This window comes from Schistocerca gregaria, chromosome 7 (assembly GCF_023897955.1).
Source record: "Schistocerca gregaria isolate iqSchGreg1 chromosome 7, iqSchGreg1.2, whole genome shotgun sequence".
Lineage (NCBI taxonomy): Eukaryota > Metazoa > Arthropoda > Insecta > Orthoptera > Acrididae > Schistocerca > Schistocerca gregaria.
The window spans coordinates 450,757,178-450,901,356 of record NC_064926.1 but is presented as its reverse complement, the minus strand read 5'-3'; the positions used below and the strand labels follow the sequence as shown (position 1 = coordinate 450,901,356).

General features: G+C 40.0%; 1 protein-coding gene across 3 annotated transcripts; it reads right to left on the bottom strand.

The window, feature by feature from the left end:
• Positions 1 to 37,491: 37,491 nt before the first annotated feature.
• LOC126281643 (TBC domain-containing protein kinase-like protein) lies at positions 37,492 to 103,209 on the bottom strand. 3 transcript variants are annotated; one of them, XM_049980775.1, is made up of 15 exons: positions 102,681 to 103,209; positions 102,383 to 102,583; positions 89,064 to 89,310; positions 83,244 to 83,469; positions 72,307 to 72,584; positions 70,280 to 70,429; positions 65,651 to 65,768; positions 65,399 to 65,560; positions 64,999 to 65,176; positions 64,503 to 64,709; positions 64,262 to 64,423; positions 63,949 to 64,070; positions 60,635 to 60,780; positions 40,349 to 40,508; positions 37,492 to 38,334 (listed from the first exon to the last, which is right to left on the bottom strand). In XM_049980775.1, the coding sequence occupies exons 1-15, from the start codon at positions 102,685 to 102,687 to the stop codon at positions 38,227 to 38,229; spliced, it is 2,472 nt and encodes an 823-aa protein (XP_049836732.1). In that variant the 5' UTR covers positions 102,688 to 103,209; the 3' UTR covers positions 37,492 to 38,226. The 3 variants fall into 3 exon arrangements, with proteins under 3 accessions (XP_049836732.1, XP_049836731.1, XP_049836733.1); XM_049980774.1 differs by having other exon boundaries at positions 102,383 to 102,586; positions 102,681 to 102,970; XM_049980776.1 differs by lacking the exon at positions 102,383 to 102,583 and having other exon boundaries at positions 102,681 to 102,922.
• Positions 103,210 to 144,179: the final 40,970 nt, after the last annotated feature.

Sequence of the window (144,179 nt, the reverse complement as noted above, 5' to 3'; positions counted from 1 at the left end):
GCTCGTGCACGGTTAATGTGTTTGTCATTAAGAACATTATCGAAAGACACAAAGAATTTAATCTAGGAACCTATATGGCATTTATCGACCTTGTGGAGGATTTCGATCGTGCAATCCGTGACAGCCTTTGGAATATTATGTCTGGGTGTGTATACCTTTAGCACCTAATAGACGTAGTGAGATGAGTACACTAAGCAGATTCAGAAGGATGTAGGTTGCAGTAGGTACTGGGAGATGAAGCAGCTTGCACAGGATAGAGTAGCATGGAGAGCTGCATCAAACCAGTCTCAGGACTGAAGACAACAACAACAACAGACGTAGTGAAAAAAAATTTGGAAATTTGTGGTAAGATCTTATGGCACCAAACTGCTCAGGTCATCGGTCCCTAAGCTTACACACTACTTAATGTAACCTAAACTAACTGACGCTAAGGACAACACACACACACACCCATGCCCGAGGAAGGACTCGAACTTCGGACGCGGGGAGACGCGCTAACCTTGGCAAGACGCCGAAGACCGCGCAGCTACCCCACGCGGCGTAGTGAAAAGTATAAAAATACAAGCATTGTAATAAACAAAGGCAGGAATCAGAAGTTATAATTATTAACGAACATGTAAAACAAGGCTGTGGACTGTCCCTTACTGTTTTTAGTATTTACATTAACGTCATTCTTCGTAAATAGAAATGTAAACAAAGGAATTAAAATGACCTTTAAAAGTCAATATACCAGCTGGACGAAACATGCAGCGAAAATTTCTAGTAATAAAACAAAAATAATGGTGTTCCGAGGAAAATATCCAGTCGGATCAAAAACTAGTTTATATATTTCACTCTTAGAAAAATAATAGTGAAATGTCGTGTTATTTTTTGACAGTTGTAAAATGGCGAATTATGTTAGTCATTTTTTATGTTTACAGATTAATAGTATTTAGGTAGTCAGAGAAGTTTTATGTCCGAGATATTGTGCGTTATGTAGATATGGAATTTTAATGTTGTCAATTGTTTTGTTTTGTTTTGTTTTATTTTGTTTTATTTTGTTTCTTATCCCTTCTCTATTGTGTCAATAAAGTTTTATAAATAATTTTTATGTTTGAGGTCTGTCTGTTCGTTTAGGATGTCATTCCGATATCTGTTTGTGTGTGCATTAATTTCCAGTTTTTCAGAAGTGTTCGTGGTTTGACGTTTTGGTATCCTATGCAAAATTTTCATATGTTTTCGTTTATGTTCACTCTATGATTTTTATTTTAAAGTGTAGGTAAAAACTTGAGTTGTTGCCTTCACAACCTATCGTGTATTGTTTAAAACTGATACTAGAACTTCGCAGTATTTGTCCGCTGTAAAAACTGTTACAGTCGTCGCGGGAAATTTTGCTTACACCCGGATTGGAAAATATAGGAACGTCACTTTTTCCTGTTCATAAATTTGTTTGTGAGTTATTGGTAGTGCGAAACGCTAGTTGCTTTTTCGTATTACTTAATAAGTTTATACCAGCTTCATGTAATTAAGTTGTAAACATAAAGCATCATTGGAACGATCGGTCATTTTACAACTGTCAACGAATAACACGAAATTTCATTATTATTCTTGTGTATAAAGTAAATGCATGACCTATGTTAAGAACTAGTACATGAAAGAACTTACGTTCCTAGATGGTTTATGAAAGTCACTCTGTCTAGAAGTAAAGATAATGTAGGATGAAATCTCAAAGTACTATTACACTGGCTCTGGATCTACCTATCATTCTACAACTATAGTAAATACATAACCTATGTTAACATACTACATAAAAGAACTTATCTTCCAAGATGATTTATGGGCGTCACTCCATCTAGACATATGTTTAAATTCTCAAAAATGGTTCAAATGGCTCTGAGCACTATGGGACTTAACATCTGAGGTCATCAGTCCCCTAGAACTTAGAACTGGTTAAACCTAACTAAACTAAGGGCATCACACACATCCCTTCCCGAGGCAGGATTCGAAGCTGCGACCGTACCGGTCGCGCTGTTCCAGACTGTAGCTCCTAGAACCGCCCGGCCACCCCGGCTGGCTTTAATTTCTCATATTACTGTTACATAGACGTAGATTAAAATGATGTATAAAGGTAATGTCAACAAGAATGCTTGATATCAGGACACATGCCGAAAGAAGCTTGTCGTGAACTTCACGTGATCAACAAGAAATAAACAATTTGCACCTCTCTCTCTCTTTCCAAGCATTTATCCTGACTTGCAGGGTCTGCTGGCATGTTAATTTTAACAGGTGGCTGGATGCCCTTTCTGTCACCAAGCTATACCCCCCCCCCCCCCCCCAGGACGGAATGTGTGTACCCCAACTGTCTGTATCTACGAGTAGTGTAAACCATGGAATAGAGCGAACGTGTTTCTGATGTCTGCGAGTTATGTAAATGAGACAGAACGAGGGTTCTAATGGTTCAAATGGCTCTGAGCGCTATGGGACTTACCAACTGAGGTCATCAGTCCCCTAGAACTTACAACTGCTTGAACCTAACTAACCTAAGGACATCACACACATCCCTTCCCGAGGCAGGATTCGAAGCTGCGACCGTAGCGGTCGCGCGGTTCCAGACTGTAGCGCATAGAACCGCTCTGCCACACCAGCCGGCTGAACGAGGGGACCAGCCCGGTATTCACCTAGTGGTATGTGGACAACCGCCTAAAAACCACATCCAGGCTGGCCTGCACACCGGCCCTCGCCGCTAGTCCGCTGTGCAAATTCGATCCGGGGCCGGCGCCCCCTACCCGAGTCCAGGAAGCAGCGCGTTAGCGCTCTCGGCTACCCTGGCGCGTAAACAGTTTGCACACAATTTGCCGTACAGAAGATACCGCCGCCGTTCTAAACAGACAGTCTACAAGACTATCGAGAACATCGAATTTGCTACAACAGCTGGAGACAAGAAGAATCGTATTCCAGTTAAGTCAGTCGGTGCTCAAGCCCTGCTGGATGGTCCTGCTGTTTTCGTCAGTTGCAGACTTAATTTTAGTTTAGATATAAATGATTCATTTGGTCATGGTAACGGATGGTTTACCGTAGCCATTGTTCGTGGTGGTTCTGGAGTCCCAAATGTTCCTGGACTTGAAAGTTTTGTGGACAGAGACATTATTGCTTTCCGCACCTACCATATTTCTGAACTAGCTTATATATCAGTAGAAAATATGACTGAAAGAAAAGCATCAAATGTATCGTGAAGACTGGAGACAACACCCCATGGGAATTCCACATTATAGAATTCACCAGAAGATGGTGAACTACAAGCCGAATGGGAAAGGGGTTATTAGAACTCGGAAAAGGAGGGAATGATATCGTTTGTGGGTTCGGAACAGGTACTATCCTAATCCTCGAAGGGAAGACGGTGACGACCTTTAGTCTAGGGAGCCCCAAGTTCCGCGGCCGTGCGTCACAGTCGCGCAGCGCCTGCCGAGCCGCCGCCACTGGGCGACTAATAATTCTGGAAGTAGAGTTGCGACACGGTTCGGGCTGCGGCCCGCCTGCTGCCAACAGCACGCCGTGACAAAGCGGGCTACGGCCGTCAGTCGGCACAGCACAGCACGCACGCCTCCGTTGCATTGCTGCCGCCGAGCCGAGCCGAGCCGAGCCGCGCCGCGCCGCTATTTTAGAAAACATAATTAGGACAAGCGGCCCTGTTGCTTCAGGCCGCATTGGAAAATATAGCCCGCTATTGGCTGCTAAATAAAGGAGCAATAGCTCACGCCGTTTGTCATGTCGCTAGCAGACGTGCGCATCTGCGTCACACGCTCACAGCTGTCCGGGCGAAAAAAAAGAAGAGTGGGTACATTAATTTCTTTTTTGGCACTCTACTTTAGTGTAGTGGCGGACGTCGCTTGTTTTACGCTCCGTTCTGGAACACTGAATTAATACCTGACAAAATTCCAGGACACAGTTCGGTACGAAAATCACATTTTACCTCCGGTAACACTGCTGCCTTTTTTGTGATTCTATTCTCACCTGTTATTTTTTTCAGTAACTGTGTCTAAACATTCATGGTGGTGTCTGTTTGTTCTATATCGCGTCAGCCCCACTGCACTCCCTGTAAAAGAATCTTAATACTAACTAAATTTAGTGGAAGGGGTTCAAGGCTTTTCTATTTTTAGTTAGCTGGTAAAATAACGTCGAAAAAGCAGTTAAGTTTACCATTGGAAATTTTATTCTACTCACAAAACATTGTTTATAAATTGCACTATTGATAAAACGAAATGTTTTAATACAGGATGGTAAAAACCAACTGCGTTCAACAAAAAGGAGAACGAATATTCCCTGAATGGGTTTCCAAGTTCTACAATGGATCGAAGGATGACCTATGCCATACCGCCTCTATAATCTAGGTTTAAATTAAGTTTCACAACAGAGAAAACTATCAAAATGGTCTACAGTGACCCTCAGTTATCTTTAATTACTTATCTAACTTGTCGTAAATTACAGTGGCTGATGTGGGTTCTCAATAACTATATAACAGAAAAATCATCGCGTTTCAAATTTTTACTTCAAGTGGCAAATGTGAACACCATGAGCTTTAATTCACGATGGACACTAGTATTATGCAAAAAGGGGGTGTAGCAGATGAGACTTCTGCAGTTCTGAGTGAAGCCTTATGCGCTCAAAAATGCGGCATCGCGTGCGTTTATTACCTTGTCGGTGTTTAGGCAGTGTCAGGGCTGCAGCCGGCAGCACATCTCCGCTCACCTCGCCATCTCGGAAGCAACTCCTCTCCTAACTTCTCCTTACTACCAATTACCAAAGTTGGTTTTAAAAAAAAACTATCTGGCTGTGTTTTCATCTGACCAATCAGGGTCTCAATGTTAACCTTAAGCTCCGCCTACAAAAATTCTTTCTATCCAATGAGAAACGTTATATTTTTCGTGGTGGAGCAATTTTTTTAAAGTTTGCAACGTAACAGAGACGTGAAAAAGTCTCACGCTAAAACTCGCAGCTGGTGTGTTCCTTTTAGCGTTATCGTAAGATCTATACTGTTTTCTGGAGCGCTCTAGCTTCTAACATGGGCTGGGGGGTGGTCCTTGACATAACAGAGACGCGAAAACGTCTCACACTAAAACGTGCAGGTGGTGTGGTCTTAGCGGTAGGCTGGCGACGTGGGTGTCCAGTCTGTCCCTTATCGTAGGGCCTTCTAGCTTAACATGGTTCTGCTCTCGGCTTCTGTTCTCGTTTCTCGCCTCGAAACTGTGTCTGTCTCACGGTGGGAAGGTATGACATGCATTTAGGCATTCTTGTGTTAGTCTGTGGTATTCCATTTCCTCACTCGTTACTCGTATTACTTTGGTTAATTTAATGTCACGATTTATTCGGAGCTATGTGACATACCACTGGATTTGCTTATCATGTCAGGGTTTTCATGGAAGGTGTTGGATTTGCCTGACACCTTACATGTGGTATATACTTTTTCAAAATAAAATTCAGTCATCACCTGCACACTTGGAATAATTCATTGACTTAACCACTTGCGATAGATTAATCTGTTGTTTTCCAAAGTCTACAAAATTTAGAAGACAAATTAATATGCCAAAAGTGGTTAAGTTAATAAAATCTACGTCTATATCTACATCATAATCCGCAGGCCACCTAACGGTGTGCCGCGGAGGGTACTTTTTAGTACCACTAACTGAGCCCCCCATCGAATGGGGCGTGGGAAGGAAAAAATGCTTCAAATGGCTCTGAGCACTATGGGACTTAGCTTCTGAGGTCATCAGTCCCCTAGAACTTATAACTACTTAAACCTAACTGACCTAAGGACATCACACACATCCATGCCCGAGGCAGGAATCGAACCTCCGACCGTAGCGGTCGCGCGATTCCAGACTGTAGCGCCTAGAACCGCTCGGCCACTCCGGCCGGCTTGCGTGGGAAGAATGATTGTCGGTAAGCCTCTGTATTAGCACAGACTTCTCGAATATTTTCATCGTAGTCATTTCGCGAAATATATGCGATTAGATTATTTTTTCGTTCCATAGATCCGTGCTGAGGAGATCCTCGTGGATGTGGAACATATCATTTTTTTAAGCTGAAATAACAATACTAATAGTACGAATATATACAATACATCATTTGTTTCTATTAAAAAATTCGTCATGGAGTAGAAGGAGTTGGCCACTAGTAAGCCTTTCAGGCTCCTTTTAAACTGATCTTTATTTGTAACTAAATTTTTTATGTTTGCTGGCAAATTATTGAAGATGAGTGTTCCTGAGTAGTTGACCCCGTTTTGAACTAAAGTAAGTGCTTTTAAGTCCTTGTGCAGATGATTTTAATCCTAGGAATTTAAGACTGTCATCCTCTTCTATCTGCTCTTCTTCATACTTTATGCATATGCTGGGTGGAAACCTCTTACAGGTTCTGAATTGCGTATAGTGAGTCTTTTCGAAGTGACAGGAAGTAGTATGCTGTCTGACTTTTGCCGGAAAGTGCTCTCTCGAAATTTCAATAGTAAAGCTCCGTGTTGGACAACGCCTCAGTGTAGCGTTTTCCACTGGTGTTTGTTCAGCAGCTCTATAACGCTCTCGCGCCGACTGAACGATCCCGTGACGAAACGCACCACTCTTCGTTGGATCTTCTCTATCTTTTCTATCAGTCCTATCTGGTAAGGATCCCAGATAGATGAACAATACTCAACAATCGATCGAACCTTGTATGCCACTTCCATTGTGGATGAGTTACGAGGGTCACGCCAAAAGAAATGCACACTATTTTTTATAAAATCCATATTTTATTCTACATGTTTGAAAGTTTTACAGTGTTTAGATACATCCTTTAAGAATAATGTTTTCATTTCTCCACATAATTTCCATCCCTCTCAACTGCCTTACCCCATCTTGGAACCAGCGCCTGTATACCCGCACGGTAAAATTCTGGACCAACCTGTTGGAGGCACTGTATGGCAGCGTGCACAAGGGAGTCATCATCTTCAAACCTGGTTGCACGAAGAGACTCTTTCAGTTTCCCAAAGAGATGATAGTCACATGGAGCCAGGTCAGGACTGTAAGGAGAGTGTTTCAGTGATGTCGATCTGAGGTTTGTGATCGCTTCCATGGTTTTTTGACTGACATGTGGCCGTGCATTGTCCTGCAACAGCAAAACATCCTGCTTTTGCCGATGTGGTCGAACACGACTCAGTCGAGCTTGAAGATTTCTTCAGTGTCGTTACAAAAACATCAGAATTTATGGTGGTTCCACTTGGCATGATGTCCACAAGCAAGAGTCCTTCGGAATCGAAAAACACCATAGCCATAACTTTTCCTGCCGAAGGTGTGGTTTTGAATTTTTTTTTTTTTTCCTTGGGTGAATTTGCATGATGCCCACTCCATTGATTGCCTCTTCGTCTCTGGTGAAAAATGATGGAGCCGTGTTTCATCACCTGTCACAATTCTTCCAAGAAACTCATCTCCACCATTCTCGTACTGTTCCAAAAATTCGCTGCATACCGTTTTTCTTGTTTCTTTGTGAGCCACTGTCAGCGTCCTGGGAACCCACCTGGCACAAACCTTTTTTAACGCCAACACTTACAGTATTCTACAAACACTTCCGTCCCCTGTCCCAACGTATCGTGACAATTCGTTCATTGTGATGCATCTGTCAGCAGTCACCAATTCGTTAACTCTCTGCACATTGTCAGGAGTGTGTGCATTACGAGGCCTGCCGCTGCGAGGACAATCCTCAATATTGCCGTGCCCACTTTCATCACGTAACCTGCTTGCCCACCGACTAACTGTACTGCGATCGACAGCAGCATCTCCATACACCTTTTTCAACCTCGTTTGGATGTTTCCCACTGTCTCGTTTTCACAGCACAGGAATTCTACCACAGCACCTTGCTTCTGACGAACGTCAAGTGTAGCAGCCATCTTGAAGACATGCTGTGACGGCGCCACTCACGGGAACAGCTTGAACTAAATTTGAAAACAAGCGGGAAGGATGTATCTACACACTGTAAAACTTTCACACATGCAAACTGAAAACTGTATTTTTCTTTTAGAGTGACCCTCATACATTTCCCTAAGCTTCTTCCTGTGAATCTCAGCTGTGCCTCTGCTTCTGTGCTATTTGTTTTATGTAATCATTCCACTAAACGTCGTTCTGGATGTTTACTCCTAGGTATTCTACGGTAGATACTATTTCCAGCAATTTGTCATCAACAGTGTAAGTTGTACAGTTGTGGGTTTCTTTTCATGTATGTGCCAAATATGTCACATTTGTTTGTGTTCAGGCTCAGCTGCCGGACCCGCACAGTTCACAATCCTCTGCAGATCGTTCTGCAAATTGATACTGTCTTCTATCTTTGCTGCTTTCGTATAAACAACAGTAACATCTGTGAAATGTCTTAAGAAGTTTCCGATGCAATATTTCAATTGCGCAACTGACGACTGAACTTTCCTTTGTGTCAAAAATCTGCTGTCTTTACTATCGGAACAACGACATATAGAAATACATGTTTTACAATTTGATGTAGATGGCGTCGATGTTCTGCCGTGGTGCGTCTCATTGGCGTGATGTATGGTCTCTTCTTACTTGACTCGTAGCCGCGTAGGCTTGCACTTCGTAAGCTGGTATTGTAGCTGTCAGCAAATTCAACGTATGCCACAGTTCTTCATTGTGGTATTTTCAGTAAATAGCTGGGGTATGGAGCATGTCCTAACAGGTAATGTGTATCTCCGTTGGTTGGATGGCAGTATGATAGTCTGAATCACTCTTTTACGTTAGGGAGTAAATGGTGAGTTCTCCTTCTTGCCATTTTCCATCAGTACATGGCCTTATTTCTTTATTCAATGTGGCTCTTTGCGCCCAGTATCTCCTTTACCTTACCATATTCACTCGTTCTGAGTCAATATTGTGCACCTCTCTTTCTTACGGTTAGCCCCAGAAATAGCAAACCTATTATCATCAGCAGCTCCTCAGTAAGTGTTGTTCTACACGTGCCTACAGGTGCAGCAGTACATTTTTCTGTGCTCGCCAGCAGCAGTCATTGGGTGGGAAGAAGAACACTTTCAGTAAGTATTTGATTTAATATGATGCTAACAGAAAAACTCACCAGTGAGTGTTATACTGGTGCCTTGCGTGATTACTCATGTAATTCTCTTTTACAGGTAAACTAATCAGTCATGGATTGTACGGCTGATCACGGCGGAGGTTCGAGGCCTCCCTCGGGCATGGGTCTGTGTGTTTGACCTTAGGATAATTTAGGTTAAGCAGTGTGTAAGCTTAGGGACTGATGAGCTTAGCAGTTCCATAAGATTTCATAAACATTTGAACATTTTTGAAAAACTAATAACGTCATGACAGCAAACTAATAATGCCATGAAATCCTCTGTTTATTCTTAGGTCTTGTTGCTGTTACAACCTGCAATCTGGTGGTGGCCAGAGTGCTGGACTAGGACACCCAGATTTTCCCGCCTGAACCATAGCAGCAACCACTCTCCACAGCCTGTCTTCCTGAACTAGTGTCGTTAAGCCCTGTAGCAGCACAGCCCCAGCAGTAGCAACGAGCTCTTCACCCAATACTGGATGAGGCCGGGATGGCCGAGCGGTTCTAGGCGCTACAGTCTGGAACCGCGCGACCGCTACGGTCGGAGGTTCGAATCCTACCTCGAACATGGGTGTGTGTGATGTCCTTAGGTTAGTTACGTTTAAGCAGTTCTAAGTTCTAGGGGACTGATGACCTCAGAAGTTAAGTCCCATAGTGCTCAGAGCCATTTGAACCAAGCCAATCACCCTCCACAGTATTTAGCAACGTTCTGGAGTTTGTCAACTGAGGTAATAAGTATACACGAAAATTGACCAGAATATTAGCAAGTCTTCCAGACACTGAAGACCAAGAAAAACATATGAACTATGTTCTGTCTGCATAACTTTTAATTATAAAAAATGGCTCTGAGACTATGGGACTTAACTGCTGCGGTCATTAGTCCCCTAGAACTTAGAACTACTTAAACCTAACTAACCTAAGGACATCATACACATCCATGCCCGAGGCAGGATTCGAACCTGCGACCGCAGCGGTCCCGCAGTTCCAGACTGTAGCGCCTAGAACCGCTCGACCACTCCGGCCGGCTTTTAATTACACTCCTGGAAATGGAAAAAAGAACACATTGATACCGGTGTGTCAGACTCACCATACTTGCTCCGGACACTGCGAGAGGGCTGTACAAGCAATGATCACACGCACGGCACAGCGGACACACCAGGAACCGCGGTGTTGGCCGTCGAATGGCGCTAGCTGTGCAGCATTTGTGCACCGCCGCCGTCAGTGTCAGCCAGTTTGCCGTGGCATCCGGAGCTCCATCGCAGTCTTTAACACTGGTAGCATGCCGCGACAGCGTCGACGTGAACCGTATGTGCAGTTGACGGACTTTGAGCGAGGGCGTATAATGGGCATGCGGGAGGCCGGGTGGACGTACCGCCAAATTGCTCAACACGTGGGGCATGAGGTCTCCACAGTACATCGATGTTTTCGCCAGTGGTCGGTGGAAGGTGCACATGCCCGTCGACCTGGGACCGGACCGCAGCGACGCACGGATGCACGCCAAGACCGTAGGATCCTACGCAGTGCCGTAGGGGACCGCACCGCCACTTCCCAGCAAATTAGGGACACTGTTGCTCCTGGGGTATCGGCGAGGACTATTCGCAACCGTTTCCATGAAGCTGGGCTACGGTCCCGCACACCGTTAGGCCGTCTTCCGCTCACGCCCCAACATCGTGCAACCCGCCTCCAGTGGTGTCGCGACAGGCTTGAATGGAGGGACGAATGGAGACGTGTCGTCTTCAGCGATGAGAGTAGCTTCTGCCTTGGTGCCAATGATGGTGGTATGCGTGTTTGGCGCCGTGCAGGTGAGCGCCACAATCAGGACTGCATACGACCGAGGCACACAGGGCCAACACCCGGCATCATGGTGTGGGGAGCGATCTCCTACACTGGCCGTACACCTCTGGTGATCGTCGAGGGGACACTGAATAGTGCACGATACATCCAAACCGTCATCGAACCCATCGTTCTACCATTCCTAGACCGGCAAGGGAACTTGCTGTTCCAACAGGACAATGCACGTCTGCATGTATCCCGTGCCACCCAACGTGCTCTAGAAGGTGTAAGTCAACTATCCTGGCCAGCAAGATCTCCAGATCTGTCCCCCATTGAGCATGTTTGGGACTGGATGAAGTGTCGTCTCACGCGGTCTGCACGTCCAGCACGAACGCTGGTCCAACTGAGGCGCCAGGTGGAAATGGCATGGCAAGCCGTTCCACAGGACTACATCCAGCGTCTCTACGATCGTCTCCATGGGAGAATAGCAGCCTGCATTGCTGCGAAAGGTGGATATACACTGTACTAGTGCCGACATTGTGCATGCTCTGTTGCCTGTGCCTATGTGCCTGTGGTTCTGTCAGTGTGATCATGTGTTGTATCTGACCCCAGGAATGTGTCAATAAAGTTTCCCCTTCCTGGGACAATGAATTCACGGTGTTCTTATTTCAATTTCCAGGAGTGTATATACCTGTAAACTACTTACCTGGGCGTTGCATCAGAGTGGGAGATCCACCACTTTGCAGCTACATTACTGACAAACCCAAAATGATACCGCATTCAATCCATTAAGAAGAACTCTCAGAAATAAATGAGAGAGATCCTGTAAGTGTGGTTGGCCCAGTGATCCGATCACAACTTATCCCAGCTGAAAAGTCCACGCCTAACCTGCGTTTGTTACTGTAACTACCTGCGCCTGTGGATTTTCGTCCGTCCAAATATGAATGTTGTGTGAGTTTAAAATGCCATCTCGAATGAACGTGTCGTCCTCAGTGAATAGTCTTACATTCGGGAATTGTGGAACGAGTAAACAACGCTGCACCAGAAACATTTGGCAAGCCTTACTCGAAGTGCGCAATCCTCTGCTATAATTACTGGGATTTTCTGCATACTTTATGTATGAAGCTGTTGTTTGCAGACAACATTCCACGCGTTTACTGTGACATGTCTCCACCGCTTGCGTCACTTGACAAGTGCGGGGGGTGGAGAGTTCATCTTCGAAGCATTTTTAAACGACGTCGCCAAATGCAGCTGTTAAAACTGAAAGGGTCTGTACACTGTTTTATATCACTGACTGGTAGCAAAGCTATGATTTCACGAAGTACGAGGTCTGTTCACAAAAGTGCGGATCTTTGTCCACAATTTTTGTTTTTTCGCTTACCTGCTTCTTATTGTGCATAGTCTCCTTCGAAATACTCGCGTCCACAATCGATACACCGCTCCTGACGGCGTTTCCACTTCCGGAAGCAGTCTTGGTACATCTCCTGCTGGATCGCGAGAAGCGCCGTCTGCGAATTTTCTTTTATCACGTCCACCGTTGCAAATCTTCGTCATTTCAACGGGTTTTCAACTCTGGAAATAAAATAAAAAGTCTGCAGGGGCCAAGTCTAGATAGCACGCAGGATGTCGCAGCACAGTGGTTTCGATTTTTGTGCAACAGTCACGCACCAACATAGATGAATGTGCGGGTGCGTTATCGTTATGCAAGAGCCATGAATTGTCTCGCCACATTTCAGGCTGTTTCCTTCTCACATTTTCTCGTGGCCCGGTAGTACCATGGCTCAACTGTCTGCCCCTGTGGCACGAACTCATGATGAACTAATCCTTCAAAGTCAAAGAAAACTATCAGCATAGCTTTGACATTTGTCCTGCCCTGACGAACTTGTTTTGGTCTTGGACAACCTTCCCCGACTCATTGAGAAGATTGAACCTTCGCCTCTAAATCATAACCGTTGATTCACGTCTCATCACCGTTTATGATTCTTTTAAGGAACATTTCACTCTCGTTCGAGCGATCCAAAAGCTCTTCACAGTCTGCAGGCGAAGGTCTTCCTGGTCTTGAGCCGGCTGCTGTGACCGAGCGGCTGTAAGCGTTTCAGTCCGGAACAGCGCTGCTGCTACGGTCGCAGGTTCGAATCCTGCCTCGGGCATGGATGTGTGTGATATCCTTAGCTTAGTTAGGTTTCAGTAGTTCTAAGTTATAGGGGACTGATGGCCTCAGATATTAAGTCCCATAGTGCTCAGAACCATTTGAACCATTTTTTAATGAGAGCCCATTTGCAGAGAACCACTTAATGATTTTCTGAAAAACATCCTTTACAATTTCACCAGTTAATTCTTGTCTGTTGGATGTGATAGCTATACTTGTATCATTGGCAAAAATTACCAGCTGTGCATCTTCGTGAATGTAGAATGGCAAGTCATTAATATATGTTAAGAACAGCAGAGGACCCAAGACCGAACCTTGCGGCACCCCATTCTTGATTGTTCCCCAGTTTGAGAAATTGGCAGTTTTTTGCATATTATGTGAACTGTTTATTTCAACTTTCAGCACTCTTCCAGTTAGGTATGATTTAAACAATTTGGACACTGCCCCATTCATGCCACAGTACTTGAGCTTATCTAGAAGTATTCCATGATTTATACAATCAAAAGCCTTTGATAGATCACAAAAAATCCCAACGGGTAACTTCCGGTTACTCAGAGCATTTAATATTTCTTTAGTGAAAGTATATATAGCATTTTCTGTTGAAAATCCCTTCTGGAAACCAAAGTGACATTTTATTATAACTTTATTTTTACAAAGGTGTGGAGCTAGTCTACAACACATTACTTTTTCAAAATTTTTGGATAAGGTAGTAAGAAGAGAGATTGGGCGGTAGTTGTTGACATCAGACGTATCCCTTTTTTATGCAGTGGTTTAACAATGTCATAGTTCAGTCTATCTGGGAAAATACCCTGCTTCAGAGAGCTATTACATGATGATGATGATGATGATGAGTCCCATACTCCGTTTACCGAGCGTAGGGGAGCGACGCGGGAGACCCGCGCCGCCATACTAGGCAAGGTCCTAGTGGAGGTGGTTTGCCATTGCCTTCCTCCGACCGTAATGGGGATGATTGATGATGATGATGAAGACGACACAAACACCCAGTCATCACGAGGCAGGTGAAAAATCCCTGACCCCGCCGGGAATCGAACCCGGGACCCCGTGCTCGGGAAGCGAGAACGCTACCGCGAGACCACGAGCTGCGGACAGCTATTACATATGTGGCTAAGAATCCCACTTATTTCTTGGGAACAAGCTTTTACACTACTGGCCATTAAAATTGCTACACCAAGAAGAAATGCACATGATAAATGGGTATTCATTGGACAAATATATTATACTAGAACTGACATGTGATAACATTTTCGCGAAATTTGGGTGCATAGATCCTGAGAAATCAGTACCCAAAACAACCACCTCTGGCCATAATAACGGCCTTGGTATGCCTCGACATTGAGTCAAACAGAGCTTGAATGGCGTGTACAGGTACAGCTGCCCATGCAGCTACAACTTGATACCACAGTTCATCAAGAGTAGTGACTGGCGTATTGTGATGAACCAGTTGCTCGGCCATCACTGACCAGACGTTTTCAATTGGCGAGAGATCTGGAGAATGTGTTGGCCAGGGCAGCAGTCGAACATTTTCTGTATCCAGAAAGGCCCGTACAGGACCTGCAACATGCAGTCGTGCATTGTCCTGCTGAAATGTAGGGTTTCGCAGGGGTTAAATGAAGGGTATAGCCACGAGTCGTAACACATGTGAAATGTAACGTCCACTGTTCAAAGTTCCATCAATGCAAACAAGAGGTGCCCGAAACATGTAACTAATGGCACCCCATACCATACCGCCGGGTGATGCCAGTATGGTGATGACGAATACACGCTTCCAATGTGTGTTCACAGTGATGTGCCAAACACGGATGTGACCATCATGATGCTGTAAACAGAACCTGGATTCATCCGAAAAAATGACGTTTTGCCATTCGTGCACCCAGGTTCGTCATCGAGTACACCATCAGGCGCTCCTGTCTGTGATGCAGCGTCAAGGGTAACTGCAACCATGGTATCCGAGCTGATAGTCCATGCTGCTGCAAGTGTTGTCGAACTGTTCATATAGATGGTTGTTGTCTTGCAAACGTCCCCATCTGTTGACTCAGGGATTGAGACGTGGCTGCGCAATCCGATACAGCCGTGCAGACAAGATGCCTGTCATTTCAACTGCTAGTGATACGAGCCCGTTGGGGTTTAGCACGGCGTTCCGTATTACCCTCCTGACCCCACCGATTCCATATTCTGCTAACAGAAATTGGATCTCGACCAACACAGGCAGCAATGTTGCAATACGATAAACCACAATCCCCATAAGCTACAATCCAACCTTTATCAAAGTCGGATACGTGATGGTACACATTTCTCCTCCATACACGAGGCATCACAACAACGTTTCACCAGGCAACGCCGGTCAACTGCTGTTTGTGTATGAGAAATCGTTTGGAAACTTTCCTCATGTCAGCACGTTGGTGTTGCCACTGGCACCAACCTTGTGTGAATGCTCTGAAAAGCTAATCATTTGCAAATCACAGCATCTTCTTCCTGTCGGTTAAATTTCGCATCTGTAACACGTCATCTGCGTGGTGTAGCAATTTTAATGGCCAGTAGTGTATTATCGTGCTGGAAATGCCATCAATTCCATGTGAGCTTTTATCTTGAGAGAGTTTATTATCTTCCTAATTTCAGAAGGAGAGGTGGGTGGAATTTCAATTGCACCAAATGGTGTGGGTAAGGCCTTTTTCATAAACTGCCTTGCTTCTTCTAATGAACATTAAGATCCTATTTTCTCTACAACATTTAAAAATGATTATTCAAAATGTTTTCAACTTCCGGCTTGTTGTTTATCAAGTTTCCATTTGCTTTGGTGGTGATGCCGTCATCCTTTACTCTTGGCTTCCCTGTTTTCCCTGTAATAATATTCCAAATTGTTTTGATTTTTTTTATCAGATGTATTAATCTCAGACATGGTGCACATGCTTCTGGACTTTTTAATAACATTTCTTAGTGTAGCACAGTAGTTTTTTATAATAGTTGGGTGTTTCGGGGTCATTACTCTTTCTTGTTGTTACATACAGTTCCCTTATAAAGCCAAGGTTTTTTGCATGGTTTCTTATAATTAGATTTAACTACTTTCTTGGAGAAACAGTTTACAAATTCTCTTACAAGTGAATCATGTAATAAGTTATATTTTAAATTAGCATCAGGTTCTTTGTACACTTCATCCCAGGCTAACTGCTGAAGATTTTCTCTGAAATTTCTAATTGTTGAGTCATTAATTGAATGCACAACTTCGGAGGGTACTTTTGAATTACTGAATGGAGCTATGTCATATACTGTAACTAGCTGTGCATCATGATCAGAAAGGCCGTTCTCAACAGGACAAGAATTTATATTTTTAAACCTATCTTGGTCTATAAAAGTGTTATCTATCAATGTACTGCTGTCCTTTACTACCCAAATAGGAAAATTAATGACAGATGTCAAATTGAAAGAACCGAGCAAGACTTCCAGGTCATTCTTCCTATTACACTCTTTCAGTGAATCAACACTGAAGTCCCCACAATTCATAATTTGCTTTCCCCTATCTGACAGATAGCACAACAAGGCATCCAAGTTTTCCAGGAATAAATGAAAGTTTCCTGAAGGGAACCTATATACTGTTACAGTTATAAAAGAGCCCTCTTTCAGTTTAAGTTGACAAGCACATGCTTCTATATGGTGCTCTAGACAAAACTTTTTTATATCTAAGTGTTCTACACAGAGATAACTTTTGACATATATGGCAACTCCTCCTCTCACCTTATTCTCTCTGCTCATATGCGCAGTTAGTTTATAATCACTTATATTTACCTTTCCCATATCAGACACAATGTGATGCTCGGACAGGCATAGTATATATCTATTACATTATAATATTCAATGTCATCTAAACAAACCAGGAGCTCATCCACTTTATTCTTCAATGCCGGGATATTTTGTTGAAAAATTGTAACATTATATTTTATTTTACTTTTGCGAGAATCTACTTTTTTCTTTAATCCACCAATATTTTGGTTAAAACCTTGGCTAACTAAAGGAATAAGAATATCTTGCAACCGCAAAAGAGAACTGTATCTAACAGCAAGATGGAGTACTGACCCCGAAATTGTTCAATATTATAAAAACTATTGTGCGGTACTAAGAAAAGTTATTAAAAAGTCCAGAAGCATGTGTATCATGTCTGAGATCAGTAACTCTGATAATAAAATTAAAGCAATTTGGAATATTATTGAAAGGGAAACAGGGCAACCAAGAGCACAGGAAGACTTTAGTGCAATAAAATTGAATGACAAGTGCACTAACAAACAATCAGAAATTGAAAATATTTTGAATAATCATTTTTTAAATGTTGTGGAGAAAATAGGATCTAGATCTTCACTAGAAGAGGCAAGGCTATTAATAGAAGAGGCCATACCTGCACAGTTTGAAACAGCTGTAATTCCACCAACCTCTCCCTCTGAAATCAGTAAAATAATAAACTCACTGAAAAGTAAAAGCTCTTACGGAATTGATGGCATTTCCAGCAAAGTACTTAAAGCTTGTTCCCCACAGATAAGTAGAATTCTCAGCCACGTATGTAATAGCTCTTTGGAGCAGGGTGTTTTCCCTGATAGACTGAAATATGCCATTGTAAAACCATTGCATAAAAAGGGGGATACGTCTGATGTCAACAACTACCGCCCAATCTCTCTTCTGACAGCTCTATCAAAAATTTTTGAGAAAGTAATGTATTCAAGAGTAGCCTCCCATATTTGTAAAAATAAAGTACTAACAAAATGTCAGTTTGGTTTTCAGAAAGGCTTTTCAACAGAAAATGCTATATATGCTTTCACTGATCAAATATGAAATGCTCTGAATAACCGGACATCACCCATTGGTATTTTTTGTGATCTCTCAAAGGCCTTTGATTGTGTAAATCATGGAATTCTTTTAGATAAGCTAAATCATTATGGTTTGAGTGGGGCAGTGCACAAATGGTTTAATTCATACTTAACTGGAAGAATGCAGAAAGTTGAAATAAGTGGTTCGTGTAATGTTAAAACAGCTGATTCCTCAAACTGGGGTGCTATCAAGCACGGGGTCCCACAGGGTTCGGTCTTAGGTCCTTTACTGTTCTTGATATACATTAATGACTTACCATTCCACATTGATGAAGATGCAAAGTTAGTTCTTTTTGCTGATGATACAAGTATAGTAATAACATCCAAAAACCAAGAACTAAGTGATGTAATTGTAAATGATGTTTTTCACAAAATTATTAAGTGGTTCTCAGCAAACGGACTCTCTTTAAATTTTGATAAAACACAGTATATACAGTTCCGTACAGTAAATGGCAAAACTCCAGTAATAAATATAGAATTTGAACAGAAGTCTGTAGCTAAGGTAGAATTTTCAAAATTTTTAGGTGTGTCCATTGATGAGAGGTTAAACTGGAAGCAACACATTGATGGTCTGCTGAAACGTCTGAGTTCAGCTACGTATGCTATTAGGGTTATTGCAAATTTTGGTGATAAGAATCTCAGTAAATTAGCTTACTATGCCTACTTTCATTCACTGCTTTCGTATGGCATCATATTCTGGGGTAATTCATCGTTGAGTAGAAAAGTATTCATTGCACAAAAACGTGTAATCAGAATAATTGCTGGAGCCCACCCACGGTCATCCTGCAGACATCTATTTAAGGATCTAGGGATCCTCACAGTAACCTCACAGTATATATATTCCCTTATGAAATTTGTTGATAATAATCCAACCCAATTCAAAAGTAATAGCAGTGTGCATACCTATAACACCAGGAGAAAGGATGATCTTCACTATGCAGGGTTAAATCTGACTTTGGCACAGAAAGGGGTAAATTATGCTGCCACAAAAGTCTTTGGGCACCTACCAAACAGCATCAAAAGCCTGACAGATAGCCAACTAACATTTAAAAATAAATTAAAAGAATTTCTAGATGACAACTCCTTCTACTCATTGGCTGAATTTTTAGATATAAAGTAAGTAAAAAAAAAAAAAAAAAAAACTTAATCATTAGTGTCATGCAATATTTTGTGTAATGTAATTTCTTGTACAGACATCTTTTATTAACCTGACACGTTCCACATCATTACGAAGTGTCGTATTCATGATCTATGGAACAAGTATTAATCTAATCTAATCTAATCTAATCTAACATTATTATTTACTTTCCTGTTGTGAGAATTTTGTGAGTTTTGGACCTCTTTAGCACCTACCTGCCTGAACTTCTCATTGAACACTGATATTAGTCTAAAAAAGAGGTACATCCTTGAGTACTAGTGGCCCCTTTTATGGATTTTGCTAACAACCCTGCCTGTTTACCCTTTCCTTTCCTACTGAGGTGTAGGCCATGTCTTGTGAAATCCCTCCTATCAACAGCATCAACAGGAACCAAACCAATGTCTGACAGAGTGGCTGTCCTAGCGCAACTGATCCAACTCCATATTTACCCTCCTGACAGAGCGGCTCAACTGGGGCTGATCATGCCACACGAAAGCAGGCACCAGCCCAACATTGGTATGGGTCGTTGCCAACATTGGTATGGGTCGTTGCTGACGCTATTTTCACCAGGTCACACTCAATACTGTAGCCCTATCAATAATGTTTCCAATTCCACCCACTATCATCACATGATCCTGTTTTGTGAAACCCTTGCACAAGTAACCTATATCCTCTAACATCTGGCTAAGACATGCACTTGGCTTGAAAAAGTTTGTGAACTGGTACCTGTCACCTAATTTTTCCTGCAAAATCTGGCCCACACCTCTTCCATGGCTGCTACCTAATAACAGAACTTTCCTCTTACTTTCTACTTTTTTTGAAACACTTGGTTTCCTAGTGAGATTCTGTTGCATCTTAACTACATCTACTTTTACTAGAGCCTCTTCCTTACTTAACTGCAGTAGCAAGGCAAATCTATTGGTTGTGCCAATTGGGAAACTGTCAGACACTGTCCTCTTTCTGTGGCCCCTGTTCCCAGCTACCACTTCCCACCACTGTTTACCCTCCTCCCCCCTTAACGTCTTCAGTTCCTCCCTCGCTCTGTCCACATCAGCCTGAAGGGCTCTAATTTTCTCCTCCTGTTCAGCTATAATCCTATCTCTTGAGCAAACCCTGGAAAAGGGTGGAAGAGTCTCGTTTGCTTCCCCAATTCCCACACTGTCACAACAGCTGCACAAGACCCCTGAACTAACTTTCCTACTGCAGATCACTACTAGGCTAGGTAGGTTTAAGTAGTTCTAAGTCTATGGGACTGATGATCTCAAATGTTAAGTCCCATAGTGCTTAGAGCCATTTGAACCATTTTTCCTGATCTCGACTCATGACCCATGGTACGAACTTGGCGGCAACACGATGCATTCCAAGATGCTGTGTCAGGATTTTATAACATGACTCCACTCGGACAGTCAGTCTTCGATTGGCACGCACTGTTTCCTTGACATTCCTGACATGAGTATCGTCGGTTGACGTCAGAGGGTGTCCTGAACGAGGGTCATCTTTAACTTCCGTCCGGCAATTTTTAAACTCAGTGAACCATTTGTAACACCGAGTACAGCTTAAGCACTCATCACCGTAGGCTTCTTGCATCATTTGGTGTGTCTCTGTAATGGTTTTCTTGAGTTTCATGCAAAATTTAATGCAGACACCCCCTTCTAGCTCTGCCGTCTCGAAATTTGAAAACTGTGCGACACAATGTTCTATTCAATATGAGGTGCGACAACAATGTAATGAGACTGCTTTTCTTTGCAAGATGTGGCAACCCTGCAGGCTTGTGTAGGCACAATATCTTTGACCTCAGTCTATAAGCTGCTTCTGGTCCAAGTGGTACATCGATGCAACTGCTCAGTCATTGAGTTGTGCTGTAATAAGTTAACACGTGTTTGTGTCTCTCATCAGGGAAATGGAACCACATAATATTGCGCAATGGTATGCCATTTCTTTTTGTGTTAAATTGGGTGAAAACATGATGATAACTTATAGTAAGCTTCAGACGGCTTTTGGAGAGAAAGTTATGTCAAGAGCTCAAGTTTTTCACTGGCATAAAATGTTTAGTGAAGGCAGAACGAATGTTGAAAATGAAGACCACAGTGGACGACCATCAACCTCATGGATGGATGTCAACTTGGCCAGGGTGCATGAACTCGTATGATCTGATCGAAGATTATCCATGAAAATGATTGCAGAAGAACTGAATAACAATTGAGAAACGGTTCGTCTACTAATAACTGAAGATCTGGTATGAGAATGATTTGTGCAAAAATGGTCCCCAAAAATCTCACACCACAACAGTGAGGAACACGGAAAAATCTTCACAGATCTACATCTACATGGTTACTCTGCAATTCACATTTAAGTGCCTGGCAGAGGCTCCATCGAACCATTTTCATACTAGTTCTCTACCAGTCCACTCTCAAATAGTGTGTGGGAAAAAGGGAAACCTAAATCTTTCCATTCAAGCTCTGATTTCTCTTATTTTATTATGATGATCATTTCTCCCTTCACAGGAGAGTACAGGGCAGACAAAAATATGGAAACAACAAAAACACGAACACATTACCAAGTGCAAAATTAGGAAGTAAAAAATGATAACATTTATAACAGCTAACGGTTTCTACTAGAAAAGGATAAATACAGTTTATGCATGATTTTCAAGCAAATCTTATTACATTCTTTCTGCAAAATAATAACAAGTCTATGTAACGATGATGGACATGGATATGGATTACACACTGTTCTCTCCAGAGTGACGCCAGAGGTCCAATAATACCGAGATCTGGTGACAATGGTGGCCAGGGAAGATGTGATATTCCACCCTTGTGCTCTCAAAACCAGTCCTGAACGATTAAAGCTATGTGCACAGGGGCCCTGTTGTCTTGGAAACATGGTCATGTAATTCTTGGCAGCAATGCGACTTTGCAGAGTAACCATTGAGCTCACAGAATACCATGGTATGGCTGCCCAAATCATACCAAACTCCCCAACACGTTTCACTCTTGGTACGTTACCTCAGCCAGAAGCTGGAAACATTGCAAAACAACACTCATCTGACCGAATCACATTATTCCATAGCTCCATAGTCCACGTTTTGTGGCTTCAGCAACATGTTTTCCTGTTACGGGTGTTTACATCAGTGACGAGTGGTTTTGGAATTACAGTTCGCCCCACAATTTACTGCTTAAGAAGCACCATTCTGTTGATTTGGCACTGTGTTCGCAAGTACGATATTCAGTTGTGCAGTGACTTTTGCTGCTGTCATCTTATTATGTTGGTCACAAACCTCTACAGTCACTATCTGCCATGAACGCACAACACTTTTTCGTCTGTGCTGTGACGTAGCAGATGATCGTTTACTGCTTTCCTTGTATGCAGTGTAGATCTTCTATACGGTATCTCTTCCAACCCCACACACTTCGGCTACCTCAGTGACAGAGCACCCGAGCACAATTCGAGCATCAAGAATTTGGCAATGTATGAATTCACTTAGCTCTGACGTAATGCTGTCACAAATATGCAGCACAGTGTTCTGACCACAAGTGACACTTGCAACATATCGAGGGCATTGTATGGGTGCCATCCATGTGACAAATACAACAATGCAAACCTACAGGCTTGACTAGCATCTGCATTTATATTCAAGCATGCATTTCTCATGGTATTTTCATATTTTTGTCCATCCGCTGAGTACGGAATATGACTAGATGGGTGAATATCTAACCAACAGAGCCCAGTATGTTATACTGGACAGCAGGTGTTACACAGAAAAATGTGATCTGAGTGGAAGTGTAATAGAACTCTGATGTTGTCAATAGAGGCATTGTATTTTGAAATGTTCCCAAACCTACACTTGTACAATACCTGTGGCAGCACAAACTAAAGAACAACACAAGTGCATAAACTAGTTATGTGGATTCTGACCAGTAATAAGACAACTGACTATCACAGGTTCAAAATCCCACTGGCAACAGCCAAGCATGCTGTCAGTCTGGTATGGAATGACTGCTGCACACATGCTAGCATTTCAGTGGAGATATCCAAGCAGGTTGCAGTAATGTGTTATTGAATATGATCAGGTGTAGTTGACATGTCCTCATAGACAGCCTGTGTTCCATACAGGAAAAAGTCTACAGGTGTCAGATCCAGGGAATGGGTCAGCCAAGGTACAGGTCCTCTGCGTACAGTCCAACGATTCAGAAACAATTCGTAAAGACATGCTGTAGTCTTCGTGCACTATGAGCTGCACAGCCATCACGCTGGTATCACATGTTCCACCTAGCCTGCACGGGAACATCTAGCATCTGTGGAAGATTTGTGTACATTCAGATTTCTGCCTATGAAAAATGGGCCTATGAACTGACAGTTCACAACCCCATACTTTGTGTTTACACTCCACGGACGCTGGTGTTCCACATGCTGACACCAGTGAGGATTGTCACATACCACAAGTGCATGTGTCGGTAGTTGACCTGACTATGATTGGTAAATGTAGCTTCATAACTGAATAAGATATATGATACATCTGGAGTATCCTGTCTGAATTCCCATGTACGGAAGGTAACGCAAGTCTCATAATCATTTCCATGTGGCTCTTGGTGGGAGAGATGTGTTAAAGATGGAACCTGTGTTGGTGGAGAATGCATAGGACACTCGTCTGACTCATGCCAGTTCCTTGTGCAATGGTGTGGAAATTATTGTGCAGGTCAACTGCAAGAGTAGCAAAACCATTAATTTCTTTCTCTTCTGTTGCCACTTGTTTCCTTCTATCACATTTTCTAGGTATTACACCCCCACTTCCATGTAACTGGTTGAAGAGGATGATAGATAATTTCTGAGACAGTTATGTCTATTGGGCTATCTTGCTCCATACATTGTACAAGCACAAACTGCATTCTTCCTACACTCTCCATATTCCATGAGCATGTTAGCTTTTTCTGCACTGATATAGCCCATTGTCTTATCATAATCTACTCCTTGGACTGTCACACACTAACTGACTAGCAAGTTGCAGTGCACTCAAGGAACACACAAGCACACTGTAAGCAGGCATAATAACAACATACATAGCAACTATGCAGGATGAATGGCAGAAGCAAGTGTTGGTGTGTAAGTTTTTCCAAATGATATCTCGTAAACGGCTCACACCAGAATCCTGCAACAAACACAACTGACATTCTAATTTACTATACTTTTAACAATGTAGGAAAAGACAGATTGCTACTTACCGTAAAGAATACACGTCAAGCTGCAGACAGGCACATTCACTTCATTAGTATATGTTCAGTTAAATGTATCAGTACTAATTTGTTGCACTATAGTGCTGCCACAGTTGTTCAGTGTAATTTTATACATCAAGTTTAATAATCAAAGGTCCAACCACAATATAAAATCATGAATCTTCTAAATGTTAAGAAACAGAAAGTATATAGTTGATCATGCTCGGCATTCACTTACATTATTACTTTACTTTGTGCAGTTTTTTTTTCTCTAGATGGGATACTGTGTTTTGTCTTCTACAAAGCTTTATGATCTCACTAACAGGAGGGGGGAGGGGTCGTGGGGGTGACACTGGCAGGGACACAGGAGAGGGGGGAAGGAAACATCAGGAATCAGATGAAAACATGTGTCTACTAGCACAAATTTACAACTTGACCAATTACTCCAACTGAATAACAAGTCTCAAGTGTAACTTAAGTGTTAGTTGTCCGCCACTGTAGCTGAATAGACAGCACACTGGCTTGTCATTCCGGGGGCACGGGTTTAGTTTCCGGCTGGGTTGGAGATTTTCTTCACTCTGGGACTGGGTGTTTGTGTTGTCTTCATCATTATCATTCCATCCTCATTGATGCACAAGTCGCCTAAGTGGTGACACCTCAAAAGGCTTGCATCAGGCAATTGGGTATACCCACTTGGAGGCCCTTGCCACAGGACACTTCATTTCAGTGTTAGTTCACTTGCAGTCACTGTTTACAGCTTACATTGAGGATCACAACCAAGAGCTGTATATCTGTGCCATTTTTTCTATATAGAACCTACTCTCTAGTCTTCCTTCAGTAATCATCAACTATCGAAATCAATCAACAGACTGCTAAAATAGCTTGCACAGACTGGTGTAAAGTTTTTTATCTCCTTTTGTCAAATTAAATTGTAAATTTTTTATGTCTTACTGGAACTGAAAGGGGGAAAACTAAACAAGGAAAGATGGTACAGTTCTTGTACTAGATATGTGCAGTATATGTTATGTATAGTTACATGCCATTAATAGTAGCTCTGGAGCAGTTTAGAAGTCATTGAATGTCCAAGTTCCTTATATCCTTCAATTCTCTTACAATGGCATTGAGCCTACTTGCCATCATTGATTTCATCCAAATTTATGGTATATGCAGGATTTACCCAGAAGTGAAAGTGGCAGAAGTAGGAGCTTCAGAGAGTCAAGCCTTCTGGAAAAATAGCATTTTGGCAGGGGTCAATCTTTGGCAGGGGTCAACCAAGATACGAGCCATTTATGTTAGTACAGTTTCCAGGCATCAATTGGAGCACTTAAAAGGCTGCAAAACTGTAATCCAGAGGTTGTCAGGTTGACTTCCTATGTGTAAACATTTTTATTTTCAATTTATATGTTACTTACATGCACTGCAAAAAACTGAAATTAATGCTCAGTATGTTGAATTTATTAATATTTTCATAAAAGGCATGAAAAATAAAGGCAAAGGAAAGTTTGGGATTGTAAATGAATTTCTAAGGAGGAGTCATAAGGCAAACACAAGAACTTTGTATGTAAAATTTGATACTTTTATTATTGTACAGTTGATGATTTACACCAGTTGGGCTGACATTCATTGTAAGAACAGGGAAAGTAGTAATGTTCTTTGGATCATAGATTCATTATTAATGTCACATTTTTACAACTGTAAGATTACTTTAAAGTTTCTATAGAAAAACAAACTTGGTTTCCATTCACAAAAGGTTCTCTCTCATTGCATGGTTTGGCAGCACACCCCAAGTAACACATCATTTCACCAAATACTGGTGGGGATAGCTGGTGATGTATAATGGAATGTGTTTTGATTCAGCCTTCTCACTATGGGATTCTTTTTATCTCTCAATGAGGTGTGAGCAGTTATGACTCCTTTTGATAAAATTCTTTACCCGCTGGTGGGGGTTCTAGAAGCTCACATAGCAAATAACTGAATTAAAAGTTTTGTAAATTTTAACAACAATCCTTTCTGGAACATTATTTGCACAGACCTCGCAAATGCTGGAAGTATAGTACTTCCTTGGAAATTCATTTGCAATCCCAAATTTTCCTTTTCCACTGCTTTTCACTCTTTTATGAAATAATTCATAAGTACAATGTACTGAACATTACTTCAGTGTATATGCTGTGTAAGTAACATGATAAAAGAAGTTCCTGCATAGGGACTCAACAATATGACCTCAGATTACCATTCTGCCTCTTTCTGGTATGCCTGGGACCTATCTAACCTAAAAATGCAAAAATGCTTAGCCAACCTACTTCAGTCACTTTCATTTCTACACTAAAACCTACAAACACACTTCATAAGGCATCGGTTGGTGCATGGCAGAGGGTAACCTGTACCATTTCTAGTCATTTCCTTTCCTGTTCCACTTGCAAATAGAGCAAGGGGTAAATGACCATCTATACACATCTGTAGAAACCCTAATCTCCCTAGTCTTATCTTTGTAGTCTTTGTGCAAAATGTACATGAGTAACAGCAGAATCATTCTGCAATCAGCCTCAAATGCTGGTTCTCTAATTTTTTCTGAGTAGTTCTTGTAGAAGAGAACATTGCCTTCTCTCCAATGATTCCCATTTGAGTTATCAAAGTTTCTCCGTAATACTTCCATGAACCCACCAGTAACAAATCTAGTAATCTGCCTCTGAATTGTTTTGATGTCTTCCTTTAACCGAAACTGATATGGATACCAAATACTTAAACAGTACTCAACAATGTCCTATATGTGGTCTCCTTCACATATGAACCATACTTTATTAAAATTTTACCAATAAACCAAAAGTCAACCATTTGCCTTCCACACTACAATCCTTACATGCCCATTCTATTTAATATTGCTTTGCAATGTTACACCTAGGTATTTAACTGACATTACTGTGTCAAGCAGCACATTATTAATGCTGTATTCTGACATTATGAATTTGTTTTTCCTACTCATCTGCATTGACTAACATTTTTCTACATTTAGTGCTACTGCCATTCATCTCATCAATTACAAATTCTGTCGAGATATCTTGTATTCTCCTATAGTCACTCAATGACAACACCTTCCTGTACACCATGGCATCATCAGCAAACAGCCAAAGATTGCCACTTACCCTGTCCACCAAATCATTTATGTATATAGAAAATAACAGCTGTCCTGTTACACTTCCCTGGGGCACTCCTGACAACAGCCTTCTTCTGATGAACACTTGCCATCAAGGACAAGATACTTTTTTCTATTACTTACTAATGTTTTGAGTCACTTACATATCCTATATGCTTGTACCTTTGTTAACAGTCAGCAGTGTGGCACCATGTCATTTCTTCCCTAGTCCTGCATACACCATAAATTTGGATGAAATCATTGATGAATACTAGATGTGGTCCATTTGTTAATGACCTACAACCAACACAGGGAATATAACTATCAGAATGGACATTACAGAATATCCGAGATGCCTCCTAAAACTTCCATATTCAAGAAAAGAGGGTGTTAATTAGCTGAACGCTACGTCATGTTGGCATAGTGGGACATTATGAAGCAGTTATGGCAGCGAATGAGACACATGTTAACCTTGGAGCAAATTGGCATTACACCAGATACTATTTCCTCACTGTGGGGCAGGAAGTTCATGTGTGTGTGGCATAATAAGGTAATGAAAATGGAGAATCATCAGTTCCAGTTGATACAGTCACTGTGGAGAACCTTTTTTCAGTCACTCAGATGAAAGTATAAGTGATGTTAATCAGACTTCACAACTACATATACATACATTAAACATTATGTGAGCTACTGACCTATGCACAATGCAGAGTACATTGCACTAATAAAAGCAATTCTTTATCCAACTCCATTTGTGTACTGAGCTAAGCCACATGTTAGATACACAATCTTGGCAGCAAGATAGCTGCATAATCTTCCTTCACTAGAATGTTCTACAAGAACAACATTGTTTTTCTTCTTCTGAAGATGCAGTAAGTTCCCCGAACATTTGTGTTACACTTCTCTACACTGTCGTGTTACAATGCTAGCAACACATCAGAACTGTTCAGTATCTTTTCTCGTGTCTTTTTGGTAAGGTCTCCAAATGCTGGAACAACCCTCTAGAATTGGTCACACTTGTATCTTGTATGTGAGTTCCTCATCATATACTCTGTGTTTTCTCAGTGGCCTTCCACCTAGTCTGACAGTCCCATTTGTCTTCCCTAACACTAATTTCACATAACCACCCTACACCTTATCATTTCATAGTATTAATCCTAAGTACTTATACAAGAAGACATGCTCATGGTGGACACATTAATCTTAATTGGGTATTGTTGCTTCTTTTTCTTTGTTTTAAGCAGTAGCTTGTATGTATCCATGTCTAAAGAGAGCTACCATTAATTAAAAAATGTGGTAACTTTGTAAAAGTCTTTTGGATTTCCTTATGTTTGCCTAACAATGATAAAAGCACCAAGAACAAATAATATCACTGTGCTATCAATCCTACCTGACAAATCATTTACATGTACTGCAAACATTTGTCGACCAATATAACATACTGGACTCTATTAGTCAAATATCTATCAAGGTAATAAGGTACCTGAAGATATTTTATATGATCATTTCTTTAGTAGTTGATGATGTGCTACATATTTTGTAATCTACCTTTTTCTATGCATCTGCTATTTGCAAAATGTGTTTGAATGAAGCAAGCTGTTTCACAGCCCAATGATACTTGCCCATCTTCTCCAGTGTGATAACACAGTCAAGTATGTTAGATGTAATGTGCTGTTATAGGTGTAATACATTTTTTAAGGTAGTGGTTGAATGTTCTGACAGGAGAATAATTCTACAACTTCCTAGTAATTTATCTTGCCTCATGCTTAAGTGATTTATAAAGAGAGACTGTGGTCAGTTGATCAGTGTGTTGATTACATTTTAAATTTAACTTGTGTATACAGGGTGCCCCATTTATCTTGACGACCCTAAATAACTGTTTGTCCAGATGCAGATTACAAAATGTTTCAAGCAAATGTTCTTTAACTAACAGGTGGACATCAATCAGCATGACTGCCATCATTGTAGCTTTTTTTTCCTTTTTACATAGATATAAACAGTGGTATGACTTTTTTAAATGGTACCCTGAATTTTTTTTTTCAGTAATTAATTTCCTCTCCTAAAGATCTATTCAGAAATGAACAACAGTGTACCATTCACTGAAACACAATGTTATTAATTACATAACACAACATTGACATTGACGTTCCCAGCGCTTAGTGCAGGTACTCGGGGTAACAGAACACATCCACATGCTGACGCTGACAGAGGACAAATGTAAACATATGTAGAATGCACACCCATCATTCCCTCAACCATTGTCAGTTGAAGAGTTGTGTGAGTAGAGTGTACATCAATGAAGAGAAGGTAGAAATGCTACTTACCTGTGGGGAATGTAGTCAGCAGAACAGTAATTGCAATACTGTTTTCTTATGTATGGCTACATTTAGTACAGTTGTTTAGTCCTTTTAAATACTGTTGTGTAGAGTAGGCATACAGTGAAGGAAGGCTGTTCGTCCTACAAATTGCATCAACATAACGTTTCTTTTATTTTTGTTGTTGAAGGTAGGTGAAATGCTAAGCAGGCAGCGGAACTGTACAGAGAGTGATATCCTGACAAGAACCCACCTTCCTGATGGATGTTTTCTCATCTTGTTGCAATGCTTCAGGAAACGGGAAGCTTCAACCCATGACAATGCAATCATCATAGCACTCGCACATACAAAGCTGCCGAGGTTACTGACCTCGCTTCCATTGCTATGAATCCACATGTGAGCATACAACAGCTTGAACACGAGATTAGCATTCCTAAAACCAGTGTACATCTTATTCCTACACTTCACTGGTTCCATCCTTACCATGTTACCATGTACACCTACATCAAGAATTGCATTGGAATGATTTCCAGAATCATGAACAGTTCTGTCAGTGGGCACAGCAGCAAATCCTCACCAACCCAAATTTCTTCTCCAATGTTCTATTTACCCATGAATGTTCCTTCTCAAAGGACAGGTAAATACAAGGAATGTGCATTATTGGTCCAGCGACAACCCACAATGGCTTAGACAGGTGGAACATCAGCCTCAGTGGAGAGTTAACGTCAGGTGTGGGATGCTTGGTACTACAATTATTGGCCCTTATTTCATCAATTGTAGTATAAACGGCACAGCATATGCCAACTTCCTCAGACGAATTCTTCCTCCTCTTCTGGATGAAGTGCCGCTAACAACCAGGATGCTTATTTGGTACCAACATGATGGATGTCCAGCGCATAATGCCTTGCCAGCACGTTGAGTTCTGAAACGAAGGTATCCTACCAGATGGACTGGTCAAGGAGGAACAGTTACTTCGCCTGCTAGGTCTCCTGATTTAAATCATCTGGACTTTTTTCTTTGGGGATGCATTAAAGACATTGTGCCTTGCAATATTCCAATAACTCCAGAGGACATGCATGAACATATCATACTTGGTTGTAATTCTCTTCAGAGGGCAACACTGGAAGCAGTAAAAAATTCTTTCATTTAACAAGTGCACCAGTGTACTGATTGTACAGGAGAGTCAAAGCCAATTTATTTATTTATTTTACTTGATTTTCATTTTTTTCTGACAACTCCAGCAAGTGGATGAGTTTGTGATCCCAGTCTCAAAGTCAAGTGTTGTGTTATGTAATTAAGAACATTGTTTTTCAGTGAATGGTACACTGTGATACATTTTTGAAAAGGTCTTTATGAGATGAAGTGAATTACCAAATAAAAAATACAGAGTGCCATTTAAAAAGTCATACCGCTGTTCATTTCTTTGTAAAAAACAAAGCTTCAAGGAAAGCAATTTTGTTGACTGACGTCCTCCTGATGGCTAAAGAACATTTGCTTGAAACATTTTGTAATTTGCATCTGGACAAACAGTTATTTAGGGTGGTCAAGATAAATGGGACACCCTGTATACTAAGAAACTACAAGCAAGGTTTCATTTTTTGCTATTAATGTTTGAAACTGACATCAGTTACAAATGACTTGACTGTTATTTGATTCACATGGAATTGTAATAGTTCTCCATTGGCTGTGGTTGGTGAGAGGTAAAAAGTATATCTTTTAAATGTTACTGGCACAGCTTCTGTCATAAAGACTTACTTGAACTTCAGTGATTAAAGTAAGAAATGTATCAAAAAAATGAGTTCCAGAAGTTTACATTTCCATAATTAACACATTTATTGCAGGTTGAGGCCTCACAGTAGCCAATTACAAAATCACAAAAATGTCAAGAAAATAAAGAAAAAGTAATTTTTAAGAAATCAGACCACATACTCATCCTGACCACAGATGCTGCTGGATGTGAATGTTATCATGTGACAGTGAAACAGAAAAAATAAAATTTGAGCAAAATTTCAGCTGGTCACTAAAACTGATAGCCACAATTGTAAAAACTACGGTAAAGATCTAAAGCATTGCTCCTTTGTAGTTGTCATGACCATGTGAGATTATTTGTCTCAGTTTAGCCTGAGCCAATACATGATGCACAGTGATATATGAGGGGTCTAGTCTTGCATCTTACAATGGGGTGATGTAGTGGAAGGAGCGACATTTAGGTATTTGCTCTGATTTTTGTTTTATTCTTGTTAGGTTACATGGTTAAGTTGGAAGTGTCTAGAGAATTCGTGAATTTTAAGGTCTTGTGCTTCAACTCAACACCGTGACAACAAGTGTATTAATTCTGAAGAATAATATGAACAATGGATCAATTAAAGAAAAGTAACGTAAGCTCAGATGAGAAAGTTGTATTTGTAACCATTTATTTTCTGTATGGTCAAGTGACATCAGTAATTAAGATCAATAAGATGTGATTCAATTAAAAAGTTGTATATACTTGGAAGTGAAATAATAAACATTGTTCCTACTTGCACAACACTTACGCTGTAGCATCACCTAGGCAAAGATAATGCTCTGGAGCTACTGGCACATTAAAACTAATTATTTTCCAGAGTCAGATCAGGCATCATTCAAATTAAAACTATAATCTATATGCTGTTACTAAGAGAATGAAGTTGTTGTAATAAAGTCTTGATGATAGTGATTAATATGACAATACATAGCACTTGGCATAAATCAATAAAATAATTTTAAGAATCTGAATGATGTATCCTAGTGGCAATGATTATCACTTGACAGTTACAATATCAATAATCATGGAAGTTACAAACAAAACCAAACCACAATTTTAACCCACTGTGATCATGTTGGTTCCTCAGGGTTTATCAAGTACCACCTTTTAAAATTCCCCCGAGTCTCTTGTTAAGACAAATTGAACATGCCTTATCTAGACATAAGTGTAACTTTTGAAGGAGATATCCCAGGGTCTTTTTGAACTTTTCTTCCTGTCTACATACCAATCATAGCTCATACCACCTTGTATTAGGTAGGGATACAACCAGGAAAACAAGGTACTCTCTTTCACTGGAGTGGTTGAGTTTGGTTGCTTAAGAAGTATGTTTGAGCCATTAGTGTTCATTACACATTTGAACAGCCCTTGTGGTTATGTATGAAGGTCAAAAGCAAAAAGTACTAGTCTTGAAATTTCTTTTATTTGGTGTTACCACAATCTGACTTGACTCGTATAACTATTTAGGAGTCTTTTAATGTGTCACATCTGCTGCTTTTTCTGGAGACTGAGCTCTGGGGGTTGTGAGGGCACTCTATATAATCTGTTAGAACTATTAAACACAGACTATTGCTTGATGATTATCATCATTATAAAACTGAAACCATTACAATGCTGTCTAACCAACCAACAGTCAATGTGAACATTCTGCACATTCAGGCACACAGGTAATTCAACGTTCAGTCAAATGTTATGGTATATTCAGAAATCATATTGGTGTTAGGGGCTTCTTGCAAAATGTATAAGGCTTCACAGTAAACATCAAGGCTCAATAATGCTCTAAAATAATGAATGAAATCTTGGCATCGGAACACGGAGGTCTACTTCACAAATGAAGTTAAAAATATGCAAACTAGAATCTGTGTCCCCATGAAGAGTTCACTTAGCTAGCTGGCAACAGCTTCACCATATCAGTATTGGTACCTGTGGATCCTCAGCTGCTGTATGTCTGCTTTTTCAACAGCACAGGTTTTACTGAACACTAAGTACAAAGCAAGCACAGAATATAATAGATCCCAATTCTACCTGAGGCAAAGAAAAACAAAGACCTATAGAGATGGATACCTCTTGGCAAGAAAATTACTGGGATATTTCCGAATAACTCAAATGTTAGTGCTGAAGAACACTGCAACTTCTTCTGGCTGGGTAGCACTCTAATATGAAACTCTCTCAATGTGCACGCACAAACGCATGCGTGCACACACACACACTTCAGTGCACTCACAGTACATGCTACATGCAATCGAATGGAAAATGGAGACCATACATCATTATAACAATAGCCACGTCCATGTGCTAGATAGATATCAACAGCCATGAATAGCTAAATCCAAACCAATGTGCAGAAATCGTCAAGTATTGCAAGGCCATTTTACTGAAGTCTACCAGAGAGCATGTGATACACATCATCAAGCTGAGACCAGTGAAGAAAAGATGCTTTGTGGTAGTTCTTGAATCTGCCACTGTAACTTGTCTATGTGAGCTGGCACAGGCAGATGTAAAACTCTTCTACATACCTAGCAACTTTACTAGAAGTTCGCCTAATTATATCAAATGATCAATCAGTACATTTGGTACATTACAAGATCACCCAATATAAATGTTCGAAATGACAACAATTTGCCGCAGCAGAGTGATTTTATAAATTCCTTTATTTTTATACTGTGAGATTTCAGAATAGCAGCCAGATGACATCATCTTGCAATGATATTTCGACTGACAAGCAGGCCGCCATCTTCAGGTGAATTATTTTACATCACAATATTTATATCTAAAGTTGGTGTATATAACATTGTCATTACATGAATCCTTTTCTCGACACACTTTTTAACAACAACTAATACTTTGAATGGATTGATGATGATGCCGGGGTAGTCCCTTCTCCCCTACGGTGGCAAAATTTCTGTGGAGGGCTTTGAGGAGAGGGAACTTAAACCACTGTAACTTCAACCAATAGTCTTGGGGCAATATGTAAAGGATACTTTTGTAGTGCGTCCCCAAAATAAAGAAGAGCTGTCGTGATTTTTACATCCTCCAAATTCTATCCACAAGAATATCCAATTTATGAAGGAAATGGGTAAAGGTGGCTGTCTCTTGTTCCTAGATATCTTATTCAGTCACAAGATTGTCAGACAGTCGTGACCTATGCACATGTGGCATTGTGCCAATTTTGACGAGGGGGAATGATGTACAGAAACTCCCAAAAGTAAAAATTCATTTTCATTAAAGCATTAATGTAATAAATTCTTTTTTCACAGATTTTTGAGGTACTCTCACTAGAAGGAATTTGGTGGTAAAATATTCAAGAAGGTCTGTGTGCTGTAAATCAAACGTATCAGAAAAGAGCCACTAATAAGGATCAATATCAGCCTTCTTGTCAACAAATACAGACACAGAAGAAATGCACTTAACAAAGAAAGTTCTGGACACCAATCATTATCTGACAACGCAGTCCAGAGCATTGAGGAGGCCACTGAAAAGAGTCCACACAATTCTATTTCTTAGATGACCTATGAGTTGAAGAGTTCACAACCCACTGTCTGGCATACTGCATCCAGGTAATGCACCATCCTGAGGAGAAAGATTCTGACACCAATATAGAAATGTGTGCTGACCTTTTGGAGGCCATGGAAAATAAAAACCTGTCACATAATCTCCACTCAGACAGGCCACATTTTACACAAATGGTTTGTGAATTGTCACAACTGCCAGATTGGGGCTGGAAAAACCTTCATGAGGTGCTAGAACTGGAGACAAACAACTCTAAACTGAGCACATGGCTAGGGATTACCAAGACTAAGATTTATCATCCAGTCTTTACTAGAGAATACAATAACATGTACCAGTTACCTTGCTATGCTTCAGCTTTCCCTAGAACGGCAAATGGGGTGGTGTATTCTGAACTCCATTGCGAACTCATTTTGCATTCACTGCTTCAAATTTCCTCAAGCTTGTGTTTCCTGGATGATGGATCAGTAGAATCATCATGTACATGGGCTCCAATGTCACCTGAATACAACCCTTAGACTTCTTTGCATGTGCTTACATTAAGTCCCTTGCATAAAGGCACAGCCTGTTTGAGAACATTTCTCCACCCAAGCAACTTATCATTTTCTCCCCCATCTCCCTCCTCCGTCACATAATTTCACCTGTGACAGTTTTTGCTACAATTGTGATGCACCCTGCACACAAAACTTGCACTTGGGCAGCTATGGCACTCATCTCAGCTTGAAGACCCAAGTGGTGGCTTGTGTCGTTTGGGCCTTAAACTGGCCCCATGTACAGCGTTAAAATCAGTGCCCTCCATTAGCTGTGTTCCCGGACTGCGGAGGCAGTTTACAGCATCACTACTGATCAAGTACAGAATGTGTTCCACTGTGGAAAGGTGGTATGTGTGTTGACATGGACAGTGGCCACATTGATCTCTAATGATTTCTAATGCCTCACATATGCCCCAACTGTATAGATATGTGTTCTCTATATCATGTGTTTCACGAAACTGAATTTTTAGTTTTGGGACACTATATGTGTATTACCATTGGCTATCATGATGATGGTCAGCTGTATAACAATTTTCATATGATTCACCTAGCAGATCAATAAACTCACATACAAGTGGAAATAACACTTTATCAACACATGATAATAGTTCCACAAAAATGACATTTTATGTAATTTGTTGATTACTTAGCATGATCTCATCAAAACCTTGCTGACTGACACAAAACATTACATGATAAATGTTGGATGCTATGGTCTTTTATACAATGGTATCTGTACCTGATGGCTGCTAGATGTTGAGTGACTGTGGCTTTGTGCACAATTCTTATTTATAGGAGTGCAAAGTTAAAATTCAAAGATGATATATTTTAGAGTAGCTCTTCCTGGCTGTGTGTTGCTCTGGCTTAGTGTGGTTAAATGGAAAAAGAGAGGGAAGGTACGTTCCTAATATGTATGAGGACTGTATACATGTTCTAATCTCCTTCTGCCCCCTTTTTCTGTCCTGTTCCTCCTCCCTCTTTCTCTCTGTCCATCTCCTCCTCACCCTCTCTGACTATGAACCTTGTTTTGTTTATTGTTTATTATTGCACATTCAGATTTTGTAATAGTATTCTAATCACAAGCCATGAATTCTCCTGTCCTGTTAGCTAATAACAAAGTAAATGTGGGAGTGGGAGTGGGTGAGCGAGCGAGCAGAAATGAAACATGCAAATGGGTTGAGGCCATACATAGGCTTGGGGGTCTGGACTCTGCCAGACCGGTGAACTTTAATATGTAGGTATAGGGGAGGATGAATTTTGAATTGAAATTTTAGGCTTATGGAAATAAGGGAAACATCAACTGGACTCCTCAGAATATTTGAGCTGCCAAGGTATAGTGGAGACAGTAGCAGCAGGAAAGAAAGGCAAAAGAAGACAGTGTAAGCAAGAGAGGAGATAAGAGCAGTGAGATATACTGGAAATCAATGGCGGAAAAAGGGGAAAGAGACATAAAAAAACGGCAGTGAGAGGGTCCTGATTTTAACTTATCCCTAAAACTATAATGATAACAAGAATTTCCTTTTTTTAATGTTTTCTCTCATTCCTTAGTTGCTTCTATATTCTTGGGATCACCACGAACAAGATCACACATCATAAGTAAAAATGAGAACTAGTTTAACTTCATGAAATTTTTTCTACAGTCAGTTGTTTCTAATGTAAAAGACAGAAAATTAAAAAAAATCTGTAATGTAATAACAAATTTGAAGTTATACACAGAAACAAATCATCATGTATTGCACGCAACTCAAGACACTTTACAAATAAAAAGAGCATAATGCATTTGGCACCATATGAACAGCCTTTCATTTAGTTACATAAAATGAACCAAATCCCAAGAATTTTTTATTGTTTACCATACTTTGAGCCTTCATCAAAACCACTATCACATTCTTCTTGAATCATAATACCTCATACATTTCTATACATATCATTTAAACATGGGGAAAACTGGTATGTTAGTACTGTAAGGAAAATGACATACAACAGAAAGAACTACTGTAATACACAAAGACAAATCTGTTTTCAAACATATTTAATGATATGTGTGTGTTAATAACAAGTAAATAATTTCAAGAGGAAATTAACAACTACTCTAATTTTTTCTTCAATATATCTGCCATAGTAAGCACAGCCATCAGCATATTTAAACCACTGACCTAGTTTTTAATCACTGAAGAATAATTAAACTATGTACAAATAGATTTATGAGTATATCCCTGACTTGCATTTTTTCAAACAGGGAATAAATAATTCATCAGCAGAAACATTTGCTGAAGCTTATATGCAAATTTCCGCAGTTTATATAACATTTACACTTTGAATTTCCAAAAAAATATGGCAGTTTTCTTCGCTTTCAAAACTCTTTACATACAAATCTTATTTCAACAACAACTGAAACTATTAATAAATATACAATTATAAACATATATTAGTTTTCTGTTCAGTCATTAAGAATACACTGCTTCTCTTCTAAGACTCTTTTATAGCTTACAAATGGAATGGAAAAATAAGGAATAACTGTGACCACCTCAAAAGACAAAGTATTTTGTTGTTCACAATATTCATGTATTACATTGGCAATTTCAGTGAGAACCATGATTCACAATTGTTACACCATTGTGACCTTGAACATTACGTTGTGTAGTTTTCTTCTGCACATATCAAGTATACCACTGGCCAGATTACTTTCTCCAATAATGTATCACATGAATTCAGCAACTATCGCACTTTGCAAGTGCCATGTTGTGCCGTCACATGGCTCCTGGAACCAACAAAATGTTGGAAGAACGCAACACCTGTACTCCTCCGTGCAGGACGCAGACCCGTGGAAACCCACACTGAACCAACATGTGTCCAAACTGCAGAGAAAACCTTTATCAGTTACATTTGATATAAATGGTACACAATGTAATGAAACAATGAGTAAACTACAATTTAACTGCCTGATTTACAGTAGAAATATCTTTCAGTACTTCAAAGTAACAGCTACTGCCATGTAATTTTCAGCAGTGTTACTAGAAATGTCAATTAAAAAGGAATACAATGATCAAGAACATAATTTTAAAATCACAAAAGGAAATGAAGTTCATAGTTACACCATGAAAACTGAGTTACATCACCTTTATTATTCATTAATTAAACACAACATTTAACACAGCAAATATCATATGCCATATTTTTTATCACTAATCAAATACATCCCAAGTGCCTAGTACTGCATGATATGTAAGCTGAAATGTGTGCAGATCACAACAACGAATCTTTTGGAAGTGAACACGCAGTGTATAAAACCACTGGTACTTCATTTACTTGTTTATGCCAGAGTTGCTGAAATCCATTTTAAATGTTTCATATTTTGTAAACTTTCCAATCGATTTTCACTGATTTTACTGTCACCTGAAACAGCATTGTCAATGATACGCACTGTGTTCATGTTTGATCAGTTTGAAGTCACACAGTAGCTTAGCTTGTCCTTAACCAACCACTTTTTCCAATTTATGATCCCACCAACCAGTTTTCACCATTGGCAGATGGTATTTCTGATGTAAGTTATAGTATATAATTTGCATCACATCATGCCTTTGGTTTTAATTCATGTGTGCGATGTATTGCACAGCTAGTTTCACAAGCTTCCTTACAAAGTTTGCACTTGGGTCTACTACTGATTTCTCAATTCTGGCTTTTGTACCACTCATTTTGATGGCTTGCTACTGACAGCCATATTTGTTTTTGTTTTGTATTTCAAGGGTACATTGGTTAGGCTTGACCAAGTCATTTTGTTGTCTGCTTTGTTTTGCTTGGATCTATAAAAATGGTATTGTCTACCAGCGGTCAATGCGAGTTTGCAGTACCAATTCTTCATTTATTACACTTGCAGAAACTCCAAGGTGTTGACTGCCATCAGATCAATTTCCTCACTTTCTGTGACATAGGCTAGTAGTGCACGATTTTCTTTTCCCACTGTCTGCCTAAAATGCAGGAGTCCTTTGCCACTCAACTTTTAGGGTAAATACAATCTGTACAGAGGATTTAACAAATAGGGCGAGAGGGGGGGAGGGAGCCAGAGTTGGGGGGAGTGGGGGAGAAGGGGAGGGGGGAGGGGCGTGTGCGGGGGAGAGGGGCGTGTGCGGGGGAGAGGGGGGTGTGCGGGGGAGAGGGGGGGTGTGCGGGGGAGAGTCACATTGCAACATTTTTCACTTAGTGTCGATAAATTTACACATCTCGTTTCCAACAGAAAGTTCTGCCTTTCAGTACTGCACCTCATTTTCTGTGAAATTCATTATTTGTCTGATTATAATGGGTTCCAGACATTTCATGATTGAAGTCAGGGCCCTTTTCTGTAGTTGATCCACATCAAACACTGATTAGCTTTCCATCTCTTCATGTTCTCCATACTCAAACTTCAATCTGAAGCTGGTCTTACACAGAACAGTTACTTCATTAATTGTCATTGTTGCCGTACTGATATGATATCATTTTCCTTTGAGTAATCATGAATTTTATAATTATCTCTGGAGCTTTAACATATTGTGTTATTGGCCTGTAAATCACTGTTACTTTTTCCTTTTGCTCCATCCTCCTTTTCAGTATGCTTTCCTGTTGTTAGCCATTCACCAATTTTTCATGTCTACGGTATATTGTAGCGAAGTTCAGCCATTCAGGCAGGCTGGTTACTGCTAAGGGATGCACAGTTCTTAACTATCTTTATTCTTTTTCTGATAATTTCAAGTGTAACTTTCAACCTGTTACATTTTATTTTTGAAAAATTTCATTTCAAAAATCTAATTTACTTTTATTATTGTTATGGTAGTAGTAGTAGTAGTAGTAGTAGTAGTAGTTGCTCAGCAATTTATGTTCTAAAGAAACTTATACCTGAGAAGCATTTGGTCCACGTGATCCAACCACTGTAATAACCTTGCCTTTGTGACTATGAAGAATACTGTTCTCAGGCCCTGGAGGTAACTGATTTTCTGATAAATTTACAGTTGAAAATGGAATATTGATACTTGATGGAATTGCACCTCGGTTGTATCTAAATGCAAATTAAGGAGAGACAACAAAAATAACTGACTGTAAGCCTAGAATTAAATTGTTACTGTGATGTAAAGCAAAGAAATTTTGTTTGCATTCTTGTTTCGGTTACTAAAAGTAAAACTGAATTACCTTCCAAGGTCTGGATTAAACAGTCCATGGGTGTACTGCCGATCAATAGTGTCCAACGGGCACTATACTACTGTGATCAGATGTGTCGCCATCATGAGGTGCCCTCATGAACTGAACTCCTGAGGGTGTTTGGCTGACTTACATCCTCTTCCACTGCAAGCCGTTCCCTCCATGGTCCACGCCCAAGTGTGTGCATCAGCAGTTGTGTAGATATTTGTGTCTCTGGTAGTGCTGAAGTAGGTGCTCTGTCTGCCCTCATCATCAGGTTGTGTTTGCTGAGTGTCTTTTTAATTAGACCCGCTGCTGGCTCCCAAGACTTGCTGAGATTATAGTTGCACTCCTGATCGATAAGATTATCCCTGGTACAAATTTTGACAACTTCTTTAATGATACTGTCCCAATATTTGGAAGTCTGTTATAAAACCCTGGTAAATTCTTAATCAATAACATCATTCTCTGACACAGTGCTCCATGACCTCCAACTTGTTGGGGTGCTGCTGGTGTTCTTGGCATTGATCTTCAATGGTATGCATTGTTTGTCCAATATATGACTGTCATTGTTAGGGATGGCCACACTCTCAATCTCCAATACTACCGCAACTTTTTGCTGTACACTTTGTTGAAAACATAAGGCACTGCCTGATAATGCAATATACTCTACATTAATGCTACAGTCCACTGCAGGCAGCATCAGCAATTTTGTATAGCAGTGGGGTGGGAAATCCTCCCCTACCCACGCAATTCAGCAGACCTCAATTCATGTGGCTTTGACCTCATTACTCAACTGAAGAATCCAATGTATGGGAGATGCTTTGCAAACAGGGTGGATATCATCATTGCATTTCAGTGACAAGTGGCACATATTGATAGCAGTGCCAATGGCATTTATCACCATCCTCTTCGTTGACAATGCTGGTGGATGCACTGGAAGACTATTTTGAAGGACAGTAGTGGATTCTGACTCATTTTGTTCCATTTGTACTCATGCACAACAAATATAGAGTGTTCCAATGTGTTTCACTTCAAACTTTGTCATTACCTCCTGTAATGGAACCCTATTTTATGATGGCATTCAGATACACACAGCCTTTCCGGTTCAATGCACATCCTGAAATTCCTGTGTTGTTGCATTATTGCAAGATATACCATAATTGTCATGACTCAAGGAATGACCCTCATATATGACCCACTGGCACAGAATCTGATATACCCTGGCCTTCCATGAACCAAGGTCAACTTTGACATTCCCAAATGATGCCAGTGTTTTATTTTTGGGAGGAGGGCGGCGGGGGGGGGGGGGGGGGGGGGGAGGCAAAAGATAGTTCTTATGTGGTGCTTCTTCAGTATGCACCTGACTTTTCGCAGTAGTAAGCCAGTGTAAGGTATAAAAACTATGGTTACCTCCTCTTCTGTCATTTCTTCTGACTCCACAGGTTGTACTGTAGTGGTGGGGCAAAGATTGTGTTTAATCCGGCATTCTGATGTTCAATAAATTTTTCTGGGTTTGTGGCTTCATTGTCAATACATATAAAACTACAGATATTTCGGTCCCTGTTGCAAGCGACCTTTTTCAGGATGTTTTTGTTTACTGCTGAATGAGAAAACTTTGCTTCTTATATACCTGCAGACATGGCTGTTACCTAATTCTGGTAGGCTGTTTAGGATGAAGGGGAGGGATGTTAGAAGTCTTTTTTGGTGTTTTTATTAATTTTTTTCATTGGTGGAAACCCGAGGTTTTGATTGGTGTTTGCATTACTGCTTGTAATTGGTGAAAACCGGCGAATGGAAAACCAGGCGGCAGCTGTGACGCGGCATTGTTTTCCTCGACATGGAAGTTTACAGAAAGCCTGATGGGCCATAGTGTGTATGGGAATCCAACCAGTACTGACAGGAACCTGCATGCCTCCTCACATCATCTCCCTATGCAGAAGAAATCCACCCTGCATACTTTAACCAAGAGTGCTCACATGATCAGCGATGAGGAACACCTAAAGGGTGAACTAGAAAACCTCAAGTCCACTTTTTGTGCCAATGGTTATGGAATGAAAGGAATAGGTAAAGCTATGGTGACAATGAATAAGGGCAATAGAGGAGAGCAAAAGAAATGCAAAACATCACCATTACCTTATGTTCACAGTGTCACTGAACGGGTGGACAAAATTCTCTGCCGATCGGGCATCAACCGATTTTCTGAAGCAGCAACAGAATAAAAGATGTTCTTCACATAACAAAAGATACAATTGACAAAATACATGCTGCTGGGTTTTACAAAATCAGATGTGAATGTGCATTAGCATATGTAGGCGAGACAGGGTGACCAATCAGCACATGGATATCTGAAAACAAAAGATATATCCTACTAAGACAGCACACCAAGTCAGCAGTGGCAGAACATCAGCATGAGTGCGGCAAACAGATTGATTTTGGTGAAGCTCACATACTGGCGAAACAGCCTCTTACTTTCAGGAGAAAAATTTAGAGAGGCAATAGTAATAGCCAAGCTACCGGCCCACATGAACAGAGAAGATGGCTACCGACTTCCGACTTCTTGGCTGCTAGCAATAACAGCACTAAGGAACGACAGTTAATTTGAAGCAACACATACAGCCACACAGGATACTGCAGTGGTCACAGGTCCGTAGAGCACTGGCGCACCTCAGCTAGTGCTAGAAAGCAGGAAAACAATGTCATGCCACAGCTGCCGCTTGGTTTTCCATTCGCCACTTTTTACCAATTACAAGCAGTAATGCAAACATCAATCGAAATGTTGGGTTTCCACCAATGAAATTAAATAATAAAAACACCAACGAAGACTTCTAACATCCCTCTTCTTCATCCTAAACAGCCTATCAGAATTAGATAACAGCCTTGTCTGCAGGTATAGCAGAAGCAAAGTTTTCTCATTCAGCAGTAAACAAAAACACTCTGAAGGAGGTCACTTGCAACATGGACCGAAACATTGGTAGTTTTATATATATTGGCAATGTGGTCACAAACCAGGAAATTTTTTTATTGAATGTGACAATGGCCGTGGAAGCCTACATTGACAGTTCTGATGTGTCACAGTTCCTGGGTCTCTTCCTCAAAGTGCTCTACACACAGATTTGCAACCACTGGCAAGAGTTAACTGCCCACTGCAGCTCCCTCCATTTGCTCCATTATACAGAAAATACATGGATGTCAGGACATGCCTGAAAAGGTTGCAGGTCTTCTCATCAAATTTCTGATCGATAAATTCTAGTGATCCATGTTGAGACAACCTAGTAAATAACAAACCAACATCAAAACTTGCTCTGACATCGGAGTTCTTCAGCCTGAAGTTATTGAAGCATTTTACAAAACCCACAGAATTGTGGATATGATGTGGGCATTTACTCACATAGGGACTTAGTATCTCTATCTGCCAGCAAATATGTAGGAGCTCTGACATTGGCGACAATAGGATATAGTGACCTCCAATCTTTGTGAACTTTGGGGAGTCTGTGAAAGCCTAGGCAATACTGGTCCTTGTGGTGTTAGTTTTTAATGACACCCTCTAGTAACTCTGATTTCTTGAGAAGCACCCGGGTCTTCTTCTCACCCTTCTTGGTGGGGTCGGGTTGATCTTCCTGTAGGCATCATCATTTACAAGGCCCTATATCTTCTTGGTGTGGTCCTTATGGAAGAGAACAGCCTGTATGCTATTTACCGACATGCTATCAGGCAAAATCAGGTGTACATTGAAAAAGCACTGCATAACAATGGCTTTTTGCCTCCCCAATAAAACATGTGCATTATTGGGATATCAAAGATGACCTAGTTTGTCAAAGGCTACGGTATATCAGATTCTGTGCATGTAGCAAAACATATACTGGGCAAACTGTGCACATCATTGAAAATCAATGCCAAGAACACCAGCAGCATGCTCGATCAATGTATTCCAACATGCCGGCATTCACAAGGCATTGTTTGTCTGAGAATCATGCTATGGATTATGATTGTACCACAATTTTAACGTGGACTTCAAAATACTGAAACAGTATCAATACAGAAGCCACTGACATTCTCACAATGGACAATCTTATAAATCAGGACTGTGGCTATAATCTCAGCCAGGCTTGGGAACCCACACCGAGTCTAATTAAGAAGATGCGCAGCAAACACAATGATGGGGCGACCAGGATAGACAGACCAACTATATCAACACCACCACACATGCCAACGTAAGCATCTTCACAACTGCCGACATGCATTCTCGAGCAATGACCACTGAGGAAAAATCTTGTAATGGGAGAGGATATAAGTCAGCTGCATGCCCTCAAGAGTTCAGATAGCCAGCACACCTGATGATGCTGGCATGTCTGATTGCCAAAATACTGTGCCCATTGGACACTATGGACCAGCAGTAAACCTGTACACTGTGCAATCAAACAATATGCCAGTTGAAATTCATGAATCAATTCTTAAGACTTGCTCATAAATTAAATATTTGTTACAAACAGCATAATATGCAGTTTCATGATGCAATTCACATTTCTCATCAGAAATGCGAGATATGAGGTCTTAAATGCTTATCTACATTAGTCCCTCAATTTATGTAGTATTTAGCATTTTAGTGTGATAATATTCAAGTTTGTACTCTGAGTTTTGCATAACATACATAAAGAAAGAAAGGTAGATATAGATAAAAATGAATGAATGTGTGTGTGTGTGTGTGTGTGTGTGTGTGTGTGTGTGTGTGTGTGTGTGTGTGTGTGTGAGAGAGAGAGAGAGAGAGAGAGAGAGAGAGAGAGAGAGAGAGAGAGAGAGAGAGAGAATTACAATTCTGTCTGCAGAAGCATAGAATTTCATCTTTGCCCTGTTGTCCACCTTGTCCTCCATGTGTGTTTTATCCATAATCTGGAACCAAAATAATCTGATGATGCTACCCTGAATCTCACCCTTGCCTTGACATCAGCCAGTATACAAATTATAAGCTTTCTTGCAATGTCGTCTCAACCTCTGTTCTACCGTATCCTCACAAATCACAGCCTATCAATTGATTCATGCACCGTCTTTAAGTCTACAAAGCTTATTATGGTCTTCTTGCTTTTTGAGGATGGGTGTTGTTCCAGTTTTCCTATCATTATGATCCATTCTATTTTCACCCTACCTTCCAGATGATGTTCACCTCTTCAGCAGGAATTTTGACAACTTTGTAGCCCAAATCTAGAAGTGATATCCCTCTGCAGCTTTTTGCACCTCTCATCTATGTTTTTCCTGCATATTGGTATTAAGACAGCATTCTTCCATTTTTGAGCAATTTCTTTATCCTTTATATCTGTTTAATAAGCTTTATTATTTTGTCTATCACCTTCCCATTTTATCATCTCAGCTGCTGTCCCACCACCTTCGATCTCCTTGTTACTATAGCTTGTGGCAACTCATGGCTGCTTGCTAGGAATGATTCAATTTTATTAGTTTTTTTTATTTTCACACACTGTTATATTGATATTTTCTGATAAACAGTTTTGATCATGTTGAATTATCATAGTCAGATCAATGCATTGCACAGTAAGACCATGAACTGTCTCAAAGTTTTTAAAAGACTTCAGTCTTGTGTATTACTCTGCAGCATAGGAAACACTTGAGCAATTAAACATGGCACAAAATTTGTGTGCGATTTTTGACAGCACCAACTCTCCATGAAACTTCTGTCACAACTGGAGAAAGTATGTTCCTTGCAATATGTAGGATTTAAATAAGAAGAGAGAGAGAGAGAGAGAGAGAGAGAGAGAGAGAGAGAGAGAGAGAGAGAGAGAGAGAGAGAGAGATTTAAATTGCTGTCATGTGATGAATCTCTCAAAGTGAACTAGATAAATGTAATATTTTTCAATAAATCCCATTAACAATGGTTAGTTACTTGTTTTCATTTTCTATAATTAATAAACTTTTATTGTTACACAGTCATCATCTCACAATGCTTATTTTCAACAAAATATCAGTTATCGAGGTGCTCATACTTTAATATAGTATCCAAACTATGATGAAACATTACACTTTTCACATACACAAATCACTCCCAGAGGTGAAAGAAGCAGAAAATGATAGAAAAATCCTAGCAGTGACTGAAGGTTGAATGTAGAAACCTTAGAGTTGTAGTCTGGCACCTAACCACTTAGCCACACTTGTCGCCACACCTGTCACAATAAAAGCCAAGAATTCAAAATTACATATGATGGAAACTAAACTCACTCCCCCCCCCCCCCCCTTTCCCAAGACACTGCACATTTTTGTTCGTCACTGAAGAGGGCTTTGGCCAAAACCTGTAATGTGTAACGGTCTTTTCATTGTGCATGTCTGCAACTCAACAGGCCTTCTTCACAGTGAGTAGCTATCTATCTTTTCGTAACACTGTTAAAATGTACATACAAATATAAATACAGAAAACAGCAACAAATACAGAAAACTGCAACCAGTTACTTTCTGGAATATATTTTTATTTACATGAACTAATTTTGAGCCTTTACAGTTTCCATCTTATTTCTGGGCACTGGATCAGTGACAAGCAGACAGATAAAAAAAACTAGTGTTTCACAGTAAGAGGGTGAGTTGTGTTGCAAAACAAATTCTTTTATTTACTGCAACACTAAGGGTAGCATTGTAGTTTGTATGGTCCTGGCAACTTCCATTTTGATTGCCTACGCACCACACACTAAATAATGGTACCATACTGACATCATAAGCAGAAGAATTCATTTTTTGACACAACTCATGGTGATGCATTCAAGTTTTCTTATGTATCATCTTCTCAGAGATCCAGACCTCAACATCACGCTACAGAAACAATTATGTAATTTCCATGTGCCCCATCTGAAGATGAACCTGAAAAGACTGGAAAACTAGTTTATGGGAATTAACAAATATTCAACACACAACCATCGGTTCTAGAACATCCATAATGGGTAAGCTTCAGCCACGTTATATATAGGCTATATTAGAAATGAAATACATTGCATCAGAGGTGAAACAAATCAATTACTATGAAATACAATGACTGCTCAAAATTAAATTAAACAAACAACATATCTAGTAAAATAAACCCTCGCCCCAGGTGAATGATGGGTATTGTTTACAGAAATTAAGCATAGAAAACCACACTAAATTTTGTATCTACAGTCACTCAAATTGAAACTACTGTGAAAATAACCACTGTTGTAAAAGTGTCTTAAAACCATGGTAGAATAATGGTAAATAGGCTAATGATCACATTTAAAAAATCTACACCTATACCCTGCAAGCCTGTGTCCAGCAGAGGGTACTTTGAATATCACAGTCACGTCCTCCTTTTCTTGTTCCAGTCACATTTGGTTAGCGGGAAGAATGATACTGATAAGGTTCCGCGTGGGTTCAGATCTCTCTAATTCTATCTTCTTGGTTTCTTCGCAAGGTATGTAGGAGAAAGCAATATACTGGTTGATCCTTCTATGAATGTACATTCTTGGTGTTTTAACAGTAGAGCATACTGTGATATAGAATGCCTTTCTTGCATCATCTGCCACTGGAGCTGACCGAGTGCCTCTGTGATACTTTCACTCTCTCTAAATGATCCTTTATCTAAACAAGCTACTCTTCTTTAGATATTCTCTATCAGTCCTATCTAACTCAGACTGAGGGACAACTCAGGCATTGGCTGAAGGAGTGTTTTGCAGGCTACTTCCTTTGATCATGGACATTTCGTGAGAATTCTACGTACAAAACTTTGTCTAGCATTTGCTTTAGCTGCAATTAATTTTATGTTGTTGTTACACTTTAAACTGCTCCTTGCACCTGCTCCTCCATATTTTATGGAAGTAACTACTTCCAGTGATTGTTCTGCAGTCATGTAATCATACAATGAAGGGGCTATATATGTATTCACAGTATGTTATATTTTCCTATATTGAGGGTCAACTGCCACACACTGCACCAAGCGTCAATGCTCTGCAGTTCTTCCTGCTTTTCACTATTATTTTCTACAATTGTGACTTCTCTGTATGCAACAGCACAATCCATGAAAAGCCTTATGGAATCTTCTCACGTGGTCAACTAGGTCATTTACATAGAGTGTTTTTCTAAAAGAATGACCCAATTTTGGACAGTAATAATTACAAAAGTTAGGGCATGTTGGTGAGGAAAAGTGTTGTTTGAATAGGTGTGGCCTGGAGTTTCAGAAAATCGCCATTGGATGTCAATCAATGTGTCTTCTCAGTTTACAGTCAGTCAGAAGAATGATGGCATCTGCTGCATTTTATAAAGTGTTAGTCAATGATTGTGATCCAGTGTGTTTGCCATCAATATTCTGGCATTGATCTGCCTGCACACAAAACCATTCATCATTGATATCGCCAATTTGAAGAGAGAGGATGTTTGCACAAAGGTAAAAGTCAAGGACAACCTCACGCTTCAGATGATATGCTGGAACGAATTCGGCAAACATTTCAGCGAAGTCCACAGAAGTCTACTCATCACACAAGTAGAGTACTGGCAATGCCTCATACAACTGTCAGGCGAGTGTTAAGGCATTGTTTGATCAATAAACCATACAGGCTAAAATTAGTGTAAGCTCTTCGGGTTAGTGTTAATAAAAGGAAACAGGTTGACTTCAGCAATGCTCTGCTAGAGAACATTTAAGATGATACCATAGTTAATTTCCAGTGATGAAGCAACATTTCATGTTAGTAGTAAATTAAACTGACGTAATGTGGACTCCAGAACCCTCCTAACGTAACTAAGAACAAAAGACACTCATCTAAAGATGGAAAAGTGTGCAATCCTTTTTTGAGGAAAACACAGGAACTAGAATGCAGGGGGAATTTAAAGCAGACTGAGGTGGCAGTGAGAATTTGGATCAAGGAGGGAGGCATGCCAGGGTAATCCATGCAGTTGAGTGAACTGCTATGTCAAGGTGGCTTAGGGATAATGCACCTGCCTAGTAAGCAGGAGACCGGGGGTTCAATCCCAGGACTTTGTCAAATTTTCACTTTCCACTTCAGACTACATATATAAAACTGTATCGTCAAATGCTGCAGAACTGGCTTTTATCCACAACTGCAGGATAACTCCGATGATTTCATTTTTCAACAGGATGGAGCTCAACCACACTGGCGCAACAATATACATCAGTTTTTCAATGAGACACTGCCTCAAAACTGGATAGGGCAGATGGGATCCTAAGAGACTGCCCTGCATTCTTGGCCTCCAAGATCACCAGATATGATCTCATGCAATTATTTATTTATTTATTTATTTATGTGCATATGTCAACGAAGGAGTGTTTATCTCTCCTTTAGCCTCGTGACACAGAATAGGCGAAGAACAGAGTAACAGCTGCCATAACTTCTGTAAAAGCAGATACATTGCATAAAGTTTATGACAAATTTAGCTATAGTCTAGATGTTGCTGCTGCTGGTGGACACACAAAGCATTTGTAATACCAAAGCTAAAACTTAAAGATTTTTTGAGTATTTAGCAATTTACCTCATGTTTGTCGTATGTTTTTATCAATAAATATTGAGTTTTGAAATCAAGTTACACTTTTAAAAACACCCTATCTATTGTGAAAAGTAGAAGTCCTACAATTGTTCCCTAGGGCACACCATAAGTCATTTTTATGACTAAAGACTTCAATATGTTCAGAATAATAGGAAGTATTCTGTTTTCCAGAAACTTTTCAACCCAATCCGCAGTTCATCTGATACTTCATATGCTCATATTTTGTTCATTAAGTGGGAGTGCGGAATTGTATCAAACACAGAGAGCTGGGTTTCGCACGATTGTTGTTTCCAGAACCCACGGTTATTCCTAGAGAGGAGATTTCTGGTCTCGAAAAATGTCATAATGTGTGAACATAAAACATGTTCCAAAATCCTAAAAAAGACCTATATCAGAGATGTAGACCAACAGTATTGTGCATATGTTCAATGATCCTTCTTGAAAAGAGCGATGACCTCTGCTTTTTTAAATCATCAGGAACGTTTCATAACTTCAAAGACCTGTGGTACACTGCTGTTAGCAGAAAGGCAGATTCTTTCCCATACTCTGTGAAGGATCAAAATGGTACCCCATCAGGTTCGGGGCATTCCTTCTGTTGAGCAATTCCAGCTGCTTTTCTATCCATTGGGCACTTATTTTCAGACCTGTCATTTTGTTCTTTATGTGACAATTTAAAGGAGGAACTACAGTACAATTTTTCTCTGTGAAACATTTTTGGAAAAAGACGTTTAGCATTTTGGCCTTTCTGTATCATCCTCCGTTTCAATGCCATTACCGTCACAGAGTGTTTGGACAAACTTCAATCTGTCACCAGTTTAATGTAAGACAACAACTTTTTTGTATTTTCTGCCAAGTCAGTAGATAGAATTTTACTTTTGAATTCATTGAAAACTTGATGTCTAGCCCAAATTACATTAACTTTGGGTTCATTTAGTTTTTGTTTGTCTGTGGGGCTTTGGCTACACTTAAATTTGCAATGGCACTCTCTTTGCTTTTGCAGCAGCTTTCTAACATGGTTGACACACCACAGTGGGTCTTTTCCATCACTTGCAATTTTGCCAGACACATACCTGGATGAAGCATATTCTACGATATTCTTGAACTTTTGTCCATTGATGCTTAGCATTGCCAGCACAAAAGACAAAATTTTTGTGTTGACCTGTCAGGTAATCTGAAATTTGTCAACTGTTGATCTTCCTACCTTTCTTTGTACTCCTATTTACAGTTACATTCAGTGATGCTATAATGGCCTTATGATCACTAGAACAATATCACTCAACTCTTTTTTCCTACTACCTTTCCCCATCACTTGAGTCTCCCAGTCTATAGCTGGCAATTTAAAATCTCCACCTAAATCTGCAACAAGACAGGGAAATGTACATGAAATATTCTCAAAATTTCCACTCAGATGTTCCACCACTACTGTTGGTAAGGCAAGGGGGCCCTTGGAGAAATTTCTCTATCCTACAGAACCCCTACCATGGTAGCTGCTTCCTGAGTGTAGTGCATGCCTCACATATTAAGGGTAGTCCTACATTTCTTCACCCCATAGTGAAGGTCAGAAACCCGCATTGTACATCAACACAGAACTGTCCACACCTCTAATTTAGGCCTTCCACTCGGGTCCATACCAGAGGACTGCGATTGGTTCTGGGAATAATCTACAAAACAATAGCTCTGTTTCCACCCCGTAAGTGAGGATAGCTGTCTTCACTAGGTGTCATTCCTGCCAACATGAGCCGTGATTTGCAGCCAGGTGCACCAAGTAAGCTCAACAGCTGCCAGCAAAGCCTCCTCCATATCTCTGACAAGATGTCCTGCGAAGGAGCCACAGTGGATACTGCTGTTCTTTTCCAACATCCACAGTATTTCTCTTAGGGTCTCCATCACATGCCTAACACTGGACCTCCTAATGACAGGCAATCCCACCCTTTGCACTTTCCTGCATTTCTCAGGAAGATTGACCATGGTCCCAACAGGCAAGGTATCCCAAGCTGGCCTGTACATACTTTCAGCAGAGGGCAATACATCATCCATGCAGCTGATATCAATTTTTGCCTTCTGCACCGAGATTCGCAATTCCATCACCATCTGCAAATCATCAACAGATAAGTATGACTATAGGCTCCAGAGGTGTCAATATCATTCATTTCAGATGCCCCAATACCACTGCCGCTCAGGGCAGTAGCATAAAGCTTGTCAACCACGGCCAACACAGCTTCCAGCTGTTTAAGGACTGTTGCCAATTCCCCCTTGCATTCACACACATCATTTGCAGTCCCTAACCATCTACGAGGGTGTGCTGAAAAGTAATGTCTCTGAATATTTTATGTGAAAATTATTAACATACTTTAAATAAAAACATCTTTATTCTTCACATCCACATATTTGCAGCCACCTGCCACTAAGGGCTCTGAATTGCAGTGTATGACATGGCACTATGTAACATAACTATGTTTGTGAGTGAGAAGCCATTTCAAATTCGAAGAGTTTATCCATATATGGAATACTATCTCCTTCATCATGACAATGCCAGATTGCACATGAGTGCTGTGACATATGCAGTAATCCAGTGCCTTGGGTTCACTGTTGTCGAGCTTCCTCCATACAGTGCCAACTTTGCTCCATCTGATTTTCAACTGTTTCTAAAACATAAAGAATACCTTTGAGGACTTCAATTTGATGGTGGTGAAGTGGTGCAAGCAGAAGTGAGGTTGTGGCTCCATCAAAAAAGTCAAACATTCTTCAATGGTAATGTCTACAAACTTGTCTCTTACTGGAAGAAATGTTTTCATCACCTTGGTGACTATGTTGGAGAAATAAATATGTAGACATGAAGAATAAAGATGCAGAAGCTTTAGAAGTTTTCACATACAAAATTCGGAAGCTTTGCTTTGCAGCACATCCTCTTATACCAAGTGTTTGTCCGTATCACAAGTAATATAACACTAACCCAAAAGTTGATGGTTGCATTCTATGTTCTGCTGCTGGCCTATCTAGTCAGTCAATGCTACCCAATAAGAAGCCTCATACTGAGATATGCATTGAAAATTAGGAGCAAAAAATTAAAAATAAATAAATAAAAAAACTTAAAGTGGTAAACACTGGTCTACCAATCCACACAGTAAAATACACATGTGGAATTTACTTCTTCACAGAAGCATGTGAAAAACAAGAGACTAAATTAGATTACTATGTATTATACAAACTGCTACATCTACAGGCACATCCTCTCAGATCCACAACTGCTGTTACACTGACTGTTCAGGCACTGTATCCAATGGTCATATGATCCCAACTGACTTAGCCACTGTGGATATCTGCTACCTATAGTTTTAAAAAGGAAACAAGATTATTGTTTAAAATCCTACTGATGATGAGGGCAAAAGGAACTGAGTAACTCTTGAATTGGAGAATGATGGGGAAGTTAATCAACCACATACTTCCAAAGAAACCATTACAGCAATTGCCTTACATAATTTAGGGAAAAAAATAGAAAACATAAATCTCGATGGCCAGACAGTGATTTGAACCAATGACCTCTAGTAAAGTACGAGTCCAGTGTTTTGTAGTGTGCCTTGCTCAATCTCTAGTACTTTAGAAAACAGGTCAGTATTTCACAGAATCTTCTTATTTCTACCAAAGTTGTTTCACTGATCTACATGTACAGACTGAAGTGATAAGTTAAAATTTGCACCAAGGACAAGATTCACATTCAGGTCTCCCGCTCCCTATGCAGATGTGCTAACCACTATGCCACCCTTGCACGTGGATTTGCACATCTGGGTAGATGATCCTAGCATGCCTCCCTCCTCAATCCAAATTCCCCTTCACAGCTGAGCCCACTTGGTAATCCCGCTAAACTCAAACAGTATTGCAGAAACTCCTCAATTGCATTGGAATAGCACCTCAGTATCAAATGAAACATGATTCAGTATAGTTGGAAAGCATCTGCAATGTTATTTGAAGTTAGGAGGAATACTAAGTGGGCTGAGGCCTGAATGGGAACCGAGGAAGGAGGCATGCTGTAGTGCAAAGCCACTGTGCCAATGTGGTGTAGCGGTTATCACATCTGCTTAGTGAGCAGGAGACCCAGGTTTGAATCCTGGCCTTGGTACAAATTTTTATTCGTTGCTTCAGTCTGCATATATGCATCACAAATGTTTAGGACTTGAAAAGGTCTATCAAACCATGCACTTTCATTTGATTTGTCTCACTGTCTGCTGAAATAGAGCAAGCTCAAGAACTCTAGCACTCTGGAGCTACATACAGAGATACTGAGAAAGTCATCAGAGAAGAACTGCCCTAAGTGTTATTGTAGAGTCTCTAAAGACATGGAGGCCCAAATCATGTTATCACCTCCAGGTCAAGGTGATATCTGCACAATAAAGGTGTTTGTCATAGGGACTTCACAAACTGATAACTCAACAGGACACAGGGCTTGCAGATACTAGGAAAACTAAATGTCATTCAAGATCATGCAGGATTGATTTTAGAGAAGAATTTTAATTGATGGGTATGCTCCACCCTTTTGCATAATAAAAGGGGTCATGTGAAGCATGCAGCAACTGCTACATTTGTTACCAGTGTGTTAAGGAGATGCTCCATAACCTCAAATAGGAATCTACGGAGAAAGATGGCCACCTTTTCATGAAGCACTATTGAGAAAATTTAGAGAACTGGCATTAGAAGCTGACTGCCAATGATTATACTGCCATCAATGTACATTTTGCATAAGTACCACCAAGATAAGAGAAATTGTGTAGGCACATAGCCAGTCACTTTTGCCTCGCTTTATTTGTCAGTGGAACAGGAAAGGAGAGGAGTAGTAGTGATACAAGATACCCATTGCCATGCACCATATTGTGGCTTCTGGAGTATGTACATAGATGATGGAGAAGAATACATGCCAATGATTTTCATGTCTTGCACCGAATAGGTGGAGACAATGATTTTGTTGTAGATGTTGCAAAGGATGTTCAAGAGGCTATTGAGGATGTTGAATGAGTTGTAAATTTTGGGGATAATGAAGATGTACAGATGCATTTATTTCTGAAGGGCAGATATTTGTCACTACGTGTGACAGTGTTGTTCCCTCAGAATGCCAAATGTATGACATCAGTACAATGTTCAGTTCTTGTGCAATAAATAATTGAAAGTGTTCCCGGACTTTATGTTCACCCTGTATTTGATCAGTGAAATATACATAGCATTTTCTGTTGAAAGTCCTTTCTGAAAGCCACACGCATATTATTAGTATTTCAAAAGTGCTGGCAGGTCGATAGACACACAAACAAACACAAACATACACACAAAAATGTCTGCTTGTGTCTGTGTATGTGTGGATGGATATGTGTGTGTGTGTGTGTGTGTGTGTGTGTGTGTGTGTGTGTGTGTGTGTGTGTGTGTGTGTGTGTGTGCACGCGCGCGCGCGCTAGTGTATACCTACCCATTTTTCCCCCTAAGGGAAGTCTTTCCGCTCCCGGGATTGGAGTGACTCCTTACCCTCTCCCTTAAAACCCACATCTTTCCCTCTCCTTCCTTCTTTCCTGACGAAGCAACCGCCGGTTGCAAAAGTCGAATTTTGTGTGTATGTTTGTGTTTGTTTGTGTGTCTATCGACCTGCCAGCGCTTTTGTTTGGTAAGTCACATCATCTTTGTTTTTAGATATATTTTTCCCACGTGGAATGTTTCCCTCTATTACATTCATATTATTAGTATTTCATTTTTATAAATATGTGAAGCCACTCTTGAACACACAACTTTTTCAAGAATTTTGGGTAAAACTGTCAGAAGTGATACTGGGCAGTAGTTGTTAGCATCAGACCTACCTCCTGTTTATGCAATGGTATAAGAATAGCATATTTCAGTCCAGCTGGGAAAATACTCTAAGTGAGAATCCAGCTTATCTCTTGGGAACAAGCTTTTAGTACCCTGCAGGAAATGCCACCAATTCCATGTGAGCTTATACTTTTGAGTGAATTTATTATTTTCCTAATTTCAGTTGGAGAGATGGGTTCAATTTCAATTTTATCAAATTGTTTAGGCATTGCCTCTTCCATATACAGCTGTGTATTTTCTAATGAAAAGCTGGAACCTATTTTATCTGTTACACTTAAAAAGCGATTATTTAAAAATATTTTCTACCTCTGACTTTCAGATAAACTTTACATTGAGTTTGACAGAAATACAGTCTTCCTGTGCCATTGTTTGCCTGTATCACTTTGGACAATATTCAAAATTGTTTTATCATCAGAATTGCTAATCTCTGACATTATGCACCTACTTCTGGGCTTTTTAATAAGTTTTATTAATATAGTGCAGTAGTTTTTATAATGATTGACTGTTTCTGGGTCATTACTCCTCCAAGCAACAAGATACATTTCCCTCTAGTAAGCTTGACTTTTTAGATGGCTTATTAAAATTTTGTTTACTGTTTTCTTAGGGAAACTATTTTCAAATACACTCACAAGATATCATGCAATAGGTTAAATTTTACAGTAACATCAGGTTCCCTGTACACCTCATCCCAGTCTAACTGTTGTGGGCTTTCCCTAAAATTTGCGGTTGTTAAGTCGTTACCTGAATGCACTATTTCGGAGGTCTATTTTGCATTACTGTATGTAGCTGTGCATCAAGATCAGAAACACTATTCTTAACAGGAAAAGTTTTTATTTGGTTAAATTTATATTGGACTGTAACAACATTATCTATCAGCACATTGCTTCCCCATACTTCCCAAGTACGATAAACAGTAAAGGACATCAAACTGAAAGAACCAAGTAATACTTCAAGCTCATTCCTTCTGTCAGACTCTTTCAAAAAATCTACATTGAAATCACCACAAACAATCTGCTTCCTGCTTTCTGACAGAGAGCACTACAAAGAATCCAATTTTTTCAAATAGTTGAAAATTTGCCAATGACGACCTATAGACAGTTTCATTTATAGAAGTACCATTATTTAGCTGAAGCTCAAAGGAACATGCTTCTATATGTTGCTCTACACAAAACGTTTTAGTTTTTAAATTTTTCAAACTATGATAAATTCCAACATGTACGGAAACTCCTCCTCTCTCTAAAGAGTGTCTACTTACATGTGGTGAAAACTTTTATCCTCCCATGTTTATGTTTTCTATATCCGTGACTATATGATGTTCAAACAGGCATAGTACATCTTTCCACCCTCAGTTTCTAAAGTTTCTAAATGAACAAGTAGTTCATCTACTCTGTTTTTTAATCCTTTGATAGTCTTATGCAATATAACAACATTATTTTTCACTATATTTTTACAACAATCTGTTGATATTTTAGTATCTCTAGAACCTGCCTGCCTGAGGTTTTCATTAAGCTTAATTTCATTTTGTTCACCTACCTATCAGAAGTTACAGTATAGCAGAAAAAGGTCATCCAATAATTCATGATGTTGTAATTGCAAACTATACTTCCGTTTATCACACTGTAAAGCTGCTTGATGCAACTGATGAAGATTTTTATAACACCAACATCAATTGTCCTTCAAGTTCATGTACCACAATGAAGGTGGAATTTCTCATTAAAAAGAAGGAATATTTTGCTGTTGAGCACAGACTGCAACATCTATTTGTGACACTAATGTTATAATACCTGAATTGAGCTGCTGATGCACAACTATTACTTTGAATTTATGTACAACTCTATAAACAAGGTCCTGCTGACACAGCAGTCTTAGAAGCTAAATGGCACAATGATTTTCTGACATCTTTCCAAAGCTATTCCAAAATAATCTAGTTTGTTCTAAGACAAAACAGAAATGCCACCAGCCAGTGCCCAAAAAAGGGGATGGAGCATATGAAACAAATGGAATGTACCTCACCAGTATGAGTTCCTATGCATTACTTGGCACACGGCACCTGAAACACCTACTCATTCTCTAGTTATTACTTGCAAATTCCCCACACTTAAGCAAGTATTTCGTAACTGTTAAATGTAATCAATATCAATAAGCACTACATAAACGGTTATACGTTTGTGGCCTCAGAAGAATTGACCACAAAATTAAGGGGATATGGATTAATTTGTTATTATCTGATAATGTTAGGCAGATATGTAATTAAATGTCCAATCCTCAATGTATTATTGTGTGGCTACATATTGTTGCTTTGAAAATTAATTCATTTTTATTATTTTCATTAACTAAACTCTGTTTGAAATCCATTTATTCCTTGGAGACAGTAACTCAATTAACAGGAAAACAAGTTGGCATGGTGAGCAGTTAACATAAACATGCTACAGACAGAATTCATCAGTGTATATCTACCTAGCTATGCACATAATCTATAACATTGTTTCAGTTATGATTTTTCTGTGTTACTTGTTTTATTTCACCACAGCATACCAATATTGTGTTGATGCTGTCATCTTATTTGAGAGACAAATATGAAATAATTTTTGTTCTTAATTTGGCAAGAAAGAGTTGCAGTGGTGAAGGTAGAAAGTACTTCATGATGCAGAAATCAACATGGCCCCATACAAGATAACAGTCGAAATGAATTCAGCAATGGAAAGTCAGGATGCATTAAGCTGGACAGGAAGTTCATGGGAGTAAACAAACAAACACAGCAACATGTCACAGATGCATAAGTCAACCCAGAATTCCAACAGAAAACTACACAATGATACAGCTGTCTGTAACATCAGGAGAACATGCAGATCTATAGAACACTAGGGTAGAAGCTAACAGGCAATTAGGGCCACATGAATTTGCAGTTTTCAGAGAAGTGAAAAAGATTTTGCAAAGATTTGAAAAATATCCATGAAGAAACAAATGTTTGTGCAATAGAATCACCCAATGTAAGAAGCAATAAACAATGCATGTCAGAGTATCACATATTAGGTAACCAAAGTGTGGAAAGCAAGCAAAAGGAAAGTGACCATATCTCAACAGATTGAAGATAAGCCCGAGCGAGATTCAGAGAAATATCACCACAACTGTAGGTCACGTTGACAAGGCTTCTGCACAGATTACTGGTGTGCAAGATCAGGTGATAAGGCACATACAACAGGAGACCGCTATGATAAACAAGATAACAGGAAAGAAGTAAAAGTAACACTGTAAACACACATATCCTTCTAGCGTCACTAACAATGGACAGTCTATTGCAGATATAGGGGTGCACATCTAATGTACAAACTATGAAATGTTCGGCCAGTTTACTGACTGCACAACCTAGCACCATCACCTAATGTAGCATCCTGTCTCTGGTAAATGACATTATCATCATTATAACGTACCCCATTGATGTTCCTCTAGTTGGTGGATTTAATCATTTCATGTTCTGTTAACTGCACATGCTGCACTCAAGTATGTTTATTTTTGTAATTAATAAATGTAAAAAACATCAATTAAGCTCACAATGAGGAGCAAAATAAAATCAAACACTACAAATCTGTATTGCTCTCAGGTGTCCATCTGGGGCCAGCCATTGCTGTTACATCATATTTCAACAGTGTATCTTGGCTTTGTGTTCAGGTGGTAACTGCAGAATGAACATCTTTATTACATTGGGTTGGGTTGGGTTGTTTGGGGGAAGAGACCAAACAGCGAAGTCATCGGTCTCATCGGATAAGGTAAGGACAAGGAAGGAAGTCGGCCATGCCCTTTCAAAGGAACCATCCCAGCATTTGCCTGGAGCGATTTAGGGAAATCACAGAAAACCTAAATCAGGATGGCCGGACGCGGGTTTGAACCATCGTCCTCCCGAATGCGAGTCCAGTGTGCTAACCACTGCGCTACCTCGCTCGGTTTTTATTACATTGTGCCTCTTTTATATTCTTATTGTTCCCGACCCCTTCCCTCACTACCTAGTCACATGCCTTGTCAGGTGGAGTAGTGGGAGGACACGATCCTGAATGCTGGCTGTGAAATCCAGTTGCTTGGTGTTTCTTTATTGAAGAGTAAAGGCACTGTCTCTACTGATCGGGCTGTTGGCTAGTTGTATTTCAACTGCCCCCTTTAAAACACAATTAAAAAATGACAAGGTTTGTATTAGCATTGGAATCTTTTTGATTAAGCACATGATTATTTGGTAGGACTTTTCAGCTAACAACATACAACTTAGTTTACCTGTTGATTTAATATTCAAGACATTTTTAAAATTCGATTGGTCACATCTAACTGGAAATGTACAGTAATAAAAGGCTTCAACTGCAGATAGATAAAATCAGTATCATGAGACTACTGGAAGAAGAGGGTAGAAATAGCTTACAAAAACATTTCAGTAGTTACATTATTCTTGTAACTCATATTTTCCCTGTCATATTTTCCTAATTGCCATGAATCTGATGGCATGATTCTTTCTCATCAAAAATTGTGATCTTTAAGGAAAAATCTGAGAAATTTATAGTTCAAAGTTTAATATCTCGATATCTTCTCTATCCATAACTTTTATTTTTAAATCATTTTAATGTAAGTATTACTGATGTGTAGGAATAAACCGACACTGTGTATGATTCAAAAGGATACTCATCTGGAGGTCGCACATCCACAACAACAACTTTTGATTTTGAAAATTTGTTTTGCTTTATGTCCATCAGCTCTAATAAATTGGCTGCACTTATACGAGGACAGAACTCTTTCTGCAGCTCAGATAATGGAATTGGGCTCATCTCCTGCAACAAATTAAGCAGTTTAATTTAGTTAGTTATTTGTATTTTTCATGAATTGCAATTGTGATAGCTTGCAGTGATATGGAATGAGTCAGTTTTACACATATAGTAAATCTTCTCAGTGGAAAATGTGGATGGCAACATGGGTGCTGACCATTTACATGATTTCTTAAGGCTTTTTCTCCAGTGTGGAACTGAGGGTAAGTTATCTCTTTAGTAGTTACATGGAATATCACTATACAACATGAAAGTTATAGTGATTATGACTATATACTCTATTTTATTTATATTTGCATAGTGCATGGCTAATGTCATGGCTGCAAGCAATTGACACAAATTATTTACAGAAGAATAGAAATATTGGTATAAGTTGGCCTCAGGAAAGATCAGTCAGGGTTCTGGAGAAATGTAAGAACACACAATGCTATGACTTATCTTAGAAGATACATTGAAGTAAGGTAAACCTGTATTTACAACATCTATAACTTTCAACAATGTTGATTGGAATACCCTCTTTGAAATTTTGAAGGTAACACAGGTAAAATACAGGGAGCAAAGGGTTACAAACAACTTTTACAAAAAACTAACAGAAGTTGTAAGAACTGAAGGGCATCAAAGGAAAGTAGTGATTGAGAAGCAAGTTATTGGGGTTGTTTGGGGAAGACACCAAACACCGAGGTCATCAGTCTCATTGGATTAGGGACAGACGGGGAAGTATGTCAGCCATGCCCTTTCAAAGGATCCATCCCAGCATTTGCCTGGAGCGATTTAGGGAAATCACGGAAAACCTAAATCAGGATGGCCATACATGGGATTGAACCGTCGTCCTCCCGAATGCGAGTCCAGTGTGCTAACCACTGCGCTACCTCGCTCGGTGAGAAGCAAGTGAGTGACAGGTTGTAGTCTATTGCCTGCAATATTCTATCTGTTCATTGAGCATGCAGTGAAGGAAACACAAGAAAAATTTGGGGAATGAATTAAAGTTTGGGGAGAAGAAATAAAATCTTTATGGTTTGCTGATGGCATTGTACATCTGTCAGAAGGAGCAAAGGACCTTGAAGTGCATGTGAATGGAATGGACAGTGTCTTGAAGGATGGTTTAGTATCTACAAAGGCGTGACAATGTAACTTCACTACACGTACAATGTGGATATTTCATGGGTTGACACTGGCTCGATAATATCCAAACACAATCCCTTAAGAGAGAAATGAACTCCGAGTGATCTATGCGATGCAGAGTGTCAAACCCATGTAGACACGAGCATGGGAAGAATCCAGAGTGAGGCTGGTGCAGAGGACCAATGGCTAAACCGCAGCACAACACGACGCAATACGCTAGGCGAGGACCGGGCCTGTCGAAATCCAAGTTAGCACTGGTCTGCCCAGCCTACTGTTGCCTGTGGGTAAACACCTGTACCAGCAGGTCTGCCCATACTGTGTGTTGTGTGTGCCCTCCATGGCAGGTTTCTGCACTATCCCACTGTGCTGGGTAGCCAGCTCTTCTGTCTCCATTGTGACGTCCACTGGTGGGAACACTAAAGAAGGATATAAGATGAACATCAAAAAAGTGCATCAAGGTGAAACAATGCAGTTGAATTAAATTGAACTGAATGAGGTGATGCTGAGGGAATTAGATTATGAAATGAGACACTGAAAGTAAAGTGGCAATGGAGAGAAAAGTATTTCTGAAGGGGAGAAATTTCAAAATCAAATACAAATTTCAGTGTTAGGAAATCTTTCTGAAGTTATTTGTCTGGAAGATGAAACTGAAAACAAACAACAAGCAATTCAGACAAAAAGAGAACAGAAGCTTTTGAAATGTGGAGCTACAAAAGAATGCTGAAGGTAAGATGGGTAGATCATGATGAAGTACTCAATGGAGACGGGGAGAAAAGATATTTGCAGCATACTTGACTAACCGAAGAGATTTGTTAGGACATGTACTGAGACATCAAGGAACCATCAGTTAGTATTGGAGTGAAGTGTGGGGGTTAAAATTATAGAGGGAGACCAAGTGACAAATGTGGTAGCTGGTTTCAAATAGATGTAGGTTGCATTCATTATTAGGAGATGAAGCAGTTTGCGCTGGATAAAATAACATTGAGAGCTGAATCTAACCAGTCTTCCGATTGAAGATACAACAACAGCATATTCACATGTCTAACACACAATCAGATGTACCATGGTATTATCAGTTCAACTCCTTAACCAATAAAAATAATACAAATGTTAAGTTTATGTGCAGAATTATTAGTATCTCTGAACTACAATGAGTATTTCTTACAGTATGTGCAGACCTGAAGTCATTTTATGAGCAACTAAGAAATTCACTCTAATTCAGATTTAATATGCTTGACAGGTTTGGTATTCCTATCTTCAGCTCAGCATGCATGACAATAAGAGACATTGATTCGGGCAATTCTATGAAGCAAGATGGGTGAATTTCCATTATGTGTAGTGTCACCAAACAGAACATTGTTATGGCATGATTATCAGATTTTGTCACTAGTTTTCTAGTATACTCAACATTACACGAGAATGAGTTCAAGACTTGGTAGTCAAAGGTAATAGAAAAACTTTCTGATACCAGACAACCCATGCATATGAGAATGTAACTATATTTGTGACAAGAAAATGTAAATTGGAAAGTCTGTGGCTAGCAGTTTTAAAGAGTCCAGAAAGTAAGAGGCTTCAGTAACTCTTAAATTTCTGGGTAATAAGATGGTGCTGTGAGACTGATTACGTTTTTAGTGAAAAGCTTAAATCTGGGCATTATGGAGTGGCTCATCACATAGAAATCCCTATGTAGGCTACCAGGAATGTGTGCTTCATAGCTAAGAAATATTTCCTACTATCCAATTGACTAGATATATTCATAGTTCTGTGTCACAATTTCGAAACACCTACCTAGTGATCTGCTATCTAGTATTGCCAACTTTGATTATGCTTATTTTCTCACACTTCTTCCCTCCAGTATAACCTCTTATTTTCTGGTACTACATGAAAATGCATGTATTTTGATGCAGTTAATACAAACAATAAGAAACTATTAAGAGTATCATTTTCACTTATAGTGTGCATCATATGTGATGTTACAAAAGAATAGCTTTATGTGCCATCTATAAAAGAAGTTATAAGAAAGATTGTAAAATTATTCTCAGTTTTTCTTACCAGATCAGGGTTCACATTTGTTTCAGTTTTTACTGGCAACTCGTGCTGTCTGTAGGTAACACTACGGGGCGTGTTGCAATACATCTCAATTGAATCATTAACACAACGTTCCATGTCTATTTCTGAAAATATGTAATCAGTGTCATGAGTCACTCAAATGGATGTTTTTAGAATTGACAAATATGGTGAGCAAGAATCAAAAATAACAAACCAAGAATGATGGATACTTCCTACTGATTTAAGATAAATTATGTTTCTGCATACAGAAGTCATGCACAAAAAAATTACATGCTTTCTTATATTTACTCTGTACCTGGTAAGTCAGAGAACAACAGAATACATTCATTGAAGCCTGAAGTTAGTAATGTATCTCTCAGTTGCTTCAATATTGCTAAGCCCACAAAAAGTGGAAAAGAAGCATCTCCAAGCAGCAGTTTGTCCCAGAGGTGAAGGATTTTGTGCAATGGAAATACATCTGTAGGAAATCAAACAAAAACATTGTATCATTTTATAAACTATTTTTTCATTACTATCATAAGATTAAGGCCACTTACGTGAAAACATTGTGAGAAACCATGGTATTGCAAATAATTCAGGTATGAATGATATACCAGCAAGATGATTTGCAAGTTCAGGATCGTGGAATGCTATTAGATGGGAAAATTTTGCAAGATATTCCTGTATTACTGCTGAATTATCTTTCAGGAAGAAATTGTGCAAATATTTTGGTATAAATGCTGAGAGACAAGCATAAGCTTGAGCTGCAAAAGTTAAAAATATCTATGTTATAACAAACAATGGAAACTTCAGGCTAGAATATCAAAAACGTAACAAAAGATGGATTGCTACTTACCATAAAGACAACACATTAATGTGCAAACAGGCACAATCAAAAGACACTTATATATAAGTTTACAGTCACAGCCACAACCTTATATCACACATTTTATGGTCTAAAACAGTCTAATTTTCTATAAATAAATTAATATTTGTTCATTAACTGAAACAAATCTATGACTCACAATGTAGCTATCAAAAAGTTAAAATTACCTTCATTATTAAAATTGAGATACAAGAAAGGTGCACAAAGAGAATCCAATCCCTGCCAATAGACATACTGTGGGTGACTTACCACCCAAGCTTTCAATATACGCTTGAATTTCTTATGACCCTCCGTTGAGGACAGGAGTTCATCATACTGGTGGCAGCGTGGAATATCCACTTCGATCTGTGAAATTGAGTGTACCAGCTAAATACTGCACTGTTATGAGGTCTACACATTCACAAAAATACAGAGATTTGAGAAGTTGATACAAGACCTAGTTCATTAGCTACCTACCTATGTACATTAAACTTTAAGTTTAATCTGAGGAATGTATAGTAAGCAAAATGTGCTATATGAAAACAAAATCTAAAATGATTATCATCATATTTTTAATGATGAACGTACCTGTCTGTCTGTATGTGTAGGCGTTTCCTTATCAATTGCTTTGTAACGGCCCTGAATATCACCTACGACTTCCAACACAGCAGCCCACATATCACCACGGAACAGAGGTGGAATATCTTTGCGAGCTTCCTTAATAAGGGCAGCTTTCTTATATGGGTACCCCTGTCATGTGACACTTTATGTACTACAATATGTAGAAACACACAAATACAGCAGTAAATACATTATTAAATCACTAAAAATATCACTCACTTCAAGTAACCTATCACACAAAACTATCCGATGAAGCTGGTACTCTGTGTCTCGTTCTCGGATAACAAGTGGTAAATTGGCAGCATCTGGCTGTGGATCTTCACCAATAATGTCAGACCTACAAAACATGTAGAAGAGTATTTTTATTGTGCAATAAAGTGATAAACTGGTTGTCTAGAAAGTAATAACTCCCTAACCCATGAATTTTTTTTTCTATTAAACACAGAACAATTACACAGCAATCACTTAATTTGGTCTTCCGTATTAATGCTACAATCTGCAAAGTAAGTATCAGTATCCCATAACAAGCATCATTTGTTTACTATAAACTGGAGCTACACTTAGAATGCACCAAACTCCAACACACTTACTCTACAGAGAAATATAAGTTCGCAGTAACAGTAAGCTAACGTTTGCAGTGACAGTAATAGTGTCATTAGTTGGAATATTGTGTTTCTGCAAAGTGTTGGATTAATGAAAGAGAGACGGAATATTGAAGGTGTTTGTTTGCATTGTCATAAGTTTGCTTGGTCAGTGCAAAAGCACCACGGAAATGTTCAACAAATTTCAATCTAGACACTACAGGAAAGTCACATGTCATGTAAAACTTTACTCTCATTATTCCAAGAGTTCACACAAGATGAGAGAGATATTACTTCCTCCCACTTAAATCATGCTCAATAATTACAAAGGAAGTTAGAGAAATTCAGGCATATACAAAAGATATCAACAATGCTGCATCATTTGTGAAGGAAAAGGAAGGAGAAAAAATATTTTTATACACTTTGTACCCTTCATGACATTATATGGCTACTTGTAGAGTAAGGATGTGGATGTGGATATGTCCATACAAAAAAGTGTAGCAGGCCTAAGATCAAATACACACGATTTTCCTGGCAGCTACTCAATAACTAGCTCTTCACATAACATCAATTCCGTGCAATCTGGTAAAAAAAGCTTCTGCAAAAAACCATACAAATGTTCACTTGGTTCCTCCTTTCATACTGTATGACCGGCCCCAACTGAACAGCCCTTTCAGGAAGGTTAGCTGCTTTGGGCAGCTACACTGTTCAACACGGGTTTGTATCCTGTTGATACTATTGGCAAGTGGGACTTCACAAGGCGTAGCCTACATCTCAGTAGGAAATGGAAGGGTAAATTGGCTGGGACGATGGCAAAATCTTTGAGTAAGTGAGAGGGGTGGGGAGGGGTCACTGAAACTCATGGGTACCACTGTTTCAGGCTAATATCAGTGTCTAATGATTCAATGAATGAAATTAAGCATAATGAGAAGCTCAGACAGGCAGGTACTAGAGATGTTCAAATATCCCAAGGTTCTCAAAAAAAGTGTGTGAAAAACAATGTTTGTATATCAGAAGATTCTCCTAAAGCAAAGTGAAAAATAATATTGGTATATTGCATAAGAATATCACGGGATTAAAAAGCAGAGTTTATGAGCTTCTTGTTTGTTTAAAAGTTTTAGAAACCGAGGGTGGAAATAATGTACTATGCCTGTCTAAACATCATATTGTGACAGATATGGAAAAGGTAAATGTGGGTGGATATAAGTTTTCAGCACATGGAAGTAGATACTCTTTAGAGAGAGGAAGAGTTTCCATTTGTGTTAAAATATAGCATAGTTTGAAAAATTTAAAAACTAAAGATTTTTGTATAGAACAACATACAGAAGCATCCACATGTGAGCTTCAGCTAAATAATTGTACTTTTATAATTGCAGCTGTGTATAAGTCCCCATTGGCAATTTTTCAACTCTTTGAAAAAATTGGATTCTTCATAATGCTATCTGTCAGAAAGAAGAAAGCAGATTATTGTTTGTGGGAATTTTGGTGTATATTTTTTAAAAGAGTCTGATAGACACAATGACCTTGAAGTATTATTTGGTTCTTTCAATTTGAAGTCAGTTAGTGCTTATCCTATTTGGGTAGAGCAGAAAAGCAATGCATAGATAGATAATTTTACTATAGACCAAGATAAATTTTAACATATGAAAACATTCCCTGTTAAGAATGGTCTTTCTGATCACAATACACAGCTTCATAAAGTAGTGCAAAATAGTCCTCCAGACTAGTGTGTTCAGTTAAAAATTCAACAACCACAAATTTTAGGGAAAGTCCACATCAGTTAGACTGGGTAGAGATGTACAGGGAACCTGACGGAAATTTAAAATTTAACCTGTTTCATGATACCTTTGTGAGTATATAAAAAAAAATTATAAACAGCCAACCAGTTGCAATGGATCAAGAATTCAGAGAAGTCAAAGGGCGTAGATTAGATCTGTGGAAGAGTTACAAATTTTCAAACATCTAGAGCTCGAGAATGTAATATACTGAACGACCAGTTGAACCTTGCTTGTAGACAATTTTTCGAAGCTTTAAACCTGTACTGTTTATGGTATAACATTAATGCTGGTAACCTTAGTGGTCTATTACCTCAGGAAGCTATGATGCACCTTCAATGCTTGAAGCTCACTACCCCTTATGTAATGTGGTTTTCTCACGATATATGTTTGCCACTACATCGGCCCTTATGTGATTTTGTCTGGCTCTAAAACTTTGGTTCCCTGCGAATGTGTATTAACCGGATTGTGTACCAGTGTTTGTAATTCTGATTTGACAAGAGCCATTATTGTCAACTTTAAAGTTCTGACATATATGCCGTTTGTGGGCTTCACTAATGTTGTGATGGAATTTTTTATACTTTGGCTGCATACGCCACTGGGCGTAATTCTCTCGGCGTATGCACCACCTGCTTTTTTGATGTATAACTACATTATTTGTACCAATGCTCCCATACTGTTATAACGGGAGTGTTAAATCCCTTCCTTCTTTTTTATTGTTTCTTTATCTAAGGATGTTATTAATACTGATAATTTACACATTGCCTTTGTATGCCAATTGGCACATGGTTCTCGTCATGAGTGCCACCTGCCCTGGCCTCAGAGTAACTACATTCGCCGATTACACTCAGTCGGTTGTGAGCTCTGCAAGATCCATGTACTAATTTATATTTACGTGACAAACCCTAATTCTAGGGCTACATTTCATTTTTGACCAATGGATCTATGCCGACATTTGTAAAAATGGTGATGGTACATTAGTCCTTACTAATGTAAAATTGTAAGTACCAGTCGTCGTCCTCATATTTCTGTAATGCAAGAGCTCTCTAATTTGTGTTAAAATTTATTCTTGGCTTAAGTTTCATACTTTTCTAATGTAAGCTATGATGTTCATTGCCCTTAGGCCATCTTCTGAAGAAGACAAATTTATATTTGTCGAAACCTAGGTAAAGAATTCTTGATCCATTGCAACTGGTTGGCTGTTTATAATTTTATTACGTGGAACCATTGCTGTTGTGCAGCTATGTTTAAAATATGAAAAAAGTTTTCCCAAGAAAACATTGAAACAAAACTGTAATAAGCCATCTAAAAAGCTGTGGCTTACTAAAGGGAAATTTATCTTGTTGTTAGGAGGAGTAATGATCCACAAACAGTCAATCATTATAAAAACTACTGCATTGTATTAATAAAACTTATTAAAAAGTCCAGAAGTACATGCATTACATCTGAGATTAACATCTCTGATAATAAAATTAAAACAGTTTTAAATATTGTTCAAAGTGATACAGAGCAAACGACATCAGAGGAAGACTTAATTAATTATTCTAAACAGAAAATTTCACTTTGTAGACTGTTTCAGTGAACTTTGCAAATCCCTTTTCACATTAAATTGCTCTTCTACAAAACAGTACCAATAATTATGCTACTGCCCAATTACAGAACTGGTGGCTACATAAACTTACTTCACTGCCTATTGTATCTTTGTCCCTTTCAATTTTTCTGTCTTTTACATTAATATCTAAAATTGAAGAGCTCAGTATTCTAACAATTTGTAATCATATAATGTGGACATCTATAAATAGGTGTCACACAAAATCCAGCCTGTCTGTCAGGAGTTAGCACTCATTATGCAAACAATCTGTGTTTCACCGTGTGCTTTTCAAACAAGTCTGTGTCAGCTAGTCAAAACTGAACATATATGTGTGAATATCGGTCAGTCAGTCAGTGACTTTTAGTTATGTTGTGAAGTTGTTATGCTTGTTATCTGTGTTGCCACTTGAAAAATACACATCTGTAAGTGATGTAACAGTGAAGTGCTGAGGTGTGACGTATCAGCTATCCTAATGACCAACTACAAGTGCAATCAACGAAAGAAGTGAATTTGACTGTGTTGTGATATTAAATTATTGCTTACATTAAATTACTATTGATTAGCTAATGAAGATTTCTGAAAGTGAACTTCCACTTTTAGGTGGGAGGGGCATTGGGGAGGGAGGGTGGGAGGGAGGGAGGGAGGGAGGAAGGGAGGGAGAGAGGGTGGAAGGGAGGGAGGGAGGGAGGGAGGAAGGGAGGTGAGTATGAGCATATGAGAGAGAGAGAGAGAGAGAGAGAGAGAGAGAGAGAGAGAGAGAGAGAGAGAGAGAGAGAGAGATAGATACCAATACATGCGTAACAAATGCCTTTTTCTTTCATAAACAATGTACAGCAGTTTTTTTTTTCTTTTACAATATCTATTTGTCAAATGACTCTGGCAAATATGGAAGCATACTCACTTTACTTCAATTAGAGGGTAGTATGAAGTTGGTGGTACATGTGCCAGTCTCTGAACAAGTGTGTCCAGAGGCAGTGGAACAACACGTAAATCCAGCATTGAAGTTCGGTCTCTGATCTGTCCAAACACCGTGCCTTCCAGTATCACCAGACTGCCAGAGAGATAAATATGCAATTACTTAAATGAATGAATAAATTAAACATTGCACTTTTACTTGTACATGGTACAAAATAGTGAATATTTCACTTCTATTTTAATATATTTTGTTTCTTCTCTCATGTTACAGCTCCTGTGCAATTGACAGTGAAACAACTATAGTTGTAAAATTTACTGTGTTTTGACAAGCATGACAGATGGAATTTGCCGCATTAAAGAGACAATCTAGGAGCAAAGCTGAGGGACCTGAAGTATTACAGACAATTTCACTCAGATTAACTGGAATGAGATGTGTGTCCTGGTGTTTATAATTGCAAAAAAAAAAAAAAAAAAAGAAGAAGAAGAAGAAAAATTACCATCTTGGTCAACCTGTTTCCTTCTCACTACTTCTGTGCCAAAATATATTCAGGAGAAAATATTCAAATAAAGTCTAAAACTAGCTAAATGTGTTATTGGATGTTTGACAAGAACACACACACAATTTATTGTGCAACCAGAGGTGAGCATATGCCGAGCAAAAACTACACAAAATACTTGGCAAGTACAAACAATATGAGACAAAAATTAATTTCCATGCATACATTTCAACATACATCTTCATGACTACTTTGCAATTCACATTTAAATGCCTGGCAAAGGGTTCGTCGAACCACCTTCACACCATTTAAATATTGTTCCACTCTAACTGTGTGCAGGAAAAATGAACTGCGATGTTTGTTCAGGCACTAATGGGACCAAGAGCTTGAATTTACTGGATCTGTACACAATTTTTTACATTTTTGAAACACATTTGCTATCACCAGAAAAGGAATTATTGTCACTTTAGACTTGTTTTCTCTTCAGTGTATTTCAATTATTAAATTATGTCAAACAACCCAAATAAAGTAACTTTTAGTTCAACGTAATAAAAAAAGAAAAGTAAATAGATGTAATGGCTGTATTGATGTATTTGTATCTCATCAAACCTACTATGCACACATGCTTCAAATTTGAGTGTACAACTAAAAGTTGATGTGTTAGATGACACTGCGTGCTGCCAAACACAAATTGTGGTAGTACAGAGACGTACACACACGTGTCTTGCTCATGTTCAGTTCATGAAGGGAATAATAAAGGAACAACTATAAAATGTAGTAGATGCTGTCCATTGTCCTATACCTGACATACATGTAACAAGGTGGCCTGTAATTCTGCAACACTTCTATCAATGAGTGCTCAAGAGTTCAGTAAAATTCTGAAAGAAGACTACAGTAAGCAGTTATACATGGGTGCTTGCAACCACAGATGGACATCCACTTACTAACAGCTCAAACAGAAGCAAAGGAGAAGAGACGCAACACAAATTTATAAAAGAAAAGAAAAAGAAAAAAGCAGTTGCTTAAGTCTACAGGTTTATCAAAAATTCTTACATAAGAAGCAAGATGACAATCAGGGATAGGAAAAAGTGAAGGCAAAGGATATGGTACTTAAAGAATGGTACTGAAACTCTTTGGGAGAAACACAGAAAGTATCAAAGAATTCAAAAGTAACAGTTAAGAAAGTTACTTTCAAACTCCTGAATTACATCATCTCTCACCAGCTAAAATCTGGACTTATTATTCCTCCCCAATATAACATGTACATCTTAAACTTGCTTTTTCCTTACTTTTATGTTTCTTTTTTTCCTCGTGAAGAAATCCCAAAAGCAAGAGATGTTACAAATTTCAGCTACTTATTTTATTCTTGTGTAATTGCTCCAGTCATTCTTGCTTTAGTGATTACCATTTGGATGCAATTTCAATGTCATAAACCTGGTGAATTCACTCTGTTTTCACTTTTTTTAAAGTTATGTATGTTTACTTATCCAAAAAATAAAAATAGGATGTGAAATACCTTGGAAGTGATAGAATTGGAGGTTTTGTACGTATAAGACCCTGCTTTCGCAGTTCTGCCTGTACATCACCGCCTGCCAGTCTCCACAAATGGTACAGCTCTTTTAGGGGCCTTTCCAGAAGAGGGTGTGTTCTAGATTGTGGAACAGATTCCGTAACAGATTTCTGTTCAATATCTTTAAGGTATGGATGGCACATCAGTTGACGAGGCATTGGCCGTTGACTTGTGTATATATTCAGGCATTTAGACAGAAGGTCTAGGAAATCAGCGGGCACTGTCTGGAATAAAGAGCATATGTTTACACATATCCATCAGTAACTAATCTCAATATTTATGTTCACTTCTATACTACAAAAACATATCATTAGCAATGGGAACTATTTTACAGTATGAGTTTTGACTAAAGAAAAAAAAAATATCAAAAACTAAACAAACTTGATGTAAATTATAAACAATACATCTTACGAATCAGGAAACTACTTGTATTGGTCTGTGCAGAGTTTGCAGTATTAGGCACTGATGATGAGTTGGGTTGAGGGGCGCTCGACATCACGGTCATCAGCGCCTTGCCGATAAGTCAACATCTAATCTCATGGGTGGGGACAAAGGCTGTAACCACATGCAGAGCAGTTTATAACATACTAAAGTCTGCCGCCCTTCCCCACCAGTTTAGGGATGAGGCCTGATAGTTCACAAAATTTCACCACTCTGTTAACACTGGTATCGGTATCTGCGAGGACAGTGGGGAGATCTCCAGCGAGACCAGGTGGTGGTGGTGGTGGTTGTTAGTATTTAACGTCCCATCGACAACGAGGTCATTAGAGACAGAGCGTAAGCTCGGGTTAGGGAAGGATTGGGAAGGAAATCGGCCGTGCCCTTTCAAAGGAACCATCCAGGCATTGGCCTGAAGCGATTTAGGGAAATCACGGAAAACCTAAATCAGGATGGCTGGAGACAGGATTGAACCGTCGTCCTCCCGAATGCGAGTCCAGTGTGCTAACCACTGCGCCACCTCGCTCAGTGCGCGAGACCAAGGGCTGCCCTATTAGGCACTGAGCAGTTGTGACAAGTACTGTGGTATCAGTGTCACCTTTGAAAATTTTATGAACAACAACTATGCAGCATTACTGAGATGGGACATAAGTATTGTTTTAATATTTGCCATTTGTTATTGCTATAACAATAACAGTTGAGAAACTGACCACACAATTTGTTCACAGTGAGTGTTTAAATAATCACAACTGTGAAAAAAATGGAAACTTTACAAACTTTTTTGTTTAACAATTTTTGTAATTTGTTATTTTGTCAATAACAATGACTCAAATCATTTCATTCAACTTTTGAAAATCAATCAAATTTTAAAAACAAACTCTTTACAACTGGTTTGTAGAATTCCACTGTGAGAAGCTCGATCAAAATTGGCTGCTGTTACAAACAACATTCTCAAGGCATTTGTCACAGCCATCAGACCGCCACAGAGTATAGTGTGAGTCATCACTACATATCACTGATTTCCTGTCATCCACTGTTCAGTGGATGACAGTAACTTTACACCACCTTAAGTGTCACTTAGCAATGGCTACAAAAATCTGTGGTTTATCAGGAGCTGCTTCACCACTGTAACCCATTCTTTTTAACTCCTTACAAACGTCAGTCATTGTGCTACCGGGACGGCTGGTAAATGGAATTCACTTGAAATCCCTTCACTTATTTCTGTAATACTCCACTTGTCTGTCAGTATATAAGGTCTGTCTGGTTTTGGTTTAGCTGTGGTTGTTCCTATGTGTTTCTACTTCACTATCACATTAGCAATGGGCAGAGGTGAACAGCTTTGAGAGGGTCGAAATCTCCCTGATGGACCTGTTATTCAGGTGACATGCACTTTCTAAGTCACTGGGCTCTCCTAACTGACCCAGACTGCTGTTACTGTGTCTCTACTGACAACACAGTACTTACTTCCTCCCTCCTCCCCCCCCCCCCCCCCCACCCTTATAATCGTTAAGTGCACATCTTGTGAGACCTAGTCATCAATGGAACTGAACAAATTCTGGCTCATTGAAGGAAATTAGACCGAGGAATTAAATGGGACAGTTACAATTTAATTTTGCAGCCCCACTGAAACAACCAAATCTGTAACCTGACCTTTCACAGGCATTGCTCATACTGACTTTTCTATCCAGGCACAGCTCGCAGCCCACCCTCACAACTTCACTTCTGCCAATATCTCTCCCCTCTGTTTGGCACCCAGTCTTAAATTGGCACAAAGTTTCAAAGCAGCACACACACTCCACTGTAGAGCGAAATATTCATTCTGGAAACTATCCCCTATGCAATGACTAAGCTATTTATTTACAACATTCTTTTTCCCAGCAGTTTTAATCTAATGAGGTACGCAGAGAGCTACACAAAGTTTGGAAAGTAGAACAGTGGTACTGGCAGAAATAAAGCTGCCATAACTCTGTATGTACTGCTTGGATATGTGCCACAGCACCAGGCTGCTGGCAGGGCAGCTGTGTGGCACAGCCACCAGAGGCCACCTGCTGTGGGCCATGACTTGTGCACATTGCACAGCATCTGCCACACCATCTACCAGAGCCCTCCTCTTTACAAGTGCAGTGCAGCAGGCACTTGCCCTCATATTGTGTTCATACTTATTGTCAGCAACCTCATGTATTAGTACCTGGGTAACTTCTACATTTGTGCCTATTTTATCAACTGTTGTAAACTTGTATGTGGAAGAAGAATGAAGTTTGTTTCATCGTGGCCATGCTGTTGTTCGTGCCATACAGTATGTCAACTGGCGATGAGTGTGGTGTCCACTTCTGCATGCACAGTCTATTTCCTTGTTCCTTTGATTCTTCTGTCCATGTAGAAGGCAGTGCTTCAATCTCTCTTCAAGCAGCTGTAGGCTTTTACAGTTGCTCTCATGAACTTATCCGCCATATTGATTATGCAGGCTTTCACACCATTAGCATAACCACGGCCTTCTCCCCCTTATCACAACGCATCTGAAGAGTGAGAGGCTTATAAGCAGCGACTATGACAACACTTCCTTCTTTTGGCGTCACTGATGCAAACATGTGTAATGCTTTTTTCCTTTCTTGGATTTCTCCTCGGATCTAACAGCTGTTGGGTCAGATAGCACTGGTCCAAGAACACGTGTCACTTTTGTTCAATGTGATGTGCAGGTTGTTGCTAAATCATCACCATAAATGCAAATGTGTCATCACAGCATGAGTAGAGCTCTGTTATTGTCATGAACAGCTCCACCAGTAGTACCATGCTTGGGTGGCTGAACTTCACAGCCTCAGTTCCATATGCCAGTTTGTTACAGATTTTCATCATGATTCCTTTGCTGAATCTATGGCCTGTGGTGATATCATTCAGATGGCTCCTAACAAGGGTGTATCAATGTGCAATACAGTGCAAGAATCCATCTTTGGCAGAAGTGTTAAATACTGCTCAATCTCATGCTGCTGGTGATCAGATTGAGGTTTGGTGTGGTACTGCAGCAGCTGCTTCTGTTCCTGGTTATCACACATTGGTCAATTCCTGGGGGTAGGATGATGTGGCAGCCATTTGCATGCCACACTGGACAGCAATGTGCCCAACAACAACAACTAGCACTGGGTGACTTGCAACAACTGTAGGAGAAAAGGACATGTAGTATCCATGTGTCATTCCCAGGCTCCTTCTACGGACATGGACATGGGTTTTAATTCTGCGTCTCCAGTGCTTACGAATCATAACAAACTGTTTTCCAGAGTGAGAGTGACGGACAAAGTGTTCAGCTTATAAGTGAACATGGGTGCAGCAGTAACTGTACCGAACTCATAAACTTATGTGCATCTTATATCTGCAGCTTCGTCTCATGTTACTTGGCATTTGGTGAGTTACAACAAGCAGCCTATTCCAATTTTGGGCTAATTTATGGCTGCCAGTGTGTATAAATCTGTGGTTCGTTCCTCGACTTTTTTGGTAGTGGATGATCTGGTACCAGAGGTTTGTTTGCTCTGGATGCTTTCAAGGCTTTTAGTTTTTCCATGTCATATACGATGCACCACATTTGCAACCAGGTCATTATCAGCAGTTACACTCTCTGAGTTCTAGTCTCTTTTCTCAGATAGGTTAGGTTATGCTATTAATTTTGCAGCACATATTACCCTGCGACCTATTGTGTGGCAGTATCTTTTTCCTATGCTTTGTGTGATCAAGTGAAATCACAATGTGATAGGCTGACATCATTGGGGGTCTTACAGCCTATTACAATGAGTGATTTTCTACCCCCCTCGTGATTGTTAAAACAATGACTGGTCTCTGAAGCAACTTGAAAGTTTCAGTTAATGCTCAATCTATCACTGACAACTACCCTTTGCCCTGTCTAGGCGAGTAATTGGCTAAACTCACCAATGGTCACTTTTTCTCCAAAACTGATTTACCTGAAGCCTATTTACAGGTTCCACTGGATAAGGATTTACCTGAAGCCTATTTACAGGTTCCACTGGATAAGGATTTACCTGAAGCCTATTTACAGGTTCCACTGGATAAGGACCAGCTCCACACAATTATCATGCCCCTCAGTTTGTACCAGTATCAGTCCCTTTTGTTTGGTGTGGCTAGCACCCTGGTAATTTTTCAGTACTTTTTTGGAACAACTGATGATGGTTCTGGGATGCACCAACTATCTCAATGACATCATCATGAAGGGTGCATCCACAGAATAGCATTTAATTAACTTGCACACATTTTCATGGTCTTATATACTGCTGGATTAAAATGCAACTTGGTCAAGTCACTCTCTTCCTGCCATTACTGTGTATTTGGCATTTGACATTCCTTGGTATGGGGTTAAGCATTTACACCAAGTTACTGCGGACACAGCTTACTGTTGCTGCACAAATGTCACAGAACTCCAAGCATTTTTCAGTAAAATTTTCTGTAACAATGTCAAACAACTCCAAGCATTTTTTGGTAAAATTATTACTCCCACTAATTTATTCTAGGTGCAGCCACATCGGCCCATCCTCACCCCAAATTGCTTCACAAGAAAGTTCCTTTTCAGAGGACTTATCAGCCCATCGGCCTATGTTTTGGCCTGGCATCAACACTGGCATTGTACATCTTGTCACGGCCTGCTCTCACTGTGCTACCCAACAGACAGAGCTGTTGGCAATGCTTTCTCTGTGTCCCAGACCACAATGCCCATTGGAATGCACCCACATTGATTTCATGGGGCCCTTCCTAAATTCTTCCTAGCTCTTGGTTACCAATGCTTTCTCTAAATTTACATATGTTATCAATCCATTGTCCTCCATCATCAGCTGGGGCTATGATTCAGGGGCTCTCCAAAACTTTTTCTATTAAAGGATTGCCTTATAAACTTGTGAGAGGTAATGGTCCACAGTTTTTGTCTCAAGCCTTCCGTAATTTTTTGCACCTACCAAAACATTCACCACATAACTTCTCCTCCATTGACCCCCCCCCCCCCCTCCCAAATCTAACAATGAGACAGTAAGTTTTGTCCATACATTCCATCTTCAAATGAAGAAGTACATTTAACACGGCTCTACAGACAAAGCTTCGACATGCTCCTTGAATTCCTACAGGTTTACACTGGTGGATGTTTGGGGTCTGGCCAAGGTGCTCAAAGGTCCAGCCATGTGCCTTCCAGCATATGGTCATACCTACCCTGCAACACCCATTGGTGCCACTGTCGTCATGGCTTGCTCCTGACTCCATGGTCCGGGTTTAGGGGTTTGTCTGCTGAACAGAGTGGATTCTAGCCATGGTCCACAACAACTGTAAAGGCTGCTGCTGCCTCATACAGTGCACACCACTGAAGGGCTGGTGGCACACTATCATGACCAGCAGCATCCTCGTGCCACAGTAAGGGCTACAGGTCCACAGTTGACCATGCCCTCAGCGTCTGTCCTGGGTCTGCAGGGCATCTCGGCTGTCCTCCTTGCTGATGTCAGCATCTCCTGATCTCTTCTGGGGTCCTGGGATCCACAGCAACTACCCCCCACTCCCACTGCATCCTGTGCCTGATGCTGGGCCTTCCCACGGTGGCTTCGCCATTGGGTTCGCAGGTGTCTTCAGACACTACAACACTGGTGTCTGCAGTGCCTCCAACAGAGTTGCAAACAACTTCAACAGCAGCACTATTCAACCTCTCTTACGGTACCTAATGGAGAAGCGACTGCTGTGCATGTCTACGCCCATGCTACTTCCACCCTACTCAATGGTTCCAGCCTGAAATTTCCTTCTGCTGCTGCCATCGCTGCGACATTTGCTGCAGAGACAGTGGGTGTTTCAGAAATCACTGCAACACTCACACTGGTGGTGAGCCCTTTTGCCAAGGGGGAGGGGTGCTATAAGTCTGTACATGACACATGGATACATGCTGAGACACTAGGCCACCAGCATGCCACCCTTCAAATATTCCACCAAAGGCATCTGCATGGGCCAGCCACCAGAGGTTGCCTGCAGTGGGCCATGCGACTTGTGCACATGGCACAGCAGCCGACATGCCATCTACCAGAGCCCTCCTTTTGATAAGTGCTGTACAGCAGGCAGTTGTCCTCATACTGTATTCATACTTAATGCCAACAACTGCTTGTATCAGTACCAGGATTGCTTCTATATGTGTGTGTATGCTCTCAATTGCTGTTTGCTTGTACATGGAAGAGAAATTAGCTTTGGTTCGTTGTTTCCACGCTGTTGTTTATGTCTCACAGTGAGGGTGGGTCAAGATTCACAGCTAAGGAATCTTAAGAGCACTGACAATGAAAGCTAAGTTCTGCATTCATTACTAATAAGACCATTATTATTAAATTTCGGCAACTGCTCTATTTGTTAATATGTAAATAACCAGCATGTAGGCAAAAACACTAAAATACACTCCTGGAAATGGAAAAAAGAACACATTGACACCGGTTTGTCAGACCCACCATACATGCTCCGGACACTGCGAGAGGGCTGTACAAGCAATGATCACACGCACGGCACAGCGGACACACCAGGAACCGCAGTGTTGGCCGTCGAATGGCGCTAGCTGCGCAGCATTTGTGCACCGCCGCCGTCAGTGTCAGCCAGTTTGCTGTGGCATACGGAGCTCCATCACAGTCTTTAACACTGGTAGCATGCCGCGACAGCGTGGACGTGAACCGTATGTGCAGTTGACGGACTTTGAGCGAGGGCGTACATTGGGCATGCGGGAGGCCGGGTGGACGTACCGCCGAATTGCTCAACACGTGGGGCGTGAGGTCTCCACAGTACATCGATGTTTTCGCCAGTGGTCGACGGAAGGTGCACGTGCCCGTCGACCTGGGACCGGACCGCAGCGACACACGGATGCACGCCAAGACCATAGGATCCTACGCAGTGCCATAGGGGACCACACCGCCGCTTCCCAGCAAATTAGGGACACTGTTGCTCCTGGGGTATCGGCGAGGACCATTCGCAACCGTCTCCATGAAGCTGGGCTACAGTCCCGCACACCGTTAGGCCGCCTTCCGCTCACGCCCCAACATCGTGCAGACCGCCTCCAGTGGTGTCGCGACAGGCGTGAATGGAGGGACGAATGGAGACGTGTCGTCTTCAGTGATGAGAGTCGCTTCTGCCTTGGTGACAATGATGGTCGTATGCGTGTTTGGCGCCGTGCAGGTGAGCGCCACAATCAGGACTGCATACGACCGAGGCACACAGAGCCAACACCCGGCATCATGGTGTGGGGAGCGATCTCCTACATTCCTAGACCGGCAAGGGAACTTGCTGTTCCAACAGGACAATGCACGTCCGCATGTATACCATGCCACCCAACGTGCTCTAGAAGGTGTAAGTCAACTACCCTGGCCAGCAAGATCTCCGGATCTGTCCCCCATTGAGCATGTTTGGGACTGGATGAAGCGTCGTCTCACGCGGTCTGCACGTCCAGCACGAACGCTGGTCCAACTGAGGCGCCAGGTGGAAATGGCATGGCAAGCCATTCCACAGGACTACATCCAGCATCTCTACGATCGTCTCCATGGAAGAATAGCAGCCTGCATTGCTGCGAAAGGTGGATATACACTGTACTAGTGCCAACATTGTGCATGCTCTGTTGCCTGTGTCTATGTGCCTGTGGTTCTGTTAGTGTGATCATGTGATGTATCTGACCCCAGGAATGTGTCAATAAAGTTTCCCCTTCCTGGGACAATGAATTCACCATGTTCTTATTTCAATTTCCAGGAGTGTATTATCAGAATGAGATTTTCACTCTGCAGCGGAGTGTGCACTGATATGAAACTTCCTGGCAGATTAAAACTGTGTGCCCGACCGAGACTCGAACTCGGGACCTTTGCCTTTCGCGGGCAAGTGCTCTACCATCTGAGCTACCGAAGCACGACTCACGCCCGGTACTCACAGCCTTACTTCTGCCAGTATCCGTCATGCTTCGGTAGCTCGGATGGTAGAGCACTTGCCCGCGAAAGGCAAAGGTCCCGAGTTCGAGTCTCGGTCGGGCACACAGTTTTAATCTGCCAGGAAGTTTCACTAAAATATTTTATTTACAGCCAGTAAACGGATGGACCAAACTACTGAGGTCATCGGTCCCTAGACTTGCACACTACTTGAACTAACTTATGCTAAGAACACACACACACCCATGCCCAAGAGAGGACTCGAACCTTCAGCAGGAGGAGCCACACAATCTGTGACACAGCACCAAAGACTGTGTGGCCAATCCACACGGCTTTAGTTCCAGCCAATCTGCAGCTCAACATGTCATCTTTATGGTGAGCAGGAATCTATCCTTTTCGTAACTGTAAACTTTTCTAAATTTACGAGATATTTAAGTTTACGAAGTCACACCAACTTAGTATCCTTGGTAGTAGTGCAAAACTTGCTAGGGTTTGATTTAATGATCAGCCTCTAATTTAAGATAGCTTGAGAGTGCATTTTCTACAAGCATTTTCTACACAGATTCACATAACACTGTATCTGTTTTTCAGTATTCCTTATATTAAGCAACTTATATGGGATTCTTCAACTCATAGTAACAAAAGATTAAAATTATTGTTAAAAATATAATGCATTTGAAATGTAAAATAGTTTACACAAATCTGTGAGAATTTCATGGATTGTATACTCACTAGCAATCAGGTATGGGTAGGCACTAGACAAGGTGTTAATAGCAAGATGCTTCACCGTGAGCTGTCAGAACGGCAGTAACACATCAAGGCATGGATTCTACAAGGATCTATACATCTTACAGTGCTAGCAACAGTTGTTTTTGTGTTTTTGGTGCATGATTTAGTGATCATATAAAGGGTATTGACAGTTTCCAAAAAAACACTTCATCAAGTTAACATGGTTGTGATCTAGGGGAGTCTCCATTGAGTTACCTGCATGCAACTGAAGAGGGGTGATGTGCAACAGTGTCATATTAAAACAGACCTTTTCATCAGGATACTCTCATGTCAGAAAAGGATGTAGACAGTCTGTAAAAGTCCACAAAGTGTTTACCTATCTAACGTCAGTGCAGATGGCCGGTGAGGGCTAATTAGAACCATGTGAATGCAGCCCAAGCCGCTAGCCTGGATGCAACCTTGTTGACAAGCAGCTTCAGGGGACATATGCCATACTTACAAGCTCATCAGTTCACTACAGTTGAAACTAGGATTTATCAAACAATGCTACATGCCACCATCATTCCCTGGTCCACCGACAAAGCTAACTGGCCCATGCCGGTCGTTGAGCTCTAAAATGTGGTGTCAGTAAAGAGAGGATTTTGGTGTCAGTTGCTTAAGTCTGTGGATGCATTTTTCTCTGTGCAGCCCTATAAATTTGAGCCCTGACACTCCACATTCAAATTGGCAGTGAGATGTAGACTGTTGATCACCCCTTGTGGCTCTATGACGATGACATGGCGGCCACTTGTCAAATATTTATACATGTACTGAGTGGCCAAGTTATGGGAGAGGTGTCCCATTTGAAGATGAGTTGTTTATGATGCCAAAATGTTGTGGCTTCTTGTAGCATGTTGCCCAAGTATAGACATGATAACTGTAGGAGTCTGCTACTGCGAGGTATGTAGTGAACATGGCAGCATGTCATGAATTGACTGACAATGAATGTACAGTGATAATTGCAGCAAGATGTGATGGTCAGAACAGTTTAAGATAACATGTGAATTCAAGTTCCAGTGATCATCAGTCTATAAGGTGTATTTTCAATATCGCAGAGACAGTGTTTGCTTATATATAAACTTTGCCGTCACTTAAAAACTACTTACACATTCTAAAAACTATTTAAATGTTCTTTGTATCGTAATCATGAAAGATGACTCTATAAATAAGAATTAAGTACTCCTGGAAATTTATGTTGTTACAAGGTATTGTCTGATGCATGCTGCTAACTGAATTCAAAGGACATTATATGCTAATAGATCTCTCTTTACCGACAGTCTTAAGTACTCATCAAAATTTAATTAATTAATTTTTCTGTGAAATTTTCAGTTATCATGTAGATCAAACATTTAATTTTTGCCATCAAATTGAACATCATAGTGTTATCGTCTGACACGGGGATGTGTGTTGCTGAATTACTCAAACATGCTGAATTACTCAGACATTCGTATTTATCACTCTCTAGTTATTCTATACAAGGAAGACAACAATGTTGATATTAAAAGTTGGTAACTATTGTTGTAGTTCAGATTTTGCTAAGGTATACAATTATCTCCAGTTTCCTCATAACCTCTGCACTTGGTGTGGCCCTCATCCACAGACATGCACTTTGCTTGATTAATTTATGTTCAACATTACTATACATGCATTTTCACCATTCACAAACATTTCTTAGTAACAAGGATTCATGTGTTACATAAATGACTCCTACAGTATTCAAACCAGTACACCTGCATGAATGGAAAAATACAATTAACATCAGTTTCTAACCTGTTGTAACTGTTCCCAACAGTTATGCTCTCTTGCTATCTTCTCCACAACACTAGGACAATGCAGCAAACTAAGAACCTTTCTTAGCCACTGAGCCAGGCGTAAACCAGCCCAAAGTGTTTTACCCATAGCTTGTTCAAGTAGTATCATACCTAATGACCAAACATCCACTTTTGGTCCTGACTGTGCACCAAGCAACACTTCTGGAGCCATGTATTTTGGATGGCTGGAATGATAATTCAAATTATTTCCAGTGTTAGTGGCACAATGAAGTGAAAGATTCTACAATAGATATGTTATTCACTAAACAGCGACTGGCTCAAAAAAAAAAACAACACACATTTCTTACAGAATTTCTATTCTGATTTCTTATTTTAAATTCCAGTCACTTTTATGAGACTAATCTATTTTTAAAATAAATTACTGTTGTACAATACCTTCTGAATGTCAAACAATAAAAAAGGATTCTTATAAATGAATTAAGCCAGAGATGTGGAAGTAAAACAAATGGCTTCACACTTCAAGCAAATTTTGAGAAGCTCATGAAGGTAATGCACCACTTCGAAGATCTCCCTGCATCTTCGAAAATGTATATTGTCACCTCTTGCACCAATCATGGCATCCAACCTTTCATGTATGTTTCTTATTAATGCTACAATATCCTCTAGATGAATCTCCTCATTATTCCAGGAGGGTCTCCCAAAGGTCCAGTAGGGCCTCTAAATACTACTGATGTGCCCTTAGCTCCACCTGTTTCCATACATGATCATAAGGACATAGTACAAATCTCCACTTCACCCAATAACTCTTGCACAATTCGAGATTACAGAAATGTCCAATTCCATCCGTATGCTTTGACCCATGACATCATCAATATGGCAGAAACGGCTATTCTAAGCGTCTCCAATACGGTGCCCATGATGTCACTACATACACACAGCAATATATATATATATATCATCTCGCTCCAAAAATACAATCAAACTAACGAGACAACTGCGGGAAATTGGGGGTTTAGGGAGGGGACAAGCTAAACATAACGGTAAAAAAACACACCATGATCCCAAAACACACAACAAAATAACTACAAAATCTACAGGAATCTGACACTTCCCTTGACGTATACAGGGTATTACAAAAAGGTACGGCCAAACTTTCAGAGAACATTCCTCACACACAAATAAAGAAAAGATGTTATGTGGAGATGTGTACAGAAACGCTTAATTTCCATGTTAGAGCTCATTTTAATTTCGTCAGTATGTACTGAACTTCCTCGATTCACCGCCAGTTGGCCCAATTGAAGGAATGTAATGTTGACTTCTATGCTTGTGTTGACATGCGGCTCATTGCTCTACAGTACTAGCATCAAGCACATCAGTGCGTAGCATCAAAAGGTTAGTGTTCATCACGAATGTGGTTTTGCAGTCAGTGCAATGTTTACAAATGCGGAGTTGGCAGATGCCCATTTGATGTATGGATTAGCACAGGGCAATAGCCGTAGCACGGTATGTTTGTATCGAGACAGATTTCCAGAATGAAGGTGTCCCGACAGGAAGACGTTCGAAGCAATTGATCAGCATCTTAGGGAACATGGAATATTCCAGCCTATGACTCGCAACTGGGGAAGACCTAGAACGACGAGGACAGCTGCAATGGATGAGGCAGTTCTTCGTGCAGTTGACGATAACCCTACTGTCAGCATCAGAAGTTGCTGCTGTACAAGGTAACGTTGACTACGTCACTGATTGGAGAGTGCTATGGGAGAACCAGTTGTTTCCTTACCATGCACAGCATGCACAGGCACTATCAGCAGCTGACTGGCCTCCACAGGTACACTTCTGCGAATGGTTCATCCAACAATGTGTCAATCCTCATTTCAGTGCAAATGTTCTCTTTACGGGTGAGGCTTCATACCAATGTGATCAAATTGTAAATTTTCACAATCAACATGTGTGGGCTGACGACAATCCACACGCAATTGTGCAATCACGTCATCAACACAGATTTTCTCTGAACGTTTGGGCACGCATTGTTGGTGATGTCGTGATTGGGCCCCATGTTCTTCCACCTACGCTAAATGGAGCACATTATCATGATTTCATACGGGATACTCTACCTGTGCTGCTAGAACATGTGCCTTTACAAGTACGACACAACATGTGGTTCATGCACAATGGAGCTCCTGCACATTTCAGTCGAAGTGTTCATACGCTTCTCAACAATAGATTCGGTGACCGATGGATTGGTAGAGGCGGACCAATTCCATGGCCTCCATGCCCTCCTAACCTCAACCCTCTTGACTTTCATTTATGAGGGCATTTGAAAGCTCTTGTCTACATAACCCTGGTACCAAATGTAGAGACTCTTTGTACTCGTACTGTGGACGGCTGTGATACAATACGCCATTCTCCAGGGCTGCATCAGTGCATCAGGGATTCCATGCGACAGAGAGTGGATACATGTATCCTCACTAACGGAGGACATTTTGAACACTTCCTGTAACAAAGTGTTTGAAGTCATGCTGGTAAGTTCTGTTGCTGTGTGTTTCCATTCCATGATTAATGTGATTTGAAGAGAAGTAATAAAATGAGCTCTAACATGGAAAGTAAGCGTTTCCAGACACATGTCCACATAACATATTTTCTTTTGTTGTGTGTGAGGAATGTTTCCTGAAAGTTTCGCCGTACCTTTTTATAACACCCTGTATAGGCCAACCACAGCTGACAATATCAAAACACCAATGCAAGCAGCAAAACCTACGGAAATTGGAATCAGGCATTTCCCTTGACCACAGCTGATGATACCAAAACACCAATGCCTTCATATAAAACTACTAAAATTGTAATCGGTCATTTCCCTTGACCTGTATAGGTCAACCATAACAATCGATAAAAAAAAACCAACACCTAAAACCATGAAAAACAGTGCACACACACACACACACACACACACACACACACACACACACACACACACACACACACAGAGTGTGCCATCAAACACGACAAGACAACATCTACAAACACAGCCAACTCAAACTGCGTGCCTTAATGATATCACACACCACAACACCCTTATGTCATGGGTCAAAGCAGACGGGTAGAATTGGATTCTTCCATTGACCGCACAATTCTTGCAACACATGAGCATATATTATTGTAAATCCATCAATAAATGGAGTGAAATATTTCCTCCACATACTGATGTGCTTTAAGGTGCCCATCCTCCATGAAGATCAAATATGTCCCTGCAGTCATACTGATTCCTGCTCACACCATCAGAGAATCACCCTGAAAAGGTATCCTCAGTGAAAATATGCAAGGGGAAAACTTTTTCCCAGTCCTTCTCCAGACCATTTCTGTACTACCATCAAGTGATCATTGGCTAAATCACAATGCATTGGTGAGCAACATTTGCTCCCACTGTTGTGCTTTCCAGCCACGATATTCCCTGGTGAAACACAGTCAAGCTGCATAACACTTTATGGTGGATTCTTGACATGTAGCATGTCATCTGGATTGAAGATGGCTTCTTGTTGTTTTCTATGGATAGTTCTCCCACAGGTGAATCCCTCAAACTTGATAGAACAGATTTCATGTTTCAACAGAAGTGGTGTGATGGCTGCAGAGAAACTGAAGTTGTAAGAAATGACCATCTCATGCCGATACTGCTTGTTTTAGTTCCGACAGTGATTTCCTTGCATAGCTTCCAGTTTCCCTGTACTCTTACAGTTCTGGAAATTGTGGAAGGTGTAGTTCTCAACACATTTCCACCATAACACATGCTGCAACCAACTTCCACTAAAGCAACAGCACATGTAGTTTATTCAGGGCTTAAGAGAATACTCACTCCAGAAATCTGATTCTAATACTCATGAAAGATCCTAAAGACACACGACTGAAAGAGAAACCTTACAAGGTGGAACAATAAATGCTGTAAGAGTCAGAAGCATTGCCTCATATTCAGTAAATCTGTTTTTAAGGTTTTGTGGGAAAAACAATTGAGGCTGGTGCAATAAACATAACATACCACACATAAAAATATGGAACAAAGCACTTCACTTTGACTGAATAGATAATTAGACATTATTTATTATGTGGTGCATTTTTCATGCCATTCTGTGTATTAGTAACCCAATTACAAAGTGAGTTTAGTTGCTTTCTGAATCAATATTTCAACCTTTTAGCTTACTGTCACACACAACATGGTTACCTAATTGTATCTGCAGTTAAATATACATAATGTTCAACAGAACACAATTACTACTTGATTTTACATATGAAGAGCAACATTCAGTAAAATACAGTATTTTATGAATGTCAGTTCACACTTGCAGTCTCCATCAAGTATCTGAATGTTCACATAACATACTGCACACACAGATAATGAGACATCCACCACAGTATTCATGGATATAGCTTCTTGACTGCTCATCTTCACGTATGATCAGTATGATGCTCTTGGCATAGTGCATCTTGCATATAGCCCTCTTCACTATCTGCATATAGCCCTCTTCACTATCTGAACTACCTTAATCCCTTCTCTGCTAAACAACACTCAAAATTTTCAAAATTTATTTTTGCCTGCTGCTTTTTTCATTTTTGAGTCCCTGCTTGACCACAGTTTCTGACAGGTACCACAATAGACCAATGTTAATTCTACTTAGCACACTAATAGTCAACTACTAATGTATGTCTGCTCAATTTGATCAAGCAAGGTGGCACAGTAGTTAGCACAGTTGTCTTGTATGTCGGAGAACAACAGATCAAATCTCTGTCCGTCATCCACATTTAGGTTTTGTGCGAGTTCGCTAAATTGCTCCAGTAAATGCCAAGATGATTTCTTTAAGAAAGGCATGGCCAATTTTCTGTTTGTCCTTTCATACTCCAAGTATATGTGCTGTTTAGCAAAACCACAGTCAACAGGTGTTCAACTCTACCCTTCCTTTCTTGTTTTGCTCATTTTGCATTACAGCAATTCTGCAAGTGAGCAAAACTTGCTCTCGAGGAGTTATAACAACATTCTCAGCACCATCTTATCCCACTCTCACTTGAGCATACAACTAACCACCAAAGAATTCGTTACCCCCACTTAACCTCTCATAGCTCTAAAAACTTGCATAACTAATCCACTTCACATCATGAAATAGTTACAACCTAGTTCTCATCGCATTAATCACAGTATTCCCAAGCATCATCCCCAGAATCCTAACCTGGTTGTAAACCTGTACTCTCATAATATTGTATATGATAGTCACAGTCCTTTTGTAAGGTCTCACTTTCAGTCCATATCGAGGCTTATCTTATTGGACATGTCGAACACCTGCTTTCTTTTAAGCAACCGTTCTTTGGAAACATTTCTTCACCAATAATTCAACTGACCACAGCTATGTAGAAGCAGACAGTGAATCTTCTTTTATTCTGCTCCAACTTCCCTCCAATCTACAGCTGCTTCAGTGCCTACGCCATTTGGATCCTCCACATTAGAATTTAATCCTAAAAACTGCAGATGGGAACTCAATTTTCAGAGCACAGCCTCCATTCCCACAATCTATCTGGTTTAATCTGCCTGATGTTATATCTCAACACATGCTGCAATATGAAAATAATTTTAGCATGATAACAAAAAACTGTGATTGGTAGCAGCCTCTATAAAACACACACAAAACCTGCTGATAAAAAATAATCTCAGAGTTCTTTTACAAACTCATGGAATCTCTATATGACAGTTACCCAAGAAAATACCACTGTTTGGCATAAAATAGCCACACAATTGTTGTTCTACACAACATATGACTCAAATTTCTATTACACTACTTACCCTATGGGAAATGAAACATCAGTTCCTTCTCCAGTCATGTAATAAAGTCCATAATTGAAGAGCTTCACATCTCCCTTATCATCAACTAATATGTTTTCTGGACAAAGACTTCGATGGACAATTCGTAAAGTATTCAGGTGATTTAAAGCATCAACTATTTGCATAGTAAATTTCTGTAATGCATTGAGCGGGAGAAACTGTCCACTTAAAGGTTTGGGATGATACTGACACACCACCATCGTCCTCTCTGTCAACAAGTATTGATTAATGCCAGTGTTAGAAAAACAGAATTGTAACTATACAAAGAATTTCTTAGAAACATGATTTAATGTTGCAGCAATTTTACTTTAATCATATATTAAACATTATTCTTTGACATATAAGATTAATTATAATTTGTTGATATATGCATAGCCCACTTGCAAATAAAGTTAACATTACAGTAAGTGAATAGCTCTCACTAACTGAAACATGAATAACTTTTAGTAACCAAAGTACCTAACCTTATAAACATTATCTTTCAGTAAACAAATGTATATACAAATAATCTTAACTAAAATATCAGTATATTTTTCACTGTTGTATTACAGTTTCAATGAGACATGATACAGCTCACTTTCGGCAATGCGGCAGTGTTTAGGCTACTATTACAACATAACTATTGTAAAAGAACAGGTAATGTAAAATCTTCAGGTTGATTTGGAAGTTGCATTGAAATAATTAGAACATAAAAGTGTTCTAATTGCAACTACTGTGTTGGTGCAAGATCATGTATCAGCATTAACATCATATCTAAAGTATTGTGGTAAGGTTCACTGGGTGTCTGAAGACTGAATCTTCCACTCCCTATCAAAGTGAGCAACTGTTCTGAAACTCCCTGACAATGTAATGGACTGTGCTTGGTGAGACCATTGCCTGAATAGGCAATCACTTTACCCAACAAGCAATCCCAATAGACCAGCTAAAAGTACAACATGTGATTGCACCTTCATGTAATAACAGAGCTTCTAAGATTAGCCAACATCATGAATCCCTTAAGACAGAGATTCTACTCTGAAATCACATTAAGCTCCACTAAACTTACTTTAAATATCAATGATAGATTTTTACCAATAAAAAATTAGAAATATATTAGACTACCTGATTATCTTGTAATAAGCAGTGTCCCCATGCAAATATTAAGCAAGCATTAGCAGATAAATGGTATGAAAAACCATTAGACTCTTTCAAAGAGAGAGCTATTTAGCTAACTTTAACCTACTTTAGTCCTACTTAATTCTATGACAAAATATATTGGCACAGGTTAGTGAAATTAGTGCTAATGAACATGAATGACAGTTAACCTGCAATAGCAATAGTTTCTGACAAGCACTTATCCTTGTTAACTTACACTTTAATTCAAAACTTTGAAAGGTCCTTCTTTGTAATGAAATCTAAAGAGCATTAAATATGAACTGCTAAATGAATCTGTTCACAGCATTTATCATGTTGAAAGTAATGTGGAGTCTTTCATCCCAGACCCAATTAATAAACAGCAACAAGTCAATATAATTATCTAATTCAATCTACTGTCCCTTGTTCTTTAAGGGTGGCTTGACATAGTTTTCTAAGCTAATCAATCCTGCACAAGTCTCTCTAACTCTGCATAAATACTGCAACCTACATCTATTTGAGCCTCCTCACTGTATTCAAGTGTAAGTCTCCCTCAACAATTTTCACCCTCCCTCCCCCCCCCCCCCCCCCCCCCCCATATTCCCTTCATTACCAAACTGAATTTCCTTGATACTTCAGTGTGTGGCTTCTTTTAAACAGGTTGCACCATACATTTCTTTTTTCCACAATTTAATTCAGTACCTTCTTGTTAGTTACTACTCATCTAATATTCAGCACTCTTCTGTATTACTGCATTTCAAAAGCTTCTATTCTTTTCCAGTCTAGTGGTTACCTCCCTAAATTCGCTTCCACATAAGACTACATTCCACCAATACCTTCATAAAGGACTTCTTCATACTAAAATTAAATTTGAATTAAACAAAGTTCTTCAGAATGCTTTTCTAACTACTGACATTCTGTGTTTTACATCCTCCTACTTCATGCACCACCAGTTATTTTGCTCCCCAAACAGAAAAACTCTCATCCTACTTTTGGTATCTCATTTTCTAATCCAAGCCCCTCAGCGCCACCTGATTAACATTGACTGCACTCGCTTGCCCATGATTTACTTTAGTTCATACTTATAAACTCTTTTCAAGACCCTACCCATTCCATTACACTTCCCAGTCCTTTCCCATCTCTCACTGAATTATGTTACTGACGAGCCTAAAAGATTTTATTTCTCCTCTCTGAACCATAATTCACTTTCTAAATTTCTCCTTGGTAAGCTTCACAGTTTGCTTAATCTTCAAACTGAATAAAACTGATAACAGTCTACAATCCTGTCTTCCTGTCTTCTCTACCACTGTTTCCCTTTCATGTCCTTTTACTCTCATAATTGCAGTCTTGTTTCTGTTCAAGTTGCACATGATCTTTTGCTCCCTGTATTTTATACCTGCAAACTTCAAAATCTGAAAGAGTGTAGCCTATTCCAAACAATTTTTTCAAAAGCTTTTCTAATTCTACACATGATATAAATGTGTCTTTGTGCTCTATCTCTCTCTTTTAATGCATCTTTAAGGTCATTCATAAGGTGAGTATTCTCTTACATGTTCCTACATTTTCCCAGAAGCCACACACATTCCCCCAGAGATCAATCTCTACCATTTTTTTTCCATTCTTCAGTGAATAATTTGTTTAAGAATTTTGCATCCATGACTTATTACCTGATCTTTCAATAATATTCATACCTGTCAGCACCTGCTTCAAAAGCAGTTTCATTACAAACAACATATAGAAGAAAATACCTTTAGTTGTTTCATTTATCTGTACTGATTTGAGAAAATAGCATTTTAACAAAAAATTAAAAATTTATAGTGCTGTTGCCCTTTGCGTTGACCACATTTATTTTAACAATATTATGAGAAGAACAGTTGCCATTCACCATATAGCAGAGATGTTGAGTCACAGACAAGCACACGAAATGACTATCAAGTAAGGCTTTTGCCAAACAGGCCTTCATCAGAATTAGAAACACCCCCCCCCCCCCCCCACACACACACACACAGTGACTCAGCATCTCTGCTACATGGTGAATAGCAACCATTCTTTTCAAACAGTGGAAAATCCAGGGTGTAATGTAACTATGTTGTAAAAGGAAAGTTGCTACTCACGATATAGGGGAGATGCTGGGTCGCAGATAGATTATTGTTGATGAAGGCCTTAATAGCCGAAAGCTTTATGTGTGAGAGTCTTTTTCTGTTGTCTGTCTGTGACTCAGTTACCCTTTTCATAATACTGTCACTATTGCACCCTGTATTTTCAACTGTTTGATTTTTCTGCACTTATTTTAGGTATTTTTACTAATTACTGGTGCCTTTCCCACAGTTACTCCATGTCTTTGGGACATTTCGACCCTTGGTACCAACACATTTAGTACTCTGCTATTCACAAAAAAAGAACTGTTGCTCATTCATAAAGACCACAAAGTTAGTTTCCTGTTCCATAGATCTCACTAGATGATAAATTATAATGGTGTGAAACAAGTCACTTTACATTCACAATGCAAATTAATTTGTAATTTTTTAAAGAAACATAGAGAGCTGAGTTGGTAATTTCCAGCAACCACTTTTTACACATTGCAATTGTAACTACACTTCTACAGAATAGAAGGTTTTGTCATGGAGGAACTTTTTCAGTTTCTTTTCAGATTACTTGACTTTGCTGTTTGTTTGTCATTTTATATCCTTAAGTAACTGATAAAAAATTTCTGTTGCAGTATTGTGGACCCCTTTCTGGGCTAAAGACAACTGTAATGTCTAATAGTGATTATCACTTTTCCTTCAGATATTGTAATTATGCACAGTATAATTCCTTTTGAACCAGGGTGCATTATTTACAACAAAGTTCATGAGGGCATAAATATTATGTGAAGCAATAGTGAGAATGCCCAACTCAACAAGATTTCTACAAAATGGTTTATAAGCTATTTACTCACTCTCTTTCATAAATATGAGTCAACCAGGGCATTATTTAATGTGACATTGTTGAAAAAAAATTCAAATATGTCTAATTACTGGACTGTCTCTCCCCATTCTCATCATTACATTACATTAATACTTGTTCCATAGATCATGAATATGACATTTCGTAATGTGGAACTTGTCTGTTTAACATAAGTTTCCATAACTTTCTTAAGAACTACTACTTCATATCCAAAAATTCAGCTATTGTGTAGGAGTTGTCATGTAGAAATTCTTTTCATTTTTTAAAAATAATGATTGGTATCTGTGAGACTTTTAAGTTTTAATGCTCTTTGGCAAATGACCAAAGATATTCATCCCCTTCTGTGCCAGAGTGAGTGAGTGAGTGAGTGTGTAACTGTTTCACCAGATCATGTGTTTCTTACAATTCAATTTCTCATCAATGCACACACCCAGAAATTTTGAACACTCTACCTTAGCAACAGACTTGTGTTCAAAGCTTATATTTATCAATGGTGTTACCCCATTTACTGTACAAAATTGTATATACTGCATTTTGTCAAAATTACTTCAACCCATTTGCAGAAAAGCAGACAATACTCATATTGTGAAACACATTATTTACAATTTCTTCAGCTAATTCTTGTTTATTCAGTGTGATTACTACACCTGTATCATCTGCAAGAATAACTAGCTCTGGATCTTCAAGAATGTACAGTGGCAAGTCATTATTATGATTACAAGCTTTTGTGCAATGAATACTCATTCTCTTAATGATGAATTACCCAAAAATACGATGCCATATGAAAACGGTGAATGAAAACAAACACTGAACCCTAGGGGCACTGTTCTTGATACCGCCTCAGACAACACTGCTGATTTTTGCAGCCTATCTGTACTACTAATTTGAACCTTCTGCATTCTTCCAGTAATTTGAATTAAACAATTTTTGCTGTTTCACTCACATCACAAAACTTATACTTATCTAGAAGAATTTCACAATTCACACAGTCAAAAGTCTCAGAGGGATCACAAAAAAATCCCAATGGGTGGTGTTCAGTTACTCAGAGCATGTAATATTTGATCAATGAAACGACAGAGAGCATTTTCTGCTGAAAAGTCTTCCTCAAAACCAAACAGATTTTGTCAGTACTTAATTTTTACAATATGTGATGCTACTCTTGACACATTACTTTTTAGGAATGTAGAATAAAGTTGTCAGAAGTGAGACAGGCCAGCTGTTGTTAGCATCAGACCTATCCCCCCCCCCCCCCCCCATTTATGCAATGGTTTAACAATAGCATATCTCAGTCCATCCTGAAAAATGTCCTGTTTCAGTGAGCTATAATGTATGTGGCTGGGAAAAAGCTTTTAGTACTCTGTAGGAAATGCCATCAATTCCATGTGAGCTTTTACTTTTGAGTGAATTTATTATTTTCCTAATTTTAGTCCTACCCCATGAACCATGGACCTTGCCGTTGGTGGGGAGGCTTGCGTGCCTCAGCAATACAGATGGCCGTACCATATCTGTTGAGAGGCCAGACAAATATGTGGCTTCTGAAGAGGGGCAGCAGCCTTTTCAGTAGTTGCAGGGGCAACAGTCTGGATGATTGACTGATCTGGCCTTGCAACACCAATCAAAACGGCCTTGCTGTGCTGGTACTGTGAACGGCTGAAAGCAAGGGGAAACTACAGCCGTAATTTTTCCCGAGGGCTTGCAGCTTTAATGTATGGTTAAATGATGATGGTGTCCTCTTGAGTAAAATATTCCGGAGGTAAAATAGTCCCCCATTCGGATCTCCGGGCGGGGACTACTCAAGTGGATGTTGTTATCAGGAGAAAGAAAACTGGCGTTCTACGGATCGCAGCGTGGAATGTCAGATCCCTTAATCGAACAAGTAGGTTAGAAAATTTAAAAACGGGAAACTACCAACACCATAGTGAAAGCATTATTGTGGCCAAGATAGACACAAAGCCCATGCCTACCGCAACAAATGTATGATGAGATAAAATAAATTATTCAGATAGTGAAGGGAGACGAAAATTTTATAGTCATGGGTGACTGGAATTCGAGAGTAAGAAAAGGAACAGAAGGAAACATAGTGGGTGGATATGGATTGGGGGAGAGAAATGAAAGAAAAAGCCATCTGGCAGAATTTTGCACAGAGCACAACATAATCATAGCTAACACTTGGTTCAAGAATCATAAAAGAAGGTTGTAGTCATGGAAGAATCCTGGAGATACTAGAAGGTATCAGATAGATTATATAATGGTAAGACAGAGATTTAGGAACCAGGTTTTAAATTGTAAGACATTTCCAGGGGCAGATGTGGACTCTGACCACAATCTATTGGTCATGACCTGTAGATTAAAACTGAAGAAACTGTAAAAAAGGTGGAAAGGTAAGGAGATGGGACCTGGATAAACTGACTAAACCAGATGTTGTACAGAGTTTCAGGGAGAGCATAAGGGCACAATTGACAGGAATGGGGGAAAGAAATACAGTAGAAGAAGAATGGGTAGCTCTGAGGGATGAAGTAGTGAATGTAGCAGGGGATCAAGTAGGTAAAAAGACGAGGGCTAGTAGAAATCCTTGGGTAACAGAAGAAATATTGAATTTAATTGATGAAAGGAGAAAATATAAAAATGCAGTAAATGAAGCAGGCAAAAGGGAATATAAACGTCTGAAAAATGAGATCGACAGGAAGTGCAAAATGGCTAAGCAGGGATGGCTAGAGAACAAATGTAAGGATGTAGAGGCTTATCTCATTGGGAGTAAGATAGATAATGCCTACAGGAAAATTAGAGAGACCTTTGGAAAAAAGAGAACCACTTGTATGAAAATCAAGATCTCAAATGGAAACCCAGTTCTAAGCAAAGAAGTGAAAGCAGAAGGGTGGAAGGAGTATACAGAGGGTCTATATAAGGGTGATGTACTTGAGGACAATATTATGGAAATGGAAGAGGATGTAGATGAAGATGAAATGGGAGATACGATACTGAGGGAAGAGTTTGACAGAGCACTGAAAGACCTGAGTCAAAACAAGGCCCCGGGAGTATACAACATTCCATTAGAACTACTGACGGCCTTGGGAGAGCCAGTCCTGACAAAACTCTACCATCTTGTGAGCAAGATGTATGAAACACACTTCAAGAAGAATATCATAATTCAAATCCCAAAGAAAGCAGGTGTTGACAGATGTGAAAATTACCGAACTATCAGTTTAATAAGTCACAGCTGCAAAATACTAACGCGAATTCTTTACAGACAAATGGAAAAAACTGCTAGAAGCCGACCTCGGTGAAGATCAGTTTGGATTCCGCAGAAATGTTGGAACACGTGAGGCAATATTGACCCTACAACTTATCTTAGAAAATAGATTAAGGAAAGGCAAACCTACGTTTCTAGCATTTGTAGTCTTAGAGAAAGCTTTTGACAATGTTGACTGGAATACTCTCTTTCAAATTCTAAAGGTGGCAGGGGTAAAATACAGGGAGCGAAAGGCTATTTACAATTTGTATAGAAACCAGATGGCAGTTATAAGAGTCGAGGGGTATGAAAGGGAAGCAGTGGTTTGGAAGGGAGTGAGACAGGGTTGTAGCCTGTCCCTGATGTTATTCAATCTGTATATTGAGCAAGCAGTATAGGAAACAAAAGAAAAGTTTGGAGTAGGTGTTAAAGTCCATGGAGAAGAAATAAAAACGATGAGGTTCGCCGGTGACATTGTAATTCTGTCAGAGACAGCAAAGGACTTGGAAGAGCAGTTGAACGGAATAGACAGTGTCTTGAAAGGAGGATACAAGATGAACATCAACAAAAGCAAAATGGAACGTAGTCGAACTAAATCAGGTGATGCTGAGGGAATTTGATTAGGAATGAGACACTTAAAGTAGTAAAGGAGTTTTGCTATTTGGGGAGCAAAGTAACAGATGATGGTCGAAGTGAAGAGGGTATAAAATGTAGACTGGTAGTGGCAAAGAAAGCGTTTCTGAAGAAGAGAAAGTTGTTGACATCGAGTATAGATTTAAGTGTCAGAAAGTCATTTCTGAAAGTATTTGTATGAAGTGTAGCCATGTATGGAAGTGAATCATGGACGATAAATAGTTTGGACAAGAAGAGAATAGAAGCTTTCGAAATGTGGTGCTACAGAAGAAAGCTGAAGATTAGATGGGTAGATCACATAACTAATGAGGAGGTATTGAATAGAATTGGGGAGAAGAGGAGCTTGTGGCACAACTTGACAAGAAGAAGGGACCAGTTGGTAGGATATGTTCTGAGGCATCAAGGGATCACAAATTTAGCATTGGAGGGCAGCGTGAAGGGTAAAAATCGTAGAGGGAGACCAAGAGATGAATACACTAAGCAGATTCAGAAGGATGTAGGTTGCAGTAGGTACTGGGAGATGAAGCTTGCACAGGATAGAGTAGCATAGAGGGCTGCATCAAACCAGTCTCTGGACTGAAGACAACAACAACAATAACAATTTCAGTAGGAGAGGTCGGTTGAATTTGAATTTTATCAAAGTGCACAGACATTACCTCTTCCATATACAGCCTTGCATTTTCTAATGAATAGTTGGATCCTATTTTCTCTACAACACTTAAAAAATTATTATTAAAAATATTTTCTATTTATGATTTTTTGTTAAGAAACTTAATTGCATTTGACAGAAATATTAAAATTTTCCCTGTTTCCACACTATTAAGTATTTCCTCATCCTCTGTTACATTTATCAATGGTGAAATACCCCTAGAAGTGCTTATGTCTATGTCCATGTTCATCTCTTAATCCCCCACCGCACAAACACACACATACAAATGCCTACATGCAATGAAATCAGTATCAGAAGATTGGTTCAGTGCGTGTATTGCAATTAGGAAATATGTGCTGCTTTCAGATTTAATGACTTCCTGGTTTGTTTTACTTCTAATAGATTCAAGTGTAAATATTTATCAGTGTGACAACTGGAAGAGAAATTAGGTATATGTTGCAAATAAGCATCAAAACTCACACAACATAACTGCTGGCATCTGGGCAGTCATAAACAGTTTTAGAACCTGCAATGACAAATCCTGTATGGACAACACTATGAAACACAATGGCATGCACATGAAAGACCAACTGGAAATTGTAAATATTTTTAATGAATATTTTTCTTCTGTAGGGAAAGCTATAAATGACAAACATAAAAAGTGCAGAAATAATGGGCATCATCATTAGCTCTCTAAAACCGTCTAATTCAGCTGGGCATGATGGCCTAAATTTTAATGTTTTAAAAGCCTGTACCTCTGTCTGTAGCAGTCAACAATATAATAGAATCAAGCACCTTTCCAGACAGACTAAAAATTGTACAGGTAACACCCATTTTTAAGAAAGGTGACATCAACAAAACAGAAAAATGGATTCCTCAAAGGTAAATCAACCAGCACTGCAGCTGCTCAACTAATTGAAGAGGTGTTAAGGGGTATTGAAAGCAAGAAGCATGTGGCAGGTGTATACCTAGACCTGGAAAAAGCCTTTGATTGTGTGAATGTTGACATCCTATTAGACAAGCATGGGCATTAGAGGCACTGCTTATGACCTAATAAAGTATTATATGACCAATAGAAAACAATTTGTTCTGCTTAAAACATAAAGTGGTGTCTACAAATAAGAGATCACTTGCATAAATAAACAAAAGCCTAGAGAACCAGAACTATTGAGAGGAAGTTTAATAATGAAAAAATAGATTACTTTTGTTCGCTCTTGAGAAGAGAAATCTGGACTGATGTTTACAGTTCAAACAGCACAGGTGACAAGTTCAATAAATTTGTGGCACATACAAACATTTTTTTGAAATAGCCTTTCCTAAACAAACATCACTTATGAATACTGTGCACAAACCGAATAAATGGATCACAATAGGAATAAAAATATCATGCCAGAATAAAAGGAACTTATATGAATACTCACAGCAAACCACAAATCCTGTATTGATCAATTACTTTAAACAATATAAACAAATACTTAGACAAGTTATAACAAAAGCAAAGAAAATGGAAAATGACAAACAAATAAAAAATTCCAGGAACAAGACTAAAGCAACCTGGAGTATCATAAAAAGAGAAACAGGTACTACATCATTAGCTCACAAAAATATAGATCGTCATGAAAACAACAATAAAATAATCAACCCAACAGTAGTGGCTAATAAATTTAACAACTACTTTTCGAATGTTGCACACCACCTGATTACCAAACATTACAACTCACAACCATAGAGCAATACACTCCAGTCAGATACGAAACTTCTTACAAGAACACTATTCATGTCTCCAACAATGCCTGAGGAATTATCTGTCATTATAAAAAGGTTACCCAATAATTATTCAGCAGGTACTGATGAAATACCAGTTATCATCATCAAAGCAAGTGTAACATCTATCACAGAACCATAACGGATATTTTCAATTCATCATTTGTGAGTGGTATATTCCCAAAAAACCTTAGTAAAGCCTTCAATGTAATTGTGTAATTGATCATAATACTCTGTTGCAGAAGCTAGAATTATGGAATACGAGGCCTGCCAAACAAGTGGATACACTCCTACCTTCATGACCATCAACAGATCACTTAAATAAAATACAAAGACATAAAAACACAAATAATTTGTAATTTTTACAGTAATGCACAAAACATTACACATAGAGTTCCTCAAGGGTCAGTCCTTGGGCCAATTCTTTTCATTCTTTATGTTAATGATTTGTCAGAAAAAATAACTAAAGGGACAACAGTACTTTTTGCAGATGACACAAATATCCTAATCAAACCACGTGATGAGGAAAGCCTACAAAAAACAGCTACAGGTATAATACAAAATTTGACACAATGGTTCAGAACAAACAAGCTAATAATAAATAATGAAAAAACAGTGACAGTAAATTTCCACAATTCACAGAAACTACATCCTGCAAGACCAATTTTTAAAATTGATGGAAAAACTGTCTCACCTGTAAGCGACGCAAAATTTTTAGGTATACATATACAGCAAAACCTAAAATGGGAGACACATCTTAACCATGTAAATAAAGAGCTAAATACACTTACGTACGCAGTAAGAATCCTCGCACAAAATACAAGCCGCGCGTCTGTGATCACAATGTACCATGGCAATATTCAGTCACTGCTGATGTATGGCATTATCTTTTAGGGGAACTCCGTAGGTACAAACAAAACATTTAGGCTACAGAAAAAGATTGTTAGAATAATAAACCATGCTAAGGCAGAGACTCCTGTAGACCAATATTTAAAAATCTCTGTATACTGCCTCTTCCTTGCTTATATATGTATGAAATATTAAATTTAACAACAGGAAGTATTTTAAAAGGTGGAAATATCTTCAAGTATAACTGTGATTACCACCCTCATGATACTAGGCAGAAACATTACTTGCATGTCAATACAGTAAGTACAAACATTTGTAAGAGAGGAGTGTATCATACAGGCATAATGCTGTACAACCACTTGCCATCCTATTTGAAACATATGCAAAATTTACAAAAGTTTAAAGTGAAACTGAAAGAGTACTTGCTTGACCACTGCTTCTATTCTGTTTTCGAGTACCAGAAAAGTATAGTGTAATTGCTCAAATATTCTTAATAAGTCTATCATTTTATTTTATTATATTACATTTGTCTTCAATATTCAACATGTATGGAATAATTTTTAATTATTTATCCTTTCAAAATAACAATGTGTATGATGATGTATATACTGTACCAATCTGACTTGTCCTACATCGTTTGTGCAAAATATGTACCTAAACATGATTTACAGGACCAATAAAGAAATACAAATATAAAATATGGCGTGCCCCAGGGCCCAGTGTTGGACCCCTTTCTATTCCTGATCTATGTAAATGATATTAAATACTGTATTATTAATTCCAAAACTGTTCTGTATGCCAATGACACGTCCATTGTGTGCAAAAAGGAATCATGTAATGAACTAGAGGCCGAGTGTAATAATGTGACAAAAGAAATTGTTCAGTTTTTTAATGAAAGCCACTTAAATGTAAGCACCAAAAAACATGTTTGATGGAGTATAACAAAAGTAGTTTGAATAATGAAATTAAATTATACATTGGCAACGAATTGGTAAAGAAAGAGTATAGCGTAAAATTCCTTGGCATAACAATCCAAAACAACCTGAAATGGAGCACACATATTGACTCCCTAGCAACTAAGCTGTCAAAAAATATATTTGGAATCAGTACAATAAGCAAGTTCTGTAAAGACACTGTAGTCCAAAAGACTGTATACCATGCTCTTTTCTCCTCTCACTTGAGCTACAGTATTGAAAATTGGGGGGGCAACAAATAAGCTAATCTAGATAAGCTACTCATTCTGAAAAAAAGGGTGTGAGTATAATCTGTGGAGTAAAATATAGGAAATCTTGTGCAACTTGTTTCCAAAAACAGATGTGTTAACTGTTATACACACATACATTCTAAAAGCCATATTGCTTGTGAAAAGATTGCACCCAAACACTTATTCAGATTTCCACCAGTACAATACAGAAATAAAGAAAGATTTTAAATTGGCAGGCACAGAACAGAACTTTATGGAAAGGGGCCTCAGAACGCAGGTATAAAATTAGCTAATGTACTGCCTAGTGCAGTCATGGCTCTTCCTAAAATTAAACTGAAACATCAGCTTAAGAAATTTTTAGTAAAACACCCTTTCTACACATTAGAACAGCACTATACTTGTATGAAGAACAACAAATGCTTTGTGAAATTATGTGAATATAAATCAATAAACATGCTATTTTGTGCATGTTCAGTGTACCATTCGATGTTGAATAAAGCTATTATTATTATTATATCACATCCTGTAAAATACTTTGTCTTACAACAAACACACAGAAGCATCTGGCTGCATGTCATCTCCTACCCCCACTCGTCTTTAAAGTACTAACTAACAATATGAAAGACAAGGATCTATCTACAAATTCATAAAATTGCTAGAACCGGAAAACAATACGCTAGAAATATGGTTACATGCGATTTCATTGAGACCCGTCGGAGAATGGCTAATTATTATTCACAGAACTTATGGCCTGCTGCTAGTAACTTTAAAAAAGAAGACACACACAACTGATGTTACACACATATTGCTCTCCAATTCCACGAGATGCAGGCATCGAAACGGTATTATGAGTGACAAGAGTTAATGGAACCAAAATCACTCATTAAACTAACCATGTTTTCCTCTTATTATGTCCACGTATGTACACAAATGCGGATGTTTGATGGTTTTGAGAAACTGTGCTCTTCCATAAATAGTTATAGAATTTGGCGTCAATGGCAGGCCATTACTGCCACACATTTCGCCTGGATGGCTCCTGGCGAAGAAAGTGATGCCTCCAAAGAGGCTTCCAATGTCATCTTGATGTTTCTTATCTGCTACGGAAATTGTGAAAAATTAGTTTACCTTATAAAACTGGAATCAAACATTCCCTATAACGAAACTAAACTTCTGAGAGTTGAAATAAGTCACCTGTCATCGCGTATATAAAATGTCACCGCTGACAGTAAACGTCTTCAACAACAGAGAAAGACGTTCATAAAAGACTATAAAATTACTGAACATGCGAGTGGCTATTGTTTAAAACACGTCACCCACTGCCAAGGAATCCAATCGTAACAGATGACTAAAAACTGTAAAAGTATACACTACACATAACCTAGAAATCGGCAACATGATGAAATCAAAACATAGCGCCACTATACATCAAAGACCAAACAAACTTCCCGCTGCACGCCCACTTTGAGAACATATCGACAGTGGTCAGAGATCTTCACCTTCGGGTATAAATAAACCTAATAACCAATGCAGTGATTGTTGACATAATAGTATGTAAGTACGCCTCACATTAGCTAAATAATTCATTTACACGCGGTTGATATCAGGGCCATATTTATAGAAGTTTAATTTTAACGCATCTGCCAGTACTACAGTTACGTCCGTACTTCGAAACTATAGAGTGAGAAAACACGTCCAATCAAAGTAGTTCAACAGTGAATACGTTTTAGTGGACAGAAATATTTATGCGATCACTATTCTTTTGTCACTCAAAGCTACTATACTGTTACCGGTACCTGTACCTTCATCGTCTGCCATAGATTCTAAAGGTCAAGTCCTCCAAATTCTTTAGTCTGAATATAACAGCAAACCCAAGAGGCATTACTACATTCAAGCTCTGTGCAAAAGGTTAATCTCAGCAACATTTGCCTTGAGAATCATATCAGACAATAGGGAGATGACCACAATAAAAAAGCATACTTTGGCTACTTCCATCAGCCCATGGCCTATGTAGTTATTTTCTGAGGATATCAACTGATAACAAGAAAAGTGTTTCATCCTAGGCACTCATGCAGAATTTGTTTTGGGATCTTCAAATCTTTACAACAACAGCTGGTGTGCTTTGTTTAAAAAAAATATCACATTATTTAAAACCAATAGTTTGTACAATAATTATAACACCAGAAGAAAAATTGATAGTCATTATGATCTAAAAACAAATATAATGGTGCAAATGGGGTATTATACAGTGTCACCCAGATTTTTAATGCCCTCCCACCAATAATAAAAGGACTGGTTGGAGACATATCCAAGTTTAAAGCAAAGCTGATGCAGTTCCTTCTAGATGAATGTTATAGTATAGAAAAATTTCCAAGCCAAAATCCATAATAGCTCCTGAGTATGCTTAAATCTATTTTTGTGTTCTTTATGGCCTAATCATCATTCTTTGTCTATCTACAGTGTAATTTAAAACTGAAATCTATGTATATAACTGTATGTATAGCTGTGTATTCATTCAAAAGTCTAGTATGATAACTTATATGTAACGTTATATGGTAACTTATCAGTTCCTGTTATTTATATGATAAGAACATTGTACTTGTGCACTAAACAATAATTTGTAAAAATTTGACACATTCTATATCCAGAGATACATTCTCATATGGATTTACAGAACTCGAAATAAATAATGGTTAGAAATTCAACTAATCCCTAGTACTGTGCCAGTAAACATTTTTCATGTTCCTTATAATCTTCTTTAATAAACTCTTCAGATCAACTAAACTGCTCTTGCAGATCATGTGAGCGTTTTATTTCACAAATAATTTCAGTTATCTCATAAACAAATTGCATTTCTCAAAGAAATAATTTAATGCCACTCTCGCTAGAAAACTCTCATTTATGGACTATTTTACTTCAAGTAAGTAACAATATACTTGCTTGATAGCCAAAATAATTTTATTTATCACCTTACGAATTTTTGATCTTTTATTATTTTTACTGTCATGTACTCCTGTTATTTTAAATTTTGAACATTTTGATTGTCATATACTATTGTCTTTAAATAGGTTCCTTCAAATTTGTGTATTGAATATCCCAATGTGTGCCATATTCCAGTGTTCAATTACAGCACCTTAAAGCGCTAAATCTATGGGCTCTTTGGCAGATATTTGTAGCTGCAATGAATGATAATTTTATGTAGTTAACTATAATGGCCAACCCTGATGCTATGAGTACAACCTGCTGCTAGTGTATAAATGACAGTGGGTCAGTGTAACCGTTAACTCATGGGGTGTGGCCTCTCAGACTGTGTGAAAATGTTCGAACTTGTGGTCGAAGGCCAGCTCTAGCAGAATGATTCTGTACCCCCCCCCCCCCCTACTTTCTGCATATTGCCAACTCCATAATGTTTTGTTGTCAGTTGCGTTGCTTTTGAAGGAGAAGACAATGACGCCACTAAATTACTAGATACACTTGTATTTATCATGCAGTCACTTGGACAAAACATAGTTTTCCCAACTGTTGATCTGTTGACAACACCAGCTCCAAGCGAATGTATGTATGCAAATCCGAACCTTGACTTAATGTTTGAACAGAAATTGTCTGAAGAAAATAAAGTTTATTTGAAGAAGAGATGCATTCAGTTTATTCTGAAACTCATAAAAGAAATTCAACAAAGACTGCCAAGTAACGTTAAGATCCTGAAAAAAATGTCAATGCTGAATGCTGAAGGAACACTAAAAGTGAATAAAAATAATGATGTAGCGGATGTAGCCAAAGAATTGGGTTTTATTCGCGATTTCATAGACGGTATGCTGCAAGAATGGCATAATATCAACTTCATTAGGTGGAATAACACTACTAACACTGTTCGATTTTGGAGTGAGGATTTGCAGTATAAAAATGCCACAGGGGAGAATCCTTTTTCGTTGATTTCACAGCTAGCAATCACTGTTCTATGCCTACTGCACTCAAATGCAGAAGTGGACAGAATATGCAGTTCTATGAACATTATAAAAACTGGACATCATTACAGATTATTGTTAAAGACAATTAATGCTTTGATCATATTGAGAGACCAGCTGAGGAAACAAATTAGAGATTGTGCATCTTTTGACATACCGCCAAACATATTGGAGCTTATTGAAACGAACAAAAGTTACTCTTTTGCGACAAAACCAGTCGAACTGCAACATCATCTTTTGAGCGACGTTCAACCCTCTACATCAGCTACAGTTCTGTCAGAGCATGAAACAGAAGAGTATTTTATATGTATGTTGTTGCAAGTGATGTGCCATTTAATTAAGACAATATAGCAATTACACATGAGACAATTTTTATTAATATTTTATTACCCCCCCCCCCTCCACTGGCTTATTGCACCATTCATAGCATGAAATTTTCAGTACACCCCTAGTAAAATTAGTTTTAGCTACTTTCTACCGACTTTTGATATTGAATCTAGCGACTCGGGTTTTTTAGAGTTGACAACACTGACCAAAACATTGCATTGAAACAAGAGTTCAGTTGTTAGTGCTGTGGAATGTGGGAAAAAACCGCAAAGTGGCATTCATAAGAAGGAGAACAACACCAAAAAAGCAACAGGAGCGTAATATGTAAGAAATTGTCCACGCAACCTGTAAGTAAAGTTCGAAACATTACTACTTAATAGGAAATACCAACCACCAGAACTGTTTATAACCTACAGGTACAGTGACAAAAATGTAAATTAAATAGCAAACATATGTACATATTCCAGGCCACCGATGATGCCTTGCATAAAATAAAGGTGAAACGCGTATGGCACTAAAATTTTGTTTTATTCAATTGCTGTCAGATGGTCCATAAGTAAAAATTATCAATATACCGTAATTCCTCAACAAAGTTTGACACTACTAACAGCTGCCGGACGATTCAACTTTTCTGCAAGGGTATCGTGATAGAGTAGCCCCACTGAGAGTGATCTGACCTCTTTGGAGTATAATGCGACTACACTTTTGTCTCTGGTATACAAGGACCATTCACACCATCCGTTGAAATTTGAACTGATCCAAAGCAGCAAATTGTGTCCATGTTTTTTCAGCTCTCCTTATTCGCTCCCTCCTGTGCTGTGATAACAGGGGGTTGTTACAATGACACACATGTCAATAACACAGCAAAGGGTTCCTCTAAGGCAGCCGCCCCCCTCCCCCATCCTGGTTCGGTAACAGTCTCGGTGCTTCTGCGCACCTTTGTTACGCACTTCAAAAACGTACCTGTACAGAGACTTCGACACCATTCATGTGAATGGCGATGAGATGGTCACGCCGCAGAAGGGCTCCAAAAAGGAATGCTGAAAAATCATAACCACCCTTTGCTGCTTAACGTTACTTATAATCCGTCTTGATTGCAATTTTTTTTATTCATATGACCGGTTTCGGTTCAGTCAGAACCATCTTCAGATCTGATATTTCAGTTACAGGAGTAACCCGTCCAAATTCAGCCTTCAGATGCTGTGTCACAAGACGGATTATAAGTAACATTATACAATCACTGATTGCTGCTATCTCATCAGACAGTATGTGTGTTTTTGCAAAACCCTTTGTTGCTTCGGATCAAGATCAGATTTCGCCGAATGGGTGAAAGGTTGCAGTTCCACTTCAAAAAAACTTAGTGAAGAAACAATAGCGTTCATCACAGATGTACAAATTATGCAACGTTTTCTGCTACCGGCGGGCTCTAATGCAACCTGATGTATCTTGCGGAAAATGTTAAGAGTGCTTTGTGCCTGGAGCAAAAAATATTCAAATGTGCCTGAAATCTTACGGGGCTTAACTTCTAAGGTCATCAGTCCCTAAGCTTACACATTACTTAACCTAAATAATCCTAAGGACAATCACGCAAACTCATGCCAGAGGGAGGACTCGAACCTCCGCCGGGACCAGCCGCACAGTCCATGACTGCAGCGCCTGAGACCGCTCGGCTAATCCCGCGCGGGGTGCCTGGAGCTTCGAACCAAAGTGCAACTTTTCATATTTATTTAGAAATCATTTCCAGAGGTGATGAAGCCTTCGGCAGGAGAAAATTACTGGGATCGGCGGGAACTGAAACCACAAGGAAAACGAAATACACAAATTCCGAAATGCTTATGGTACCATCAGCAGAACATTGAGTCTTAAAGTACGAAAAGAGAACATCATTAAAATTTACTGAGGGGGGGATATAAAGAAAGTGGCGCCACATACAGAGGTGCAGTTGTGGGCTGTAATTATCGTATGGCAGAGAAACTTAGTAAACATGCTAATGTGTTCATCGTGGAACCGATTCACACAGGAAAAAATAATTCCAATTTCGACCAACAGGTGCAAATCTAGCGCTGTACGCTGTTTTTATGACGGTATGGCATCTGCGCTGTCATTTGACAAGCCATAACACGTGTGAACAGTACGGCTATGGAGAAGAGAGAGCATGTGCTGTTCGTGACGCTTTTTTGTGTGAATGATAGCAGTTACAGTGCTGCATTGAGAGAGTATAGCCTGAGGGGAAGCCCGACGTCGTCAAATGGTTTACAGAAGATGATCATAGAATTCGAAACTACGGGTGAGCTCGGTGTGGTGCCTGGAAGAGGAGAGCATCCTATCCCGGTAGAAGCTATTGACGAGGTTGCTGTTGCTGTAACTGACCATGCACCGCGTGTCCTAGGTAGTGTTAGTGTTCGAGCAGTGTTGTGATTGTTGTCCACCCCATCGTCGGCAGCACGGAAAGTTCTGCGGTCTATTTTACACTGGTACTCGTACTAGACCATGATCCAAGCGACGTTCTGAATTTGCTCTTCGGTTTCTGGCACGGATCGAAGTGGATGACATGTAGCTGGATAATATTCTATGAAGTAACGTGGCACATTTTACACTACAGGATGCAGTGAATAAACAGAACAGCCGAATTTGTGGTTTTGTTAAACTGCTTGTTGCGTACAAAGAGCCGCTGCAGTCGCCGTAAGTGACTGTGTTGTGTGGATTCACAGGCACCTTTATTCTCAGTCCGTTCTTCTTTGTAGATACTACACCCAGAGGGACTGCCAGATATACCGAGCCGTCTGCACGTTATCTAGGTACACCATGTGATTCGTACTTTGGAAAAGTGCAACTGAGTGGATACTACTGCAGGCGCTACAGTGTGGAACCGCGCGACAGCTACGCTCGCAGGTTCGAATCCTGCCTCGGTCACGGATGTGTGTGATGTCCTTAGGTTAGTTAGGTTTAAGTAGTTCTAAGTTCTAGGGGACTGATGACCTCAGATGTTAAGTCCCATAGTGCTCAGAGCCATTTGAACGATTTTGGATACTACTGCTTTCTTGCAAGATGGGGCAACAACCCATGCCGCTCACCCGGTGAAACATATGCTTGATGCAACCTTCCAAGAACGCGCTATCTTCAAAGGTTTTCCAGATGCGTGATCACCTGATTGGAATCCATATGACTTTTGGCCATGGGGATAACTAAAAGAATGCGTTTACCAGGGACACGTTCGGTCTTTGCTTGCTCTGAAGGCCAGTATAGAGGATTACATTCCACTGGATTACATTTCCACTGGAACTGCTGGGAGTAACTGTTGATCACGTCGTTTTATATATGCAGCATCTTGTCGACGGCTCCGATGATCATACTAAACAAACCGGATAAGCGGTGGTTTATAATAAAATCATAATTACCCCTTTCTCAGTTGTTTGATCTTTTCTGTCCACGCCTCGCTCCTAATCCATTACATATGGAAACATATCTGTCTTTCTTGCATTCACAGTGCCAGATTTTCACATAGGGGCCGAAATCGGAACTAATTTTTATGAAGCGTAAATCGCTTCCGCATTAACGCATTCGCATATTACTGAGTTTCACTTCCATATGTTAATTAAAGTCCACAGAGGACTCCCTGAATAGCTACATTTCCGTTACAACCACCCTGTATAGAGTGTGTTTATATGATATCTTATAGAAACGAAAGCTGGGTCAAGAAAAAAGAGAGAGAGAGGAAATAAAATTCAGACAGCAGAGATGAGAAAGATGAAGGGCTCCACAAGAAGAGGCATGGTTAAAAATGAAGACATCAGTACTGAATTAAATCCTTCATCACAAATGAAAAAAATTCAAGAATAACCTGAAGATTATAGGCACGTCATGAGACTGCCAGGTCACAGAATTTCTCCGAAGATTCTGAACTACAAGCAAAATGGAAAAATAGATATTGGAAGATGTCCAAAAACATGGTAATGATTTTGTTTGTGAGTTCGAAACAGGCAACTGTCTAATCCTTAAAAATTAAGATGGTAGTGTAGTACATACCAACTTTTTTATTTTCTTGGTGCCCAGTACTTGTGCTCAGTATTAAAGTTATGTTTAAAAGTTCCTAACATGTTGTGTATCTTCCATAGTTCACTTTACTAAAGCAAAGTTATAGATGTTCCGCTTCTGTCATTCCAAATAGCTGCAGCTCTCGTTATTTTTCGTTCTGTGAAACCCAAGGGTAGTTAGAATCTGTTTTAGCCAGAGTCATTTTAGCCGATAAGCTCATTCTGTGTTATTTAGAGTTTTTTGTCCAGTACCTTGGAATTTATGTGCTGATGAAAATTTGCATTTACAGCAGATAAAGCATCTCATGTATTATCTTGTAGATATTTCATACTTGGCAGTTCCACAGCTTCGTGGCAGCATTTAATGTGGCGTGAATATTTTCGTGTTTTGAGAATGAGTATTCAGATGAGTGAGTTATTGTCTGGTCGTGACATTTCAATGAAATATTGTTACCGCTGCCCGTAGGAAAATCGCGTAGAAGGTTATGTGTCGCTACACAGCCTAAGGGCCTGTGACATGACAGGATCATGTAATAATGTACTGTGCTGGATAAAACTGTCAGAACACACAGCAGAAATATGTAAGCTGTTGGCTAATTGAAGCGGAAACTTGCGGTTTTAGGGATGCGGCAAAAGCTCATTTTGTCTTTGCCTCCGCTTCATGCTGTACAGGGCTTCGTGATTCACACCGAATGGAAATGTTTGAGAGATGCATTCCCCTCTTTACTCATATGATTGGTTCTCTTTGATACTTATAGCAGAAAATAAATTAATTATCGACTTTTCATACATTTCTTATGGCAATAAAGACAAATTACACTTATTTCACCAAATCTGAACTTCAATTTGAAGAAATACGAAAAAGACCATTCCAGAATAGTTAAAACAGGAAAGAGCTGTACCTTAGCTTAAGAAAGGTAATGCAGAAGACATAGAAAATTACCAGCCCATTTCCCTGCTGTCAGCATTCTCAAAACTAACAGAAGCAATTGTGAAAGAGAGATTAATGAATTACCTGAATAAATACAATCTTTTACGCAAATCACAGTTTGGTTCCCGAAGTGGCAAAAATATGGAGTCAGCCATAGTAGAATTCACAAAAATTGTACTTGATGCTCTTGACAAAGATGAGTGTGTCACAGGCATATTTTTGGATCTTTCTAAGACGTTTAATACAGTCCACCACAAGATTCTATTAAATAAATTAGAAGCATTAGAAGTAAGAGGGGTATCTAGCAACTGTTCCGATCATACCTAAGAGATAGGGTACAAAGAGTAGAGGTAATACATACTCCAGATAGATCTAAACATTTAGTAAAACATGTATCAGAACCAAAATGCATTAATATAGGGGTTCTGCAAGGTAGCATATTGGGACCAATACTGTTCCTGATGTATATCAAAGACTTTACCAGTAGTGTTGCTCACGGTGAAAACATCCTCTTCACTTATGGCAGCAACATTATAGTTACTGAGAACACAAGAGACCTCCTTGCCAAGAAAGCAAATGAAACTCTCAAGGAAGTTTATGATTCTTCAATAAATAATAAAGTGATACTGAACATAAAGAAAACAAATGCCATGAATTTCAGTTTGAGGAGGAAAAATGACAATGTCAAATTAAATTTAGGTGACACATCGATAGACTGTGTAACAAATGCAAAATTCCTAGGAATGAATATTGATTCTCAGTTGAAGTGGTGCGAACACACAGATGTACTTGCAAACAGAATGTCATCAGCATGTTATGCCCTTAGAATCCTATCATCAGTGTGTAACATGCAGTGTCTTTTAGTTAATATTATTCATATGTACACTCAATTCTTAGCTATGGAATTAGTTTTTGGGGAACAAATGCTCAAAATATGAACACAATTTTCAAACTCCAGAAAGGAGCCATAATAATAGTAACCAAAAATACTAGTCGAGCTCATTGTAACGATCTGTTCAGAACACTGGGGATTTTAACTACTCCATGCGAATACATTTACCAGTAAGTTGTACACAACAAAAATAACATTGGTAATTACTGCACAAACAGCTCTGTCCATAACCATGCAACAAGAGGTAGACTCAACTTACATTTACCAAGAAAAAATAAACGTAAAACTCAAAACAGCATTTTCTACCAAGGAATAAAACTGTACAATAAATTATCAAAAGACATTAAAGAAATTGCCAAAATACACTTATTTAAAAAGGCAGCTAAAAAGTACTTCTTATGCAATACATTTTATACATTGAAGGATTACTTAGCTAAAACAGAGCAGGGGTCTGAGAAAAAATGTTATACAAATAAATAATAATAATAATGATTATAAAATACCTAACATTCCACATGACACCTACACTTTATGTTTTTTTCCTTCCTTTTTTTCCTTTCTAAAAATACTTACCCCCAAGCTATGCATAGCCCAATACTAACACCTCTTCCTCTTGCTAAGGTCAACATCTCACTCATTATGGAGGGATGCTGACTCAGTTTTTCAGGATAGTAAATGGGATGTTGCGGTACAGAAAATTGCCCACAGATCACACGTGTGTGTGTGTGTGTGTGTGTGTGTGTGTGTGTGTGTGTGTGTGTGTGTGTGTGTTTGTTTGTTTGTGTGTAGAAACAATGTGTGCATAGTGTGTGCAGTATCTCATAGTGAGATATGAGTGAACAATGTGGCATTACATTATTTAATAAGTTAATTTTAAAAAAGTGTTGTATACCAGGAGTAAATCTAATGATTGTCTCTAACTAGAAGTGTGTAAACACATGTGTATACGAATTAGCTTATTTTAAATTGATCTAAATTTGTAAGTACTTTGACATGTCCTACATCCTTGTTAAAAGAGATCTATGGATAAATAAAGCTACTACTACTACTACTACTACCACTACTAGATACTCTGGTGAGCCCAAACATTGACTGTTGCCCACCTTGAAATTGAATGCCCTCTGGTGGACTGAGGGCAAGCGATGAGGTAAGGCAAGTATATAAGCAGTGCACATACGAATGGCGAATCAGTCTAACGACGAGACAGGCCGCAAATCATGGAAAGGTGCTAACATAAACGACTTTGTATATGAACTAGTGAATGGGAAGGAAAGGGAAAGGGCGGATGGGGCACTAATGATTCCCATCCACACAGGGCAATGTGGAAATGCAGTGGCGAAAGCTGAAAATTTGTGCCAGACAGGGAATTGAACCCGGATTTATCACTTCTCATGAACGGTTGCCTTAACTGCGTCGGCCATCCGGACACGGTCCCTGACCAACCCAAATTCGAGGTGGCATAGGTTCAACAAGTCGTTGGAAGTCTCCTGCAGAAATACTGAGCCATGTTGCCTCAATGGCCGTTCATAATTGCGAAACTGTTGCCGGTGCAGGATTTTGTGCACGAATTGATCTCTCGAAGATGCCCCACAAATGTTCGATGCGATTCATGTCAGGCGACGTGGCTGGTAAAATCATTACCTCGGATTGCCCAGAATGTTCTCCAAACCAGTCACGAACAGTTGTGGCCTGGTGACATGGCGCATTATCATCCACAAAAATTCCATCGTTGTTTGGGAACATGACGTCCATGAATGGCTGCACATGGTTTACGAGTAGCCGAACATAACCCTTTCTACTCAATGATCGGTTCACTTGGACCAGAGGACCCAGTCCATTCCACGTAAACGCATCACACACCAACACGCACACTTTGCACAGTGCCTTGTCGACAACTTGGATCCATGGCTTCATGGGGTCAGCGCCACACTCGAGCCCCACCATCAACTCTTACCAACTCAAATCAAGACTCATCTCAGGCTAAGATTTTCCAGTCGCCTAGCATCCAACCGATGTGGTCACGAACTCAGGAGAGCCATTACAAGTGATGTAGTGGTGCTAGCAAAGGCACTCGAGTCGATCGTCTGCTGTCATAGCCCATTAACGCCAAATTTCGCCACACTGTCCTAACGGACACGTCCTAACTTGATTTCTGCGGTTATTTCATGCTGTGTTGCTTGTCAGTTGCACTGACTACTCTACGCAAGCGTTGCCGTTCTCGGTCGCTAAGTGAAGGCCATCGGCCACTACGTTGTCCGTGGTGAGAGGTAATGCGTGAAATGCGCTATTCTTGGCACACTCTAGACACTGTGGATCTCGGAATATCGAATTCCCTAACGATACTCGAAGTGAGATGTTCCATGTGTCTATCTCCAGTTACCATTCCGAGTTCGAAGTCTGTAATTCCCGCCGTGCGGCCATAATATAACCGCAACGCTCTTCACGTAAATAACCTGAGTACAAATGACAGCTCCACCAATGCAGTAAGCTTCTATACATTGTATACGCGATATTCTCGCGATCTGTACACTTGGATATTACCATGCCATGAATTTAGTCACCTCAGTGTATGCGAGTAGTGTCTATTCTGTCGGACGTTAATTGTATATACAGGATGTCCATAAAGTCCCTTTACAACTTCAAAATTTTATTACAACGGCAGTTGTTGAAATAGTTCAACAAAATTTCTTTTATTGCAATCACTGTTTACTAAATGTTTTATATATACTAAAATTTTGTGTTTCAGATACTATGTTGATGGAAGGAACTGAACCTCTGTAAAATGGCAACTCCTCAAGAGAAGGCACAAAGTATGTCCTGGTCTACTGAGACAAAATCGGATGTTCAGAACGAAGTATGGAAGAGATCCACCATCGCGCCCTTCAATCTGTGCATGGCACAAAAAATTTATGGAGACATGGACAGTGTTGGATAAAGGGAGGAGCGGGCGATAAAGAACATCCGAAGAAAACATCGATCGTGTTTTCAACATCTTCACTCGTTCACCTACGAAGTCCATCCGCACTGCTGCCGAACAGTTGCGACTACCACGTTCAACTGTGGATAAGGTCCTCCACAAGAACTTACGATTCTACGCTTACACAGTGCAACTGTTACAGACACTTGAGCCAAATGACAAGCCAAAACGGACAGAGTTTGCATGCGACATGCTGTAACGGCTATCGGAGGATGAAGCATTCCTAAAGGGAGTTTGTTTCTGGGACATTAAACAGACACAATGTGAGAATCTGGGGATCTGAACATTCCCATGTGACTAGGGAGCTTCACTGGGATACTCCAAAAGTGAATGTGCGGTGTGGAATCACGTGCAACCGAATAATTGGTCCATTTTTCTACAACGAATCAACAATTACTGCAGATGATTACCTCGATCTTCTGACCGTGTATATAGGTCCACAAGTGACTGACTTACAACGAACTATCATTTTACAGCAAGATAGTGCACCACCACATTGGAGGCTGCATGTTTGTCTGTTCCTCAGTGAAACATTTCCAGGCAGATGGATTGGCAGGGATCGGCCAATTCCTTGGCCACCGCGTTCGCCAGATATCACTGCGTTGGACTTTTTTATGGGGGTATGTAAAAGATATCTTGTATCAAACACAGATACGGGACATTACTGACTTGAAGCAAAGGATTTGTAATCCCATTGCCTCTATGCTACAGGGAACATGCTAAGAAATAGAGTACCGCCTTGATGTACTTCGTGCAACTAAAGACCCCATATAGAGATCTATTAAACTCTATCAAAAAAACTTATAAACTCTGATTACAGTAAAAGAAATGTTGTTAAAATATCTCAACAACTACCGTTGTGATAAAATTTGGAGCTGTAAAGGGACTTCATGGACACCCTGTATATACAGGGTGTTACAAAAAGGTACGGCCAAACTTTCAGGAAACATTCCTCACACACAAAGAAAGAAAATATGTTATGTGGACATGTGTCCGGAAACGCTTACTTTCCATGTTAGAGCTCATTTTATTACTTCTCTTCAAATCACATTAATCATGGAATGGAAACACACAGCAACAGAACGTACCAGCGTGACTTCAAACACTTTGTTACAGGAAATGTTCAAAATGTCCTCCGTTAGCGAGGATACATGCATCCACCCTCCGTCGCATGTAATCCCTGATGCGCTGAAGGAGCCCTGGAGAATGGCGTATTGTGTCACTGCCGTCCGCAATACGAGCACGAAGAGTCTCTACATTTGGTACCGGGGTTGCGTAGACAAGAGCTTTCAAATGCCCCCATAAATGAAAGTCAAGAGGGTTGAGGTCAGGAGAGCGTGGACGCCATGGAATTGGTCCGCCTCTACCAATCCTTCGGTCACCGAATCTTTTGTTGAGAAGCGTACGAACACTTCGACTGAAATGTGCAGTAACTCCATCGTGCATGAACCACATGTTGTGTTGTACTTGTAAAGGCACATGTTCTAGCAGCACAGGTAGAGTATCCCGTATGAAATGATGACAGCGTGCTCCATTGAGCGTACGTGGAAGAACAAACTACAATGAGCTATAACATGGAAATTAAGCTTTCTGGACACATGCCCACATAACATCTTTTCTTTATTTGTGTGTGAGGAATGTTTCCTGAAATTTTGGCCGTACCTTTTTGTAACACCCTGTATAAGCAACTTCGACGAGGGTAGATTGTTATGGTTGTGACATTGCGTTAATTATTCCCGCTGCCCTCAGTACGACAAGCATCAGAAGCTTATAAGTCGTAGTACATTCTAAGAGCATGCGATATGTGGGAACGAGTACCTCTAAAACGGCGAAGCTGATCGGTTATTCGTGTACATCTCTTGTAGCATCTACGAAAAATGATTGAATGACGATGAAACTAAGAGGAAATGACCTGGTGTTGGACGTCCACGCCTTATCACAGGACGTGAAGGCTACACAGGTAGCAGGATGAGTGACGATCTCTGGCAGATCTCACGACAGAGTACAATGCTGGTTCAACACAGGTGTTCCAGAGCACACCGTCGACGCACATAGTGGAAAATGGGGCTCCGCAGCAGACAGTCCCTACGTGTTACCAATCTTCATTCAACAACATCGTCAGTTAAGATTGCACTGAGCACGCGATCATCGAGATTGGACTGTGGATCAATAGAAATGTATCACCTGCTCGGATGAAAGACGTTTCTTGTTAGGCCAGGTAGAGGGTTGTGTCAAGATACGCCGCCACAAAGGCGAAACACTGCTCGAAATAAGCGCTAATCGGTTGGGACAGTGTAATACCAAATTACTGTAATACCAAATTACATCACCAAATTACGTCACCTGGGCCACAATGGGACCTGTAGTAGTAAATGAAACCACCATTAGAATTGTGAAGCACATAAAAATTACTGTGGACCATTCATGCTTGTTGTCGTTCCCGACGTCGATGGCATCTTCCAGCAGGACAACTCTCTATCTCGCAAGGGCGGAATTGAGGTACAGTGGTTTGAGGAGCATGTTAGTGAACTCTTGCTGATGTCTTGACCATCAAATTCACCTGATGAATACATCTGAGACGCTATCGGGCACTAACTCCGTGCTCGAAAACTAGTGACCCGTAATTCAGAGGGATCGCCTGGCGGGTGCGTAGGCATCCGGTGTCGCATATCTCCGACATCAAATCAAGGTCTTGTCGAATCCATGGCAAGATGCTGTAATGCATTCCAAAGGTGACCAACACGCTATAAAACAGGTGGACATAATGTTTTAGCTCATCAGTGTATTGTAGAACTATATTCATGCTAGTTTCAGAGAATGGTTAGGCCATTGCTATTAGACGGCTGCTGTGTAGTTCGACTGTTTTTAGAAGTGCGATGTCCTTACGTATCAGAATGTAGTGCAACTGAGATATGCGACGTTTATTTATACCACACCCACGTCGGTTTGTATTTATGAAGGAATTCCTTAGTCGTCTGAAAGGGCGTTCATAATTGTGCGTTATTTCTTTATAGCTTATTTAACCTGACCAGGCTGGGCCTTTACGGCCCTGCCTTACACCTGACCAGGAAACTGGCACACTGATTTTTTTCTCCTTTTTGACAGCTATTGATAGATATTTTATCTTTCTGCAAACTCTTACGCTTTTACTATCCCAAATCATTGTTTTCTTGTTTCTTAGACATTCACACTACATTCTTGCAGTGCATAGCAGCAGTACGTTCACACAAATGTGCATTTCACATTGTGTAACGCGAGAAGATAGGAGAGGTAGCTGTGGGTACGGTGGGGAGGGGTGGGGGAGGGGGTATTGGGAGGGAGGGGACTCTGAGGAGACGTAGGAGAGTAAGGGGGGGGGGGGGGTGTCTGCAACCAATTTTGGCAACGAGTCATTCTTAATTTTTCTTTTCTGCAATATATATGTGTACGGGCGTTAATTTTGTTGCGTTATTGGTATGTCTCGTTTCCAATTGTTTATTCTCCCTTTCTGGGCATTTTCTGTTCTTGTGAGATTGCGTTTTTTCTTCATTAAATCTCCAGCTGCAACTATGAAATTTGTCTTATGCTACCAACTCTTCACAAACATCTTCTAAAAGCAGTCCTCTTGACGTCAGAGGACTCATTTCGGCCGTGAATTTTTTGTACACTACATGCAGTTGCTACTGCTTATTCTATATCGACTTACATTGTGTTTGCATAAGATTGATTTCCACAGCAATCCAGTTTTTAAATTGCAAACACAGAAGAACGAGAAGAGCAGCTTCAAACCTTAGTAAAATGACTTACATACTGTTTGTGGCTCCTTTCCAAATATCTGAACGGTTTTCCCACATACTGGTTCCTGATGCTACAGCTTTACAGTCTGATGTATTCTTATTAACCTTAGATAATTAACATATCTGATATTTAGATTGCAGAAAGAGAACGAAATTACGACCGTTTCAGACTTATGCCTGCAATGGAATTTTGTACATATTGTACAGTCAGTATTCGCAACGTTGGGTGTCCATGACAATTGGAAACGTGACAGGCAACTAAGACTCGTACATGCAAAATGATGTTCCCACCGCACGTTAATCAGTAACAGCGCTGCGACTGTGACAAAGCTATTACGTTTGTCAGAACATAAGTTAAACAGTCCCTGGTCTTCAGAGTCAGCAGTGCAGTCGAAACGAATCTTATACTAGAAGGGAAGACTAAGTGCCAGATTGTAGCTTTACACTTGTTCTGACGACCAATTCGCGGAACAGCGCTTGCCAACGGCCAGTGTCACGGTTCCTGTCCGGTGCTGGTAAACCATGGCATGAAGTGATTTCAGGATACTCAGTTGTGCATACCAGAACCGATTTTTATTTCTGTTTATATATTTTTGTATAAAAAATTTGTCTAAGCCAAGCCGTAAAATTGGCAGATGACCTGTCAAAGAAAACACTTTTCAGCCTGGCTCGACGACGCCATTGATATCAACGAATTTTTTTCTTTTTGTGTAGGTACATATCGCACAGTAAATTAAATTAACTGTCAATTTACTCTGCTTCCGTGTCGGTGGCTGAGGCAACCAACAAAGACAATCAGACGTCTACAAAGAGGTAACACATTAATAAGTTTATTTACCACATGTACACTTCATAACTGAGGTTTTTCTGGAGTAATGACTTTAAATTCATTAAGCAGTTTTTAGTTTCCCACTAATACTGAATCTGCACTAACAAGTATTTCTGTTGACAAAATATTACAGTTAAACCTCGATGTATAGAAGACCTGCTGTATCGAATTTTTTCTTCGTTTCCTTCCCTTGCAAGCCCAAAACCTTGATGGTTTAAAGAAATAAGTTTTTGAAAGGATCGCGAATGATGTTCCCACCGCACGTTAATCAGTAACAGCGCTGCGACTGTGACAAAGCTATTACGTTTGTCAGAACCACTATACATCGAAGTTCTCTGGACAAAAACTCTTTATACTGGAGGCACCTCTATATATGAAGTCTTTCATATGGCACCTCCGTAAATCGAAGTGCTCGCAAACGGGCGAATCCCAGACTCTCCCCTCATTACGTCGATGCGTCAGTGAGATTTGCGTCGCACTGCAGTTTTTACGCCCTCCGTGCAGGTGCGATTTTAGGCAGAGTATGGTTTGATTGAATGTGAGCTCTTAAGCATCAGCCATGGGCTCTAAGCGGAAATGTCTCACAAGCCCTAAAAAGCAAAAGCTAATTATTGCACTGAAAGCAGTAGTGAAGAAAAAGAAGTAACTGCAGAGTTTGGGATTCCGGCATGCATGCTGTCGCCCAACACTCAAGAATGAAAAACGCGTTATTAGCACAGATGAAGGGGCACATCCGAAACGACAACGAAAGGTTGAGTTTCCAGATTCAGAAGAGTATTTGGTGCAGTGGGTCAAGATTACAAACCAGATGATTTTTTTTAACGCAGGCGGACTTAGACTTTTTTACAAATGTCTTTCAGACAGAACTTCGACTTTCCGAGAAGAAAAATGTCACAGGGGCAAGTTAAGCAAGATCGTGTTACCTTTCTGCTATTAGCAAACATCAGAGACATAAAAGAAACTCAAGCCTCTTGTGATTCGAAAACCTAAGAAATCGCGATGTTTTTCCAAATATACGTCGTTTCCTGTGGAGTACACTGTGAACACGAAAGCATGGATGATTTCAGAAGTATTTTCCAATTTTTTAAACGAGTTTGACAGGAAAATGACTCGTGAAAATCGAAAAGTTATGTTGTTTGTGGACAACTGCAATGCTATCCATCCGTTAATATCCGCGACAGCACAATTTTTACCACCCAACACTACGTCGAAATTGCAGCCCTTAGATCAAGGAATAATAAAGAACGCTAAAGAAAACTACAGGTATGAAGCGGTCTGATTGACAGTCTGCAATATGGACAATGACAACCCTATAACTATCAACATTTTAGATCCAATAAGGATGCTGGGTAAAGTGCGGAAAAACGTGAAGGGGCAAACCGATCGTCAAATTTTTCCGAACATGTGGATTTTCAACGACAGATGAAAATAAGCATCAGGTCGGTTTAATATTTAAGCACGTGAAATCTTAGTTTGATTGTGACACTGATTTATGGGAATTTTGATTTATACACTACTTTTTATTTTATACAGTACTTACAGCAGACACCCCCTGTCACCATCCGAATGGACAAAAGTGATGACTCACTTTAACACCGCTCACGTTCGTTTTGAAAGTCACAGTAGCAGGATCATCAACAGAAGTCGAGATTGTTGACTCCGTGAAGACAGTGAACAGAAAAGAAATTGGCAACAGAGACGAAGAGGAAGGGAAGAGAGGAAGTGGGAGGTCTAAGAAGCACCGCCAGTGACAGCCAGACAGGTCAAAGTGGCTCTCGACACAATCAGAGCGTATATAGAGAAGTGTGAGGAGGCAGAGGATAATTTGGTCGATCGATTGGTCGATTTGGGGAAGGGGATCAAACAGCGAGGTCGTCGGTCCCATTGGATTAGGGAAGGATGGGAAAGGAAGTCGGCCACGTACTTTCAAAGGAACCATCCTTGCATTTGCCTGAAGCGATTTAGGGAAATCACAGTAAACCTAAATCAGGATGGGCAGACGCAGGTTTGAACCATTCTCCTCCCGAACGTGAGTCCAGTGTGAAATCCACTGCACCACCTCGCTCGGTAGAATAATGTGTTTTCAGCCATCGTAGTCATACACAATGAAATTGGCTCACAGGTGATCAGAAGTTTAAAGCAAGCCAAAATTATGGTTTACTTTTAAAGCAATGATTTCTGGAAATTTTTTATACATGTACCACATATTATTTTACTAAATTCGATGGAGAATTGGCTATTGCTGCATGATCAGAAGAAGCATCGCCGTTCAATCAATCGTTCGATGAGACTGCTTGCCATACAGTCTGCATCAAGGCTCACTAGGCCTGAGGATCGAACAGAGACCCCACAAACAATTGCTCTGACTAGCGGCTGCCGTTGCCAGAACCCACCAGACAGGCGCCGGAGCTCGAAGGTCGATCCTCAGATGCCACTGTCTTTGCTGAAAACCTCTGTTGGATACTGTCAGCCCAATTCGCGGTGTGGCCGAGAAGTACAGTGCGGTCACCAGCACTGATTAGTCGTCTGCTGATGAGCTGCCTGACTAGCAAGAGCTCCCCACTCCTGAAGCACACTCTGATGTTCACGGCTTCGGCAAGGATCCTGAGAATGCACTGTAGTCAAGGACCGTGGATTTGACATTCACCTTGCTCCCTGGACTTGGGCCTGAGGCATTGCTGTACACTGTACAAGATCAGTATACGAATTTGGTTGTGACGTGCACTGCCGCTGCTCACCACCAGTGATCCTGCAAGCTCAGGGGAGGAGATCAGAACAGCCACCTCGGCAAGCTACTTCACTCTCCAGTTGGGTCGACACTCGGTCTCACAAACTGACATGCGGCCGGCTGAGGGGTGGCGTGCTGAATACGTGCTCCTCTATATTTGCATCCAGTGACGCCGGTTGGCTGAGGATGGCACAGCGGCTGGTAGGTATCGTTGGGCCTTCGTGGCCTGTTTGGGTACACTTTAGTGTAGTTTTAGGGTCAACACTGCAAAGCAATACCGACACCGTTACAACTAGATACCCATGTGAATACACTGAATAACTACCACCCGCTCATAAAGAAGACTATAAATTATTGTTTGGAATTGGCATTGCAGAAATGCCAGTCCTAAATGGTGTCCAACAGTATGGCGTTCTTCGTCAAATATTGAAATCTGAAGAGGGCACTGACGTTTGGAGCAATAAAATCTGTAGCACAAACCCGAGACCTAGAGATTGACTTGACTGCAAGTAGGGTAGAACCTATCTTCTCCGAGGCACTGGGAGGGGGCGGGTAGCAGGTCCATTGCTTTTCCCACCTTTTAAACCTGGGAAAGATTCTCGGTACTGATTTGAGCTAGCGTCGTCGTTGATGGACTGGAACGCTGAAAAATCCCTGCTCCTGTAACAAGGAACTTCGAGGACTAGTGTGCAGTGCTCTACACACTAAATCACTGTGGCCTTGGAGCGATAAAGGTCAGCGCTGAAATTCGTTTCTTATGTCAAGAGCATTTCGAAACATGTATGTGCAATTATGTATGAATAAGATATCAAACTAATCTTCATCTAAAAAGGAGAGTTATACAAACCAATAGAATTCTAAAATAAACATTCATGGTGGCAGATTTCGTGAAAAAAGAACCAGAGACAGAAGCCAACAGGCAATAGGTAGAAAAATAAGGTTTTCCCTAAAGTAGTGTGTGAGTAGACGAATACTCATTGATCAGTTCAATGAAAATATCAGCACCAAGAGAAAGGCTTACTCTTTTTTTGGTCTCTTAGACCTGAGCCTTGAGGGAGTATGGATATGATTCTCTGTTATCTCTGAACGCTGTACTCAGATAAAGTATTCAAATAATGATTGTAGTCATGCAGCAGATGATTTGAAATAAGACGTAATGTATGAATTTGTACGTAAAAGTGGAATTAATTCATTTAATTCGATGTTACACAAACGAAGCTGAATATTGTTACGTTTTTTTTAATGTTCCTGTATGCATTATAGTGTAATTCGTCTCTAGTGTCACTACTTTATAATGCTTATTAGAGGGATATATTTAAAACTAAATAGAAGATACATTTTTGTAAATAATAGATTTCAGCTATCAGTCATCCTTTTTAAATTTTATTGGCAGATTTAGATTTCAGCTAGAAACTAGCCATTCTCAATGCACTATCTTTCTTGATCAATGCATGTAATGCCTGTTGGTCGGGCTTCATCCACGGTTCATTGAATACTATTATTATTAGTATTCAATGAACTGTGGATGAAGCCCGACCAACAGGCAATACGTGCATTGATCAAAAATGATAGTGCATTGAGATTGGCTAGTTTCTAGTTGAAATCTAGATCTGCCAATAAAGTTTAAAAAGGACCACTGATAGCTGAAATCTATTATTTACAAGTGAATATAACACTCGCTGAGTGCAACAGCCTTCTGAATGGAAGGTAACCTGATGAAATAAATTTTTGTCGTGCTTAAGACTATCACAAGCTTTCTCAATATACGAGTTACATAACTCATGGAATGACAATGAAGACTTCTGCTTGTTTGAATAGTTTCATGAACCCTTTATTGCACAGTATTTGGTTGGGCAGGATGTCTAATGGTGATTATAATCCAAAAGTCGAGATGGCCAGCCCAGTTATAAGTTTAAGCATCCTTGCTTAGTAGCAACTCATTCTCGTCTTTTCGTTATTTGCACGAATCTTCCCTTCGAGGTCACCATTGTTGTACAGTCGGTGACAGGATTCAAGAGACATCTCACGTTTTCACTATGCTATACTGAGCACCATTACTGTCTCTTGCACAGCATTTGACGCAGGGAGACAGAGTGCTACCAACATCCTTTCTACAGGTGTTGAAGTCCAAAAACTATCCAAGCTTTGTCAGACTGCTTTAGATAATGTGAGAGACTGTAATGCTACTGATTAAATTGTCTCCAATGTTTATCTGTTATGTTTGATGAAATAACGAAAAACGATGTTAGTAGGCACTGTACAAATACAATGCAATTAGGGTAGATCGGGGCAATACCGACACGATAGGTTTTAGTTGTATTTTGATAGCGGAGCTCTGCTGCGTAGTGCTGTGCCCTTGCGGACTAAAAAATGGCTCTGAGCACTATGGGACTCAACTGCTGTGGTCATCAGTCCCCTAGAACTTAGAACTACTTAAACCTAACTAACCTAAGGACATCACACACATCCATGCCCGAGGCAGGATTCGAACCTGCGACCGTAGCACCTTGCGGACTACACCACAACTAGCGTGCAGTGTGTTTCTGTCTTTTATGCATGCCAGTAGTTTTGTTTTATTTTATCTTAAAATTTTATAGTTTTCGGTGTAAAGAAGGACTTCTGAACAAGTTAAGGTAATACTCCAATCATTTGTGTCACTAAAATACAACATACACAGCTACATATTACATATTTTAACGAACATTTTGGTATAGTAGTTGTAACATTTCGAAGTGTGTAGTAGTCTGTAGGGTTTGGTGTCCGCCATCTTGTCCCTCCGGGGTAATTCCAACATCCCACTACGGGGCAATATCGACAGGGTGTCAGTATTTCCCCATCTGTCCTAATATTTTATAGGGGATTGCTAAAGCCTAAAAGTTTGTTTTTATTGTATTCCAGATGGTGAGATCGAGAAAACGGACGACTGAGAGGGGTAAATGGGATTAACAAATTCTTAAAAGGGCATTTGAGCTAGTTGAGTGGTAAATCAGTAAAGAGCGTCGCCGCGGAATTAGGAACTCCCAGAATTACGCTACATGATCGCTTATAAGCAAAATCAGCAACCAAACCAGCGATGCGAAGAAAAGCCTATTTTACACCTCAACAGGAAGCTATTGTAGCTGACCATATAAAGCAATTGTCAAACCAGTTCTATGGTATCACATTAACAGACTTACGCCGACTTGCATACGACCTTGCAGAAAACTTAAATATTAAGCACAGATTTAACAAAGGAACAAACATGGCGCGTGAGGAATGGGATGCGGTTTCCGCAATAGAAACCAATCTTAATCCTAAGGCAGCCTTCTGCAACAAGCCTTAACCGAATTTTGGCTTTTAATAAATCTGAAGTTGATTTACTCTTTTCAAACTTGGATAAAGTATATTGAAAACATCAATTTAAGGCAACAAGAGTGTTCAGTATGGATGAAACTGGAATATCAACAGTTCAAAATCCAGGAAAGGTTTTAGCCCCTAAAGGCCAACACAAGGTAGGCTCTGCGACGAGTTGGGAACAAGGGAAGAATATTAAGGTGGTCTGCACTGTAGGTCCTTGTGGAATTTACATCCCACCCATGTTCATCTATCCCCAGAAGCAGATGTCTCCTCAGTTGTAAACGAGGAGGGATAACTGTGGCCATATATAGAAGTTCACATAACGGATGGTCAAATGAAGATCTTTTCAATGATTGGCTCAAGCACTTCCAAGAAAACGCCAAACTAACCAAGGAAGACCCCGTGTTATTAATTATGGACAACCACGGAAGTCACATCTCTCTAGATAGCTATGAGTTTTGTAGAGCTAATTATACTCAAGAGGTTTCTATACCACCACATACGTCACACAAATTGCAGCCTTTAGATTTGGCTTTTTATGATCCTCTCAAGAAGGCATTCAACATTCAGGGCTAATCGCTTCGAGAAGACCTCAATTTATGATATTGCTTCGATCTTCAATGGAGCTTACATGAACGTCGCAACCATGGAGAAGGGCTTATCAGGATTTGGTGCAGCAGGGATCTTCCCGTACAAACCAGAAAAGTTCAGTGATGCGGATTTTATATCTGAGAACATAATCCAAGCTCTGCTGATCATTGACCCAGAAAATGTTGACGAACCAATGAATGGCGATGGTGTTCGTGGTGGGAATAATGCAGTCACTGAGGAGCCTGCAAACACAAACCACGCAACCGCTGAAAATTCACAGCGCTCCTGGAAAACCACCAACTTGAATTTGACTGGACCTTATGCTAATCCAGTAGCTTGCTCCTCTAGGTTGGATCCTGGAACAACACTTTCTCCAAAAACCTCTCAGAATATAACTCACATCAGAGAAGCCTTAGAAGCTTTATTGCCTATGCAACAACAGCAACAAAAATCTTACGATGGTGTCAAACAAAAAGTTGACAGGATGCAACATTCCATTATTATGACATCCACACCGATGAAAACTGTATTGGAGGAAGCACAGAAGAAAAGAGTCGTTAAAGATACGAAAGCTAAGCGTAGATTAGTAAAGGTAATTGATGACCCAAAGATTGTTCCAAAACTCAAACTTAAGCTTTTGAAGAAGTCAGGTCAAGTCGAGAGTAAACCTGAAATAAAAACAAGTACTATCAAGTCCAAAGCCACGTCCAAAGGCAAAAAAAGAAGAAAAGGTGCAGTAGACAGATTTCTTTTGAAGAAAAATCTTCTGAAGAAGAAATAGATGAGTCAACATTATGCGACAACAACGAAGTGGATGACGGAACATATTTATTTTCCAAAGACAGTGAAATGTGTTTAGTCTGTGGGGAATATGGCATTAAAACTGAACTATGGTATCGGTGTGTATTTTGTGGGTAATGGGGACATGCAGACTGTAGCGGCTATGATTCTCCTGAAAACTACATTTGTGACTTTTGCACTACTTCTTAAAATGATTTGTTTTCTCTTCAGACTTATTTGTCATATTTCTTTATCTTTAGTCACGACATACTATTATAAGTATCACATATAACTTTGTAACAATATACAGTTTATTCATATACGTTCATGTTATTATTTCTCACTAATATCGGCATTACCCCAAAGTGTTGTCGAAATTGCCCCGGCGACCGGGAAAATACTGACATCCAGTATACAGTGCTATATACGCGTTTTTCACTTTATAAATGTAACTAGTTTAACAAAACTATATTTTTAATTAAAGCAGAAATCCCCAATTAAACTTTAAGGCGTCTCAATAAAAAACGTAACTAAATCAGTAAAAATTTAAAAATTAAAAATGTCTTAAGGTGTCGACATTGCGCCAGTCCATCCTACGACTCATCGTGATAACAGTATGAAACCAGTCTTTTATAATAAAATAAAGCACTCCAAATCGTCACGAATTAAGAAGATATTACACCCTTTGAGCCTCGAAATGGTCTGTATCTATGTTCATCTCACAGTCATACTCAAATAGCATTACAGGACTACCACGGAACTACGAAAAAGTGTGCAGTAGTGATATACATACGAATCCATTTCAGAAATCATTCAGTGCAACAATTAATTCAATACAATCGACACAAGCAAAAAAAAGGCATTAAGAAACGCAATTCTGCAAGTATTTGACTTTCAGATCTACAGGTTACAGAATCAAGGCAGCGAAAAGGCTTATAGGGGACAAGTTTTCTTAAGATTTACTTACTGACTGTCGTTCTGCCAGCTACCAAATCTTCAACAGAAGAGGCAAACATTTTGTCTCCAATGAGATCAGAAATGATAACTAACAGAGTTTTCCTTTTGATGAACAAAGACTTTATCATTACGATAGCAGTCAACTGCAGCACAGAGGGCTACCTTGTTGTCCTAATGACAGCAAAGATGAATGAGTCACAACGTAAATGGCGAAATTAGCAGTTGCTGTTGGAATGAGCTTTCTGGGCGTAGAAACATAAATTTTCTACGTCCATGTCTTCCCTTAAGTGAGAACCATTCAGAATATTTAAAAGAAACATCGAGTGAATTTGGCAAGATAATCCTGAACTCAAGGAAGTAGATCACGGTCAGACAGGCGGCACATATATATTACAATGTTGTCAGTTCTTTATTAGACTAGCGACAGGCAGATTACATTTACTCAGCAAGTGTGATTCCTGACCTGGCTTGTACTGGGGACGCTTGCAATTCGGAAACACATCTACATCTACATCTACATCCATACATCAAGTTTTCTTAAGATTTACTTACTGACTGTCGTTCTGCCAGCTACCAAATCTTCAACAGAAGAGGCAAAAATTTTGTCTCCAGTGAGATCAGAAATGATAACTAACAGAGTTTTCCTTTTGATGAACAAAGACTTTATCATTACGATAGCAGTCAACTGCAGCACAGAGGGCTACCTTGTTGTCCTAATGACAGCAAAGATGAATGAGTCACAACGTAAATGGCGAAATTAGCAGTTGCTGTTGGAATGAGCTTTCTGGGCGTAGAAACATAAATTTTCTACGTCCATGTCTTCCCTTAAGTGAGAACCATTCAGAATATTTAAAAGAAACATCGAGTGAATTTGGCAAGATAATCCTGAACTCAAGGAAGTAGATCACGGTCAGACAGGCGGCACATATATATTACAATGTTGTCAGTTCTTTATTAGACTAGCGACAGGCAGATTACATTTACTCAGCAAGTGTGATTCCTGACCTGGCTTGTACTGGGGACGCTTGCAATTCGGAAACACATCTACATCTACATCTACATCTACATCCATACTCCGCAAGCCATCTGACGGTGTGTGGCGGAGGGTACCCTGAGTACCTCTATCGGTTCTCCCTTCTATTCCAGTCTCGTATTGTACGTGGAAAGAAGGATTGTCGGTATGCTTCTGTGTGGGCTCTAATCTCTCTGATTTTATCCTCATGGTCTCTTCGCGAGATATACGTAGGAGGGAGCAATATACTGCTTGACTCTTCGGTGAAGGTATGTTCTCGAAACTTTGACAAAAGCCCGTACCGAGCTACTGAGCGTCTCTCCTGCAGAGTCTTCCACTGGAGTTTATCTATCATCTCCGTAACGCTTTCGCAATTACTAAATGATCCTGTAACGAAGCGCGCTGCTCTCCGTTGGATCTTCTCTATCTCTTCTATCAACCCTACCTGGTGCGGATCCCACACTGCTGAGCAGTATTCAAGCATTGGGCGAACAAGCGTACTGTAACCTACTTCCTTTGTTGTCGGATTGCATTTCCTTAGGATTCTTCCAATGAATCTCAGTCTGGCATCTGCTTTACCGACGATCAACTTTATATGATCATTCCATTTTAAAACACTCCTAATACGTACTCCCAGATAATTTATGGAATTAACTGCTTCCAGTTGCTGACCTGCTATTTTGTAGCTAAATGATAAGGGACCTATCTTTCTATGTATTCGCATCACATTACACTTGTCTACATTGAGATTCAATTGCCATTCCGTGCACCATGCGTCAATTCGCTACAGATCCTCCTGCATTTCAGTACAATTTTCCATTGTTGCAACCTCTCGATACACCACAGCATCATCTGCAAAAAGCCTCAGTGAACTTCCGATGTCATCCACCAGGTCATTTATGTATATTGTGAACAGCAACGGTCCTATGACACTCCCCTGCGGCACACCTGAAATCACTCTTACTTCGGAAGACTTCTCTCCATTGAGAATGACATGCTGCGTTCTGTTATCTAGGAACTCCTCAATCCAATCACACAATTGATCTGATAGTCCGTATGCTCTTACTTTGTTCATTAAACGACTGTGGGGAACTGTGTCAAACGCCTTACGGATGTCAAGAAACACGGCATCTACGAGGGTCGGTCAAAAAGTAATGCCTCCTATTTTTTTTTCTACGTTTAATTGTCAGGAAATTTAAATGCAATTACATAGGTTGAAAACCACAACATTGAGGATCATTTTGTCATTTTTCAATGTAATCTCCGCCCATCTCTACAGTTTTGGTCCATCTTTGAACAAGGGCATGTATCCCAGCACGGTAAAAATCACAGCTCTGCTTCCTAAGCCATTGACGCACGGATGTTTTGACGGCCTCCTCATCTTCAAAATGAATCCCACGATGAGCTTCTTTTAGTGGCCCGAACAGATGGAAGTCTGATGGTGCCAGGTCAGGGCTGTATGGGGGATGAGGCAAAACTTCCCATCCAATTTTGACAATCTCGTCAGAGGTGTGACGACTGGTGTGTGGTCTTGCATTGTCATGCAAAAGAAGAACATCTGCCATTGATTTTGTTGGGCGAACTCGCTGAAGACGTGCTTTAAGTTTTTTGAGGGTTGTGACGTATTGAACAGAATTTATTGTGCATCCCTGCTCCAAAAAATCAACCAGAATCACACCCTCTGTATCCCAGAAAACTGTTGCCATAACTTTCCCTGCCGATCGCACAGTTTTGAATTTTTTCTTCCTCGGCGAGCTTGTGTGACGCCACTCCATTGACTGCCTCTTTGATTCGGGTTCAAAAAAATGCACCCATGTTTCGTCCCCGGTCACAATTTTTTTCAGAAACTCATCTCACTCCAAACGGAAGCGCTGTAAGTGTTGGGAGGCTATTGTTTTCCTTGCCTCTTTATTCTGATCGGTTAACATTCTTGGAACCCACCGTGCACAAACTTTTGAGTACCCCAATTGTTTAATAATCGTGATCACACTGCCTTTACTAAGAGAAATAATGCGACACACTTCATCTGCAGTCACCCGACGGTCACCACGAATGATGTCATCGACTTGCTGAATGTTGTGTGGAGTCACTGCACTCACCGGCCTGCCGCTCCGCTTTTCGTCAGTCAACGGTGTTTACCCTTCAGCTTCCTTACAACGACGAACCCATCGTCTAACAGTGCTGACATCCACTGTCACAACACCATACACCTTCTTCAGTCTTTCATGAATGCGTATGGGCGTTTCACCTTCTGCATTCAAGAATTCAATCACACAACGCTGTCTCAAACGAACATCGATGTCGGCCATCTTACAAACTTCTGCTGTGCTGCCACCTGTTGACACAGAAAGTTACTACTGCAGTGGATTGCAGAAGGTTTGAGGAATGGCGCCAAATTCAAATTTTTCACTTAACTTAATTTTTTTAAGTAGAAAAAAAATGGGAGGCGTTACTTTTTGACCGACCCTCGTACCTGTGAACCCGTGTCTAAGGCCCTCTGAGTCTCGTGGACGAATAGCGCGAGCTGGGTTTCACACGACCGTCTTTTTCGAAACCCATGCTGATTCCTACAGAGTAGATTTCTAGTCTCCAGAAAATGATGCTAGGTGCTGGGAACCAAAACCCCTAAAGTATGAGCCAATAAGTTTTATTTGTAATTCTATAACTATGATGTGGGTCTAAAGTGTAGCTATAAATGATATCCAGTTGCACCATCTACAACTAGAACGTGATAAATAAAGAGCAGGGGGAATTATTTGAGCAAAGCGAACTGAAAGCAATTCGCTTTTTTAAGATCACCAGACGCTATTAATATTATGAGTAAATAACATTCTTTTCTAACATTACACACTTGAAAACAGATTTTTTTGTCAGATGCTGTCCTTAACATTACCTCTAACACTTTATAGCGCAGATTTATTTAATCGTATGGCTAGGGCCCCCCGTTGGGCAGACCGTTCGCCGGGTGCCGGTCTTTCAATTTGACGCCACTTCGGCGACCTGCAGTCGATGAGTGTGATAGGATGATGATGAGGACATCACAACACCGAGTCCCTGGGCGGAGAAAATTCCCCGACCCAGCCGGGAATCGAACCCTGGCCCAAAGGATTGACAACCCGTTACGCTGACCATTTTCATTTCTCCTTGCTTTTTGTGTCGAGCTGACCACTTTTTTTTAAGTGGACCTTCCTAGTATTTTTTCTTTTTTTTTTAAATGGTAATGGTAATGTTCGTTGCGTTTTGGTTTGGGCGGGCGTCATAAGACATCCATTCAAGTTCATTACATAGAGCCGGCGCCTCTCTGACCGAACACGCTGAGCTACCGTGCCGGCATAACCCAAATGAAAAGACAACATAACACCGATGTCAAAATGTGAACATGCACCAATAATGAATAGCAGTGGTTGCCAAGCTTCCACCTTGCTTGCCCTGCCTGGGCACGAGCGCCAAAGCACTAGTCTTGCTGCACATTTCCCCCACCGCTACGCTACGCTGTCTGAGCTGGAGGAAGGGGAAGAAGGGAAAACTGCATATTTGCTACATTTAAGTGGCAATACAGCCGCACTGCATACGATTTGGTTTTATATTTAGCATTTGCCAACAACATAGATCACAAAAAAAACAATTTTCAGTATTCTTTATTTTTGGGGCGCTGAAGACACAATATAATATTTATGTTAAAAAAAAGTTCAGATGTGTGTGAAATCTTATGGGACTTAACTGCCAAGGTCATCAGTCCCTAAGCTTAAACACTACTTAACCTAAATTATCCTAAGGACAAACGCACACACCCATGCCCGAGGGAGGACTCGAACCTCCGCCGGGACCAGCCGTACAGTCCATGACTGCAGCGCCTAAGACTGCCCGGTTAATACCGCACGGCCTAATATTTATGTGGCACAAACTGTCGGCATATGGGCAGATACGGACAATTTCAGAGTTCTGCACATAATCGTGACTTATTTAGTTCCATAATCGAAAAAAGGTCTTTGGACGCAATTATGTCGATCGACATATTGTAGCGCTTTAGTAACCTCAGCATGGAGACTTGGAAACTCTACCTGATGACCGGAATGTCGATGTCCTGCACAGTTTTAACGTAAAAATATTTGCAATTATAATTGGAATTCCCTTGCAAGTCAATCAGTTGCCTCTGCACATGCGCATGAGCTTGCACATCAACTCCGACGGCAAACGGTCTCAAAAACAGATATACGATTGTCAGCGTCCTCAAAACCTTTATAAAACTAGCCTTGTAACTCTTTCAAGGTCATAATGAACTCTTCAAACCTTGCGTTTTCTATAACGCCAGAATGCTTAGGGAATGTCAGAATATGTCCCTTCTACAACGCGATTTTCTTTTTAAATGCATCCCATCAAATCAAAAAGAAGTTACCTTGCAATGTTTTTTTGTAGGCAGTGTGCAGTCAAGTCCACTTAAAATGCGAAGTCCGTAATCCATTTCGGATGTTCTAATTTTCGTTCCTGCACTCCCTTTTTCCTTCACAAATTCAACAATAGAGAGTTTTAAATCGAAAAATCGATCCAGGCATGACCTTTGACTGAAGCAGAGTACTTTGCAGTAATACCTGAAGTCTCCAAACTCTTTGTTCAGTCCCACTGAAAACTGCAGCAACTGACAACGGAATAATGCTAGGGAATTCAGAATATTTAATCTTTGTACCACTCATTTCTTAACTTGCTCCATGCATGTAAATTTAGCACAAAATGTTTCTTGGTGTACCGAACACTGAATCCCATCAGTCAATCTTAATCTTCTGCTTTTTCATAGTCAACTAATTCTTTAGATACCTTCTGCATGGTTTGTAATGTTGTTTCATAGGATATATGCCGTTACCCTCGCATACGCAAACTGAAAATTCTCATCTCTCTCTTCTTTCGTTCCCAATTATTTTAAAGGATTCGATAGGCCGCTAGATTGCCCCTTTTTGTGCAAATAGCCACCGGAACCGTGAACGTCCTTCACACCACAAACAAATAGTGAAGAGTAAACAGCGCGGGCAGCACGATTCTGACGAACTCAGAGACTGGTGCCGACCGAAGAATGCCGCACCACAATGCTAAATCAAACGTACTTTCCAGAAGGATCGAGCAAAGCCGAGTGGCCCGCAGATACTGCTCGTGTGTAGTTTGTCAAGCAGAGGCCGGCCCTGATGTACAGTTTCAAATAAGAAAAGCAAATGGCGAAAGGAAATCTTTCGCAGTGACCGAAAAATAGGACTCAAAAGATGTGAAGAACATCAAATAAGTGAATCAGTACAGTGCAATTTCGATTCCAGCTACTGATAGTATGAAAGGAGAAGCAGTTGTCATCAGAAAATGGAACAGAGCATATAAAACACTGACATTAACGTCTCAAATACGACATCCTTTACGTAAACTATCATTCAGTCTATAGATACCAAAGGGAAGAAGAGTAGAATTGACTCGTAACGGTGTGCTTTTTCCCTAAAAACCAAAAGCGCTTGATAAATGAGACTTTCAATTTTCAGACAACTTAAGACAGAGAGAAACCTCAGCATCAGGAAGAGGTTAGCCTAGGTGAGTGTATGACAGAATTTCTATGTCTCTCCTCGCAGATGACGCATTTAGCTCATTGTTAATTTCCCAGTTGCATCACACGACACCTATAGGCCATCAACACATTCATATGAAAATTATCGAAGAGTAATTATTACAACAGAGTGCTACCTTACATAGTACTGTACTTGCGGTCAAATCTGACACAGTGGACTTCGCTAGTAGTAATTTCATTTCAGCCGAAGACTATAGGAAACGCTTAATAACGCTTTCAAGATACGCCCTGAACACAACTTAACTTCTGATACAATTGCTCATCGGCTCTTAATTGAAAGGTTGAGGATCACGTAAATAGGGCACAATAACTCAAAGAGATCTTCAAAGACAAGTATTTGGCGTTTGTGCGCCATGTAGAGGCGTTTTCAAACGGGGAAACTTACAGAAGCAATTGATTAGGCGTGGTCATGAAATTTTTAATTTATTTCATCAACCTCATTCGAGCGTTTGTTGCAGCAACATGGACTATCAGCTCGGAGACCAGGGCTGCGTTTACCCTTGACGCTGCATCACAGACAGGAGCGCCTGATGGTGTACTCGATGACGAACCTGGGTGCACGAAGTGAAAACATCATTTTTTTCGGATGAATCCAGGTTCTGTTTACAGCATCATGATGGTCGCATCCGTGTTTGGCGATATCGCGGTGACGGCACTTTGAACAGTGGACGTTACATTTCAAATGTGTTACGAACCGTGGCTCTACCCTTCATTCGATCCCTGCGAAACCCTACTCTTCAGAGGGATAATGCATGACCGCATGTTGCAGGTTCTGTACGGGCCTTTCTGAATACAGAAAATGTGCGACTGCTGCCCTGGCCAGCACTTTCTCCAGATCTCTCACCAATTGAAGAAGTCTGGTCAATGGTGGCCGAGCAACTGGCTCGTCACAATACGCCAGTCACTACTCTTGATGAACTGTGGTATCGTGTTGAAGCTGCCTGGGCAGCTGTACCTGTACACGCCATCCAAGCTCTGTTTGACTCAATGCCCAGGCGTATAAAGGCCGTTATTACGGCCGAAGGTGGTTGTTCTGAGTACTGATTTCTCAGGATCTATGCACCCAAATTGCGTGAAAATGTAATCACATGTCAGTTCTAGTATAAAATATTTGTCCAATGAATACCCATTTATCATCTGCATTTCTTCTTGGTGTAGCAATTGTAATGGCCAGTAGTGTAATATGAAAACCCAAAACCTGCAACGGATATCTAAGAGATAGATTAATAAGAGGAATATGGGAGGATGCTGGTGTGTGTCTCACTAGTAGCGCTTTGACTGAGACATCCACCTGCTGTGATTAAAAGTCGGCTAAGATTGGTTTCCACCAGTAATTTCAGTGTGGCCCTAAGCACAGTAGAAGTAATTGCAATCACTTTCATAATTAGGTCCTTTTAGTAGAATCTTCATAGATAATTCGATACGCCTCTTAGCAGGGCAAAAAATTAGCAAGTCAATTTTCACTATAGTCTACATAATCGTCTTGAGAGTTTCAGCAACTGTTATTTTTCCGTCCCAGTTGCACGTATTAGCTATATTACATGTTTCGATCACTTTGGATCATTTTCAGATCTAAGTAGTTGTGTGAGCAACCCGCCCTCTTTGCTCAGAATCACATATCAGTGTACTGCATTCTGATACGTGACTCTGAGTAGACAGGCCGGGTTGCTGACGCAACTACTTAAATTTGAAGATGATTTAGAGTAATTGAAATCTAACTAAACTGTGATTGTAATCTTACTAAAAATGTGCAACTGGGACAGTACAATAAATGAGAATTATCTTACGTTATATTTTATTGAAATAACAGTACTTTTCGTGTGCTGCAATGTTTTAGCCTAACCGAGTTCTCACTCCAGTCGTGTGCCGTGTAGGTCACGGCGGCACACTTTGTCCCCTTAGATAATGTAGAACCTTCACGTAAGGTATTCAGAGAAGGCTCTGCCTTGGACAGTCGCTTTCCAAACTCTTCAGCAATCCATCACGCCAGGATTCTAATGAAACGTGCTGGGCAGACAGCCTTCTAACAGTGAAGACACGCCTCATGCAGACACAATGGCTCTAGTAACAAGGAGACAGCTCAGAATTCAGCGATAGTTTATGCCCCCAAGCGAAAGTCTGGTGCCACTCAAGAGTTGACAGCCTACTGATTAAGCAGGAAGTTATTCCCTTGCCAAACTCGGAAACGCCAAGGGTCTTCACAACAACCATGAGAATTTTTGTCCGAATGGTAGGGGAACATGCGAGCATTTGCTCATGTCTCGTATGCTAATGCCAAGACAAAAGCTCTCCTTGGCCACAAATATGTGGCTTGGATCTTTCTGAGGTCCATAAGACGAGAGGAGAGGAGTCATGTACAAAATTTTCTCTTTTCAGATAGGTCAACCAAGAAGCATGAGCCCTGGTTGGCTAATGAGGCCGGCTGCTGTGGCCGAGCGGTTCGAAGCACTTCAGTCCGGAACCGCGCTGCTGCTACGGTCGCAGGTTCGAATCCTGCCTCGGGCATGGATGTGTTTGATGTTCTTAGGTTAGTTAGGTTTAAGTAGTTCTAAGTCTAGGGGACTGATGGCCTCAAATGTTAAGTCCCATAGTGCTTAGAACCATTTGAACATTTTTTTTTTAAATGCAGGTCTTCGGCGAAATTATGTTTGGTGCGGCGCCAGGGTTAAAGAAACGGAAAGTACAGAGGGCATTCGGTTTCAGGAATTGGTACACAGAGCATTCGGTTTCTGAAAGCGCTAGAGGGTGTCGGGGATTAGTGGAAAACAACAATTTTCTGGAGAGCAGTTGGTGTTCGTGCGAGATCAGAGGCGGCAGCGCCCACATCTCGTGGTCGTGCGGTAGCGTTCTCGATTCCCACGCCCGGGTTCCCGGGTTCGATTCCCGGCGGGGTCAGGGATTTTCTCTGCTTCGTGATGGCTGGGTGTTGTGTGATGTCCTTAGGTTAGTTAGGTTTAAGTAGTTCTAAGTTCTAGGGGACTGATGACCATAGATGTTAAGTCCCACAGTGCTCAGAGCCATTTGAACCATAAAAGGCGGCAGCCAGAGTGGTGAGTGTTCTGACTACAGTGTTTAGAGTTTGCTGAGATCGGGACTGTGCGAAGCTTAGGAATATTGCGATCAAATTGGAGTCGTTTCCCAGGCGTAGCCATGAATCTGAATTCGTGTACATCTCAATTCTTTCGCGATCTGGCACTCAACTGTTTATTACAGCGAAGCTGGAGCTACAATGACTTGCTCGTTAACTTCCATATGTATTGATTCTGGTGCATCGCTAACCATTCCTTAACACCGTGGGTAACACAGTTATTTCTGCCACATCATTTATAGCGAATTCAGTTGCGATCTCTCGAAGTGATGTACCTTTTATACTATGTTTCCCAGTACCTTGCGGACCCACCATACGTATATTACTTGTAACTGACGAAGAAGTTCACCGTGTTTAGTTTTACCCATGCTTGCAGAGCTTTGCAAAACAAATGTATAGTAATCGTATTCCTCTTGATATCATTTCGGTACTTAATTAATTTCATGTCACTAGAAAATAGATTAAACAAGGCCATCAGTCACATTTATATTTTCCTGACATTATAATAATTATAGCGCGTCCTCTACTGCTATAAAAAGATTCTGCATTTTCCGTCATAATAACTGTGGGCCATTTTAATGGACAGTTTGGTGCAGTCTTCTGGAGGGAGAAACAATCACTTAGATAAATCCGTGTCAAGTAGCGGCTTTGTTGATGACGTGCTACCGTGGCAGATGAGTAGTTTTTCATTATTGTGAATTTTTCGACACATTTCATGAAAATATGCCTCCATTGTAGACAATATCGACAAGTGTTGCTTATATGGCTTTGGTGTGTAATAACTTTTGGTAGTACTACATGTTTATTTAATTATAGGATCAAAATAATAATGTCCTCTGAAATAGACGTTGGGACTTAGTGCCACATTTTCAAGCACTGATTCCTAGGCATCAGTGGTATCTTGTATAAGTGTAGCTGCATGATTATAACTGAAAAATAATATGTTCATTAATGCTGAAACTGCTCATACTACTCATGTATGCATGTACTATAAACTGGCTCGTTCCACATCATTTTTATAAAAAAAATCGTTCAAATGATTTACGGAGCATGTAACTAACTAACTAACTGATCCTAACAGCCATCTTGACAAAGAAAGCAGTGTACACAAGCCTCAGCGACCCGTTTACGACTTCAGATACAGTATGCTCTACTACTTTGTACAAGGAATGCCTTAACCACTACTACACAGGCGACTGTACATTACGATTTCCTGTGATCACAGTAATACAAAAGTCAATTATCTCCCATTAAACTTTATTTGAGCAGTTTATTATAAAAAGGGTCAAATGATTTGTATGCCGTTTCATCGGTAAGACTGACACATGAATCTACCACTTCTCTCCAGAAGCATAACAGCAGACAAAGCAGGATGTGAAAGTCCGTGACACAAATTGCAGAACTACAAATATGAAAGATTTCACCTTCCAGAGAAGGTCGATGATGGTGTTTTCCCAGATAAATAAGGGACGATTCTTACTGATTAACCTGCAAAGCGCAAATCACAAAATATGCGAGTCTTCTGGCCGAGTTAGAGAAAAATATACGTACGTAGACACTCGCTCACCAATTTTGGTACTCTCTGACTTCTGTTTATTTTTCGATCTCAAGAAATTTGTGGTTGGAGAAATGTTTTCAGCTCAGCGAAGTGGTTACAACAAGCACACACTGATATTTTGCAAACCTTGTAGAATCGAGCTTCAGGTACTACATTTACTCACTAGAAATCCTTTGAATGAAGCCTATTGACATGACAGCAAACTTCCTTTTAAAGACTTTTTTGCTCTTTTATTCATGGGACTTCCCATTGTTAGCGATGGACGACCCACGACACAGTAAGACACAAAATTTGTCTATCATACTTCTCGCGTCTGGGCCTATAATGTTCTGTTTTTCTAAATTTAAATATTTTGTCTTCCTTTGCTCCAAAGTTAATCAGTGCATTTCGTTTGTTTGTGGTGGTGATCAGTCACACTGTTAGGAATCGGAACTAGGGCTAACCCAGTTCTTGCACTACATATTCATTTACATGATTTTCTGTCTTGGAGCCTTTTTTCTGCAATTACTTCATACAATTTTCGACTCTGTGTGATCCATGTCGCGAGCACGTGGTTACATCGTGTATAATGGACAACAGAAATCTTTAAACAAATAACTTTCCTATATTGTGTAATTCATTAACATTTACTTAACTCCTAACATCAACCCCACCTTCACACGAGACTCTAAAAGTTAAAGTAACTGTTTCAAGCTGTTACGAATCACGTGCATTGGGAAGCATGGTCGCATAATCTGTGACATAATAGCACCACGGAAAAAAATCATATGGGATTTAGCAAAATGACCGTAAAGGTTAATGAAGATAAGGAGACTGCGACTTCATCTGCCCTTATCACTGATTAATCCCTGACGATATCAACCAAAGGCAGCTGTATCTGGACATATGGTGTTGGGCGATGCACGGCTGTTTTTGGAACTGTGGCTGAATTTAGTCAAAGGGTCGATCAGTAAACGTTTGCTTTCATCGCCGTTAGATAACTTAGCTGAAGAAATAGTTATTTTCTGTGGTCTCAAGGTCAAATAGTCCAAACGCTGAAAAATTATGAAAATTTTAAATGATAACAAGTCAGATGAAACATAAAATAATAAAAATTAACGGAAATGGTTACATTTACTGACAAACTAATGTAGTCCATCCTACAAGATATTGGTTGAACAAACAGATAATATATTCATTTCAAAGAAAAATGAGGAAATGTTGGCTCTACAATAATTCAGTCTGACAAAAAATAAAATAATCTTCTTCTAGAAATAATAAAATAAAATAATAATACAAATATTCAGTAGCAGTTAAGCTTGTGCGAATACATCATTAGAATGATGGCAGATTCCTCACATACCCTTAAATCATCACTGGTCTGCGAAACGAATAAACTTGAATACTTTCGAACTAGGAACAAAACAATAATCAACTCATAATTGTATATATCCCGTTATGGTGATAAAAATATTGTTGTTGTTGTGGTCTTCAGTCCTGAGACTGGTTTGATGCACCTCTCCATGCTACTCTATCCTGTGCAATCTTCTTCATCTCCCAGTACCTACCGCAGCCTACATCCTTCTGAATCTGCTTAGTGTATTCATCTCTTGGTCTCCCTCTGCGATTTTTACCCTCCACGCTGCCCTCCACTACTAAATTGGTGATCCCTTGATGCCTCAGAATATGCCCTACCAACCGATCCCTTCTTCTATTCAAGTTGTGCCACAAATTTCTGTTCTCTCCAATGCTATTCAATACCTCCTCATTAGTTATGTGATCTACCCATATAATATAATAGCACCTAATTTCAAAGCTTCTATTCCCTTCTTGTCCAAACTATTTATCGTCCATGTTTCACTTCCATACATGGTTACACTCCATACAAATACTTTCAGAAAAGACTTCCTGACACTTAAATCTATGCTCGATGTTAAAAAAATTCTCTTCTTCAGAAACGCTTTCCTTGCCATTGCCAGTCTACATTTTATATCCTCTCTACTTCGACCATCATCAGTTATTTTGCTCCCCAAATAGCAAAACTCCTTTACTACTTTAAGCGTCTCAATTTCTAAACCAATTCTCTCAGCATCACCCGATTTAATTCGACTACATTCCACTATACTCGTTTTGCTTTTGTTGATGTTCATCTTATACCCTCCTTTCAAGACTCTGTCCATTCCGTTCAACTGCTCTTCCAAGTACTTTGCTGTCTCTGACAGAATTACAATGTCATCGGCGAACCTCATAGTTTTTATTTCTTTTTCATGGATTTTAATGTCTACTCCGAAATTTTCTTTTGTTTCTTTTACTGCTTGCTCAATATACAGTTTGAATAGCATCGGGGAGAGGCTACAACCCTGTCTCACTCCCTTCCCAACCACTGCTTCTCTTTCATGTCCCTCGACTCTTATAACTGCCATCTGCTTTCTGTACAAATTGTAAATAGCCTTCCGCTCCTTGTATTTTACCCCTGCCACTTTCAGAATTTGAAAGAGAGTATTCCAATCAACATTGTCAAAAGCTTTCTCTAAGTCAACAAATACTAGAAACGTAGGTTTGCCTTTCCTTAATCCTTCTTCTAAGATAAGTCGTAGGCTCAGTATTGCCTCACGTGTTCCAACATGTCTACGGAATCCAAACTGATCTTCCCCGAGGTCAGCTACTACCAGTTTTTCCATTCATCTGTAAAGAATTTGCGTTAGTATTTTGCAGCTGTGACTTATTAAACTGATAGTTCGGTAATTTTCACATCTGTCAACACCTGCTTTCATTGGGATTGGAATTATTATATTCTTCTTGAAGTCTGAGGGAATTTCGCCTGTCTCATCCGTCTTGCTCACCAGATGGTAGTGTTTAGTCAGGATTGGCTCTCCCAAGGCTGTCAGTAGTTCTAATGGAACGTTGTCTATTCCCGGCGCCTTGTTTCGACTTTCAGTGCTCTGTCAAACTCTTCACGCAGTATCATATCTCCCATTTCATCTTCCTCTACATCCTTTTCCATTTCCATAATATTGTCCTCAAGAACATCGCCTCTGTATAGACCCTCTACATAATCCTTCCAAATAAAAATTTTAAAGTTTGCAAAATTATGAGCAGATTGAAGTAGTGTATTCAGTATAAATTCGAGAACAGCAAGTGAATAAAGTTCTAGAAGGCTCAGTATATGGCGTTCACAAATTCTTCTGAAGTTCCCACTACAGCCAGAATGGTTCAAATGGCTTAGAGCACTATGGGACTTAACATCTATGGTCCCCTAGAATTTAGAACTACTTAAACCTAACTAACCTAAGGACAGCACACAACACCCAGCCATCACGAGGCAGAGAAAATCCCTGACCCCGCCGGGAATCGAACCCGGAAACCCGGGCGTGGGAAGCGAGAACGCTACCGCACGACCACGAGATGCGGGCAGCAGCCAGAATCAAAGTATCACTTGGGTTAGCATTTATCCAAGTGTAAGCGCATTTTCAAGTATATTTATGGCCGCTTGCCTGCCAAAAACAAATACTTCACCAGTCTCAAACCGCACTTTAAGCTCCCTGGCACATTACCTGAAGATCGCGCTACACCAGTGCTCTGATTACCGAATCCTCCTCCGAAGATAGTCTCTGCGACCCAGGAAGTCCGAGCTAGTGTCCGCTCGCTCCAGGGGATCTCGCGTCCCCACCAAAATGAACTAATTATTACGACTCCTGGCTGGGGCAGGACTTTTTCTCCGCTCAGGGACTGGGTGTTATGTTGTCCTCATCGTCACTATTTGAATAATATGACTAAAAAAAGCTGTTCCTCTTACGATTGCATTAATGCAATAAATAACGTTCCAATTACAGTTTCATATAGTAAGGACGAAAGCGTGGCAGAAATCATCAACCTACTCCAGAGACAGACCCTGAAAGAGAGTCTTTTTCTATCACGGTGTTGATTACTGTGTAAGTTCCAAGAGCGTACATTTCTAGAAGAGTCAACAAATATTTGCTTCCTCTTAGTCCGCCCCCCTTTGCTGAGTGGTCAGCGCGGCAGACTGCTACGCCAAGGGGCCCGCGTTCGATTCCAGGCTTGGGCAGGAGATTTTCTCGGCTCATGGACTGGGTGTTGTGTTGTCCTAATCATCATTTCAACCCCATCTCCGACGCGCAAGTCGCCCAATGTGGCGTCGAATGCAATAAGTATTTGCTCTTGGCGGCCGAACTTCCCTGGATGGGGGACTCCCGGACCACAATGCCGTAAGCTCATTTCCATTTTTGCATCCTCTTAAGTATTTCTCATTAATACACTATGAAGAAAAACTTAGAGAGATTCGAATCCGCATTGAGGATTACCGGCATTAGTTCTTCCCGCCATGTGTTCTAGTCTGGAACAGAAAACTAGTGGGGTAGTGGGTGGGAGTAACAGTGGTACAGAAAGTGGCTTCTACCATACATTGTAAGACTGCTTGCAGAGTCTAGATGTAGACGTAGATTAAATGTGTGGTTTTCAGTGATGACAGCTGCAGTGCTAGGATATCATCCAACTCCTTGTTTGTCACGAACGTATAAATTGTTAAGTACTTAATAATTTTCAATAATTTTTTGTAAGAACATGCATTTACTGTGATCACCTAACTGATGTAGTTTCTGTGATAACTGTAATATTATTATCTTAATAAATGCATCTCAGTGTTGTGCTTATCTTGATTTGATTGGATTCGCGCTACGGTAATACATCAAATTACTACCGATTCGTAAAGTGTTTCAATGTAACTGCATTCCATCATGTTGCAAACGCCGGCATCTTACAGTTTACTCACACAGCATCGCTTCCCCCGAACTCTTACTTGCTGGAAAAAACCACCGAATAGTTCCCGTCGGACGTTCGCATTTCGGTGACCACATGACTTGTGAAAACCACGGACGCTGCAACAGCATCAACACTTCAGATCTATAACTCAAAGCTTCTACATGCCTGATATTTCGTCATCAAATGCGTTTCGTTACAAGAATCTTGATGAGTAGCTAGTCCAACTCAACCATTAGGGAACAAAATAAAGTTATCTGTATCTAAGGCGCTTGTTCGCACGAGTCTTGAGTATTGTTCATATATCTGGGAACCCTATGAGGTAGAACTGAAACAGGAGATAGGGAAGATCCCAACGAAGAACGGCGCGTTTCGTCACGGGATCGTTTAGCTGGCGAGAGAGCGTTACGGGGATGCTAAACAAACTCCACTGGGAGACATTACAAGAGAGACGTTGCATCACGAGATGTACTATTGAAATTTCGGGACAGCACTTTTCAGGAGGAGTCAGACAACATATTACTTCGACCCACACACATCTCGCGTATTGACCACGAGGAA

Coding starts and splice junctions, on each gene's coding strand:
- LOC126281643 (XM_049980774.1), bottom strand. Junction 83,470..89,063: donor GATGTTTCATTTCCCATAGG/GTAAGTAGTGTA, acceptor TTATCATTCCAG/CCATCCAAAATACATGGCTC. Junction 64,424..64,502: donor GTTTCTCACAATGTTTTCAC/GTAAGTGGCCTT, acceptor GATTTCCTACAG/ATGTATTTCCATTGCACAAA.